General features: G+C 44.0%; 2 protein-coding genes across 3 annotated transcripts; one reads left to right on the forward strand and one right to left on the reverse strand.

The window, feature by feature from the left end:
* Positions 1-436: 436 nt before the first annotated feature.
* On the reverse strand, positions 437-76,994 carry pnpla8 (patatin-like phospholipase domain containing 8). Of its 2 annotated transcripts, none has more exons than XM_068051003.1 (10): positions 76,809-76,994; positions 67,867-69,097; positions 62,846-62,995; positions 53,052-53,203; positions 44,363-44,457; positions 40,147-40,318; positions 34,580-34,637; positions 25,098-25,292; positions 4,558-4,753; positions 437-1,362 (listed from the first exon to the last, which is right to left on the reverse strand). In XM_068051003.1, exons 2-10 carry the CDS (start codon positions 68,698-68,700, stop codon positions 1,088-1,090), a joined length of 2,127 nt encoding a protein of 708 aa, XP_067907104.1. In that variant the 5' UTR covers positions 68,701-69,097; positions 76,809-76,994; the 3' UTR covers positions 437-1,087. The 2 variants fall into 2 exon arrangements, with proteins under 2 accessions (XP_067907104.1, XP_067907102.1); XM_068051001.1 differs by having other exon boundaries at positions 67,867-69,102.
* A 9,401-nt stretch (positions 76,995-86,395) lies between these two features.
* LOC137379359 (vasopressin V2 receptor-like) lies at positions 86,396-99,581 on the forward strand. Its single transcript, XM_068050065.1, has 8 exons — positions 86,396-87,305; positions 90,482-90,672; positions 90,865-91,029; positions 94,665-94,720; positions 95,726-95,837; positions 97,627-97,743; positions 98,320-98,397; positions 99,423-99,581. The coding sequence occupies exons 1-8, from the start codon at positions 86,396-86,398 to the stop codon at positions 99,579-99,581; spliced, it is 1,788 nt and encodes a 595-aa protein (XP_067906166.1).
* The last annotated feature ends 44,598 nt before the right edge of the window (positions 99,582-144,179 follow it).

Genomic DNA, 144,179 nt, shown 5'->3' on the forward strand with positions numbered 1-144,179 from the left:
AGCATGTCCTTCTGTATAAGTGCCTATATTGATAAAAATAATTGTTACATTTTCCCAATCAATTTTCTGCTAAACAACTAAGCTGTGTAGACCAGGAATATTCTCGGGCTTGTTTGCCGATCTGGGCTGTTAGCTGATCTCAGTTTCAGCTGCAGGAGGGTGCTGCACCTTGCCTTAGCACTACTGGCAGACCTACACAGAAGTGTGCAAATATGGATAATGAGATTCTGATGCCTCTTCTAGTTGGATAGTTGCAGACACTGTCAAGGCTAACAGACCTGAATATTCGAAATTTGGGTGAGGCCTCAGAGGGCATGCAGCACCTTTGGAATCAAGGACCCAACACCTTCAGGAGAGAAGAAAATAACACTGGCAGAGTACAACCACTTGCTAAGAAAAAATAAACACTGTGCTAGTTTTAAACTACAAAGTTTATTGATATGCAAGAAAAAATGGAAACGTAGTATGTTACAGTTGATGAGGAAATTGGATAAAGTGTGCACTTAAACAACAGACATAAATTCTACATTATTCATTGTATAAATGGAGCATGTTCCAGTGGCTACATTAAGAACATGAACAGCTTTCAAACAATCCTGGTCGTAGAAATATCTTGAAGACTGAAAATTGTATGGCGTGGTTGGACAATTTTTTTTTTTTAGGGGCAAATAAACTAATTACATCTTCAACTAGCATGATCATGTAAATATTTAAATCATATTGATATTTTCAAATCTATAAATATCTTATTTTGCACAAAGAAACATCTGATTGCAGGAGGAATAAATAATGCAAACCAAAGTTCAGCACAGAATAGACACGCTATATCCACAGAAATATACTGAGCATCGCCCGGATATCGAAGACAAAGGAAGCAGCAATTTACAAGCATGATGAGAATGGAGCTTGATGAGTAATGTGTAAAATAAGCAGCATTGGTACTTCTTTAAAAACACAGTTGGTTCAAGTATTAAATGAAATTCAATATTGCTTCTCAGGTTTTGAAGCATTTCTGTTTGATTTGATCAGTATGATGAAATTACACGGATACGGTTGCTAATTAGATTGAGAAATGTGCATTTTTATTTTACAACTTGGAAATAAGAGGGAGGCCATCATACATATCAGCTTTTAATTTAAACCAATTGGATACTTTCTGAAACATGCCCTTCTCCTGACTAAGTATCTGAGCAGCCTTCTTGAGCTTGGGTTCGTTCCGTTCAAGGTACCGGGTCCCATCCATTTGCAACTGATTCAGCTTCTCCTTACGATTTTCATCCAACACTACATCCTCACTCAGGAAGGGATTGAACCTGAAGTAGGTGTCAGGAGGCAGAAGTGCATCAAGCATGGTATGAACTTCTGAAATAAATGTTTAAAAGAAAAAGAAAACTGCTTAGGAGAGTTCAAGAATTGGTGAATATAAATGAGGCAGATGGTATATATGGGAAAGTTGAAGGAGGTTGTGCACATTTTATTATTTCATGTACGTCACTTTTCAATGTTTTGAGTTGGGGTTCAAAGTGAGGGAGGCAAGTCGATGGTAGAATCTACACACTGGATGGATGGGCTTGATGAGCCAAATGAATTTTTCTCGCTTCAGGCTTTATGAAAGAATATTTTACACTGCAAGCACTTTGTCAGAATGAATGCCTCCTGGGTCATGCCTAGCACAGGTCAAAGGCTATTTTTAATTGTTTCAACCAGCACACTCTAACCTCAGCATCACTAATATCTTGCTGCAACACTGCAACATTCCTATTTCCTACAACAGCTCTCGTGACATCCAAGTGTGAGTTTAGTGCCAAGTTTACAGCATGCTCTGAACCTACACCCACTATGAAGTGGGTTGAAACTGCCAAGGCTAATTACACAGAAAGCCTTTGCAATTGTCAGAACTTCTTACTCCTTCATTCTGGATTGAATTCAAAACAGTTTCCAGAGGTAAAAGAACAGGGTTTTAACCCACTGTGGCACCATCTCCTGTTTACATCACAGTTGCAGCTTACTGTCAAAGGGCATCATGTTAAAATGGCAAGTCCTGTATTGATTTTCAAGCTGGCAACTCGGTTGAAATTAGTGCTTCTGAGACTTCTGATGGGGCAGCTGGAGTTAACTGCTTTTGCAATTTATCACTCATCTCAGTAGAGGACTTTGGGCTGGTGAGCAGGGAAGAGAGATAGAAAAAAATATGTTTCTGGCTGATATCCTTGGGCCTATGGCAGAGACAATAACCACAGATGCATCTGAGTGCATGGGAAATCAGATTAGTTGATTTATTGAATCTTGCAGTGCCAGCTGATCTGGTCTGCAGGAGTTACAGGTGAGTGCTGCTGGAGAGGCAGGCAGATGTGGAGAGGCAAAGCAGTTAGTACGTAGCAATTTGGAAAGTCTCAAATTATTCACCAGTGATCTATTATGGCAAGTGGGAGACTCTACTGTATTTAAAAATTAACCATATATGTGAAAGTCTTGTATCACTGATACAGATGTAAAATAAAAGTCAATCACTGTCCTGAAGTGTAAAATTAACAAGCAAATGCAAACTGCCCATGAGCAATGGAAAGAGAAAGATTTGCTAGCAATAAATGAAAAATGCAACAGAGTGCATTAACTCTATTACAGGTATCTTCCATTTTTATGCTGCTTATGCATAGTACTATCAAATCAATGCAACACTCATTCAATAGATGAGGGCTAATAGATTTTAATGGACTGATCCTTCTGTTCCAACTTGAATCATCAGGTCTTGAACACTAGGCTATCAATTCAAAATGACCTACAAATGATCACTGAAATTATAAATTATGTTCTGCAAATTGCATTATTGTGGAAGATATATTTGTTGATTACCAAGAATACTCTTCCATCTGAATCATTTTATCAAGAGCTGTGTATGTGGTAAAGTGATACAAGATAGGTCATTGGGACTCTGCTTTGATGAATGCATGATCTCAACTGAATTGCATTAGGCAGATTATCTTGTTGCCAGTGAATGACATTACTACAAAACACTGATGAAAGAACACAATTGGAAAATCCACTTTGCTGAGGAAATTAGAAACTTCAATGATCACTAGTATCAGGAGAAAGCAGATTGCAATTTGCAGCACTGTTCTTGCAAACAACTTCGAAGTTAATACCACCCCCTGCAAGCAGCTGACATTTCTATCACTTCAACAGCCAGCTGTCAATATTGAGTCTGTGATTATTGATTGTACTTGTGCTGCACTATGGGCCATTTACAGTGTCATATGTATTTTATTTGAAGCCTGGGAAAAATGAATTGAAAATATCACAAAATATTCATTATTAAAGCTCACTGAATGGCTCTCACTGGACATTCAAATTCCAGTGATAAAGATGTGATTGTTTTTCACTACCTTTAGCTACTGTAAATCCAATCTCAAAGGTGTATCCATCAACTGCTATTTAAGACCTAATGTTATAAGATAATTTATGAACAAATAGTACCTGTTTTGGACAGCTCATCATATAACTGTAGCCTTTGAAAAAGATAAGATAGTATTCAGCTCTCAGAAATAGTCAAAAATAAATGGAGGCAGGCATTGGTTCAAGGCAGGGGTATTCAACCTGCTGCACCAACAAACTGGCCCTCAAAACCCAATTACCTTATACTTATTTGTGCTTATATTTCTAAGTGGTTGTTTTTCTCTGGAGGTTTTGAAAGGGCTATTCATGCCAGTGTTGCCTCATGGGTGGATTAATTCTAAATTAGAACACTAACGTAAGTTATAGGGCTGAATTTTATCAGCGTGCTGTGCTCCGACACAGAAGTGCCCCCGTGATATTACGGTTTATAGTACAATATATGGAATTAAAGAGAGACTTTTCCTTCTAAAAAAATATAAGGGCCTCTGGTAGAGTACAGCATTTATCAGGCTCAAAAATAACAACACAAGGAGACAGGGGGTGGACACTGTACTTGAAAGGATTTTTTAAAATGTAAAACTGTTCGAATTTATTCCATTGAAGGTCAAGCTTTAAATATGTCTGAAAGAGGTACATAGCTTATAAAGCTTGCCAACATTAAAAATCGATTGATGGTGGGCCTTTCATCAAGAATAGCTGTGTGCATCATAGGTTGCATTCGATGCATATTTACCACAATTTCAGTGTGTCCATGTTAGTCACTAATGTTCTCATCAATCATCTCTGGCTGAGTCATATGTAGAAAGGCCCAAGTGAGGTCTGCAGTTTGAAGGTCCAACAGATTGGATTTAAATCATGGCAATGGTTCACATCTTGGGTGTATTCTTGCGCACGCGCACAGTTTTTCAGTAATCACACACATTTTAGTATCTCTCATTTTCAATTTTCGTCAGTAATAATCACCAAATCTATTATTTTATTTTTGAGCGGTTTTAAAACTCATCCATTTTGTTTGATCTGACCTTTCATAGCAAGATCTGCAACACATTTTCTACATTAGGACAGTATAACTTCAGCATATGGGAGCTCAGCTGATGGCCAAGAAAACCTGCTATTGCAGTTATCGTAAAAATACCTTTCGATGTCATTCTTACAAGTACTAACCTTCTGTATCTGTGGCACTGCTGATTATGTTCGTCAGTTTTACTTTGAGGCTTGTGTAGGTCACATTATTTTTCCCCAGCGTTTCGTAACGCCCTGTTCCAAGAGAGATTACACACTGAAAGGGTGTGTTTGGCCACAGACGTTTGCACTCATGTATGGCCAATGCACAAGGGTTGTTAATGAGCAAGCCACCATCCTATAGGGGAGAAAAGCAGATTTAAATATATTGGCAACAACACAACCACTTAAATACTATACTGGATATTTACCAATTTCTCCTCTTCTGAAGCTGCAAACCTATGTTGGGGTACAATTCCACCAGTGCCAGTTATCCTCTTGTAACGTGCTGAAACAGCTATTCTTTGCTAGTGAACACTGGTAGATTGTGAAGTATTCAGAGCCAAGTCCAATCATCCTCACCCTACTTCCATACGTGGACACTTTCCAGTGGCAGTCATTGGATAGCCACCAGAGAAGGAAACTCTGGCTGTTTCCCATCTTTCTCTCCATCTGCACCTTGTTCAGGGACCCTAGGACAACTGTAGCCTCTACTACCATGCCGGTTGAGATTAACTGACTCAGTATAATTGGAACCAAACTTGGGACTTGTCATTCCTAAGGTTCAGTTTTGGGTTGCCTATATCAATTAAGCCACATTTTCAAATAAATATTACCAAAAATGTACTTGACTTTAAAAAAAAACATTCTGGCAACTGAAAAGCCAAGGTGAGAGCGTAAAGCCCATAGTGTAAGAAACCAAGACTGAGAAAGATATGATACATCATATAGTTATGATATTGTAATGTTAAACTTGGATTGTAAATGACTTCTAATATGTTTATGGTTGAAGCCTGCCTTATTCTGAAACACCGGTATTAAAGGATCTTTTTGCAGAATAGAATCATAGAATGATACAGCACAGAACAATTAAGCTTTAGAATTATAGTCGCGCAAGACACATTGATAATACAACAAAAACAACATGAATTTACATACAACCTTTAATGTAATAAAACAACCCAAGGTACTTCACAGGAGCAATATCAAACAAAATTTGACACCAAGTCACATGAGGAGATAGTAGTACAGGTGAAGAGAGGTACATCTTGTGGGGCATTTTAAAAGGAGGAGAGAGAGATAAAGAGGCTAAAGAGGTTGAGAGGCTAAGGGAGGCAATTCCACTGCCTAGGGCCCAGACAACTCAAGACCAAAGAAGGAACGTTTAAAATTGGAGATACACACAAGGCCAGAAATTGAGGAGCGCAGAAATCTCAGATTTGTAAGGCTGGAGGAAATTGCAGAAATTGTGGGGAGAGGGGTGCAGTCATGGAGGGATTTGTAAACAAGGATGAGAATTTTAAGATCGAGCTGTTTCTGGATTGGAAGGTTAGTGAGTACAGAAGTCATGGGTGAACAGGATTTGGTGCAAGTCTGAATATGGGCAACAGAGATTCAAGTTTCAAAGTGATTCCAGACAACTCACCAGCATGTTGACATCATAAGGATACACCAATCTATGCACATGTACAGCTACATCTTGCCAGGACTCAGTGGCGCATGCACAGGACGACGCCCTCGCGTATCCGCAACAGGTCCATCTTTGGGCATGCGCGATAAAATGTCATCGAGCATCCAGCCCCCCACTCGGCTGGAGGAAGCGGCTGAATGGGTGACCGAGGCTGGAACTCGATCGCGGTCACACGCTCCCGCCCCACTAGCCGCTCTCCCCTGTCGGCAACTCACTCCAGGCCTCGACTCTTCCTCCCCTCAGCAGCTCACTCCGGACCCCACTGCTCCTCCCCCACCCCGGCCGATTGTTCCTCGCTTTGCGCCACCCAGCTCTCCGGCCGCTCGCTCGCCACTTCCCCCCGTCCAGCCGCGCTGCTTCCCTCCTCTCAGCCACTCGCTCCTACGTTGCCCCTTCACCCCTGGCAGCCCGCCTTGCTTCTTCGGGTAGCGCCTGGTGACTGATCAAACATGGGAGCAAGCGGCCAAGAGGAGGGAAATGTGCAAATGGTAGCTGGGTGGGGCGGGGAGCGAGCAAGTGACCAGAGAGTGGGGCGGCGTGAGTAGGGAACAATTGACCAGGGATGTTTCGGGGTGGGGGGGGGTGGGGGTTGGTGGAGCTGAGGTCCGCAGCGAACGGCTGAGGGGAGGAAGCAGCCGGTAGGGAGGAGGGGGGAATAAGCGAGTTGCCGGGGGAAGAACAGCAGCCAGTGGGGCAGGAGCTAGTAGCTGCGTTCAGGTGAAATCAGTCCTGGTCAGTCATATAAACGAATCACAATAACCAATTGGGAGTACATTTTATATTCTCCCCGATTTTCTTTTCCATCAATCGGGGTGCCAATTTACTATCGTCCAATGGAAATTCAATCATAAAATTCCTTTTGTATTTAATAGGATTACTGGAATATTAAATGGATCTGAAGAATCCAGTTAGTATCCTGTAACTACATAGTAGCATATTACTGGGCTTCCATCCAACTGAATGTAAGTTTAGTTTGCTATAACGATCTAGCCATAAACATTTTCTTTGATAAATTGAGCAGCGCCATCTTTAATCTTGACAGCTGCCTGAACGTCGCAGACACTGACGTTCCAGTTGAAGAGCCTGCATTTGTGCATGTGCAAGTACTGCGCCACCTAGTGGTTGCATTGTCAGCAAACGCAGTCTTCAAGTTTATGGAAGGTGGAAAGATGTGAGGCCAGCCAGAAGAGCATTGGAATAGTCAAGTCTAGAAGTAACAATGGCTAGGCTTGCATGAGGGTTTCAGTAGATGGGCTGAAGCAGGAGCAGAAATAGGTAATGTTATGGAGATTGAAGTAGGTGGACTTGGCCAGAAGATCATCTCAGGTTCAAACAGGATGCCAAGATTACAAACTGTTTGGTTCAGCCTCAGACACACAGAGGGATGGAATCGGTGGTGTGGAAACCAAAGACAATATTGTTACTCAATGACCTCAAGAGGTCCATTAAATTATCTTTGTTGAGAATAGACCAAGATGAAACATTCCCTACCAAATATAAATCACACAACTATCTACAACACAATATTCTCCCACTTGCCAATTTCAAACAAAATGAATACTTTATAAAAGTATATAGAGTTTCTGTCACATACAGTATGTGATCACATTGCTTCATTTCCTTCTTGAAATAATCTCCACAAAATACGATAAATATGATCTCAATTAAATTCACCTTTCCAGTGAAGGTTTTAGCAATCACTGATAAATGACTTCAATGCAACAGAACTCTCAGACAGTCAGTTCCTGATATTTTAAGGATTTTTCTTTAAATATTTATTCAGTTGCTTTGTTTTGTTGACAAAGTGCACTTCAAGTGTGGCTATAATGCCAAACTTAACCATTTAAAAACAAAATCAATTATCTCCTTCATAATTTTCCTTTTCTATACCCCACTTCCTGAGAAGAAAAAGAACCAAAATTGATCCCAGTTAATTCTTTCTATAATTGAGCAGATATGCATGGGCTTTCAGGTCTCAGATGTTAAATGGACAAAACCCATTAACAACTTCCACATCACCCCAAAGGAATGCAAAAAAAACCTGTAGTCAATTTGCCCAATAAGCTTATTTTTTGCAGGCTGTCAGCATGGTTCAATGGGTAGCATACTCACCTCAGAGTCAAAATGTTGTGAGTTGAAACCAGTAATCTAGGCTAACATTTCAGTACTGAGGAATAAGATATTAAAACAGACTTCTAGCATCCTTTTTTTCAGTCTCACCTGGAATTGTGCCTAATTCTGGAGCCCTGTCAGTGGGAATGAATTTCAGTTTATTTCTGATTGTTGCGTTTCCTAGTTCATTGTCATCCTTTTCCATTTCGGGAAGGATATCCTGATTCTGGGATCAGTACAGAGCAAGATGACTGCCGTAGGGCTGGAGTACCTGGCAGATCCCAGGCAAATTGGAGGTTGGGGGAGGAGGGAAGAGTGATTAAAGCCCTGCAGATCCCTATTCAGGACCCACTCCCTCCCTGTGGTGCAGCTACTTATGTTTGAAGTGTTTTGAGGTGGGTGCTGCATTGATAACTGCTATCAATACTTAATGTTCTGGTGGATTAGGGTTGTCAACTCTGGTTGGAGACAGTCCTGGAAGTTTGCTCATGTGAAGTTCTGACCATGCGATGTTGGATCACATGATGTCATCCATAACTTACAAGTGTCTGCAGTTTCAAGTGCAGTTTGTATCCATTATAATGCAAGTTATTTGGTACTTGTCAGTAAGTGTCCATTTTTTGGATGTGCCCTTTCGTACAAGTTTCACTGTAGCTTGTTTTTATTAGTGTGCGTATGACAATTTATGTGTACCCATAATATTACCAGCATTCTGAGAATTCATAGTCAAAGGTTGCTGGAGAGCCTGCCAAGCACCTCAAAACCTCAATACAGATTGTGGTAGTTGGAAATATGCTGGAGTACTTCAAGTGATTAATAGGATTTTAAATAAAGTAAAATCCTATCACAAAAGCAATGGTGAATGACTTCACTCATCAAAAGTTTCTTTAACCATAAGACCTATTTACAATACATTAAAGCAGCCTTATGATCAATTTATCTTTTCATTGAATTAACAATTAATTTGGCAGATCAAGTTTATTATCGCTCTGAAGTACCTACAGACTTCTACCTATACATTTTTATATTATGTACGTACGGTTTATATGCCAATTAACAGTTACCTACAGCTAATTAAGGTACAAGGGAATGGAAAGGCCAAAAATATGACAAAGGTGAATGCAGGACTTCATTTAAATGTAACAGATTATAAAGTGCTCACAACTCTAGCAAATGAACTGTAACATGGAGTGATTAATGATTCCAAAGAATGTTTTTGGCGCTCACTAACAGCATGCATACAATAAATATAAAGAGAGAGAATGAATGATCTAATCTAATAAGAAAAATGCCAGTTGTGACAAATTACAAAAGAAAAAGCCTAAATGATTTTCAATCAGGTGTAAAGTATTACTGCATAAAGAATGGAAACCATTGTTTATATTTTGTATAATTTAAAATATATCCTTTACCGACAGGACAAATATTGAAAAACCACAATAGAATTAGCCCAACATATTTATGTTCTCATACCACTTTCTTTCTCCAAGGGCATAAATTTTAAATCTCTTCTGGCCAAACTATAAATAAGTGACTAACTTGTAGTGTGTAAAGCAGGGTTATGAATCTGCAGACCTCCTACATAAATAGAGTTTTATGACCTGTCTCAGATGCCAAACCTCTTAATACTGCAATATTAACCCTGATAGCAGAACTACCAATCCCCTTTGTGTTGAAAGCATTTTAAATCAAGATGAAGGTGCACAATGTAGGGAGACTCTAGTTTAAAAACAGACAGGTTAAGAAGCAAAAAAATCCAATAAACCTATATGCATCTGTAAAGACAGGATGGGTCTTCATCTGAAAAAAGTTACCTAATTTTGAGATACAATTATTCCACCCAAAACATTTGTTTTTGCATTTTAGATACCACCAGTCTCACTGGGTAATTTCAGCATTTTCTGTTTTCATTCAAAAATCATTTTGCAAAAATAGATGCAGTTACATTTTCAAATCTGCTGTTTTTATTGAATCTACTGTTTTCTATGTATAATTGCTTCCAATGTCATCAAACGTCACTAGAGAAACAGAATCAACAATGTAGCAAAGTCAGAATGGAAGCGTGTACTTGATATCACAAATACATGGTTAGTTTTCTCTGTTAAAAGTTCCTACTACTTGAGAATGCTCATTAATGGAACTTGCCAATCACAGAATAAATTATTACATGCTTCCCAATTAAATTATTTAGAAGATTAATCATTCAATGATGGCTAATCTTTCAAAAATGGAGCTGCATTACAATAATGTTAATTTCTGGAGGTTAGTGTGGGGGGGGGGGGGGTGGGTAGGGGTGGAAGAGAAACCACTCTGTTCAGTTTGTGAGCAGCTTCCAAATGGCACTCAAATAGAGAACATTTGTTTAGTAATGTAAGCCACTTAAGGCTTTCTTATTTAAATTTTAATCCCTATTTCGCCTTTCCTTTTTGAGCTTTTACTTGCTCCCAGCTACTAACATCAACTTTTGGTTAAAATAATTGACGAGTGGGAGACCATGTCCAGCGCTATGACAGCTTCATGAAGAAAGCTGGTCAGACTGGTCCTCCACTCTCTTTTATGAAACGAATATTGCTGACAAAACATGGATAGAACTAACCATAGTTTAATCAAGCTTTTAAAACGCTCGCGCTTCACCTTTGAAAATCACAGTTCAATTACTCATGAACATCTATGTCCTTTATGTACAAAACGGTCCTCAGAGGGATCTGTGAGATCAGGTTGGACTTCTGGGGCTGAGAAAAAACACATGCCGTGAGTATGTTACAAGAATTCTTTCTTCTACTTATCCCCTGTATTTATTGGCTTAGTAGCAAGCTACTTCTGTCATTTTGGGTGACCCACCAAACTTGAATCTCAGTTTTTTGCTGAAGACACACTGGATGGGAGCTACATTATCGGAGTCCACAGATTCCTATCTGGATAACAAAGCAGAGGTGAGGCTTCAATTTTTCTATGACTGGATGGCAAACTTTAATGATGTTGGCTCAAAAACTGCATTTATGAGTTTTGTTGCTGAAAAAAAAACACCAGAACAAGTGGTGTACTTATATCAAGTACCTCAAGACATGGTTTCTGCTGGGAAAATTTATTCCAAGCAACAATACCCAAGCTGGATGATGTCTAAGACCTCCCTTGAGCTTGGGGAGTTGTAGGCATTTTAGACATATTTGCAGCTGTTTACCTACCCACAGGAACCCGACCAGGCAGCTGTCAAGATCATGGAATGGTTAAAGTCCATAACACAAGTAAATGAGAGCTGGGGCAGCAAATTCATCATCATTTCACTTGCCCACCCAAGAAGTTATATTGGCAAACTGCCCTACCTGTCCAAGTCTATGTATATACCAGTTGATGGGTTGGGAGGGGGGGGGGGGGGGGGGGGTTGGGGGATTCTTCTTGTAGTGCCAGGTGAAAAATTTATCAATGCATCTGGGTAGCTGAAAAATATTTTTGTAGATATGCAACTGCTTAGGTATTATTGTACAGATTAATTCTGCATGTTTGAATGTCAAATTGAATCATTAATCACTGAATGAGAGCAATGCTACCTGTTTGCAGTTTATTAAAGAATTCAAAAGCTATTAAAAAAAAACATGCACAAGTACATGGGTTTTAATTAAAATCAGAAAATGCTAGAAATATCCAGAATGTGCGCCAGCATCTGTGGAGAGAGAATCTTTCAGGTCAATGACCTTTTTCAGAAGTTGTTCTTACAAAGATTGTCAAGCTGAAAGATTGTTAAGTCTGGTTCTCTCTCTGCAGATGCAGCCAGATCTTCTAGCATTTTTTGTCTTTATTTCAGATTTCCAGCATCCGCAGTACTTTGCTCTTCTACATGGATCTTAAGCCTTTCAGTTATTTGGAAGATCAGAGATTAATGACTGAATTTTAATCTTCAGACCTGCTCGCAGTGGGGGAGGCTGGCAGCACATTGGGATCCTGGAGATATCAGCAGTGTGTTTGTCAGTGCCTTTTTAACCCAGCCACTGCATTTGCATCTGACTTCCAGCTTTCCTGACCAATTAGGCATGTGGGTGTGATGCTGACCTGCATCAGACTGAATCAGTGCCACTACTTAAAGGGACTCTGCCAGGGTCATAACTGAAGGACAGGAGATGTGATCTGACAGACCCAGAACTCCACAGGTGTAGGCTCAACATGGAAAGACAACACCACACCTTTCTGAGACGTCTCTGAAGATAATGCTGTGGGCTGTAACAGCCGACAGGGAAATTCTGTTCACCACGGATGGGAGAAGGAAAGCAGCCTCAGAAAATAAGTTTTATGACATTACAGGTCACAGACCTGAAATGTTAACTTTGTTTCTCTCTCCACAGATGCTACCAGACCTGCTGAGTATTTCCAGCACTTTGTTTTTATTTCAGAAAGCATGTAGGCATGGCTGAAGTGGCAGGGGAAAAAATGAGCAGGAATATGGTGCCTCGGCACGTCAATACGATACAGTACTGCAGGAGGTTTAACCACCTGACAAGGGCAGCAAAGGTGAGTGACATGGCACATTCAAATACAAACCCCTTCACTTGGCACTCCCCAGCCTACTCCTGCACATAGAATCATAGGACTGAATTTCTTGGCAGAGCTCGAGTCCCCGCCACCAGGGGGGTGCTATGATGGGCTGGGGACCAGTATTTGGTGTTGGCTGGCCAATTAACTGCCAACCGGTGGAGGAGGCATCCAGTAAGGCATCAGTGGCAGTGTAAGGTCACACTGCTGGATCTGCTGCCGACATACTTAAAGAGCTACCAGCACTCCTTTAAATCAATCCTGCTACAAAGAAGCTTAAGAGGAAGAGCAGCAAAAGTAGATTTGTCAAACAAAGAATGGCAGAGGCAAGATCCCAGGTGGCCCCACAGCTTAGCGATGCCTCCCTGCAGGGTCTCCTTCAGGCAAGACGGGAGGAGGAAACCTGCCCGCCAGAGCAAGCTAGCCTGGACGGAGATTGCAGAGGAGGTCAGCAGCTGTGGGGTTGTCCCAAGAACCTGGCTGTAGTTCCACAAGTAGGTGAATGACCTCATGTAATGTGCCAAAGTGAGTGCAGCACACATTGCTTTCCTTAGGGGCTGACGTGTGGCTATGCATGAGGTTGAGCTTTCTAGAAAAGAAATGCCAACCTAGTCACTGGCAATGGGGCTAGTCAGCAGCATTGCCTGTCACAGGCATGGCGGCATCTTAGTGAACGGCCCCAGTCCATCAGAACTAACTTGCACTACTGCTACTCTGTGACCACATGTAGGAGCCATTCCAGCAGCACATTATGGACAGTCAAGTGGCCACCAGCTTGAAGTTGTGCATTGCCTTTGTCAGGCAACTAACAATACCCATCTATGCGCTTGCAGGAGAAGACAGCTCACAATGCCAAGGAAAGGGCAAAGCCCGACAGTGACATCCCATTGCTCACAATCCTGACCCCTATGGAGGAGGAAGCTCTGAAACTTGGACAACATGGGGGCCATTCCATCGCTGATGGAGAGACAGGAGTGGAGAGTGAGTAGCTGAATGGATAGGCACAACAAAGCCTCTGTCGAACACAAGGCATAGTGTTCAGGTATCCACCACAGGTCACCTGGAGCTCCACATTAGAAGTAGTCTGAAGGGAGTGATGGAATACACATCACCCTCCAATTAATCTTCTCTCTCAAGCAGGTCAAAGGCAAGAGCAAGGGGTGGGTGGGGGGGGAAAAACAGCTATCCACCTATGAGGAGGAGGGAGCCTCAAAGGATGCACAGTCACATCATTCCCCTGCACCCTCCACCAGCACAGATACTCTCATCGGTGGGTAACTGTTCTCGACTAGATCTGGGAATCACAATCTTGTCAGCATACCACAGGCATGCGAGCAGCTGACAGAGGCCATGCCAGCTGAGGCCAATGACACTCGGAGGACTGTGGAATCTCCCGGCTGAGCCTCAAGCTGATGACATGCCTCTGGAGTAATCAGTAAGGTGCCAGATGCTGGAGCTACAGTATGAGGTGAGGGAACATCTGCCAGAGCCTATGTGCACCCTGGCACGGACGATGGAGAAGCCCACCCAGGCCATGAATGATGCCATGTCTCTGGTGTGTACACGCTTGGCTTCCTCCATTGAGAGACTGGCGACCCTCATGGAGAGCCATATCCAACAAACCACCCAGTGTATGGTGAAGATGCACGCGGACCAGCATGCCACTGCCAACTCCATAAGCTTTGTGTAGCAATGGGTGGGCGGGGATGCGAAGTGCATGGACTCCACTGCCAGGTCCTTGCAATCCTCAAGTGTGCTAGGAGGGCAGAGTAGCGGTTGCCTCCTGGATCTGAGACTCCTGTCAGTGCTCCTGCCATTGACAGCGGCTCCTCAACTCTTCTATCGGTGACACCAGCCCATCACATAGCTGTTACAAGGATTTTGTTTTGGTATTAAAAAAAAAACTTAGGATTCTATGTTTTAAAAAACTGAAAAAGGATTTCAGTGCACATTGAGACACCTGCAAATAATTGAACTTAATGGATGTTTTGAAAGGAAGTTCAACAAAAAGCTGAACTCGTAAACAAGAAAGCAGGTAATTTCTAGGAAACCAGCAAGGGGTTTAACCTCAGAGCTACTGAGTGACAAGAGACACTTTATGATTGGGCATGTGACTTGTTTCTGGATGTTTCAGTTTTGAACTTTTAAAAGCCAGTGAGTTTGGACAAAAATTTGATTTTGACCTGCCTGGAGATCAGAAGATCCTGAAAAAGTGTTACCTCTCTGTAAAGAATCCCTGCATCAAAAGTGGTACTGTTGCCTCCTGCATTTTTAAGAAACCCTGAACGTTTGCAGAAATATTGTCTCTTTACAAAGGACTTTCACATTGAATGTGTAACAGAGAATGGACACCTGTTGCTACACCCCTGATGGGAGACTTATGTGAAGACTGCTGCAGTTGAATTTCCTTGAATGCATACCCATCACGGACTGTTCATCAACCTCCCTGGAAAGTCTTCAAGTGGCATCCAACTATTTGACTTTGGAACACCTCACTAAACTGAAGAACTTCCTTCAAGATCATGACAGACGAATTTATTTTATAACTCCTTGCATTCCTATGAAACAGCTGTAAACCAAAATCTTTTTTTTCCCCAGTTAACCCTTTTTTTGGATGTGTGTGTCCACGAGGGCTAGGGAAATAAGGAGCTTTAATATCTGAATTTGTATATAGATTTACTTTGTTATTGGTTAAGATTTGCATTTATAATAAATAGTTAATTTTGTTGTTGATTAAAGAAACCTGGTTGGTGTACTGTATTCTGGGGGCAAAAGTAGAGTATCTAATTGGCTGTTTTCGGTAAGTGGGAAAATTTATTGATCTGTGACCCGTGGAGAAGTGGGACTGAATTAACAGTGCACTCATCCCGCCTCGGTCATAACATAGCTGTGACAACAGAAGAAGCTCCTGCACTTGTGCAAGAGGTACTCCAAGCCTCAGGGGCAGCAAGGTCAGGTGCCTGCCTCCACCTCAGCAGACAGTGCAGGGGGTGCACAACATAGAAGCACACTTAGCGATATAAGAAGAGCACCCAGCTGCCCTCATACGAACATGCGGCAGGAATAGACCGCTCAGCTCCTTGAGCCTGCTCCGCCATTCAATAAGATCATGACTGATGTGTTTGTAACCTCGAATCCACATTTCCGCCTACCAGCTCAGGGTTCACGAGTTAATATTCTTTTGAAGCATGCAGTCTTGCAATTTTTTTCTTCGCCAATAAATGAGTTTTGAGACAAGGCACGAGGTTTCCTTGCATTTTGTGTGGGCTGCTGAGACTTCAGGAGCACCTAGCTCTGTCAAGGATGTGATGGTTGAGACCTCACCGCGCAAGGTCAAGGCATTTCCCATGCTGCAGGTCATGTCTTACTGGGTGAAGGGAAATGGCATGGTCAATGAAGCAGGTGGCAACAGAGCTGCAGGAAGCTGAAGTTTCATTGAATTGTATGTATCTGTCACTAAGGATCATGCGAAACGTGCATGTATCAATGTGTCCCTGAGCTTCTCTTGCGCATATCTCATGGCACCATACCTGTAGTCCCTGAGGTTCTATAGCATCCTGCACTTAGTCATCATCTTCCTCCATCTCCTCGTCATCAGAGGAGACATCGCGCTCCATGATATCCTCACTATTCAATTGCTCTCCACAGCACACCACAACGATATGCAACACATTTGTTCTGGGCATCTGAACCACATTTTCAGAAGCCCTATGGCCTGCTCGATGGTCATTTGAGTTGTGCCATGGCAGGTGTTGTGTATCTCTACTGCATCAGTGTGAGGGTTCCTCACAGGGGTCATTAGCCATGTCTTCTATGGGTAGCCCTCGTCACTCAGTATTCATCCTTGAAAGTGCATGGGGGAAGTGGGGAACGGGTTCTGAAAAGCTCTGTGACGGCCTCCTTGGAGAGGCGGAGTCTTCGGCGACATAGCTACTACGATATTTGATGGTAGCTGAGTCGGGTAACCTCTTCCTGCCACAGGAGGCTGGGTGCTTACCCCACTCTGAGGCTGATGCTCCTGCTGCCCTACTCCCTGTGGTTGCAGCGCATTCCCTCTCTGATACTCCTTCTCACTGGAGAAACCAAAACCTGAGTGAATGAGGCCTGTGGCATGTAGCTTCACTCAGTCTCCGAGGCTTCTTACCTCCCTGCTTTACCCACAAAGTGCCAGCTCTAAGATGGTACTCTGTTAGTATACCCCACAGTTCTGGCAATTTTTCCCCTTCTTCTGACTGGCAGTGCCAATCTCCACATTGTTCCATGCTTCCTGCCAAGCCATGCTACGATTCACAATGGCTGCCATCTGCAGCCAGAACTGACCTCCCACTAGCTCACCTACTCCCTATACATGGTGAGGCTCTGAAGTCCTGTTTTCCTGCACACTTCTGGAAAAATCAGAAAACCCTGGTAAAATTGAAGTTAATTGCCTGTTTAACTGTCATATCAACTGCCCTTCAGAATACCATGTTGCGACAGGAAGACTTCAGGTTTCCATCGCAACGCCTTCTACGCTGGTAATCCGACCCCTCCCGCCTCCCAACCCAACCCCAATGGACTGGGAAAATTTAGCCTATTCAATCATAGAATGATTACAACACAGAAGTAGGCTTTTCAGCACATCGTGTCTGTGCCGGCTCTCTCCAAGAGCAACGCAGCTAGTCCCACTGCTCCACTTTCTCTCCGTAACCCTGCAAATTTTTCTTTTTAAATAATTATTCAATACTCTTTTGAAAGCCATAACTGAATCTGCATCCACCACACTTTCAGATAGTGCCTTCCAGATCCTAACCATTCGCCACATAAGAAAGTTTGCCCTCACGATGCCTTTGGTGCTTTTGCCATTCACCTTAAGTCATGTCCTGTGATTCTCAACCTTCCGCCAGCAGGAATAGTTTCTCCCCATCTACTCTGTCCCTGACCCCTCATGATCTTGAACATCTCCATTAAACCTCCACTCAAACTTCTATTCTCATGAGAATAACCCCAGCTTCTCCAATCTCACCTCTTAACTAAAGTCCCTCATCCCTAGAACCAATCATGTGAATAATTTCTGAACCCTCTCTAATGCCTTCACATCCTTCCTAAAGTGTGGTGCCTAAAATTGGACACAACACGTCAGCTGAGGCTGTGCCAATGTTTTTATAAAGGTTCACCTTGCTTTTGTATTCTATGCCTCTATTTATGAAGCCCAAGATCCCATATGTCTCATTAACCACTGTCCATGGTTCTGACTGCTCAGATTCTCTTGGCTGATGCCCTCTGAGCACCAAAGACTCCCACCACACCCCCCGCCCCTGCACAGGGACAGACTCGGACAGGAGGCAGATTGCAGGGGTCTGATGATGGCGGGAATTAAGAGGGGTGTCGCAAGGGGCCAAGAGAGGAAGCACTTTGAGCAGAGTATCCATTTCCAAGTGCCCTTTCACCATCTTCCCTTTCATGGTCCACCCACACTTCCCTGCTAACCAAGAAGAGTTTCCTCAATCCTGCTTACGGTGGCAGCATGAGTTTGCAGGCCACAGGCGAAGGCCAGCAAGCACTTTACTGCCTGCCAAGCCTGATGCTTCATGCAGGTGGCCATTCTTTCCTTGCAGATGTCAACGGGAAGGCGCTGATGTTAGAAATGTCCTCCTCCAATCACGCACAGTGCTCTGGAAAGACTGACAATGCTTTTTCCACCACTGCTCAGAATAGCCCTCTTCATCAACAACCCCTGAGGAACGGGTGTCTGTAAGAGGGATGAATCATTGCTTGTGGAACTGCTTTGTGCTGGGGGTTGGGGAGGATCATGGTGGGTTCAGTATTGGTGTGCCAAATGGTTGTACTGCCTTAGAATAACTGAAATGTGCCTGAATTAGTCTGTCAAGTGTGTCTCTGGCAGCTAAGTGTGTGGCTACATGCGTCCTTGCTGCATCAGGCTCCTTCTGCTCCTCCAAAAGATGCAGAATGCTCATCAGAACTAGCTGAACATTGATAGAGTGGAATTCTTTTCGGTTGATGATCAATCCTGGGTGATCTGGGGCGCCCTGTTAGATTGCATTTGTGTAACAATGGCTCCTGGGACCTGTGGGAATCCAGTCAGAACAGCAAATCCGAGTGCCTGCTCATTCTGACTGGCCTCGTCAGTAGTGAAACACAATTAAGTGATGGCCCTGACAAACATGGTGTCCGCCACCCGAGGTGCATTTGCGGACAGCAGATTGAGAGATTCTACAAATGTCACCAGCACATCCCTGAAGCCGGAGGTAAAGAAATGAAGGACTGTGGTGACCTTGACCACCGCTGGTAATGCATACTCACCTGGCTCATTTAGCAGGAGGTCTTCTTCCAGGAAGCTGCAAAATGTTAGACTTTCCTGTCAGGTGATTGCTGTGTCTCCTGAGGCACTGGTGCTCAAACATGTCCAGAAAACTGATCTTCTGCCTGTATACTGTGCATTGGGGGTATCGCCTCCTGTGAGATGGAGGTCTGCGCTCATCACCTCTGTTGTGTGGAGCAGCAGGTGGTTGAGAAAAAGGCTTCTGCTGATGTTAGTCTTCTTGTTCCTCATCTGATGTCCAAGATTGAGGTGCAGAAAGAGGCTCTCATGCTGCTGTGAAGGTTGAGAGCTGGGAAGTGCATATCAATGGCAGAAAACTCCCAAGAAATGACAAATATTGGAAATTCCCTCCAAAGAATTGAAAGCATACACTCAACCTTCGTAAGCAAAAGCCTTTTTACTTAGGCAAAAAAGTAGGTGTCAGATCTCAGTATTTAAAGCCTTTCTTGCCTGTCAATTGCTCAGCCCCATCAATCCCCACTATCCTCTTGCCTTTTTTTTTTAAACTTAGCGAGTTCCAGGAAGACTGGGAAACTTGTGTGCACAGAGTTAAAGTCAGAATCCTGGGTTAAAATAGCAACTAATGGACAATTTGCATGTTTAAATAGCAGACCAGTCTGTCCCACAGGCATTTCCTCGCACGCTGAAGAACGTGCTCGGGTTGAAAGCGGAAGTCAGCAGGTTCCTGCCAATTTGCCAACAGTTCAAGTGTTTCAACCTGCTGCCTGCACAGAAACCCACCCACCTGGAGACGTTAAAAAATACTGTTGGGGGAAATTTTATCAAATGAGAATAAGTGGAAAATGTAATCATGTTGCGGCAATTAGAGAAACTAGCTTCTGCAATGACCAAGTTTTAAGAAAATGAACAAGATGTTTGTGTTTATTTCATATTGTGCTGTTTGGGAGAACAGGCATTCTTCACATGACGGTAGGCTGTGAAAACTATGAGGAGACTATATTATAGTGGAGCTGACTGCAAAGCTCAGAAAATAAACTGTCGAATCAATAACAACTTTTCTGTAATAACAGCTGTAAGAACACACTTGGCATTTCCAGATGATAGAAAAGATTTCAATGACCTTCACAGTGGTTACTTGTGACTAGGAATAGTTCTGCTCTATTCTGCTTTTGTTCAGTTCTCTATATGGTGAATTCAAAAGTTTCAAATAGGTTACCAAAAACTATTAAAATATTTTTAATCATGTGTAATATCATTTCATCACATGCTTTGTGTGAAAACCCATATAATCTGGACTGTGACAGACAGCTTAAATTATGACTTTTCAACTTCCCTTTTTTGTAAAAACAAAAGCTTGTAACCAAATTACAAAATGGAACATTCAGAAAATTCAACACATGATTTTCAGTATGAAATTAACAGAAAAATATCAACCATTAAAAATCCAAGGCATCAGCTTTCACTGTACACTCACTCTAATCAATATAATATACCAAGATAGCTGAGAATTACCATAAGATGCAGCCACGTCTTTTTTTTCTGAAGTTTTGAAAGAAGAGTTATTTAATACAACAGCATTAATAAAGAGAGACTAGCATTTATATTGAAAGTACTAATTGAAAATAATGGAGAATTTTGGTTTGTGATACATTTCCCCCTCAAGCATTTTTTGCTCGATGTTCCCTTCTCTCTTCAGGATGCTGACTAATGTTGGTTTAATACCTCACCCAAGTTGGCAGCCCTCATTCATGACTCTAGACAGCAAAGTATTGGTAGACTGTAAGCACAGTGGGCAACAAAGCTAAATCCAACTCTGATCTCCCACTTTGACTACACAAGCTGACTTTCTGCAAGGGGTGAGGAGTCTGAAATCTGGCTGATTGCTACTCTATGTAGGTCAGGAGTGCTGAAGCTCCTGTGACTGCCTATAACAGCAACAACTTGTAATCATATAGTGGCTTTAACATAGCAAAGGCCCAACTCACTTCACAGGTAGTGTCGTCAAAGAAAAATTGGCATTGAGCCAAAGGAGGAGACATTAGGACAGGTGATGCTTGATCAAAGAGACAGGATTTAAGGAGGAGAGGCAGAGAGATTTAGGGAGGGGATGGATTCCAGAGCTTAGGGCCCAGACGGCTGAAGACAATGATGGGATGAAGGAAGTGGGGTTGCACAGTTGTCAACATTGGAGGAAAGTAGAGTTCCCAGAAAGTTGTTGGGCTGGAGGTTTGAGATGGTGGGGACAAGGCTAAGGAGGAATTTGAAGATTAATGAAGATCAGCGAATTCAAAAGATACCAGGAACTGAAGCAGCCACTTTTTGCACTGTATTGCTGTCTTTACCATTGGGTCATTAGGAAACTCATCATCCGCATGCAAATCTTTTTCGCAGATGAGGCAGAGCCAATGATCTGAAAAAAAGACAAATCCTATTCCAGCAACAACCAGTGTAAAGGTCAGTCTCACCAAGCTATTTGACCATAGAGGGTAACCTAGTAAAGCCCAGCAATGTCCTTCCATAATAAAAGCAAAATACTGCAGATGCTGGAACTCTGAAATAAAAACAAGAAATGCTGGAAATACTCAGCAGGTCGAGCAGCATCTGTGGAGACAGAAGCAGAGCTAATGTTTCAGGTCAGTGACCCTTCATCAGAACTGGCAAATATTAGAAATGTAAAAGGTTTAAAGCAAGTGGGGGTGGGGAAAGAGATAACAGAAGAGATGTGGATAGGACAAGGTCACAGAGAATAACTGACCAGATGGTCATGGAGCAAAGGCAAACGGTACGTTAATGGTGCACTGAAAGACAAAGCGTTAGTACAGGGAGGGTGTTAATTGACAGAAAAATAAACAGCCCTGGCCCCGAACACGAACACGAACAAAAAGTGGGTAGACACAGTAGAAACAAACTAAAAATAAAAACAAGTAAAAAAGAAAAAATTTAAAATAAAAATAAAAAGGGAGAGCCCATCATGCTCTGAAATTACTGAACTCAATGTTCAGTCCGGCAGGCTGCAGTGTGGCTAATCGGTAAATGAGATGCTGTTCCTCAAGCTTGCACTGATGTTCACTGGAACACTGCAACAATCCCAGGACAAAGATGTGGGCATGAGAGCAGGGGCGGGGCAGGGGGGGGCGGGGGGAAGTGTTGAAACTGGAACTGGAAGCTCAGGGTCATCGTTTCGGGCTGAGCGGAGGTGTTCCGCAAAGCGGTCACCCAGTATGCGTTTGGTCTCCCCAATGTAGAGGAGACCACATTGTGAGCAGCGAATACAGTATACTAAATTGAAAGAAGTACAAGTAAATCGCTGCTTCACCTGAAAGGAGTGTTTGGGGCCTGGGATAGTGAGGAGAGAGGAGGTAAATGGGCAGGTATTACACCTCCTGCGATTGCAGGGCAAGGTGCCGAGGTGGTGGGGCTAATGGAGGAGTGGACGAGGGTGTCACGGAGGAAACGATCCCTTCGGAAAGCTGACAGGAGAAGGGAAGGGAAGATGCGTTTGGTTTTGGCATCACTCTGGACGTGGCGAAAATGGCAGAGGATGATCTTTGGATGTGGAGGATGGTGGGGTGGAAAGTGAGGATAAGTGGAACCCTGTCGCGGTTCTGGGAGGGAGGGGAAGGGGTGAGGGTAGAGGTAGGGGAAATGGGCCGAACACTGTTGAGGGTCCTGTCAACCACAGTGGAGGGGAATCTTCGGTTGAGGAAAAAGGAAGACATATCAGAAGCGCTGTCGTGGAAGGTTGCATCACAGAGTCGAGGTAGCTGTAGAAGTCGGTGGGCTTATAATGAATATTAGTAGACAGCCTATCCCCAGAGATGGAGGGAAGGAAGGGCAGTGTCGGAGATGGACCATGTAAAAGGTGAGAGAAGGGTGAAAATTAGAAGCAAAATTGATAAAGTTTTCTAGTTCCGGGCGGGAGCAAGAAACGGCACCTATACTGTCCTGGTGGGGGATGGAGGTGTAGAGAGATTGGACGTCCATAGCGAAGGAGGCGGCGATCAGGGCCAGGAAATTGTCAAAATGATGGAGGGCATTAGAAGAGTCACGGATGTAGGGGGGGGGAAAGAGACTGGACCAGGGGAGAAAAGCTAGAGTCAAGATAGGAAGAAATAAGTTCAGTGGGGCAGGAACAGGCTGAAACAATGGATCTGCCGGGATAGTCCTGTTTGTGGACAGTCTTGTCCTTCCATAATTGTGTGAGAGGAGTTAGAGAATAGCAATCAAGACTGGAAAACCTGGCTTTTTCTCAAATAGCCTTGGGCTACTGATGCCCATTGTGGCATGCCAAGTTCTGCTTCAAATGACATCAAATCTGCTCAGACCAGTAATGGAACCTAAAATCTGGAACTTTCTTCTCTGCACGGTATCGTGTTACATCAGGCAACACCTTTACCCACTGGGCCATGGAGGGAGAATCCCTGGTAATTTGGGACAAAAACAGTTCTAGTACTTGTTAAAATTTCATTATTTTTGCCTGATTATATCCAGTCAGAGTTTCTGTTAACTGTTTTCACCCATTTGAATTTATTCAATTGTAATGTATAGCACATTTAACACTGCATCTATTATAGTTTTTAGCCACCTTCACTCCATCAATGTTTCACCAACATCAAAAAAATACAACTGCCATACCCAGAACATGACAGACACAGCCTATAAATTGTGAAATAATGCACAATTCTTAAAAATATCTTCCAACAAATATCCAAGATGAACAGCAGTTTTCGAATTCTGTTTGTTTCGTGTTACACTTCAAATACGTTAAAATGGCACCGCCATTCAATACAATCATGGCTAATCGTCCAAACTCTCAGATCGCCATGCTGTCCACAGATGCTGCCAGACCTGCCGAGTATTTCCAGCATTTCTTGTCTTTATTTTAGTCCAAACTCAGTACCCTGTTCCTGCTTTCTCCCCGTATCCCTTGATTCCTTTAGCCCCAAGAACTATATCTAACTCTTTCTTGAATATATTTAATGATTTGGCCACAACTGATTTCTGTGGTAGAGAATTCCACAGGTTCACCACTATCTGGGTGAAGAAATCCCTCCTCATCTCAGTCTTAAATGGCTTACCCCTTATCCTTAGACTGTGACCCCTGGTCCTGGACTCCCCAGCCACTGGGAACATCCTTCCAGCAAGTAGTCTGTCCAGTACTGTTAGAATTTTGTAGGTTTCTAGGAGATCCCCTCTCATTCTTCTAAACTCGAGCGAATATAAGACTAATCAACCCAATCTCTCTTCATACGTCAGTCCTGCCATCCCAGGAATCAGTCTGGTGAACCTTCGCTGCACTCCCTCCATAGTAAGAACATCCTTCCTCAGATAAGGAGACCAAAACGGCACACAATACTCCAGATGTGGTCTCACCAAGGCCTTGTATAACGCAGCAAGACATCCTTGCTCCTGTAATCGAATCCTCTCACTATGAAGGCCAACATATCATTTGCCTTCTTAACTGCCTGCCGCACCTGCATGCTTACTTTCAGCGACTGGTTGCACAAGGACACCCAGGTCTCACTGCACCTCCCCCTTTCCTAATATGTCGCCGTGCAGATAGTAATCTGCCTTTCTGTTTTTGCCACCAAAGTGGATAACCTCACATTTATCCACATCATACTGTATCTGCCATGTATCTGGCCCCTCACTCAACCTGTCCAAATCACACTGGAGCTTCTCTGCATCCTCCTCACAGCTCGCACTCCCACCCAGCCTTCTGTTGAATGCAAACTTGGAGGGCATTCCACTCATATTTTTCAAGAGAATGACATCCAAACTGGCTAAAGAGTTACTATATTCCACATTTAAATTTGATTGATCCTGTGCCACTATTCGATGAGAAACAGGGCGACCTCATGTCCTGGTCAATATTTATACTTCAGCCAATTCCACCAAAATATTTGCTATTAGTGGGACCTTGTACTATGTAAATTGCCTACACTTTAAAAGTAATCAACTAGTTGCAAACTGCTTTGGAACTTCCAGAGGACATAAAGGTGCAACAGATGTACAAGTTTGTTAATTATCAAAAAAAAAAGTAGAATAATGTACAGGCCGAGATTCATGCAAGTGGTATATTGCAGTTAGCCATACCTGATGAAGGTCATTGCCAATCGCATATTCTTGGAAATAGCCAGGTGCTGCCGAGGATGCTCGAATTGCCTGCCACAGCTTATACTGACATCCACCCATATAGTGCGATCTTACACTGGGAAGGTGATTGTAGTTCCTGAAGACGAATGCTTTCAGTGGCGTCCCTTTGTTTACTATGGTACTTACAGCTGCCACCTGGAAAGTAAAACGTGATAAACATTCAACAGCATGATTTAAAAGAAGAAAATGTAAGCGTCTATTTTTATATGTCAGTATATTGACTTCGACATCGATCCCTGTCCGCAATACAGTAACCTGCAGCTCAAAAGTTGAGTTTTTTAAAAATTGCATTCGAACAATACATCATTTACTTTTGCATTCAGATTCAGACTCCAAATTTTCAAAGATTACTATCAAAAAATTCTAATGGGCCACTTTACTCAAAACATTTCAACAGCTGTTTTACTAAATGTTAAGCATTCTACATAAAATAAACTTTATAAACTTACTTGGTTGAAAAAAAGATCAGATGATGTTCAGTTTATCAATACATTACTCAAAAGCTGGTAGCTGATCCCCTTCCCTTCAGACATCGGTCTCATTGGACCATGTGCCATCTGCAGTCAAACCGGTAGAAGATTCATTTTCAATATAATACACCTGTGCTACTCTTTGCAGTTGCCAGGTATGCAAGGCACTTGTCCTGTCCTAACTCTGGCTTTCAAATAAGGCAGTGGCAAACAGGAACCAGGCAACACACCACAGCAAAATGGCTATTTGAAATTCGAAACTCAAAGGATTAAGGGAAATAAAGAAACAAACTACCGCATTTTCATCTCTCAACTTCATTGTCACAACACACTGCAATGCAGTACCTGAGCAATATTTTTATTCAATGTCTTTCTCAAAGCACTTTTTGCAGTGAGGAGTTACATTTTTTGGTTCATTTTTTACAAATATGTTAAGTAAATTGTTATAAATTATTTTGTTTGGAACTATATGCAACATTGTTTGACACAAGTTGAAGGACCAGAGGCCAGATGTATTTCTGGTACAGCAGTGAAAATTTATGGCATGATTTATCCATGCAAATTTCAACTTCAGAGGATCTTGTGGATTTTGCAATTGGGTCTGTGAACAGTGCCCCATACTGACTTAAGAGCACACAACATAGTCTGTCTATCCTAAATGGGAAATCCATCTACTTGACCTTTGCCTTGTTCAGCATAAATATTAGCACAGAATTGTTACAGTGCATGAGGCAGCCATTCGGCCCATTGTGTCTGCACTGGCTCTCCGAAAGGGAAATTCACCCAGTTCCATTCCCCTGCCTTCTCCCCGTAACCCTGCACGTTCTTCTTTTTCATATAACAGTTTAATTCCCTTTTGAATGCTTCAATTGAACCTGCCTCCACCGTACTCTCAGGCAGCACTCCATACCTTAACTACTTGCCGCATGAAAAGGTTTTTCCTCAGGTCACTTTTGTTTCTCTTACCAAATACTTTAAATCTGTGCCTTCTCATTCTTGATCCTTTCACAAGTGGGAACAGTTTTGCTCTATCTACTCTGTCTAGACCTCTCATGATTTTGAATATCTCTTAGCAAATCACCTCTCAACTCTCTGCAATGCCCTCACGTCGTTCAAGTGCAGCAATACTCCAGCAGAGGCTGAACTAGTGTCTTATACAAGTTCAACATAACTTCGCTGCTCTTGTACTCCAGGCCCCCATTAATAAAGCCCAGGATATTGTATGCTTTATTAACTGCACTCTCAACCTGTCCTGCCACCTTCAATGACTTATGCACATATATACCCAGGTCCCTCTGCTCATGCACCCCCTTTATTTTATATTGTCTTGCCATGTTCGTACTACCAAAATCAATCACTTCACATTTCTCTGCATTGAACTTCATCTGCCACCTATCTGCCCATTACACCAACTTGTCTATCTCCTTTTGGAGTTCTACACGATCCTCCTCACAGTTCACAATGCTTCCAAGTTTCATAGCATCTGCAAACTTTGAAATTGGGTCCTAGGTCATTAATATACATCAGGAAAAGCAAGGATCCCAACACTGACCCCTGGGGAATTCCACTACAAACCTTCTTCCAGCCCGAAAAATATCCATTAACCACTACTCTTTGTTTCCTGTCACTCAGCCAATTCCGTATCCATATTGCTACTGTCCCTTTCATTCCATGAGCTATAACTTTGCTCACAAATCTGTTATGTGGCACTGTATCAAACACCTTTTGAAAGTCCATGTACACCACATCAGCTGCATAGCCCTCATCAACTCTGTTACTTCCTTAAAAAAAAACTTCAGCAAGTTAGTTAAACATGATTTTCCCTCAAGAAATCCAAGCTGGCTTTCTTTAATTAACCCACGTTTGTCCATGTGACTATTAATTTTGTCCCAAATTATTATTTCTAGAAGTTTCCCCACCAAAGTTAAACTGACTGGCCTGTGTTGCTGGGCTTATCTTTACAACCTTTGCGAACAAGTTTGAAATTCTCCAGTCCTCTGGCACTACCCGAGTCTAAGGAAGACTGAAAAATGATGGCCCTCACTTCCCTCAGTATCTTTGGATGCATCTCATCCGATCCTAGTGCTTTATCCACTTTAAGTACAGACAGCCTATCTAATATGTCCTCTATCAATTTTAAACCCTTCTAGTGTCTGAATTACCTCTTCTTTCACCATTGCCTGGGTTGCATTTTCTTCCTTGATAAAGAAAGATGCAAAATATTCAATTAAGACCTCATCTATGCCCTCTGCCTCCATGCGTTAATCTTCTTTATGGCCCGTAATCGGCCCCACTCCTCCTTTTACCACGTTTTTACTATTTATAATACTATAGAAACTTTTGGGATTCCCTTTAATGCTAGCTGCCAGTTGCTTTTCATGTTCTTGCTTTGTTTCTCTCATTTGCTTTTTCACTTCTCCTCTGTACCTTCTATATCCAGCTTGGTTCTCAATAGTATTTTCTACCCAGCATCTGTCATAAGCACACTTTTTCTTCTTTATCTTAAACTCTACCTCTTTTGCCATGCAGGGAGCTCTGGATTTGTTTGCCCTACCTTTCCCCTTCAAGGGAACGTGCCTTGATAGTGCCCAAACTAACTTTTCTTTGAAGGTAGCCCATTGTTCAGCTACTGTTTTTACTACCAATCTTTGACTCCATTTATTCATCCCAGCTCCATTCTTACCCCATTGAAGCTGGCTTTCCCCCAGTTAATTATTCTTACTCTGCATTGTTCTTTGTCCTTTTCCATAGTCAGCCTAAACCTAATGATACAATGATCACCGTCTCCTAAGTGATCTCTACTGACACTTGATCCACTTGGCCCATTTCATTCCCAAGAACCAGGTCTATCAGTACATCCTTTTGCATTGGACCAGAAATATACAGTAGAAAATTTTCCTGAATGCACTCGAGGAACGCTTGCCCCTCACTGCCCTTTACACTACTACTATCCCAGTCTATGTTTGGATAATTCAAGTCCCCCATTATTACTACCCGATAATTTTTGCACCTTTCTGCGATTTCCTTGCAAATTTGTTCCCGCTACATCCTTCCCACCAGTTGGTGGCCTATAGACAACATTGAGGAACGTAACTGCATCTTTTTTGTTCCTTAGCTCTAGCCAAATTAATTGTCTTTGACGCCTCTGGGACATCCTTTTTCTCCAGCACTGCAATGCTCTCCTTAATCAATACTGCCACCACTCCCCTTTTTTTCCCCCCTTTCCTATCTTTCCTGAATACCTTGTATTCAGTCCTGCCCTTCTTTGAGCCAGGTCTCTGTTATAGCCACATCATCATATTTTCACATGGCAATCTGTACCTGTACCTCACAGCAAGTCAAGCAAATTATGAACTAAGAAAGCTCTCGAGGATGCTGATGAACACTAACTTCTCCCTTTCCACCTTTCTATCACCATTCAGTGGCCAAGTTAACAGCTTTAGATACTCTGGTTTTAAGCACATTGCTTTCCCCTCAATGGTTTCCTCAGAGACTGAGGCCAATTGTACATCTTCACTGCTGCCCTGCTTCAGATAAGCTAATTTAACAAAGAACAGGAAGATTGAACTTACGACTTTCTTCACCTGTATAATCTAGTGGCGTGATAGTACTTTTACCCACTGAGCTACTGTACAGCCTAATCTTGGGTTTGTATCCTTTTAAAAAAAAAAAATTATTTGGAATTCAGCTAATTTGGATTATAAAACAATGCAGTTACAAGGAAGCATTGGGAGCAACAATTCTAACCATACTGTCAAACTAGGATCAAGTTTAAACATTTGATATTTTAGTTTAAAAAAAACCTGTCAGCTGCAAACTACACAGTTTTCAGCTGAGAGTGCCAATATGACTCATCCCTGTGATTAGATAACAAGAATTAGAGACAACATGGGGGAGCACAACATAGGGTACAGAGAATTCTGTGATGGAACAAGCTTCATACTTTTAGGCATTCTGAAGCTGTTCTTTGGGTTTAATTTGTTCCAGATTGCATTTAGTAATTTTGTGGACAAGAGGAAAAATCAATCCTTGTAAAATTGGTTCTGGATATCATGACTTATTGACAAGTTCCCTTTTGTCCCCACCTACCAAATTATGTTGTCTTAATTCTCATTGGTAACTCACAATAGGGTGCAACTTCACACCTGATGGTGCTGAGTGGAGTTCTGCAAGGGTCAGTGCTTGGGCCACTATCACTTCTAATTTATTTATTTATTTATTTATAGATACAGCACTGAAACAGGCCCTTCGGCCCACCAAGTCTGTGCCGACCAACAACCACCCATTTATACTAACCCTACAGTAATCTCATATTCCCTACCACCGACCTACACTAGGGGCAATTTACAATGGCCAATTTACCCATCACCTGAAAGTCTTTGGCGGTGGGAGGAAAACAACTGCCCTAATGAGCTCGATATCAAAATCAAATGCAAACTTATAAATCTGATCAGGACACTAAACTATAAAAGCAGTAGCCAGAGGTAGTTAAAAAAACACACAAGGATTTACATTAGTGATTTAATTTTGGACAGCCAAACGACACATTAATTCTAACAGCGATAAAGTATTACACACTGGTTAAAAGTATCAAGTGCCTGACATAGTGTCAGACAGGAATTAGAGGACGATGATAGACTTAACAGATTCAATAGCTATGTGAAAAGGCAATCAAAACAAGCAGATAGAATACTGGAATATTGCCAGAACAGTAAGGCTGTAGTCTCCAGAGATTACATTGGCACTATAAAATGCACTAGTCATTGCAGGTAGTGTTGCAGTTCTGATCATGCCAGAAAACAAATCATTGGGCAGGGGGGGGGGGGGGTAGGGGGTAGGAGACACCAACTCAGCAGATCTCAAGTGCAATGGCAAATAGCTATGAGCAAAGACTGAAGTTCAAGCTCTACAATTTTAATCCGATTACGACTGTGTTAAGTGCTGTGGGACATTTTGCTATGCTAAAGGCGTTTTATAAATACGTTAGTTTATTACAATCTAGAACGAAGACCATTAGGGAGGGCTCATTGAGGAATATTAAATGCGTGCATTGATGAAGTAAACCCAAAACATTACTCATGTTAAGTAGGGCAAGAGAAATTTAAATCAGTTAAAAAAATGTTCGCTTAAAACATATGTTAGAAGATACTTATGTACTGAAAAAGTTCTAAATATTTGGAATAATGAGCCAGCAAGGTAGCAGGGCCAAAAATATTAGGAATGTACAAAATTTAGCTGCACGCTACAATGAGATCACAAAGCGGATAAGCTGCCATGGGCCAAATGGCCTTTTCTCACCCCAGAGTTTTCTTCTGTTCCTATGACATCCACATATATGCAGTTTACGACAGAGGCTGAGGAATAGCTAACAGGGACAAGAGCACTGGTTTATTTTTCCCTTCTCTAGCTTAGGAGCACAAAGGCCAATGCAACAGCCCCATGTGAGTTGAATTTTAATATGTAGATCAGAGATAGAGCCCACACCCTTGGTCTGCACTACACAGTACATTTACTCAATGAAACATCAAATTCAGGTCTTGAAAGATCAAATACATTTTTTTCCAGAATACACGCCATTTAATAAAATAAATTATGGGACAGATGTTCAGGAGTGATGGAAAACAACCACAGCAAGGGATTCAGGTGATCACATAAAACCACCATGTGATTTAATGAAATAAGCTTACTGACTGGAAATTCCTCCCACATAACCTCATATACACTATGAAGCATAAGTAGAGAGTTGTATACCCAAGTTTGCAGATAACGCTAAATTAAGAAGCACAATGAGTTGTGTAGACAGGAGCAGTAAGTTGAAAAAAGGGGACAGACTAAATGAATGAACAAAACTGTGGTAGCTGGTATTCCACCAGGGGAAACTGAGAGGTCATCTACTTTGGATCCAAGAATGACAAATAACAATATTTTAATTGGGAGAGATTAGAGCTGTGGAGGAGAAAAGGAATTTATCCTTGTATACAAATACTAAAAGCTGGTGTAGAGCTGCAAAAAATAATCACAAACGCTAATGGAATACTGGCCTTTCTTTCAAAAGGGACTGAATACAAAGGAGAGTAAGTTATGCTTCAACTGTACAGAGCCTTGGTCATTCTCAAACTGGAGTACTGTATTCAGTTTGGGAAACACACCTCAGGATAGATATATTGGCCTTGATGGGGTACGGTGAAAATTTACCATAATAATAAAAGGGGTAAAGTATGAGGACCTGCTGCATAAACTTGGCTGGTATACCCTGGAGTTCAGAAGGTTGCGGAATTAATCAAATTGAGGTGTTTAAAATTTATAAAAGGATTGGATAGGGTAGATATATAGAAGCTATTTTCTCTGGTGGGGGAATTCAAAACAAGGGGTCATCTTAAAATTAGAGCTAAGCCAGATAGTGAAATCAGGAAGCATTTTTCCACATACACGATAGTAGAGATCTGGAACCCTCTCCCTCAAAAGACTGCGAGAATGTTGTGTTAACTGGTATTTTCAAGATTGAGGTCATTAGACTTTTGCTAGGCATAGCATCAAGGGTTTTGGAGAAAAGGCAGGTAAACAAAGTGGAGGTATGGATCAGCCATGATCGACTAGAGTGATTAAACAGACTTAAGAGTGGTGTATTCCCGTTCCCATATTCCTAACAGGACTGTACTTTTCTTTCTTTGCTGTTAGCAATTGTCATGGCCAACAACAATCATCAGGGCTCTCTGAAACTTCACTGAATCAGAAATCATCACAATGTTGTTACGAAATTTAGCAAGTGACAAATTGCAGTTGATTACGAGCAGTTACTCACAATATTATATTGCAATTGTTTGTGATTTTGATCCACTACCTTCCTGTGTTTAACATGTCTAATTCCTTCCCATATTCATGCAGTGTGGTACAGTAACTATGATGCATTTCATGCAGTGCAAATTATAAGACTCAATACATATCATACAGTTCAGGACCAAACCTCAAAGTTCCCAATAGTTTACAGGAACCTTTTATGGTATTCTTCAGCTTCCGTAGAATCTTTCTGCTCACCTACATGATTTTGTTTGCTATTGCTCTGTGTTAAGTCGTAGAATCCGATAATGCAATTCTTCAGTTACAGAATTCCTAGCATTCTTATTTTCTGTCCCATTTTAATTTAAAAACTTCTCAAACCATTATTAAATTTTAGAATAATGATAAATCAGAGATTATACACTGTTGCAACCTTTGGGTAATTTCTGCAATAACGGGATCATTTTACAATATCGCTGAATATATATTTGTATAGAAATAAGCTTGCATTTAGAAAATGGGTTTTTTGAGGAGCGGGACGATGATGGCAGATTTGAAGGTGAACCAGGGGAGTGAGAACAGCTAATAAAATCAACTAACATGGGAGCCAGGAAAGGAAATTGGGTCGTCAGTAGTTTAGTGGGAATAAGAGAGCAGGAGGTGGGTCTCATGGACATGATGAGGTTGGAGGACACGAAGAGAGATAAAGAAACAAGTTCAGGGCTAGAGCAAGGTGGAATCTTAGAGGATGTTTGGCCCAGTGGGATAGGGGAAAGGGGCGGGGGGAGTGGCAGAGGTAGCTGATCGGTGGTCTCAATAATGGTGACAAAGAAATCCATGAGCTGTTGGAGGTGAAGTTCGAGGAGACAGGGGAGAGGGGTTTAGAAAGGTGGCTTGCAGTAGAGAAATGAAACTGGGGGTTACCAGGTTACCAGGGGCATTCCAGAATGATCCTGGAACAGTAAACAAATTTCGCAGACGAGAGCAGGACCTGATAAAGCTTTATGTGATCCAACCAAATCTGGCGGTGAATGGTTAAACTAGTTGCCTGCCATATCATTACAAGTCCACGTTACTTAGACTTAAGGGAGCAGAAATGACGGCCATACCAGGGGTAATGGCCATGGTGACATAATGAGGGTTACAACCTGTGAACCCAGAAAAGAGAGAGGGCTACCATCTCAGTCAAGATGCTATACAGTATAACACTGCAGCTGTGTTCACTGTCCGAAGACAAAATGCTCCAGTAGCAGGAAGAACTGCCAGGTGGGAAGCTCAAGAAAGAATATGAACTGCCTACAGAGGATACTGACTTCGTTTATCTCTAAACGGGAAGATCAATTTTTGATTTTGTGTGCATGCATACAATGTAATATTTTAATACTGCATTTAATATCAATTGTCCTGCCTCTCAGAATAGCATTTATAGCCACAAAATAAAGAAAACATAAAAGATTATATTTCAATGCTCTTATTGCAGAAAGCAAGCTATATGGGATCAATGCTGAAACATTAATCTTCAAAGTCTAATCCTTAATTCTCTTCTAGTCCCGCTTCTCCAGCCATTGCAAACTGTATACAGCAGTTCTTTCCTTCTATCCCTCAGTCTGGACCTCACTCTTTAGACTAGAACGTTAGTATTTCAATTCTTCCACTAGTTACAATTTTCATCCAAAGAACTACAGGAACTCAAGTACTAAAGAAAAAATGACATTCTTTATTGCTTACATCAGTACCTGGCTCAACTGTATAAATTTAACCATAGTCAAATTTATAAATTGTACGTTCAATATGCATTACTGCTTATTTTTACCGGTCACTGAATTTGAAAATGGACAGTCATTCCACGATCTCTCATTATATTCATATACTTGAAGTAACTGGTTTGCTGCCAAGCTTCCATTATCACAGCCAATTTTCTATCTATATTTTCTCCAGCAAAATTGATAATCGCAAACTGTACTCAAAATTCTACTCAGGAAGCATTTACCAAAATTATCTCTGCTAAGGCAAAATATAGTAACACTTCCATCCAGTAACTAATGAGATTCAGGGTCAAAGGACTACAGTATAATCTTTGCATTGAAAGACTGATGATAATGATAAAAGTACACACTGTATTAAGTCAGTATGCCAAGCATGCGCATTACATAAATTTACACAAAAATAACTCACCTTAGGACTTTTAGGGTTCCTTGCAGTTTGAATCAAAAGTTCTTCACCCATTCTTTCTCTACAATAGAAAACATTAATCACAGTTTAAAAAGAGCTGAACTCCAAGATAAACCTCAACAAAAGATATAACTGCAAGGAGTTAAGTAACTAGTATCAGTATGTAAGTCCCAGATTGCATCAATTTATTCATTGAGGTCTTGCTGATAAATTAGGATGGAGTGATAAAATTGTAATGTGACATAATAACTAAAATTAGCCTATTTCTACAGTGGTCTTTGAGTAAAAGAAATGCAGCTCAGGGGGAGCCTCTTCATTTTATTAAAAATCAGTATTATATTATAAAGAATGAATTGTCATGAAAATATTTCTGAATTCAAGCATTGGCATTAATGTATTGACTATTGCAAACACTACATGTTTTAAAGCTGCTAAACGAAGTTCAGTCAACTTCAATTTTTAAAGCTTTTACATGCTTCACACTTTCTAAAATCAATAGCATGTGTTAAGCCTGTTGTGGATATTGAAGAAACTGGGAAATTTTCTATGGGCGTGCTTTGCCCAAAATATTTAGAAAGTTCCTTGCTCTTAAAACAAAGTATACACCATGCTTCACAAGAGCAGCTCAAATTATTAACCAGCAGAAACCCCAAGGACATTTGTTTAACTGAAGAATTTATAGCTTCACCAGTCATTTGGGTTTTCGTTTCCTTGTAATGCACAAGCTCCTGGGTCAATTAGTGAGATAAGAGGTCAGCTACCCTCTAATTGCTATCTTTTCCCTCCATCCCCAAAATTGCTAAACAAGGATTCCACACAAGGTAATGGTCACGGCTGGAAGCTACAACTTGCCCCTGAAAATCCACTACCAAAAGTCTCTTGATCTGCACTTTTCCATCACCTACTGCATGGTTAAGCAACTCCGGTCCAGTGGACAATGGTTACATTTTTAAGTGAACTTCAACAGGCAACAACAATCTCTGCAAGAAAGTTTCATAGGCTGGAGAAGTCTGATGTAAATTGTATCCACTGTTAATTTGCATTGGCATTTTAGACAACTACAGAATGTTGACGTGAAGGGATAGAAACTCTTGCATTCTCATCCTAAACATGAAGATGAAGGTTCAGTACTGCCAACTGTCATGATAGGATTCTGATCAGAATCTTACAGATTACTAGAAATTAACAAGGTGAACACTGGTATGGAACATGTCAACCCAACCCAATTGTATTGGTAATAAAAGCAAATTGTATTGGTGATCTTGGACTGCGCTCCATCCAAAAAATTCAGTGGGTTTGCTCATTCAACTGCCAAAAAAGACTACAAATTCTATAAATGGATAGCTCCACATTTGAAACCTGGGTCCTTACTCATCAAGCACCATCCCCCTGCTGAAAGCAATGGGTAAAGACCTACTTCCAGACCCCAAGGACCTGATTTTTAACCCAATCGCTTAAAGTTAAAATCCAGCGCCATAAGAACCTTCTGAAACTAGCTTTCAGCAATGATTGAATTGCTGGTGTAAACCTTTTCTCATGTGGGATCGCGCACCCAGTGCACTGCATCCTTTACTATAAATACAGCAGAGTGAAAGTGATCGAGTCTTTTGTCCAGTTGAGCAAAAGTTTCTTCTTTGCTTAAAAAAAAATCAAGTGAGGCAGCTTAATGTTTAAATGTTTTGGCTACATTATAATTGCAACCTCTGGACTGCATTGTAAGACAATTAAAATTGTCATTAAAATCACCCAATCATCTCCCAATGGTGCTGACCCATGATGGGGGTATTGTTCTACAAGTGCCAGCTCACTGTACTTCATCCAAGTTACTGTTTTTCACACAAAAGCTTAGATATTAAGAGTTAGTAACCCAGAGGCTATTTTTTTTTCTTTATTCTTTCATGGGATGCGAGATCGCTGGCATGGCTTGCATTTGTTGCCCATCCCTAATTGCCCTGGACAAGGTGGTAGTGAGCCACCTTCTTGAGCCGCTGCAAACCATCTGGTGTAGGTATGCCCACAGTGCTGTTAGGAAAGAAGTTCCAGGATTTTGATCCAGCGGCAGTGAATGAATGGTGATGTAGTTCCAAGTCAGGATGATGTGCGACTTGGAGAGGAATTTGCAGCTGGTGCTGTTCCCATGCTCTTCTCCTGCTAAGTGGTAGAGGTTGCAGGTTTCAAAGGTGCTGCTGAAGGAGGTTTGGCGAGTTGCTGTAATGCATCTTGTATATGGTACATACTGCTGCCACTGCGTGTTCGGTGGTGGAGGGAGTGAATGCTTAAGGTGGTGGATGGGGTGCTGATCAAGCGGGCTGCTTTGTTGTTGCTTCTTGAGTATTGTTGGAGCTGCACTCATCCAGGCCAGTGGAGACTTTTCTATCACACTCCTGACTTGTGCCTTGTAGATGGTGGACAGACTTTGGGCAGTCAGGAGGAGAGTTACTCGCTGTAGAATTTCCAGCCTCTGACCTGCTCTTATAGCCACAGTATTTATGTGGCTGCTCCAGTTAGATTCCTGATCAATGGCAACCCTAAGGATCTCGATGGTGGGAGATTTAGTGATGGTAATGCTTTTGGATGTCAAGGTGAGATGGTTAGATGCTTTCTTGTTGGAGATGGTCATTTCCTGGCACTTGTGTGGCACGAATGTTACTTGCCACTTATCAGCCCAAGCCTGAATGTTGGCCAGGTCTTGCTGCATGTGGACACGGACGGCTTCAGTATCTAAGTCGTCGTGAATGGTACTGAACACTGTGCCATCCGTGAACATCTCCACTTCTGGCCTTATGATGGAGGGAAGGTTATAGATGAAGCAGCTGAAGATGACTGGGCCGAGGACACTACCCTGAGGAACTCCTGCAGTGATGTCCTGGGGCTTTGATGTTTGGCCTCCAACAACCACAACCATCTGCCTTTGTACTAGATACGACTCCAACCAATATAGCGTTTTCCCCGATTCCCACTGACTTCAATTTTACTAGGGCTCCTTGATGCCATACTCGGTATGATGCCATACTGTGTCAAGCGCAGTCTCTCACCTCACTTCTGGAATTCAGTTATTTTGTCCATGTTTGGACCAAGGTTGTAATGAGCTCTGGAGACGAGTGTTCCTGGCAGAAACGGAGCTCTGGTGAGCAGGTTATTACTGCGTAAGTGTTGCTTGACAGCACTGTCGATGACACCTTCCATCACTTTGCTGATGATCGAGAGCAGACTGATGGGGCGAGAATTGGCAAGATTGGATTTGTGTTGCTTTTTGTGGCCAGGACATACTTGGCCAATTTTCCACATTGCTGGGTAGATGCCAGTGTTTGTAGCTGTATTGGAACAGCTTGGCTAGAGGTGTGGCTAGTTCTGGAGCACAAATCTTCAGTACTACTGCCAGGATGTTGTCAGGACTTAGACCCTTTGCTGTATCCAGCACCTTCAGCCATTTCTCGATATTACATTGAGTGAATCAAATTGGCTGAAGACTGGCATTTGTAATGCTGGGGACATCAGATGGAGGCTGATATGGATCATCCAGATGCTTCAGCCTTGTCTTTTGCACCGACATGCTGGGCTCTCACATCATTGAGGATGGGGATGTTTGTGGAGCCTCCTGCTTCGGTTAGTTGTTTAATTGTCCACCACCATTCACGACTGGATACGGCATGACTGTTAAACCTTGATCTGATCTGTTGGTTGTGGGATCGCTCAGCTCTGTCTATCCCATGCTGCTTCTGCTATTTAGCATGCATATGGTCTTGTGTTATAGCTTCACTAGATAGGTAAGCCCTCCTGCACTCCTCATTGAACCAGGGTTGATCTTTTGGCTTGATGGTAATGGTAGAATGGGGGATATGCCGGGCCATGGGGTTTCAGATTGTGGTTGAATACGATTCTGCTGATGATGATACACAGTGCCTCATGGATGCCCAGTTTTGAGCTGCTAGATCTGTTCTTAATCTATCCCATTTAGCACAGTGGTAGTGCCACACAACACGATGGACAGCATCCTCAGTTTGAAGACAGGACTTTTCTCAAGGACTGTGTGGTGGTCACTCCTACCAATACTGTCTTGGACAGATGCATCTGCGCCAGGTACATTGGTGAGGGTGAGATAAAGCAGGTTTTTTCCTCTTGTTGGTTCCGTCACCACCTGCCACAGGCCCAGTCTGGCAGCTTATGTCCTTCAGGCCTCAACCAGCTCAGTCAGTAGTGGTACGACCGACCCACTCTTGGTGATGGGCATCCAAGTCCCCCACCCAGAGTACATTCTGTGCCCTGGCTACCCTCAGTGCTTCTTCCAATTGGTGTTCAACATGGAGGAATACTGACTCATCAGCTGACCGAGGGCAACTGGTGGTAATCAGCAGGAGGTTTCCATACCCATGTTTGACCTGATGCCATGAAACTCGAGCGGTTCAGAGTCAATGCAACTCCCTCCTGACAGTATACCACTGTGCCGTCACCTCTGGTGGGTCTGTCTTGCCGATGGGACAGGGCATCCCCAGGGATGCTGATGGAGGTGTCCAGGACATTGTTTGTACGTCATGGTTCTGCGAGTATGACTGTCTGGCTGTTGCGCAACTGGTCTGTGCGACAGCTCTCCAAATTTTGTCCTCAACCAGCATGCATTCATTTACAGTACAGGGCAATCAGGAGCAGGAACTTCACCTGATTTTTTCTTTTTAACTCCTCCTCAGCCAAGGGGAACTGAATCCAATGCACTAAATCCAATTGTAGTTTTGCCCACAAGAGATTAACTGACTCAGCACACATCCTGGTTTGGATCTAACTGAAGATAGCCCTGTTCTGCATGGCACAGTATAATACCAGATGTCATGAAGTGGGATTAGAAAACTTCCATCTGTTTGTTCTTTTCATTTTAAGTTACAATTGTAGGCATTCTGAAAATAATAGCAACAGGGCACATCCTTATTTGTCAAGTGTTAAGCCCTTAAATTGCATCACCGATTTCATAGGCATGTCACGATGTGGGCTTACCCTTGCTGGCAGCAAGGAGGCTGGCCTAGACTGCAACTGTGAGACTAGGTAAGCCTGCTACTAATTGTAATTAGAAAACGGCCACTGAAAGCTGGCTGGGGGAGGGGATACTTGATTCAACAGCTCTTAAAGGACTATTGTCACTTTTACAAGAGTATGCTAAACAACATGTTATAACGGGGAACTGCAAGAGGCTAAATACAATTAACTATCAATTTTTTTTTAAACCAAAATAAACACACACGCTCCCAGTTAATTTTGGGAAAGGTGAACTAAAATTAAGCAGCCTATTTTAACAGGCCAGGGCACAGTATTAGTGATGCTCCCATTTTACCTCAGGAAGAGGAGTCTTGGGTTGCCGTTTACCCAAATAGTATAATTTCAGCATGGGATGTCCTAGACTCCTTCTTGCAAAAAGACTGATGCTAGCAGAAAATCAGCCTCCCTTTGAACCACTATTTTTTTAAATTAAACTAGCACTTGTGCCATGGGTGGCACCCTAAATACCTACCTATGCTCAACCACAGCTGACTGTTGAGGCTCCTGGTTTTAGAAAGTTATAAGAAAGAAAATTCAAAACTTACTTCAGTATTTTTTCCCAGGGCTCGCTCTCATAAAAGGCATGGTTCCAGCCCATTTTCATAGTTCCAACTATCACATTCTGTTTGAATACATCAGACCCTAGCTTCCGGTACATTTCCTCACAATCATCCAGTGAAATCTGGAAAAGCCCCAACATGAAGGCCAGTATGGCACCTGAAAATAATTGTTGCAAATCAACACAATCCGTCCGCTTTAACCATAAAAAGTACGTAACAGTACATTTACAGACTTTGACCTGTCCAACCAGTTGAATCTGGAGAGCATTTTGAGCTGTACAATGCAAGGATGAGATAATTGGTGTTGACAGCAATTTGAGGGAATCAAGATTAGCGCACAAGTCGTACATTGGCACTTGACAGCTTATTGGCTTAAGTGTGACTTGTACTACATACTGGCACCATACTGCTAAATGAGCTTACTGACAAATTGGAGCTCATTATTACAATGAGCAGGCATTCCTGCCAACTTTTTCTGAAATTATTTACAATTCGATACTGCAAGGGCGAAAATGTCAGGTCTTTCTGGGCAGATGAGCTAAGCTGGCAGAATGGCCTTCCTTGAGTAATTATCTTGTGACTAGAGAATGACAAATATATTTCCAATATACTGCAACAAAATCGAAGTGAGGCATCGACCTAGTGATTACAGGTCTGTTAACAGAACATAATGGGGTTGGGGGGGGGCAGTGGCGTATTGGTCATGTCAAAAGACTAGTAACCCAGAGCCCCAGGCTAATGCTCTGGGGACATGGGTTCGAATCCCACTACGGCAGATGGTGGAATTTGAATTCAATTAATAAAATCTGGAATTAAATAAAAGCTAGTCTAGTGGTGATCATGAAAACATTGTCGATTGTTGTAAAAACTCTTCAGGTTCACGAATGTCCTTCAGGGAAGGAAATCTGCTGTCCTTACCTGGTCTGGCCTACATGTGACAACAGACCCACAGCAATGTGGTTGACTCTTAACTGCCCTCGGAAATGGCCTAAGAAGCCACTCAGTTCAAAGGCAATTAGGGATGGGGCAACAAATGCTAGCCTTGCGAGCGATGCCCACACCCCATGAAAGAATAAAAAAAATCCATAGCGTGAATAGTTCTTGAAGAAACTGCCTGCATTTATATAGCACCCTTCAGGACCTCAGAACATCCCAAAACACAGCAAGGTCCCACAAACAGCAATGTGAAAATGACCAGATAATCTGCTTTAGTGATGACTGTTAAGGGATAATTATTGATCAGAATACCAGAGAGAACGCCTCTGCTCTTCTTCGAATAGTGCCATGCGATATTTTACAGCCATCTGAGAAGGTAGATGGGGACTCAGTTTAATGTCTCATCTGAAAGATAGCACATCTGACAGTGCTGCACGCTCTCAGTACTGCACTCAACTATTAACCTAAACTATGTGCTCAAATCTCTGGAGTGGGACTTGAACCCAGAACCTTTTGACTCCAAATCAAGAGTGCTACCCACTGAGCGACAACTGGCATTTCACAGGATTCTCTTAAAGAACAAAGATGTCATGGGAACCAGCCAGCATGGTATTAGAAGAAACAGGTAACTAATACATTTTCAAGCTTGTGAACTAGGTAATTCAACAGATGGAGTTTACTTCAATTTCCAAAAGATGTTTGACAAAGTTCCTCATGCAAGCCTGATAAGAATGCTTAAAGCTAATCAAAAATTTGGCAAATTGAGGATTGGCTGGCAACCGAAACTAGAAAACATTAATAAAAATACAAAATGTTCTGTAATGGAGACCACTAACCAATATGTGGGGATGTGTTCTAAGATCCAGCTATTTACTATACCTGTGAATGACAGTCATACTTTTTTTTTAATGATGTGAGCTCTGACTAGATAATGAGGATGAAGCAAAATGGTCCATTCTGACTCTGAAGATAGTTAATTATGTAGAGGGGGTAAGATACTGTAGACCATTTATGCAGGTTTATATTGTGTAGTGCATATATGAAAAAAATAGTAGTGAACATGTATAAAACCAAAAAGTCCCACTTTAAGACGACTTTCATGTCTGGTCCCTGCATTTGAATCCAGCCTAAGTAAAGGGGATGAAGGTCTTGCCTGTCTGTCAAGTGGAAGGGTTTAAACGCGAAACCAGTTTTCGTCTGTATCAGCTGAGTGGATAGTCAGAAGCTTTTTCCCAGGGTGGAAGAGTCAGTTACTAGGGGACATAGGTTTAAGGTGCGAGGGGCAAAGTTTAGAGGGGATGTGCGAGGCAAGTTCTTTACACAGAGGGTGGTGAGTGCCTGGAACTTGCTGCCAGTGGAGGTGGTAGAAGCAGATACGATAGCGACGCTTAAGAGACATCTTGACAAATACATGAATAGGAAGGGAATAGAGGGATATGGGCCCCGGAAGTGCAGAAGGTGTTAGTTTAGGCAGGCATCAAGATCGGCACAGGCTTGGAGGGCCAAATGGCCTGTTCCTGTGCTGTACTGTTCTTTGTTTTTGTTCTTGTTCTTTGTTCTTTGGAATCAGAATTGGCTTCAAACTCATCTGTAAAATACCACCACTGTTTCTGATAAATAGTGACCTTACACAGAGTTTGAGGCCAAGTCTGGAGTATGGCAAACAGATCGAAAAGGATTCGTTAAAGAGTGACCAGAATGTCTGCAGGCTAAAGAAATTAAAACCAAAAAAGACTTCAGCAACAAACTTTATCTTGATTGGAACATGACTTAGGACAGACATGACTTAAGTTGTCAAAGTAATGAAAGATTTAGAGGTTGAAATAAGCATGCTATTTAACTGACGAGCACAGGACAAACAGACACAAGGACAAAATCCACAAATCTGGACCTTGTGTTACATCAGGAAAAACTTACTTCCTCATGAGCCCAATCCTCCCCCAACCCCTTTCTCGATAATGGATCTGTGAAACAGACTCACAGAAATGACAGCTGATGTCGAATGAATTAGTACCTTTAAAATGGAGCTGGATCAATAACTGTTGGGGGGCGGGCGGGTGTGGTGGCGGTGGTTTGGCCTGTGGGGAGAAATTGAGATACTAACAGCACTGCTTGATTTTCTTTTGGGGGGAGGAGATAGGGGAATAAACTCAATGTCCCTAAAGCATCAACTAGTGATGTGGGAGGGATATCCATGAAAGAATAATCATACAGATTTGGATTGAGCAGAGTTGATGAGCACCTTTTCTTGCTATATGTTTTCTTTGTTTTATTTGTCACTGTAGAAAACAGGTCGCTGCAACATTTACTTTTACTTTGTAAAAATTGGGAACTAAAAGACGTTATATGCCCATCATTAATTTTAGGTAGGACCCTTACAGGCAGCAGAGGAAATATTCATCTTAATAAATTAGCTTCCATACCCCAATGACCTTGCCTAAGCTGAAGCCTGGATAGTCTGAGGTACATCTAAGCCATTGTTCACTATGAATCAGGATTCTTCTCCTTGGAGTGTACAACTACGAATTATGTCCATCTTCTCTTGTTTCATTTTACTTGTATAGGGCCTAGAACTACTGCTTTAATCTTATTGCATTATCCCAGATGGATTTGAATTGTTAACAACCAGTGCCCTCTAGTGTTCATAAAAAGCAACTGCTATAAATTCCCCAGTTAACAACTACTGTAATCTGTATTTATATAGCACTTTTACACAGAAAAATGTCCCAAGGTGCTTCACATGAGCATTATCAAACAAACTTTGACATCAAGCCGCGCAAGAAGATATTAAAGGCAGATGACAGAGCTTGGCCAAAAAAGGAATGTCTTCGAGGAGGAAAGAGAGGTGGAGGGAATTCCAGAGCATCGGGCCTTGGCAGCTGAAGGCATGGCTGCCAATAGTGATGAACTTTGCAGTGTTTCAACTCCAGAGAATATGCTTTGTCACCAAAATCCATCCAGCTAGTTTATCAGAACATAATTACCAGATTCACTAGTCACAGGTCCAAACTGTCAGAAGACAAATTTAGGATTGATGCCAATAAGTTCTTGTTTGACAAAGAATGTTCAGTGCAGTGAAGCTTTGGGTGCAGTAGAAGTAAATTCCTTGGAATCAACATCATGCAAGGAACAATAAGATGCTCTTACGGGAACAGAAGTGGAAACAGGCTAGAATGGGCTAAATGACTCAATCATATCTATATTGAGGCCTACTTAGATTCCGCACACCCCCCCTCCCCCCCACTACCACCACCACATAACCTACCTGTGCTGACCCCACAGATATAGTCAAAGAGCTGAAAGACTTGTTTTCCTGTCAGTTCTTCAAGTTTACGAAGAGCCTGAAGAGCAACTAGTCCCCTGCAACAAATAACACATTTCTCTCAAATTTCTTGCATATCCAAGTTCATGCCTTTTCAGTAAAAGTAAAACAATTTCTAAACTAAATGGTGCAACAAATATTGTTGCTTATATCAAAATGTTATATTCTATTCATTGCAAATAAGCATTTCTTTTTAATGCTTTCAACTCAAGCCACGTACAAATTCTATAAATCCACCTGCTATAATGGCAGATTACTTGCCATTGGTGGAAGTCATGCTTGGAATGAAGCACTTAATATATAATGGCTAACCACAAATCAATGCAGCTAATTGGAAAATTCTTTTTGCATCTGTTTAAGTTATGAAGAATTATTTCTATTATAGACTTGTGCAAATACCCAGTATGTATCAACAGTGCTAGAAAAGTGCTACTTGGAGATACAGAGCTTTAATCAAGAGGTAAAACATCCAAGGTGAACAGAGCAGGAGATGCAATAAAGGAACTGAAAGACCACATAGAATCCACTTGGCCTCAAATGGGTCTGGTACCCCAGTGGTAAGTCAGACATCAGAAATTTACCCATCAGCTCCCTGGGTTGAGTGCAGTGACAAAGTTCTGCAAGATCAGCTCACAGGAATGCAAAACTTCCTGGCAAACTTGAGACAGAAAAGTGACTGCATAAGAGAAGTCAACACATGAAGAGGACAACCAGCCCATCAAGCCTGCTCCATCTAGAACCCATGGATAATTATTTCATTGTGGATTTCACTCCCACACCACCTAATTGCTCCTCTACTTTATAGAACACTAATTTATTTCCTTAAGCTCCCGTGGAAAACAAACTTCAAGCATCTCCATACCCTTAATCAGGCTTCTCAACAGATGACACATACCCAGGAAAGATCAGAGAAGCCATTTGAGATGGAAACAGGAACCCATAAGGTTACAAATTATAGAACATATGTGTTTCTTCTACTTAAATTATAAAAAGGTCAAAGCTCTGGATGTGTTTTTAAATGGAAGCCATGCCCACTATCTGTCAAATTTGTATTTGGCCTTTCAGCCCAATGACCTGTAGGTTGCACAATAATAACACTGTCTGTAGATAGTATATATAAAATACAAATTTAAAATGGCTTTTCTTGACTGTTCTCTGGAAAATAAGATTGTCTTTCTGGGTGTAACAAATGGCAGGGTGGGAGAATGAGTGAAATGCAAAGACCTTGTCTCGAATCTGGGTAGTAGTATAAATTATGGGCTATCCTTTGAAGCCAAGTTATTTAGCAAAAGACCAAAGCAGGTTTCATGAATTCCTCAGACCAAGTAGGAAAAGTTGAGACAGAGCAACTAACTATAATGGCAGTCCCATCAGCAAGGGCCCTGCTAGGAAAACTGATATTTCAAAATTACCACCTATGACCTCAAAAGGCTATGTTTAGGTATAAAGGCCTCAGATTTATTTTCTAATTCACTTGTTTGTATTGTCAATCCGAATGATTACAGCAAGAATGAACCCCATGGAGCTAGACGTGCCCATGTTACAGGTTTTAAGAAAGCTGTTAAGACACTGAAAAGGGACTTAATAGAATTACAATTGTTTAATTATTTTGGCCACAGAGCTTAAAGCATCAGAAAGTCAAGTACTATAACTGCTACTTGGGTTTTGTCATATAATTTTATTTACTGCCAATACATGTGGGTTATTAACTTTAGACTGAATGGTCGATTTATTGTTACAGTGCTTCTCAGCCTTTTGGAGAGATCAATATTACGTATAGGGCAGATTCTGTATAATTCAAGAACAAAAAACTAGATGATTAGCCTAGAGATACGCTACAACTCCTTCACGAGATGCATAAAGCTCATAGGAGTACAGACTTGCCTATAGAAGCTGCCTTTTGTAACAAACAATACTGTTGGGACAGGGTCTGAATCCTAGCAATTCACAGACAGACTTTTTCAAATGCAAGTGAAAAGAAAGCATAACTAGACTGCTTAACCTTCATAATCTCAGAGAACCAATCCACGAGTACATAAGCAGTAAATCGTCACTTGACCATGCCAGACATTTTTTTTTTATTCTTGGGATATGGTGCCTCTGGCAAGGTTGACATTTATTTCCCATCCCTAGCTGTCTTTGAGGTGAGCCACCTTCTTAAATTGCTACAGTAAATGTGAAGGTGCTCTCACAATGCTGTTAACTAGGGAGTTCCTGAATTTTGACTGAGTGACAAAGTAGTAACAGCTCCAAGTAAGGATGGTGTGGGACCTGGAAGTGATGGTGTTCCGATGCACCTGCTGCCCCATCCTTCTCTGTGTTGGAGATTACAGATTTGGGAGCTGTTTTCAAAGGTGCCTTGAAGACTTGCTACACTGCATCCTATGGACAGTGCATTCTGGTAGAGGGAGTGCACATTTAAGCTGGTGAATGGAGGGCTGATCAGGCAACTACTTTGTCCTGTGTGGCGTGGAGTTTCTTGAATGTTGCGGCTGCACCCATCGAGGCAAGTGGAGAAGTAATCTATCACAGTCCTGACTTATGCCTTGTAGGCGGCAGAAAGGTTTCGAGGGGTCAGAAGGTGCACTACTCACCTCATAATTCCTAGCCTCTGACTTGTTCTGGTAGCCACAATAGTGGCTGGTTCAAGTGAATTTCAATGTTATCCTGCAGGATGTTCAAGGTGGGGGTTTTGGCATTGGTAATGCTCATAAATGTCATGATATATTATGAGGGGCTGCTGCTCTCAAGATTCTTCCTGTTGTTTAACTGAACTCAATTGCAATGAACCGCTTTTCAACGATTTTTTTGGACTGGTTTGTATTGTTTTAAATACAGCCAACAACGGTTTTGTTCTTCCCCTTCAACAACAAACAAGTCTTCTGTCTCTCCCCCACTTGTATGCTCATCAGAAAATGCAATTTTATTTGAGGGCTACAGAGTCAGTACCAAGTACAACCATGTACAGACTGAAAGGTCCTTCTGTTCTTGTCAAATAGGGGTAATATATCCACCTTAATTATGTGTCTTTAGCTTACTTGTTAGGACCCCTGTTACTTACAGCTTACTTGTTATGGCCCCTGCTCAGGGATAGGAGCTAACAACCCCACTGCCTTGTGGGCATCTCGGGAGAGACCAAGGTTAAGGGCTAACAGAAAATCCGGAGCGGAACCCCGAAGGTGGTCATGTGTCACCTTTGCCATGTTTCCGGCAGTTCCTGCAGCCATACCGGTGCTATACGTCGTGCTCTACACGTCCTTGGACCCCACTAGGAAGGCCGAGAAGGGGGTTTTGACGCTTGGGCAACTCACAACCTCCATACAGCCGTCCAGGCATGCGCCATGGAGAGGTCACTCCATAGTCGCCTCGCAGCGACCAAAACAACACGGAAGGCAGCAGTTACGGCTTATAAGTCCAGCTCAATTGGCGTAGAGACTGTCGGTGGGAGAGGTCATCGCATCTCACTGGACAGCTACCGCTCACCTCAAACCGGGCAGCCCCTGGTCAGTAAGGTTCTGTCCCGCCACAGTCCACCTGCTTCAATGGGTGCTTGGATCTCAGTGGTCATTGCCTGACAAGTAGACTGTAACACCGCACCAAACAGCACAACAAAAAAAGGAAAGAAGGTCCCAGCCCTTCGTTTTGCCAGCTGAACATCAGAACTGTGTGTCCTGGCATGTTGGAAGACCTTACACAAATCAACGATTCTTGGAAGACCGCCATCATTAACAACGAGCTCAGTAGACAAAATGTGGACATTGCAGCACTTCAGGAGACACGCCTCCCTGCAAGCGGATCTCTAAGAGAGCAAGACTACACCTTCTTCTGGCAGGGTAGGATCCTGAAGAACCAAGACAGCATGGAGTGGGCTTCGCCATCAGAAACTCTTTGCTCAGCATGATAGATGACTCAGAACGCATACGGTCCATTCGACTGTTCACCGCCCCAGGTCCAGTACACCTACTCATCTATGCTTCAACACTCTGCTCCCCACCTGAAGTTAAAGACCAGTTCTACGAGGAACTCCATAATATCATCAGTAGCATTCCTAATACCGAACATTTGTTCCTGCTGGGGGACTTTACTGCCAGGGTTGGGGTCGACCATGACTCATGGCCCTCCTGCCTTGGACACTATGGCATTGGAAGGATGAATGAGAATGGACAGAGACTGCTGGAGTTGTGTACGTGGCACAGTCTCTGCATCACCAACTCGTTCTTTCATACTAAACCCTGTCAACCAGGTTTCATGGAGACACCCAAGATCACGTCGTTGGCACCTGCTGGACCTCATCGTCACAAGGCGAGCCTCTATAAACAGTGTCCAAATCACACGCAGCTTCCACAGTGCGGACTGCGACACTGACCACTCCCTGGTGTGCAGCAAAGTTAGACTCAAACCAAAGAAGCTACATCACTCCAAGCAGAAGGGCCGCCCGCACATCAACACTAACAGAATTTCTTATCCACAGCTGTTACATAAGTTTCTAAATTCACTTGAAAAAGCCCTTCAAAACACTCCTACAGGGGATGCAGAGACCAAGTGGGCCCACATCAGAGATGCCATCTATGACTCAGCAAGGACCACCTATGGCAAACGTGAGAAGCAGAATGCAGACTGGTTCCAATCTCACTTTGAACAGCTGGAACCTGTCATAGCCGCTAAGCGCATTGCACTGTTGAACTACAAGAAAGCCCCCAGCGAGTTAACATCCGTAGCACTCAAAAGTAGCCAGAAGCGCTGCACAAAGAATAGCCAGGTGCTGTGCAAATGACTACTGGCAAATGTTCATCCTGGAGTTTAGTTACTAGTGGTGTACCGCAAGGATCTGTTTTGGGGCCACTGCTGTTTGTCATTTTTATAAATGACCTGGAAGAGGGTGGAGAAGGGTGGGTTAGTAAATTTGCGGATGACACGAAGGTCGGTGGAGTTGTGGATAGTGCCGAAGGATGTTGTAGGGTTCAGAGGGACATAGATAGGCTGCAGAGCTGGGCTGAGAGATGGCAAATGGAGTTTAATGCGGGAAAGTGCGAGGTGATTCACTTTGGAAGGAGTAACAGGAATGCAGAGTACTGGGCTAATGGGAAGATTCTTGGTAGTGTAGATGAACAGAGAGATCTTGGTGTCCAGGTACATAAATCCCTGAAGGTTGCTACCCAGGTTAATAGGGCTGTTAAGAAGGCATATGGTGTGTTAGCTTTTATTAGTAGGGGGATCGGGTTTCGGAGCCACGAGGTCATGCTGCAGCTGTACAAAACTCTGGTGAGACCGTACCTGGAGTATTGCGTGCAGTTCTGGTCACCGCATTATAGGAAGGATGTGGAAGCTTTGGAAAGGGTGCAGAGGAGATTTACTAGGATGTTGCCTGGTATGGAGGGAAGGTCTTACGAGGAAAGGCTGAGGGACTTGAGGTTGTTTTCGTTGGAGAGAAGGAGGAGGAGAGGTGACTTAATACAGACATATAAGATAATCAGAGGGTTAGATAGGGTGGATAGTGAGAGTCTTTTTCCTCGGATGGTGATGGCAAACACGAGGGGACATAGCTTTAAGTTGAGGGGTGATAGATATAGGACAGATGTCAGAGGTAGTTTCTTTACTCAGAGAGTAGTAGGGGCGTGGAACGCCCTGCCTGCAGCAGTAGACTCGCCAACTTTAAGGGCATTTAAGTGGTCATTGGATAGACATATGGATGAAAATGGAATAGTGTAGGTCAGATGGTTTCACAGGTCGGTGCAACATCGAGGGCCGAAGGGCCTGTACTGCGCTGTAATGTTCTAATTCTAAAAAAAAATCTATGCAGTTGTATTCAGCTGGCCTCCGACACCGGAAACATCAGAGGAATGTATGATGGCATTAAGAGAGCTTTTGGGCCAATCAAGAAGATTACCCCCCTTCGTCTAAATCAGGGGACACATCACTGACCAACGCAAGCAAATGGACCACTGGGTGGAGCACTACCTAGAACTGTACTCCAGGGAAAATGTTGTCACTGACACCGTCCTAAATGCAGCCCAGTCTCTGCCAGTCATGGATGAGCTGGACGTGCAGCTAACAAAATCGGAACTCAGTAATACAATTGATTCTCTAGCCAGTGGAAAAGCCCCCGGGAAGGACGGCATTACCCCTGAAACAATCAAGAGCGCCAAGCCTGCTATACTCTCAGCACTCCATGAACTGATTTGCCTGTGCTGGGATGAGGGAGCAGTACCACAGGATATGCGCGATGCCAATATCATCACCCTCTATAAGAACAAGAGTGACCGCAGTGACTGCAACAACTGCCGTGGAATCTCCCTGCTCAGCATAGTGGGGAAAGTCTTCGCTCAAGTCATTTTAAACAGGCTCCAGAAGCATGCTAAGTGTGTCTACCCTGAGGCACAGTGTGGCTTTCGAGCAGAGAGATCCCACCACTGACATGCTGTTCTCCCTTCGCCAGCTCCAGGAAAAAAGCCGCAAACAACAGGTGCCCCTCTACTTTGCTTTCACTGATCTCACCAAAGCCTTTTGACCTAGTCAGCAGATGAGTAGTCTCTTCAGACTACTAGCAAAGATTGGATGTCCACCAAAGCTACTAAGTATCATCACCTCATTCCATGAGGATATGAAAGGCACAATTCAGCATTGCGGTGCCTCATCAGACCCCTTTCCTGTCCTGAGTGGCGTGAAACAGGGCTGTGTTCTCGCACCTACACTGTTTGGGATTTTCTTCTCCCTGCTGCTCCCACATGGGTTCAAGTCTTCAGAAGAAGGAATTTTCCTCCACACAAGATCAGATGGCAGGTTGCTCAAACTTGCCCGTCTTAGAGCAAAGACCAAAGTACGGAAAGTCCTCATCAGGGAACTCCTCTTTGCTGACGATGCTGCTTTAACATCTCACACTGAAGAATGTCTGCAGAGACTCATCGACAGGATTGTGGCTGCCGGCAACGAATTTGGCCTAACCATCAGCCTCAAGAAAACGGACATCATGGGACAGGACGTCAGAAATGCTCCATCTATCAATATCGGCGATCACGCTCTGGAAGTGGTTCAAGAGTTCACCTACCTAGGCTCAACTATCACCAGTAATCTGTCTCTCGATGCAGAAATCAACAAGCGCATGGGAAAGGCGTCTGCTGCTATGTCCAGACTGGCCAAGAGTGTGTGGGAAAATGGCACACTGACACGGAACACGAAAGTCCGAGTGTATCAAGCCTGTGTCCTCAGTACCTTGCTCTACGGCAGCGAGGCCTTGATAACATATGTCAGCCAAGAGTGACGTCTCAATTCATTCCACCTTCGCTGCCTCCGGAGAATCCTTGGCATCTGGTGGCAGGACCGTATCTCCAATGCAGAAGTCCTCGAGGCAGCCAACATCCCCAGCATATACACCCTACTGAGCCAGCGGTGCTTGAGATGGCTTGGCCTTGTGAGCCGCATGGAAGATGGCAGGATCCCCAAGGACGCATTGTACAGCGAGCTCGTCACTGGTATCAGACCAACCGGCCGTCCCTGTCTCCGCTTTAAAGACGTCTGCAAACTCGACATGAAGTCCTGTGACACTGACCACAAGTCGTGGGAGTCAGTTGCCAGTGATCGCCAGAGCTGGCGGACAGCCATAAAGGCGGGGCTAAAGAGTGGAAGAGCTACTACTAAACAGATTCTAGGTGAAGTCACCTTCAGGGCTCAAAGCAGTGTAATTCTTCCACTGTCTCAGGGGGCAGAATAAACAAATCCCTCTCTTGCAACAGTCTTGAGTCCTTGCATTGTTTAAGCTGAAGAGTATGAAATCCTTCTCATAAATATCTGCTGGATTTGACCCACAGAACAAAGCCAGGATGAAGTGTTGGTCCTTAAACCAAAGAATGTAGTGAGTCTTTCAGTTCTTTCCAAAGGGAAGGAAATACTCATGTCATTGTGAATAAACTTTGTTTAGTTTCTCGAACAAAAGCTCATGATGATTGGTGTTAATTGTTTTGCATCAACTAAAATTCTGGACTTTGGATGAAACTGGCCCTAATTCTATTCCTACCAATTAAGAATCCCTTATACTCTTTCCCAGGAATGTGACTTCAGCACTCCAAATGCAGCTCTCCTAATGTACCAGTGTGTTTTTTATACTCTCCGTACCAGCACTCCATATGTTTTTTTTGAGAATGACTGCCTGTTTGCACTCAATTGCAGACACTTGAAACTACCAAAGCACACCAAATGGTAAGTGTGTTGAGCATGTCCAGACTCTTTCAATGCAGGACCCTTACAGTATGAAACTATTTTTCCAGCATTGTGAGAAGGATTTGTATCTAGGTTCCAGTAATAAGTGCAATGCACTAACAAACCTTCCTTCTCCCAATGTATTTGCAATGTTATTACACAAAATTAGGTTAAAATCAAAATTATTTTGCTTTGGAAAGAGCCAAACAAAAGCTAAGCCGCACCCAACCAACCCTCCTAAAAAGGCAGGTGCAAAATCAAAGTCACAGATGGGCCTCCAAGCAACCAACCAAAAAGCAGCAAAAACCTCAAGAACTATTGGCTCAATCTGTTGGTCAGATGGTATGTTGTTTGATGAAGATATGAAGAGGGAGGGCTACTTCCATGCAATATTAAAAGCCTCACTTGAAACATTTATTAAAATCAGAAATTCAATTACCTCGTTCCTCCTCCATCAATAGTCAAGACTCTAATCCCACGGCCTTTGATTGGGTCTGTATATCCAATCAAAGCCAAGGTCTCTCTTACTGCATTCTGAAGGGTTTCATCAGTTGCTTGCCTCAGACGTAACAAACAAGGAATTAACTTCTCCTGTTTTAAAGAAAAACAAGATCATTTTTAAAGTTTTAAGTGCTCATCATAGGGTTTGTAATGCATGTTTAATGGAATAAAGTTAGTACAGCTAGTTATTCTTGTCTAAATTGAAATGAAACATCCTTGGAAAAACTCCGTGGAAAGGCAATCTTATAATAATAATAATAATACGCGGTCTTTGTCTGTCTGGATTGATGGGTTTATTTGATGGGCAATGCCTAGCACCTGTGGGATAATGATTGGTTAATAGACATTTTAAAACTTTACTGTAACATTCTGGTACTGAATGTACCAAGTATAACAATGTTTTGTTCTATCTTTTGGAAGGCACCTGGAGTAAGGCATCAGGTCCTCTGTTTACAACCAGGTGTGGCCGTTCTAATCTCTGCCATGCAAGTTCTTTCAGGGAGTGGTTGCTAACTGCAATATTTAAAAACTCCTCATTGCAGTTTGACGAAATGGTTGCCACTTTAACTCACAAAACTGCATCAGATAATTAATTCTATGCAAATTGGTTTGGGGCATTCGGAAGATACAAGAGTGTGTGCTAAATAGATGCAAATCTTTTTTGGCTTTAGGGAGTCAGCAAACTACAAATGGCCTTTACTTATATATTTTTTCATGCAGCTAAGAATCCTATCAGGAAGGCAGTGACTGGCCAGCTGAACGCAAGAGCTGTAGAATTGCTTGAGAGTAATATGCTAAACTGACAGGTGAAAAATGTTGTTTCAATGAAGTGTTTGCAATTTTTTTTAAACTCAATTTCATTTATTGCAATCAAGTAAACTTTGAGAAATGATAGCGTTGTCCACATTTACTTTCCGAAATCCTGTATTTAAAGAAGTGCTGTTGCAAAATACTACTTCAACTGGGGAATGCAGTGAACTGGAATGCATTTTTTAAGCCCAATCGCATTTATTGCATTCAATTAAGTTTTGAGATGTGTGTGTTTCAGGGAAGTGATTGCTAACTGCAATCTATAATAATACAGTTTTTGTCTGTAGTTTTGTGATTGGTTGATGGGTTGATTTGGTGGGCGGAGCCTGGCACACGCAGAGGCACATGAGATGCATGGAGGACTAGAGTGCAGGGCACACGTATGGCTACCAACAGTTGGCATGGGACACAGGGAGATGGCATGGGACATATAACTAGGGAAGTAGAGAGGGCTTTAAACTAAACAAGGGGGTGAGGGATCAAGCTTGAATAGATGTAGCAAATCAAGGGGTAGAGTCAAGGCAGGAGAGCAGAATAGTAATAATGGAAAACGAATAAAGAATAACAGGAAGGGACAGAGATAAAAAACCTAAAAACACACCAACAGTTGAGACTAGATGTTACAAAGATAGAAAAAAGGCAAAACTAAAGGCTTTGTATCTGATTGCACGTAGCATTCATAACAAAGTAGATGAACTGATAGCGCACATTGAAGTAAATAAATATGAGCTGATAGCCATTAGAGATGTGGCTGCAGAATGACAAGGGCTGGGTCCTGAATATTGAGGGGTATGTGACATTCAAGAAGAATAGGAAGCTAAGTAAAGGTGGAGGGGTAGCACTGTCAATCAAGGATGGTTAGATTAGATTAGATTAGATTTTAGATTAGAGATACAGCACTGAAACAGGCCCTTCGGCCCACCGAGTCTGTGCCGAACATCAACCACCCATTTATACTAATCCTACACTAATCCCATATTCCTACCAAACATCCCCACCTGTCCCTATATTTCCCTACCACCTACCTATACTAGTGACAATTTATAATGGCCAATTTACCCATCAACCTGCAAGTCTTTTGGCTTGTGGGAGGAAACCGGAGCACCCGGAGAAAACCCACGCAGACACAGGGAGAACTTGCAAACTCCACACAGGCAGTACCCGGAATCGAACCCGGGTCCCTGGAGCTGTGAGGCTGCGGTGCTAACCACTGCGCCACTGTGCAATAGCTAGAAATGACCTTGGTTCAGGAGATAAAGATGTAGAATCGGTTTAAGTGGAGATGTGGAATAGTAGGGGAAATAAATCACTAGTAGGAGTGGTTTACAGGCCCCCTAACAGGAACCATAATGGAGGATGAAGTATACAAGAAGAAATATTGGGTGCTTGTGATAAAGGGACAGCAGTAATAATGGGTGATTTTAATCTACATATAAACTGGAAAAATCAGATTGGCAATAATAGCCTGGATGAGGAGTTCATAGAATGCTTTTGAGATAGTTTCTTAGAACACTACGTTCAGGAACCAGAGAGCAGGTTATATTAGACTTGGTATTGTGTAATGTGACAGGATTAATTAATGACCTCAGAGTAAAGGCACCTCTACGTAGCAGTGACAACAATACATCCAGTTTGAAGGAGAGAAGATTATGTCTAAGACAAGTATTTTAAACTTGAATAAGGGGAACTATGCGGGCATGAAAGCTGAGCTGGCTGAAGTGAACTGGTGCACTAGACTTGCAGATAGATCAATAGAGAAGCAGTGGCAGACATCTAAGGGGATATTGCACAAAGATGAGTGGCAGTTCAGATGATTGGTCTGAGTCATAGAGTGATACAGCACTGAAACAGGCCCTTCGGCCCACCGAGTCTGTGCTGACCAACAACCACCCATTTATACTAATCCTACCTTAATCCATGTTCCCTACCACATCCCCACCATTCTCCTACCACCTACCTACACTAGGGGCAATTTACAATAGCCAATTTACCTACCAACCTGCAAGTCTTTGGCTGTGGGAGGAAACTGGAGCACCCGGCGGAAACCTACGCTGTCACAGGGAGAACTTGCAAACTCCACACAGGCAGTACCCAGAACCGAACCCGGGTCGCTGGAGCTGTGAGGCTGCGGTGCTAACCACTGCGCCACTGTGCCATTTAAAGAATGGCAGAGAATGACTAAAAAGTTAATCAGGAGAAAGAAATTAGAGCATGAGAGGAAGCTAGCTAGATATGTAACAATGGACAGGAAGAGTTCCTTTTTAAATACCTATAGAAAAAAAGTAAAGTGAGTGTTGGTCCTTTACAGAGTGAGAATGGGGAGTTAATAGTAGATAAGAAGGAAATGATGGATGCAATTAACAAATATTTTGCTTCTGTCTTCACTATAGAGGATACAGAAAACATTCCGACAATAGCTGTAAATCAGGAGGTGGAAGGAAGAAAGGTATTTGGTGAAATTACAATCACCAGGGAACTGACCAAAATGATGAAGCTGTGGGTTGACAAGTCCCTGGGTCCTGATGGGCTTCATCCTAGGGTCTTAAAAGTGGTGGCTAATGAGGTAGATGCACTGGTATTAATTTTTCAAAATTCGCTAGATTCTGGAAGGGTCCCATCAGACTGGAAAGTTTTTTTTTTATTCATTCATGGGATGTGGGCGTCGCTGGCCAGGCCAGCATTTATTGCCCATCCCCAATTGCCCTTGAGAAGGTGGTGGTGGGCTGCCTTCTTGAACCGCTGCAGTCCACGTGGGGTAGGTACACCCACAGTGCTGTTAGGAAGGGAGTTCCAGGATTTTGACCCAGCGACAGTGAAGGAACGGTGATATAGTTCCAAGTCAGGAAGGTGTGTGACTTGGAGGGGAACTTGCAGGTGGTGGTGCTCCCATGCATTTGCTGCCCTTATCCTTCTAGTTGGTAGAGGTCGTGGGTTTGGAAGTTGCTGTCTAAGGAGCCTTGGTGCATTGTCGCAGTGCATCTCGTAGTACACACTGCTGCCACTGTGCGTCGGTAGTGGAGGGAGTGAATGTTTGTAGATGGGGTGCCAATCAAGCGGGCTGCTTTGTCCTGGATGGTGTCGAGCTTTTTGAGTGTTGTTGGAGCTGCACCCATCCAGGCAAGTGGAGTGTACTCCATCACACTCCTGACTTGTGCCTTGTAGATGGTGGACAGGCTTTGGGGAGTCAGGAGATGAGTTACTCCCTGCAGGATTCCTAGCCTCTGACCTGCTCTTGTAGCCATGGTATTTATATGGCTACTCCAATTCAGTTTCTGGTCAATGGTAACCCAAGATGTTGATAGCAGGGGATTCAGCGATGGTAATGCCATTGAATGTCATGGGGAGATGGTTAGATTCTCTCTTGTTGGAGATGGTCATTGCCTGGCACTTGTGTGGCACGAATGTTACTTGCCACTTATCAGCCCAAGCCTGGATATTGTCCAGGTCTTGCTGCATTTCTACATGGACTGCTTCAGTATCTGAGGAGTCACGAATGGTGCTGAATGCAGTCATCAGCGAACATCCCCACTTCTGACCTTATGATTGAAGGAAGGTCATTGATGAAGCAGCTGAAGATGGTTGGGCCTAGGACACTACCCTGAGCTACTCCTGCAGTGATGTCCTGGAGCTCAGATGATTGACCTCCAACAACCACAACCATCTTCCTTTGCGTTAGGTATGACTCCAGCCAGCGGAGGGTTTTCCCCGATTCCCATTGACCTCAGTTTTGCTAGGGCTCCTTGATGCCATACTCGGTCAAATGCTGCCTTGATGTCAAGGGCAGTTACCCTCACCTCTTGAGTTCAGCTCTTTTGTCCATGTTTGAACCAATGCTGTAATGAGGTCAGGAGCTGAGTGGCCCTAGCAGAACCCAAACTGAGCGTCACTGAGTAGGTTATTGCTAAGCAAGTGCTGCTTGATGGCACTGTTGATGACATCTTCCATCACTTTACTGATGATTGAGAGTAGGCTGATGGGGCGGTAATTGGCCGGGTTGGACAATGTCCTGATTTTTGTGGAGAGGACATATTTGGGCAATTTTCCCCATTGCAGGGTAACTGTACTGGAACAGCTTGGCTAGGGGCACGGCAAGTTCTGGAGCACAGGTCTTCAGTACTATTGCCGGAATATTGTCAGGGCCAATAGCCTTTGCAGTATCCAGTGCCTTCAGTCGTTTCTTGATATCACGTGGAGTGAATCGAATTGGCTGAAATCTGGCATGTGTGATGCTGGGGACTTCAGGAGGAGGCCGAGATGGATCATCAAATCGGCACTTCTGACTGAAGATTGTTGCAAATGCTTCAGTCTTATCTTTCGCACTGATGTGCTGGGCTCCCCCATCATTGAGGATGGGAATATTTGTGGAGCCACCTCCTCCAGTTAGTTGTTTAATTGTCCACTACCATTCACGGCTGGATGTGGCAGGACTGCAGAGCTTAGATCTGATCCGTTGGTTATGGGATCGCTTAGGTCTGTCTATCGCATGCTGCTTACGTAGTTTTGCACGCAGATAGTCCTGTGTTGTAGCTTCACCAGGTTGACACCTCATTTTGTGGTATGCCCTCCTGCACTCTTCATTGAACCAGGGTTGGTTTCCTGGCTTGATGGTAATGGTAGAGGGGGGGGGATATGCTGGGCCGTGAGGTTACAGATTGTGGTTGAGTATAATTCTGCTGCTGATGGCCCATAGCGCCTCATGGATGCCCAGTTTTGCATTGCTAGATCTGTTCGAAATCTATCCCATTTAGCATGGTGGTAGCGCCATACAACACGATGGAGGGTAACCTCAATGTGAAGGCGGGACTTCATCTCCACAAGGACTGTGCGGTGGTCACTCCTACCAATACTGTCATGGACAGATGCATCTGCGGCATGCAGATTGGTGAGGACGAGGTCAAGTATGTTTTCCCCTCTTGTTGGTTCCCTCACCACCTGCCGCATACCCAGTCTAGCAGCTATGTCCTTTCGGACTCGGCCAGCTCAGTCAGTAGTGGTGCTACCGAGCCACTCTTGGTGATGGGCATCCAAGTCCCCCACCCAGAGTACATTCTGTGCCCTCGCCACCCTCAGTGCTTCCTCCAAGTGCTGTTCAACATGGACGACTACTGACTCATCAGCTGAAGGAGGGCAGTAGGTAGTAATCAGCAGTAGGTTTCCTTGTCCATGTTTGATCTGATGCCATGAGACTTCATGGGGTCCACAGTCGATGTTGAGGACTCCCAGGGCAACTCCTTCCCTACTGTATACCACTGTGCCGCCGCCACCTCTGGTGGGTCTATCCTGCTGGTGGGACAGGACATACCCGAGGATGGTGATGGGAGTGTCTGGTACATTGTCTGTCAGGTATGATTCCATGAGTATGACTATGTCAGGCTATTGCTTGACTAGTCTGTGGGACAGCTCTCCCAACTTTGGCACAAGCCCCCCAGATGTTAGTAAGGAGGACTTTGCAGGGTCGACAGGGCTGGGTTTGCCATTGTCGTTTCCGGTGCCTAGGTCGATGCCGGGTAGTCCGCCCGGTTTCATTTCTTTTTATTGACTTCGTAGCGGTTAGATACAGCTGAGTGGCTTGCTAGGCCATTTCAGAGGGCATGGAAGAGTCAACCACATTGCTGTGCGTCTGGAGTCACATGTAGGCCAGACCAGGTAAGAACAGCAGATTTCCTTCCCGAAAGGACATTAGTGAACTAGATGGGTTTTTACAACAATCGACAATGGTTTCATGGCCATCATTAGACTAGCTTTTTAATTCTAGATTTTTTTATTAATTGAATTCAAATTCCACCTTCTGCTGTGGTGGCATTTGAACCCATGTCCCCAGACAATACCCTGGGTCTCTGGGTTACTAATCCAGTGACAATATCACGACACCATCGCCTCCCAAAAATAACCCCTCTATTGAAGGAGGTGGTGGGGGGGAGGCAAAAAACAGGTAACTATAGGCAAGTTAAAGTGACGTCTGACGGTGGGGAAGGTGTTAGAATCGATTAAGGAGGCTATAGCTGGGCACTTAGAAGAATTCAAGGTAATAGGGAATAGTCAGCATGGTTTTGTGAAAGGGAAATCATGTACAACCAATTTATTGGAGTTCTTTGAAGGACTAACATGCGTTGTGGATAAAGGGGAGCCCGTTGATGTACTGTACTTGGATTTCCAGATACATTTGACAAGGTGCCACATAAAAGGTTATTGCGCAAATTAAGAGCTCATGGTATAGGGGGCAACTTATGAGCATGGGATGATGATTGGCTGGCTGGCAGAAAACAGAGTATACATAAATGGGTCCCTGTCTGATTGGCAGAATGTGACGAATGGAGTCCCACAGGGGTCTGTGCTGAGCCTCAACATTTTAGTTTATATCAATGACTTAGATGAGGGGAGCGATGGTTTGGTAGCTAAAGTTGCAGATGACACAAAGATAGGTAGGAAAGTATGTTGTGAAGAGGACATAAGGAGGTTGCAGACTGATATAGATAGATAGGAAGAATTAAAAAAAAGCAGAGTATTACTTAAACGGAGAACGACTGCAGAATTCCGAGGTGCAGAGGGATCTAGGTGTTCTAGTACATGCATCACAATAAGTTAGTATGCAGGTACAGCAAGTAATAAAGAAGGCTAATGGAATGCTATCGTTTATTACAAGAGGAATTGAAAATAAAAGTAAAGAAGTTATGCTTCCGTTATATCGGGCATCAGTGAGACCACGTCGAATAATGCGTGGAGTTTTGGTCTCCTTATTTAAGGAAGGATGTGAATGTGTTGGAGGCGGTTCACCAGATGGACACCTGGAATGAGTGGGTTGTCTTATTAGGAAAGGTTGGACAGACTGGGTTTGCTTTCACTGGAGGTTAGAAGAGTGAGGGGAAACTTGATTGAAGTATAAAAGATCCTGAACAGTCTTAACAAGGTGGATGTGGAAAGCATGTTTCCTCTTGTGGGTGAGTCCAGAACTAGGGAGCACTGTTTCAAAATTAAGGGTCACCCTTTTAGGACAGAGAAGAGGAGAAATTGTTTCTGAGAGGGTTGTACGATTTTGGAACTTTCTGCCTAAAAAGGTGATGGAGGCGGGGTCATTGAATATATTTAAGGCTGAGGTAGACAGATTCTTTTTAGGCAAGAGAATCAAAGATTATTGGGGGTAGATGGGAGTGTGGAATTTGAGACACAAACAGATCAGCCATGATCTTATTGAATGGCAGAGCAGGCTCGAAGGGCCAAATGGCCTACTTCTGCTCCTAATTATTTGGACAACTGAACCAGTACCAGTGGCAGATTGTGCAGCCATCAGCACTTCACTCTAGCTTAAATGTTTTCTCAAAATAAGATTCAATTTTGGAAGGACAAAAATCTACGCTTAATTGTATTGCTGGGTGTTTTCAATTCAACTGAACAATAGATCTAAAAACCCACCATTATTCTTTATCAGAGTCTTCGTGACAACAGTTATAAATCAAGGTATGCAAACACTGTTAAGAATAATATGTGCAATCATCATTCCATTCAAAAAAATCTACATCAACTGTGTCTATGGACTTTCCCATACTAACTATGTCTACACCTCAACAATGCCTGCCTGTTCACATTTTTAATAGGATTTTCCCATTATAATGTGACTACTCCATGGTGTGACAACCTGAGAACAGATTTTGGTCTACCTGCAGTTTCACATTCTAGCCACTGAGTGACACTCTAAAGCACTCGGGAGGCCTCTTCTACGTACTAAATCTCATTGCCTGAATGGTTTTTGCATGAGCTGAGTCAATAGGTGAAACCTTAAGTTAAATTTCAAACTATATTTTGAAATAAAATTATTAACTTTGTTCATTTTCCCCAACCCAAGTAATTTCATCGCTCTTCTGCGTGGCCTCCTGTCAGCTTTCTCACTCTCAATCCCAGCTTGAGATTACTCACATCAATTTGATTTTTAACTTCAATTCAGATAATACGCTTTTTACATTTCAATGACTATATCCATGTCATATCAATATTTTATATTTAAATAATTTTAGATTTTGATGGCCCAACCACCACCACCAATTCTGGCCTTCTTTCCTGCCTGCCATCCCCTCCCCCATCCCCTGGTCAACTCTTTGGTGGCCCATTCAAGGCACAGCAACACCAATTCGGTGGCCAAGATTCGCTTGCCACTACAGTTGTTAAATAAAACATTCTCCATCTGTCGTGGCCCCACACAGCTCCATGCTCCCACACCAACACTTACTCTCTTTCTTGGAGCCCTGCAAAGCTGCCTGCTTCAAACCTCTGCCTTTGTAACTGAATGGTCACCCTGCTCCCTCTAAAGCCCAATTCACTGAACCACTACTAATTGCTGGAATTAAACATGTATCCCATCACTTGGAGGGACATGCTGAAAGAGCTTTCAGGCCCTGAAGATGGGAAATCTGTAACCTCCCACACTCATTCTGGCCCTAGTGAGGGCTCAAACTACTGATACCACATTTGAGCCCAGCCACTCCCTGAAATCCCCACCCATTGAAAATATATCTGGGTCCTGGAGATGGGATTGCTTCCATCCCTCACTCATCCCCTGCAACCTCAACGGAATGAAAGGATATCAGGGTCTTCAAGATGAGGTTGCTTCCATCCTCTCTCACTAAATCTCCATTTTCTTGTGCCCCTGCATCGCATCCCATCCCACCCCACCCCTCTTTACTGGATCCAATTGTCCCACTATACTCTCTAGTCGTGCTTGAGCCAATATCATACTCATACTTGGCCTTGACATCTCATGTGCAATGCCACTGGAGGTTAAATAATTCTATCCTTGTTTGGTGTGTGGTACAGCAGAGCAAGGGGGGGGGGGGGGCGGTGGGGAGAGTGGCGGGGAGTTACAAACACATTGCAATTTCAACCAATTTACTCTTGGAAAAAAATAGATAAGAACCTCAGTCTCTCATGTACCTTGACAGCCACAGCCCGGGTTTCAGGAAATTCCAGAAGGTGGTAACTCAGCTCTTCTACTCGATTAATATACACCCTGACATCAGAAGCTCTGTGTAGTGCCTGTACCAAAGCTCTTGTCCGGTTATCCACACTGAACTTAGCGATGATCTAGGCAAACCAAAGTGATAATTCGGTGATACAAGAAATATAACCTTTGCATTGTCATAGTAATTCTTCTGGATTTGGACAAATGTAGCTTCTCTCTGCTGGCTCAATGTTTTTGGAGACTAACCAAGAGTTCCAAAAACAATTTGACCAAGTTCCATATTGTTAGCCAAGTTAAAATGTTGGGGATTCAAGGCATAATCTAGGAAAGGAGAGGAATTAATGTAAATAGATTAAATTTGTAGCCAATATCAAACTAGAATGACAGCTGAAGATGTAACCAGGGTCCTACAAAATGAGTCTGGCAAGTGGAAAGTTCTATCTGCTATTGGACTAAATACAGAAAAGCATAAAGATTTCCATATTAGATGAAAAAAAAAACATAGGTATCATAGATACTCTCCATGAACAGTGTCGAAATAGCTTAGGGTGAAAATGAATAAGATAGGGATAGTAGTAGACACAGTAAGTAAATTGAGTGCTGAAACATAAAGACAGAACAGTAGAGTATAATTCACCAGGCACTAGAAAGTCAAAACTATGGAGGGGTTACAAAGGGAAAGTCACAGATCTCTAGTGTAATCGGATTGCTTTATGAGATTTAATCAGACCCAAGAATCCCACAGCACTACTGGCAGATGACCAGGGCAGTTCTCCCAATGTCCTGGCACCTACAGGCCCATCAACCTATCCTCAATAGTGAATAAAATAATGACATCTGCTTTCAGGCGGCAAACTGGAGAAGTACCTATATAGCAGTAAGAAAAATGGTTAGCATGCATCTTGGAGGGGTCTTATGTGATCATTCTCCCTGACTCCTTGAGGATGTTGTATATCCTAGCTAATGGAATTCACCATGATGTAGTTTTACTTGGTTAGAAAGCTTTGACTAAGTACAAATGCAGGGCAGAACATGAGAATGAATGGGAGATAGATTTTTTTTTAAAACTGTACTGATAAGGCTAAATGAAACTAAAAAGGTAAAATGCCACAGAAGCCAGAGTCACTAGAACCCATTTTCCATTCCATATCAATGAACGACATACAAGAGTCAAACATGAATTGGTTAAATTTGCTCTAAAGGAGTAAACAACAACATTTATATAGCATCTTTAACATAATGAAATGTCCTAAGGCACGTTACAGGAGCATTATAAAATAAGGTAGGACAACGAGCCACATAAGAGCTTGGTCAAAGAGGTGGGCTGTATAAGGAGGGTCTTAAAGCAAGAAAGCGAGGTGGCGAGGCAGAGAGGTGTATGGAGGATATTCCAGAGCTTGGGGCCTAGGCAACTGGCGATACAGCCACCAACCATGGAGTGATTAAAATCAGACATGAGACAACAGAAGATTGAACAGATTTGGGTCAGATATGGAATTGGGCCACTTGGTAAGTTGTTATGATCCTGTTCTTTTTGGGAAACATGTGGCGTGTCTTTAAGACAGCAAAGAATCAGTACTGCTTTAAGACAGCCAGCTTCAGAAGGTGCATCTCGGTTGCCTTGGATACAATCATACAGAGAGGGAGAACAAGACAGCCTCAGAAGTTACCAAGGAAAGTGCATCTTGGTTGCCCTGGATACAGCTGGAGACCAAGAACAGGATATACAACGTTGCGATTGACTGGCTTTTTATTGAGACAGACACAACTGGGCCAGCATGAACTGAAGAGAGATCTCTGTCAATATAAACTGAAGGAAGTAAATTTAGACTATTTTCTACCTCTCAAAATTCTAAAAGTTAAACCAGACTGATTCTTTTGAAAGTGGTTACGAGTTGATGACCTTCTGTGGTCATCGCTGGAAGGAAGAGGAGTTTGAAGCTTGGATGTCGAACTGGATTTCCTTACCTCATTGGACCCTGGAAGATTACGAGTGGACCTTGAATCAGAGGACTGATCGTCAGAAAGTGTAAATCTAAACGGACTTGTTATTGATATTGTTATTACTAAGATAAAGCAACATTTAAAAATAGTAATGTTCAAGATTTTTAGTTTTTTTCTAATAAACAGTTAATTTGTTGATATCTAAAGCTACCTGGTTTGGTTTGCGTCATTCAGGATAAATAGATTGTTCAATTTGGCTGTGGCTTTCTTTAATTTGGAAAGTTTAAAGTGATATGTTTTGCGATCTGTGCAGTGGCGGGACTGAAAGGACAGTGCGTTGCTCTCACTGCAATCAGAATCATATATTTTGACTGGGGGCTTTGTCTTGAGTGGCCGTGCCATGACAAAGTATAATTCTATGCTAACTGTAAGGTATTGCTGTACGTTACCCAAGTATACAATGCATGGGATTAAACTGGCAGAAGGATTTTAAAAAGAAACCTGGAACTAATAATTCATCTCCCAATGTCTGGACAACGTGTTGTTGCACTTAAAGGGAATAGCGTTGGAGAGAGCACAGAGGAGATTTACTAAAATGGCTCCAGCAATGAGGGGCTTAATTTACATGGACAGACTAGAGAAGCTGGGATCATTCTCCTTAGAGCAGAGAAGGTTAAGAGGAGATTTAATAGAGATGTTCAAACCCATGGGGGGGTTTTGATAGATTAAAGAGGAGAAATTGATTCTACTGGCAGCTGGGTCGGTAATCAGAGGACACAAATTTAAGACAACTGGCAAAAGAATCAAAGGGGAGATGAAGAAAAATTATTACACAGCATGTTGACTGGAATGCACTGCCTGAAAGGGTGGTGGAAACAGATTCAATAGTAACTTTCAGAAAGCAAATTGGATAAATATTTGTAAAGGAAATATCTGCAGCGCTTGGGGAGAGAGGGGGGAATTGGAACTCACTGGATTACTCTTTAGAGAGCCGGCATAAGCATGATGGGGCTAATGGTCTCCTTGAGTGTTATAAATTCTAGGATTCTAACATTGATCCCTCAACCAACACCACCAGTTAACAGATTACTCATCTTGCTGAATGACTTATCCATAGTGTTCATTTATGATGAATAGCCTCAAAACTTTCATAAGTTTGAACAAAGGAGATTGAGGGGAGATTTCCTCGAATTGTACAAGATTATGACAGGCTAGATAAGTTAGACAAGAAAAAGCTGTTCCCATTAACAAATGGTGCAAGGACTAGGGGACATAGATTTAAAATTTAGAGCAAGAGATCCAGGGGGAATATGAGGAAGCACTTTTTTTTTTTACGCAGCAGATGATAATGACCTGGAACTCGCTGCCCACAAGGGTCGTGGAAACAGAGACGATCAATGACTTCAACAGGAAGTTGGATGGCCACCTGAGAAAAATAGACTTGCTGGGCTATGGGGATTGAGCCGGGGTGTGGGACTGACAGCATAGCTCCGTGAAGAACCAGCATGGACTCGATAGGCTGAATGGCCTCTTTCTGTGCCATAAATGACTACGACTAAGTGCCAGTTTTCAATTCCACTTCAAAAATCAAAAAAAAGGAAAAAAGCAGAAAAAAGAGATGAAAACTTGACAAACAGAAAGCATACCAATAATGAAAGCAAATCAACAGGAGTGTGAGATCGATATCTCAGCAAAAGCAAGAGTCATTCAAGCCAACCAGGTCCTATAATTAGTCATGGCTAAATGACCAGTTAAGTATAAATTTGGTGGTATTGTTTGAAGCCAGGATACCTTCAGAACTCTAAAATAAAAGCAAAATACTGCGGATGCTGGAAATCTGAAATAAAAATAAGAAATGCTGGAATCACTCAGCAGGTCTGGCAGCATCTGTGGAAAGAGAAGCAGAGTTAACGTTTCGGGTCAGTGACCCTTCATTGGAACGAAGAAGGGTCACTGACCCGAAACGTTAACTCTGCTTCTCTTTCCACAGATGCTGCCAGACCTGCTGAGTGATTCCAGCATTTCTTGTTTTTATTATACCTTCAGAACCCAGTGCTTTTCTTCCCTGGATTCTTCAACATGCACCTAAACCATTGAAAAAAATAGGCAGGTCATCGGTTTAACTTCTCTACAAAGGACGGCTTCTCCAAAAGTGTAGTGCTCGCTCTTAACTGCACTTCATTATTAAATGAGATTACAAGCTCATACCTTTGGTAAGGTGCTCAAGCCTGCAACCTCCTAATTCAGAGTGTACCGCCGCCTACTGAACAAAGCTCAGAATATCAGAATATCCAAGGCTCATGGGGTGGGGGTTAACATGAGGGAGCAGTGGCAGGTAAGCAGTTGAGGCGACTCACGTTGCAAGTTCAGAACTAAGTAATTCAACAATCAAACCAAATAGGTATATGGTCCACCAGAGTGTGACTCATGACTAATCAGCCAACCTGGCTCTTATTTCCTTCTGATAGCAAGTCTCTGAGCTCATTCAGTGTTAGATAAGGGGGTTGTGTTCTGTCTCTACAAGAAGAGTGTCAACATTTCATGTGGAATAAGCAGAAACTTGAGCTGTGTGAATATTTCAATATTTTGATTTGGAGACTCAAACATGCTAGCACGCACGTCTCTATCGCCATGTGTCTCCGTGTCTATCTCCGTGTGTGTGTGTGTGTGTGTGTGTGTGTGTGTGTGTGTGTGTGTGTGTGTGTGTGTGCGCGCGCGCGTGTGTGCGTGTGCGTGTCTCTGTGCACGCATGCGCCAAATACCTCAGACATCCGATTGACCAAAAAAAAACATGTCAGAGTGATGAAGTCTTCCTACTCTACCTCACAAATCATGAAAAAGTAATTCTAGTGTCAGTGGATGACAAAATTAAATATTCAAGTTTAAAAATATAACTATTAAAAAGGATAGCAGGAAAACTGAAAATCAAAATTACAGAAAGGGCAGAAGACAGACAGCAGAGAGAGGACAGCCCTTCCTCTTCATCAATTTGTCCAAGAGAAAATAGATCCTTTTGTATGGATGAAATGAAACATCTTCACAGCATTACCTTTTCTCGCTGAAGATTCAGATGCTTGACTTTCTCATCCACCTGCTTGGTCTCTTTGTCATTAGCTCGCTCGACATCTTTACCTGCACTTACACTCTTCTGCTTTTTATTCTTGACTTCGGCATTCTCTTTTATTTCAATCCGCAGCTTGGGGGCAAAACTGCCAAAGCAGGTATCCACAAACGCTTGAACACTGTTTGTTGGGTATGAAAGCAAGTTAGCAAAACTCTTTTTAGATGGAGTTGGAGAAGATTTGCCAGGTGCAGCCGTGTGAGCACTGCATGTATTTAAATCATCAATTCTTTGCTCACCTACTCCGTTAACTTTTGATTTAAAAGATTCTGTCCATGAGGAATCCGTCTCAGCCCCAGGGTCACATGAAGGTAATTTATCACACTTTTCTATATCCATTTGCCCGGTGTTCCCAAAATAACTGTTGATATGCTTTGCCACAAAGTTATATGTTTCTCCAAAATTTGTAGTAATATAGCTGACATGGAAAAGATTTGTTCTTCCATCACTCTCTTTATTAATTGCACTATTACTGGATGGTTCCTTCAGATTATCTTCAGGTTCTAAGTCAATAGCCGAGGTGGAAACTGAGTGGACGGTATTCTCTATCGGCTGGTTCAGATTTGAACCATCCTGAACTTTATCAGGGTTAGAGATGGTTAGTTTCCTAGAGTTTTCACACGGCAGCCCTATCTGAGTTTCTGAAACTTTTGCCGAAATACTTAGACTAGGCTTCAATCGTACAAGTTTTCCAATTAGCTCGGTGTGTGTGCTGCTGACAGCTTTCGACACAGAGTCTAAAGTGCTCTTGATTCGCGACATGCGATGCCTCAGGGGTGTTATTCCCTTTGGAGAGGAGGTACTCTGTTGCACAATGTAGATATACAAAATAAATCAGTGCTTTTTTAATTAAGCTGCATCACCAGTAAGTACTACTTTTCTTCGGGTCCATTTTCAGTGAATGTGCATGAGGATTTCTTGGGTCTTCTTATGGACAGTTTCTGTTTCAATAAAGTGGTCTAGAATGACTGAAATTATCTACTTGTAAAGTAATTCCCAAAGGCGCAGTCCTCTTGGATGATAACTTAATTAAAACTTTTTGCACTGTTTCGAATATACAGAAAGGCATTAAGATTCAAACTCAGACATAACTGGAAGGGCTGCAGTGCTTCACAGACTCCACAATGATCCTCTGCTTTGTACGTCACCTGGTTTTCCTCTGTTCTGAAAAATAAAACAAAAATCAACTGTGGATTTGCTTTTTTTTTAAAAAAAATAAAAGGCTAAACTGACTTCCATAGAATTGTTTTAAAGTATAAATGTGTTTTGTTACTGAGACAAATGTAAATTATCGAAAGATTTAAAAGCCATGGATCGCTGCTTTCAGGTTACATTGTTACAGGGAATATAATGTGCGAGTTTATATTTCACTGTTATTACTAGACCTACTTAGCGTGTGGGACCAATAAAGCGAGAAAAACAATCACACAAGTCCATACATTTTCATACTGTAAAGACACTTCAGTCACCATTAGTGCCAAGGTCTGTAACCAGAAATACTTGAACTTTGTGCCACATATTTGAAACTCAAAGTATATTCTCCAGACACAACTCAAGATTGAGAAGACAATATCTGTAACTTTACTGTCTGATTTCATTCACAATTATATGAGAATGACATACTCATTATTCTGCTTCACTGAAATTGTATTGACAGTGCAGGTATTTCCTTACTTGCTGGTGCATTAGATTAAAAGTGGTTGCTGGCCATCCCTTTCCCGTCAGCATCAGTGTTTGTCCTCAACTCTTGAGGTACGTGGTATAATTACAAAAGCCAATGATGTCTTACAAGTGGAGGACTGGTGATGTCCTTGTGTGTGGAAGAATGTAATTCAAGATAGCAATTCTTGAGAACTTACAAAATATAGAAAACCATCCTAAGCCTGACTTCCATATTCAAGGTACAAACCTTCATTTTATACCGTAGCAGAGTGTCCAAGATGTAATCAGCACTGCCAATAGGATTTCAGTCAGCATATGCTGCATGTGCAAAATTTCTAAACTATACCTTCACTCCAACTGCGAATATCATCCAGCAGTACAATTATAGATTTTGTGACCTAAGACTGCTTAGTTTGTTTAGAGATAGCACTTTGAGCAGTCTTTACTGGTGAAGGACAATGTACGCAATGAGACAAATGTTACAAACTTTTCACTGATAGGAATAATAGTGAGAGAAGCTTGGTGACAAATTAAGAGTACCATAATCATTTAAGCATATTTCTACCAATGCACTAAATAAACCTAGTGACAGCAGTCTGAGCCCTTTTCATGTATGCAATGAGATCATGTGTTTTGTTCTCCATACCCTGGTATTGGATGCAATGACAACAGAATGGCAAGTACACAAGATAAACTGCAAATGACCAAAATCTGAATATAACGAGAACAGAAAATGCTGGCAATGCAGAGCAGGTCAGTCAGCTGTACAGTTTGGAAGTCCTAATGATGACAGGCCCAAACGTAAACCAGCGTTTGTCTTTTCACATATGGACGGACCATTTCCAGCATGTTTTGATCATGTTTGAGGCATTAATCTTACAATCCTCAAACATGGGAAACAGCACCGTGACTTTAAATGATTTCTGGAGGAAACAGAACTGCAGTAATGTCTGTAAAATATTAAATGTTTAGGGATGAGTGAAAAAAGCTTTACCTTTCCTCCTTCCCCCAGTTCGAGTTTTCTCACTTTTGACTGCTACTCAGCTATGGCGCCATGAGCACCAGTCACCCTCAGAAAACTCTCCCAAATAGTGGTCCTTCCCTTCATGAGTGATCCTACTTACTGAGTGATCGCAGACTACCTGGCCACAATGGGTACCACAGCCAAGCCTGATACCATCCTGAAAATCCACACATAGAGTCATAGAGTTATACAGCACAGAAACAGGCCCTTTGGCCCAACGTGTCTGTGTCAGCCATCAAGCACCCAACTATTCTAATCCCTTTTTCCAGAACTTGGCCCGTAGCCTTGTATGCTATGGCGTTTCAAGTGCTCATCTAAATACTTCTTAAATGTTGTGAGGGTTCCTGCCTCTACCACCTCTTCAGGCAGTGTATTCCAGATTCCAACCACCCTCTGGGTGAAAACATTTTCCCTCAAATCTCCTCTAAACCTCCTGCCCCTTACCTTAAATCTATGCCCTCTGGTTACTGACCCTTCGCTCAGGGAAAAAGTTTCTTCCCATCTCACCTATCAATGCCCCTCATAATTTTGTATCTCTCAATCAGGTCCCCCCTCAGCCTTCTCTGCTCTAAGGAAAACAACCCTAGCCTTTTCAATCTCTCTTCATAGCTGAAATGCTCCAGCCCAGGCAACATCCTGATGAATCTCCTCTGCACCCTCTCCAGTGCATTCACATCCTTCCTAATGTGTGGTCACCAGAACTGTACACAGTACTCCAGCTGTGGCTGAACTAGCATTTTATACAGCTCCATCATAATCTCCCTGCCCTTATATTTTATGCCTCAGCTGATACAGGCAAGTATCCCATATGCCTTCCTAATCATCTTATCTACCAGTGCTGCTGCCTTCAGTGATCTATGGATAAGTACACCAAGATCCCTCTGACCTTCTGTACTTCCCAGGGTCCTACCATCCATTGTATATTCCTTTGTCTTGTTAGTCCTCTCAAAATGCATCACCTCACACTTCTCAGGATTAAATTCCATTTGCCACTGCTCCGCCCATCTTACCAGCCCATCTATATTATCCTGTAATCTAAAGCTCCTCACTATTTACGACACCACCAATGTTCGTGTCATCTGCGAACTTCCTTATCATACCTCCTACATTCACATCTAAATCATTAATGTACACTACAAACAGCAGTACACCACTGGTCACAGGCTTCCACTTGCACAAACAACCCTCGACTATCACCCTCTGTCTGCCTCCTGCCACTTAGCCAATTTTGGATCCACTTTGCAAATTGCCCTAGATCCCATGGGCTCTTACCTTCTTAACCAATCTCCCATGCAGGACCTTATCAAAAGCCTTACTGAAGTCCATGTAGACTACATCAACTGCTTTACCCTCAAATACACATCCAGTCACCGCCTCGAAAAATTCAGTCTAGTTATACAATCAAATGGTGCCCTTGGAAAGCAATCAGGCATAGAAACCCTGGCTAGCCTCTCCACCACTCCCAGCTGAGGGGAACGGTGACCAATTGCACTCCAACTGCTACCCGACTCAAGCAAGCACCTGCTCACTAAAGCTGGATGGCTCAGGACCACACAAGATTCTGCATTACCCACTAGGGCATCAGCAGAAGTATGAGGAATTTACACCGATGTTTCATCTAATGTTAGTCCTTGAACAAGCTATGTTATCATAAAACTGTAAACAGTAAACTATGAGAGCAAAGCTGAAATGGTTTATAAAGGTCAACCAAAATGCTGACATTTCAGGAGATTAATCTCAAATCTACTTACATTAGCAATGAAATTAAAATTGGAATTCATCTTAAAATTACAAACAGATTTCCAACATCAGTTCTGATGTCCACAGGAGGACATTAACTGCTTCGTGAATATAAAAGATTTTCAAATGGAAAATGCTCGCATGTATGACTATTAGTCAAATAAATTGAAAAGTTTTACCGCATGTAGGAGGCAGAACAAATTCAGAATATAACTGGCTTCACTGTCAGATCATACCCAAAGCACCTCCCCATTACTTTGGGAATCGTCCAAGGATCGATCATTCGCTTCCTACTGTTCTCCATCTATACATCATGCACAGACACAATGTTAGCTTCTGCATATGCCAATGGCAGCCAACTCTACCTCGCCACCACTTCGCTTAATCCCTAAGGTCTGTGATTTCAGACTGCTTCCCTGATATCTAGCCTGAAATAATTTCCACTAAAATTAATGTAGCTAAACATTGGGAAGACCAAAGCCATCACCTTCAGCTCCTGCCACCGATATCCTTGTACAGATAAGCAGCCACCTCTGATTTAATATAGTGTAAGTAAATAACTGCAAGTTAACAGTGTAAAACTACAAAACCCAGGACCTCCAATACATTTGTCTGCATATAAATGAGTAAATGTGTGAAACGTATGGTTTGCATCAAATGATCCATAAGCAAAGCTGTACTAATTCTCACAGGTAACTAGTTCTTCAATGTCACCAGAAATACATATAACACACCTCTGAAATATAATACTAAAAATGAGTAACTTTAAAAACATTTACAGAAAGCAAAATACACCTTCCTTAATTACTTAGAAATGCAATGAGTTAGCCAAATTACACTAACAAGATAAGTCCCAGTTTTTATTCTGCTAGTGTGGCTGTGAGGACACTGCAATCAACCTCAGAGCTCTTCAAATCAAAAGGGGGATGGGTTGGTGGGGGTGGGAAATCAGGAAGGGAACCCACTGGTGTTACTATCAGCAGTCTTGGGTCGTGGCATGCATGCATGCACAGAAGTTAGATGAGGACAGAATTGTGTGGTCAACTGTGTCAAAGACTAGAGAAGATGAGGTTGACAAAGATGGAGAATGCATCACATTCACAGGGGATATCATTTGTGACTTCAATTAAAGCCAATCCATGCTGGAGCAGGGGCAAAAAGCTGAACTAAATAAGGAGTTGCAGCAAAGAAGTGCATAAATGTGAGAGACAACAAAGCTTTTCAATACTTTGGAAAGGAAGATTGGAGATGGGGCAGTAGTTTGCAAGGACTGCAGGGTCAATCACATATGTCCTGGGGGGAGAAGAGCGGTGGAGGGGGGGGGGGGGAGAAGAGCGGTGGAGGGGGGGGGGGGAGAAGAGCGGTGGAGGGGGGGGGGGGAGAAGAGCGGTGGAGGGGGGGGGGGGAGAAGAGCGGTGGAGGGGGGGGGGGGGAGAAGAGCGGTGGAGGGGGGGGGGGGAGAAGAGCGGTGGAGGGGGGGGGGGGAGAAGAGCGGTGGAGGGGGGGGGGGGAGAAGAGCGGTGGAGGGGGGGGGGGGGAGAAGAGCGGTGGAGGGGGGGGGGGGAGAAGAGCGGTGGAGGGGGGGGGGGGAGAAGAGCTGGGGCGGGGGGGGGAGAAGAGCTGGGGCGGGGGGGGGAGAAGAGCTGGGGCGGGGGGGGGAGAAGAGCTGGGGCGGGGGGGGGAGAAGAGCTGGGGCGGGGGGGGGAGAAGAGCTGGGGCGGGGGGGGGAGAAGAGCTGGGGCGGGGGGGGGAGAAGAGCTGGGGCGGGGGGGGGAGAAGAGCTGGGGCGGGGGGGGGAGAAGAGCTGGGGCGGGGGGGGGAGAAGAGCTGGGGCGGGGGGGGGAGAAGAGCTGGGGCGGGGGGGGGAGAAGAGCTGGGGCGGGGGGGGGAGAAGAGCTGGGGCGGGGGGGGGAGAAGAGCTGGGGCGGGGGGGGGAGAAGAGCTGGGGCGGGGGGGGGGAGAAGAGCTGGGGCGGGGGGGGGAGAAGAGCTGGGGCGGGGGGGGGAGAAGAGCTGGGGCGGGGGGGGGAGAAGAGCTGGGGCGGGGGGGGGGAGAAGAGCTGGGGCGGGGGGGGGAGAAGAGCTGGGGCGGGGGGGGGAGAAGAGCTGGGGCGGGGGGGGGAGAAGAGCTGGGGCGGGGGGGGGGAGAAGAGCTGGGGCGGGGGGGGGAGAAGAGCTGGGGCGGGGGGGGGAGAAGAGCTGGGGCGGGGGGGGGAGAAGAGCTGGGGCGGGGGGGGGAGAAGAGCTGGGGCGGGGGGGGGAGAAGAGCTGGGGCGGGGGGGGGAGAAGAGCTGGGGCGGGGGGGGGAGAAGAGCTGGGGCGGGGGGGGGAGAAGAGCTGGGGCGGGGGGGGGAGAAGAGCTGGGGCGGGGGGGGGAGAAGAGCTGGGGCGGGGGGGGGAGAAGAGCTGGGGCGGGGGGGGGGGAGAAGAGCTGGGGCGGGGGGGGGAGAAGAGCTGGGGCGGGGGGGGGAGAAGAGCTGGGGCGGGGGGGGGAGAAGAGCTGGGGCGGGGGGGGGAGAAGAGCTGGGGCGGGGGGGGGAGAAGAGCTGGGGCGGGGGGGGGGAGAAGAGCTGGGGCGGGGGGGGGAGAAGAGCTGGGGCGGGGGGGGGAGAAGAGCTGGGGCGGGGGGGGGAGAAGAGCTGGGGCGGGGGGGGGAGAAGAGCTGGGGCGGGGGGGGGAGAAGAGCTGGGGCGGGGGGGGGGAGAAGAGTTGGGGCGGGGGGGGGAGAAGAGTTGTGGAGGGGGGGAGAAGAGTTGTGGAGGGGGGGAGAAGAGTTGTGGAGGGGGGGAGAAGAGTTGTGGAGGGGGGGAGAAGAGTTGTGGAGGGGGGGAGAAGAGTTGTGGAGGGGGGGGCGGGGGGGAGAAGAGTTGTGGAGGGGGGGCGGGGGGGAGAAGAGTTGTGGAGGGGGGGCGGGGGGGAGAAGAGTTGTGGAGGGGGGGCGGGGGGGAGAAGAGTTGTGGAGGGGGGGCGGGGGGGAGAAGAGTTGTGGAGGGGGGGCGGGGGGGAGAAGAGTTGTGGAGGGGGGGCGGGGGGGAGAAGAGTTGTGGAGGGGGGGGGGGAGAAGAGTTGTGGAGGGGGGGGGGGAGAAGAGTTGTGGAGGGGGGGGGGGGAGAAGAGTTGTGGAGGGGGGGGGGGAGAAGAGTTGTGGAGGGGGGGGGGGGAGAAGAGTTGTGGAGGGGGGGGGGAGAAGAGTTGTTGGGGGGGGGGGAGAAGAGTTGTTGGGGGGGGGGGAGAAGAGTTGTTGGGGGGGGGGGAGAAGAGTTGTTGGGGGGGGGGAGAAGAGTTGTTGGGGGGGGGGGGGGGAGAAGAGTTGTTGGGGGGGGGGGGGGAGAAGAGTTGTTGGGGGGGGGGGGAGAAGAGTAGTTGGGGGGGGGGGGGAGAAGAGTTGTTGGGGGGGGGGGAGAAGAGTTGTTGGGGGGGGGGGAGAAGAGTTGTTGGGGGGGGGGGAGAAGAGTTGTTGGGGGGGGGGAGAAGAGTTGTTGGGGGGGGGGAGAAGAGTTGTTGGGGGGGGGGAGAAGAGTTGTTGGGGGGGGGGAGAAGAGTTGTTGGGGGGGGGGAGAAGAGTTGTTGGGGGGGGGGGGGGAGAAGAGTTGTTGGGGGGGGGGGGGAGAAGAGTTGTTGGGGGGGGGGGAGAAGAGTTGTTGGGGGGGGGGGGGGGAGAAGAGTTGTTGGGGGGGGGGGGAGAAGAGTTGTTGGGGGGGGGGGGGGGTTGGGAGGGAAGGGGCAGCGGTTCATAACAGCAGTTTGGAAAGGCCAGTGGATAGTGTCTGAAGAGGGGGGATTTTTTTTGAACAATGTCAACAAGCGGGCCAAAAAAAGGAGTTTTGTGTTTGCCGTTTAGTGTCGAGAGAATCCAAGGTGGATTTCATGGACACGATGAGCTTGGAGAGGTGGACACAGTGATATCAGAGAGAAAGACTAAGGGCTAGAGCACGGGAAAGTCTGGCTTGGTGGGCAGTTGAAAGGGGATGGAGATGCAACAGAGAACAGTGAATGGATGGTCTCAACCTTAATGACAAGTGAGTCCATGAGTCCCCTACACATGTTTTGGGTGTCAGGGCAGAGAGGTAGAGTTTAAGGTGAAGGCGAGTCGTGGTGAAGCCAGGAAGTTATCTTTGCTCTTGGGGATAGTCCTAGAAGAGTAGGTCGTTTTAGCAGAGCAGACTGAGGCTCGATAACGCTTGATATAGCCCAGCTAGATCTAAATGATGGATGACCAAACCAGTTGGGCACCAGGTCTGTAGCCCTTGTAAATGAAGCAATAAAGGTGCAGGTCATACTGGAGGGAATGACTGGGATGGGAGACGACAAAGGTGTAGCTGGGGCTGAGGACACTGGCAAGGAGAGGGAGCTGGGCCCACCTCTGGGACAGCTCTGCGTAGGGGTTCACCCCATCCCGGGCCTGCGGGCAAACCCGAGTAATAAGGCCGAAGAGAAAGGCTTACCCGCCGGATGGTCCGCATCGGACATCCTGACCGTCCCCGGCCCGCTCCTTCCACCCAGAACAAAGCGGCCTTTCGCAGCTATCCAACCGCCCAGAAATTACCATCCGAAGAAACGACTTCCTCGCACAGACCTCTGCAAGGAAACACCACCACCCGGGCGCTGAGCTAGGCGGGGCTGGGCCGCCTGTCCATCACACGAAAGCTGTGCCTCCGATTGGCTACGTCCAACAGGCCACCGTCGATCTGCTCCAATGGGAGAACGGGAGGTGAGACAGTCTCCGCCCCACGGCTGTCTATGATGTCAGCGCTGGGGTGACTGGCGGTCAGAGGCGTGGGGGACGCTTCAATAGCGACTGGGTGGATAATTGATAAAAAATACACACAGAAAGCGGAAAATTCACCCTCTTTTTTCGAATCTTACTGAATGGAGGAAAATAAAAACACGAAGTGACAGCAGCTTTGTCAGCATGTGAAAAAAAAGAGCCCAATATTTCAGTTTGGGATAAAAACAAGAAATGCTGGAAACACTCAGCAGGTCTGGCAGCATCTGTGAAAAGAGAAGCAGAGTTAACGTTTCGGGTCAGTGACCCTGGCAAATATTAGAAATGTCAAAGGTTATAAGCAAGTGAAGCGGGGGTGGGTCAAGAGATAACAAAGGAGGTGTAGCCTTGGACAAGGCCACATAGCTGACCAAAAGGTCATGGAGCAAAGGCAAACAATATGTTAATGGTGCATTGAAAGACAAAGAATTAGTACAGATAGGGTGTTAACGGACTGAAGATTGAACAGCAGCAAGTACAAACATGTACTCGTGTTTTTTTTATGTTTGTACTTGCTGCTGTTCAATCTTCAGTCCGTTAACACCCTATCTGTACTAATTCTTTGTCTTTCAATGCACCATTAACATATTGTTTGCCTTTGCTCCATGACCTTTTGGTCAGCTATGTGGCCTTGTCCAATCTACACCTTCCCCTTTGTTATCTCTTGCCCCACCCCCGCCTCACTTGCTTATAACCTTTGACATTTCTAATATTTGCCAGTTCCGAAGGACAGTCACTGACCTGAAACATTAACTCTGCTTCTCTTTCCACAGATGCTGCCAGACCTGCTAAGTGGTTCCAGCATTTCTTGTTTTTATTTCAGATTTCCAGCATCTGCAGTATTTTGCTTTTATTTCAGCTTGGGACCCCTGTTCAGAACTTCAAGTCTCCACCAACTTTATCTTTATCAAATGTCACTGGTAATATTTTACACCTCACCCAAGTGATTTTTTTTCACGTGTGTTAGCTGGCTATTCGACTGTAGAGGACATAACAGTAGGGTCCAATCCTTATCAAAGATCCACACAACTGCTATCAGTTATGAACAAGTGCATAGTGATAATAATGATCCATTATTCCACTCCCTAGTCAGAGATGCTAAGGCTAATTTTCGCAGTCCTGCTGTCGCCCTGACTATGATTAGCTAAGTCAGCACATAAAAGGATCGAAAGCTGGCCCCTTCCATTTGTATGGCTTGATTCTAGGGTTGCCTTTACCAACAGATTCACTATGGGAGCTTAACGTTTCCCCTTTTCACAAAGCGATTAAGAAAAAATCACCTAGACAAGTCACTCCCAGTTATTTCATGCACCTTATACTCACCTCAAGAAACATGGGACCCAGTCACCTGACTTCCATCTCATCATGGCAGAAGAGGACCGAAAGCAAGGTGAAGAATTTATCTCAGAAAAAGAGAATAATGACTTTGTGTTACAAGGTTTTGTTTTGTATTAAAAACTTAGGATGCTGTGTGTTTTTTAAAAGAAAACTGAAATGCATTTTCAGTGGACATTGAGACATCTGCAAATAGTTGAAATTTATAAATGTTTTGAAAGGAAGCTGAACTTGTACACAAGAACATGAAAGCAGGTAATTTCAAGGAAACCAGCAAGGGGTTTGACCTCTTGACTACTCTCTGAGTGACTAGAAAAACTTTATGACTCAGCATGTGACTTAGTTCTGGAAATTTCAGTTTCACTTTGGACCTTTTAAAAAGCCAGTGTGTTGAACAAAGAGCAGGCATTTGAAATGTGGTTTTTGACCTGCCTGAAGATCAGAGAGGAAGACCCAGAAAAAAGTGTTACCTCTCTGTAAAGGAATCTTGCATCTCTCGAGAAAAAACCCTGTATTTCAAAGGTGGCAAATTCCTATATCTCCTGTCTCTCAAGAATCCCTGCATCAAGTATGGTTCCTGTTGCCTCCTGTGTTTTAAGAAATCCTGAAATTTGAAGAAAGCTTCTACTGCTTTACTGCTGCTTAAGACCTAAGCAGACTTCTTGCCACATCTCTGATGGAAGACCTGATGTGAAGACCTTTGCAGTTAAATTTCCTTGAAAGTCTACTCATTTCCTTGAAAGCCTTGGGGTGGCACAGTGGCGCAGTGGTTAGCACTGCAACCTCACAGCTCCAGCAACCTGGGTTCAGTTCTGGGTACTGCCTGTGCAGACTTTGCAAGTTCTCCCTGTGTCTGCGTGGATTTCCACCGGGTGCTCTGGTTTCCTCCCGCAACCAAAGACTTGCAGGTTGATAAGTAAATTGGCCATTGTAAATTGACCCTAATGTCGGTAGGTGGTAGAAGAATGGTAGGGTTGTGGTAGAGAATATGGGGTTAATGTAGGATTATTATAAATGGGTGGTTGTTGATCAGCACAGACTCGGTGGGCTGAAGGGCGTGTTTCAGTGCTGTATCTCTAAATAAATAAAAGAAATCACAGACTGTTCATCCACCTCGCCTGGAAAGACTTTGAGTGGCATCCAACTAACTGACTTTGGAACACCTCACCAAACTGAAGAACTTCCTACCAGAACATGACATACTAAGTTATTTTATTATTCCTTTTATTCCTATGAAACAGCTGTAAACCAAAATCCTTTTTTTCCCTGGTCAACTTTTTTTTGGATGTATATGTGTGTGCATGAGGGCTAGGGAAATAGGAGCTTTTCGCATATAAATTTACTTCATTATTGATTAAGACTTGGTTTTTAATAATATATAGTTAATTTTATTGTGGATTAAAATAACCTGGTTGGTGTGCTTTATTCTGAGGGCAAAAATAGAGTATCTAATTGGCTGTTCTTTGGTAAGTGGGAAAATATATTAATATGCTGTGACCCATGGAGAAGTGGGACTGAATTAACAGTGCACTCCTCCCACCTTGGTCGTAACACTTGGTAATCTATTTCAATAGGTTGCGATTCAGCTCAGACCTATGCTTTAATGTGATGTTTGTACAGGTTCATGGTATAAATTGGAAAGCCAAAACTTTATTCCATTGCTACCAGTTAATTATATTCCTGATTCATTGGCAGTGCTTTCATCTCTGAAAGAGAAGATTGTGGGTTCAAGCTATATTCCATGGTTTGAGAACATAATCCAGGCTGACATTGCAGTGCAATACTGAGGAACTATGAAGCTGTTTTTAGGATAAGATGTGAAACCAAGGCTCTGTCTACATGTTCAAATGGTTGTAAAAATCCCACATCTCAAAGAAGAGAAGGAAGCTTTCCTGGTGTCCTAGCCAAATTTACCCTTCAATTAAAGCACCCCCCCCCCCCCCCCAATGAATATGAACACAACAATTAGAATTTTAAATTTGAGCTTTTGGTGGACTGGAGCCAATATAGGTCAATGTGTGATGGGTGAGTGGGAATTGGCACAGGATTCGGATACATGCTTCTGTGTCAACTGTGGCTCAGTGGTAGTACTCTTGACTCTGACTCAGAAAGTTGTGGGTACAAGTCCCACTCTGAGGACTTCAGCACAAAGTCTAGGCTGGCACTCCAATGCAATACCAAGAGAGCGTTGCACTGTTGGAGGTGCCATCTTTTGGATGACATATTAAACCAAGGCCCCAACTGCCCTCTCAGGTAGATGTAAAAGATCCCATGGTATTATTGGACTGATAAAATTTAGCTCAGTGTTTGTACAGTTTGTACAGTTTTGGTGGGATTTCCAGCATTGGGGAGAAGTGACTGATTAGATGGCCAGAAGCAATGCTTTAGTTTTGATAACTTAGGGATATTTAATATTTAATTAAATTTAATAATTTAATTATTTAAAATAATATAAGAAGTTCAGTTCAGCACTTCAACAGCTTTGGTTTATTTCCTGGTAGTTTAGAAATACATGTTTTACTGAGTTTCAGTTAATTATTGAAAGTATCAGAAAGTACAGTATAAAGCTATAAGCATGTACAAGGTGCTAGCTGGATCCTGGAGAAAGTAGACAAATGGCAATGGAGCAGGAAGAGATTACAAATTACTGACCAAATATTTACTTCAGAGGTCTGTTTTAGCAAGAAAAAATGCTTGAATATAATTCCTCACGTAATAATCTCAAAGGTTTTAGAGTGCAGTAATTGTTATCAAACAGGCAAACACAGCAACCATTCTGCATCAACCTCATCCCACAGACAGCATTGAATGGATGGCTGGTTAATCATTTTCTTGGTGATATCAGTTGATAGAGGAATATTGTCCAGAACTTTCCGCTCTTCTTTGAAGCAAATAATGGAATCTTTAGCATCCACCTGAATAGCAGACAGGAACCTGGTTTAGCATCTTATCAAATGTGTAGCACCTACAATTATCATAGCCCTAGGTCATAGGCATGACTGGGAGTCCCAGATGGTGTGTTGCCTCCCTGATGCCAGAGTGCAGGGCATCATGCAACTTTCTGGGGGGAGAAAACTTTCTGAAAAGAGAGCCGGATCAGCTAAATGTTGCAGTCCACATTGGAACTTATGACCATAATAGAAGTATATTTGAGATCTTGTAGAGGGTGTTTAAGCAGTCAGACACCCCAGATTGAAAAACAAAAGTTCAAGGGTGGTAGTCTCCAGACTGCTTCCCGCCCCACAGGTATGCTAAGGAGAGGAAAATGTAAAGGATCAGCATGTTTCTGTAAGGCTAGTGCAGGGGGGAAAGGTTCAAATTCTTGGGGCATTGAAATTATTTCTTGATTAAGGGAAGTCTATACCAAAAGGACAGCGCCGAGAAAGGGTAAATGGAGCAGTAGGGAAGGATTTAAAATAATGTGGGGGGGGGGGGGGGGGGGTTGGTTGGGGAAAGTGTATAGTTGGGGAAAGTGTTTAAGATTAGACAGGAAGAGCAAGATTGATAAGGTTACTGGAATAGATCATGATGGCCTAGTTGAAATAAATAGTCATGAAAAACTATGAGAGGATAATAGGACAGTAACAGACTATGAGAGCTGTTGTAGAAAGGACAAAAATTAAATGACCCATATGTGTTTTGTCACCTGGCTACACTCCACCATATTATACTATTGGTTGACTTGATTGGGGCATTAACAGTGTTGTTATTCTACAGGTCTCTGATCTGCATTGATGTAGAGCAACACAGGGCTAGTATACCCACACTCTTTCATTGGGCCTCCTTATCTCGAGAGACAATGGATATGTGCCTGGAGGTGGTCAGTGGTTTGTGAAGCAGTGCCTGGAGTGGCTATAAAGGCCAATTCTGGAGTGACAGGCTCTTCCACAGGTGCTGCAGAGAAATGTGTTTGTCGGGGCTGTTGCACAGTTGGCTCTCCCCTTGCGCCTCTGTCTTTTTTCCTGCCAACTACTAAGTCTCTTCGACTCGCCACAATTTAGCCCTGTCTTTAATCAATGTCACACGATTTCATGTCGCGTTTGCAGACGTCTTTATAGCGGAGACATGGACGGCCGGTGGGTCTGATACCAGTGGCGAGCTCGCTGTACAATGTGTCTTTGGGGATCCTGCCATCTTCCATGTGGCTCACATGGCCAAGCCATCTCAAGCGCCGCTGACTCAGTAGTGTGTATAAGCTGGGGGTGTTGGCCGCTTCAAGGACTTCTGTGTTGGAGATATAGTCCTGCCACCTGATGCCAAGTATTCTCCGAAGGCAGCGAAGATGGAATGAATTGAGACGTCGCTCTTGGCTGGCATACGTTGTCCAGGCCTCGCTGCCGTAGAGCAAGGTACTGAGGACACAGGCCTGATACACTCGGACTTTTGTGTTCCGTGTCAGTGCGCCATTTTCCCACATTCTCTTGGCCACTCTGGACATAGCAGTGGAAGCCTTACCCATGCGCTTGTTGATTTCTGCACCTAGAGACAGGTTACTGGTGATAGTTGAGCCTAGGTAGGTGAACTCTTGAACCACTTCCAGAGCGTGGTCGCCAATATTGATGGATGGAGCATTTCTGACGTCCTGCCCCATGATGTTCGTTTTCTTGAGGCTGATGGTTAGGCCAAATTCATTGCAGGCAGACGCAAACCTGTCGATGAGACTCTGCAGGCACTCTTCAGTGTGAGATGTTAAAGCAGCATCGTCAGCAAAGAGGAGTTCTCTGATGAGGACTTTCTGTACTTTGGACTTCGCTCTTAGACGGGCAAGGTTGAACAACCTGCCCCCTGATCTTGTGTGGAGGAAAAGTCAGAGGATTTGAACGCATGTGAAAGCAGCAGGGAGAAGAAAATCCCAAAAAGTGTGGGTGCGAGAACACAGCCCTGTTTCACACCACTCAGGATAGGAGCCACCATGTTGAATTGTGCCTTTCATATTGTCATGGAATGAGGTGATGATACTTAGTAGCTTTGGTGGACATCCGATCTTTTCTAGTAGTCTGAAGAGACCACGTCTGCTGACGAGGTCAAAGGCTTTGGTGAGATCAATGAAAGCAATGTAGAGGGCCATCTGTTGTTCACGGCATTTCTCCTGTATCTGACGAAGGGAGAACAGCATGTCAATGGTCGATCTCTCTGCACGAAAGCCACACTGTGCCTCAGGGTAGACGCGCTCGGCCAGCTTCTGGAGCCTGTTCAGAGCGACTCGAGCAAAGACTTTCCCCACTATGCTGAGCAGGGAGATTCCACGGTAGTTGTTGCAGTCACCGCGGTCACCTTTGTTTTTATAGAGGGTGATGATGTTGGCATCGCGCATGTCCTGGGGTACTGCTCCCTCGTCCCAGCACAGGCATAGCAGTTCATGTAGTGCTGAGAGTATAGCAGGCTTGGCACTCTTGATTATTTCAGGGGTAATGCTGTCCTTCCCAGGGGCTTTTCCGCTGGCTAGAGAATCAATGGCATCACTGAGTTCCGATTTGGTTGGCTGTATGTCCAGCTCATCCATGACTGGTAGAGGCTGGGCTGCATTGAGGGCAGTCTCAGTGACAGCATTCTCCCTGGAGTACAGTTCTAGGTAGTGCTCAACCCAGCGGTCCATCTGTTTGCGTTGGTCAGTGATTATGTCCCCCGATTTAGATTTGAGGGGGGCGATCTTCTTGATGGTTGGCCCAAGAGCATTGATGTAGAGCAACACAGGGCTAGTATACCCACACTACACTGCTGGTTTCCAAGTAACTCTCTGGCCAAGGAGAAAGAGGCTCCGTACATTTGTGTCTGTATGCACTCTGCCCACTTATATTCAAATCTTGGTTAAATAAATTGGTTTATGCTAGTGATATGGTCTAATCACAATAATTTGAAGTCAATTAGTTTGAATTAACCATTAATTCAATTTTTCTCATACAGATAGCTTTCTGTGCCGTTTTACTTAAATTGCTTAATTCAAACTATTGGATCATTTAATTTTTTTGGCAAAAAAACCAACTTCAAATTAACAGCAGAATGTAGACTGCCCACTTTGTAACAAACAGGTCCTGGACACACGTTATTGGGTGTATGCACAGAACCCAGTGTTGCAGAATGCTTATTTTTAACACTCGGAGATAGTGGTGGGTTGAGTGAGGTAGGGTAGAGTGAGGGGAAGCAGAGGCTTTCTGATCTACTGGAGAGGGTCGTAAAACTCCCAGCTTTCGTGCACTAACAAGTCAGTTGGCATTTGCCCATTTCTGAATTGATAGGTCCTCGTTTCTGCTCACAATGACGTGAACCAGTCTATGGAAGTATGGAACCACAGTCGAAGTTGAAAAAGTTCACAGCGAGCTCCGTGGATGGTGTGGGAACTTTTTAAACTTCCCTTGCATATAAAGCCCAGGTAAGCTGAAACGAACGACTGATCTGAGCCCTCTTATTAAAGTGCACTTTAGGAATAGCGTTAACTTTGGACAAACTATGCCTCCTTTGGCTGGGTTTACCTATGGGGAGTCTCCCTCTTGGAAATCTAATTATGGGGAATTTCTCAATATTTTTGGTTTGGAATTTCGAGAACACAGTGATGGGTTTCACCTGTCAGACAGCGCTTGATCAAAAATAAACAGAATACTTAACAATTATACAGATCTGCGGAGTCTAGTCGATCTGGAAGACCCATTGCGCTTTATCCTTGTTTGCTGCAGACGAGGTCGGAATAAGAAATCGACCAAGACGTCAATGAGATCACATTTTTATTTTGGTGACGTTAAAAAAGCAATCCTTCCAAATGTGCACATTAGCACAAAAACCTGTACTGGAATCAAACCGGCTGTAAATTCTGGCTCACATACATCCACCTAATCTTTTCGCCCTTTCCATTTTAATCTGCATCTGTTTGCTTCCAGCTTTGCAAGTTCTTCCTCGGTCATCCTCGAACCACCTCCCACTTGCTCTCGCTTCTCACCCACCCTATACGAATTTATTGTGCCCGCTGTCACTTCAACATATCCCTGTCCTTTCCGTTCAGACTGCTCAGTAATAATCGAAAGGCATTAGTAAAGAGAAATCATTATATTATGGAACCATATAATAGACCAAAGCAGAAGGATTATTCTATTCGCACGGATGGAATGCAGTCTCCTGTGTCAGTATTTTATTTTGCTTTCCAATATTTACAGAAGCAAGCAGTGTCTTTCGTTCAGAAAGCAGTCACACTTTTTGAGATTATATATGTGTTTCATTTACCTGGGTAGTTTTCACAGAAAAGAACTGGACATGTGCGGCAAGATGTAAAGTGCAGTAGAACCCTATTTTTATATGGAGTAGAAAATTTACAATCCATGTTTTTAATGATTCAAAGTAAATATTTTAATCTTTGCTTACCCGCTATCATCGTGGCTGCACTTTAAAATCTGCTTTCCTGGTTTAAAAGGATGGCTATCATATACTGAGGACCAGACCTGGGAGGATAAGATCGCGCAGTGAAATTAATCAACAATCGAATTCGATTAAAATGAAACATTCATTAAAGCCAAACATATCACTTTTCCCCCCTTCCTTCTTAATCCGCGATCTGCTCCCCCCTCCCCGCTCCTTCTCAGATGTCTGGGGTTCCTAGGGTCTAAATTAGCTGCTCCATTCTGTGCGCCGATTGGTACATGTGGCTATGACATTTCGCAAGAATGCTGTGTCCCGGTCTAAGGCTATAAAAACCCCTCTGGATCGCAGATATAGACTGGGGGAAGGCATCAAACCTGCTGGCCTTCACAGAGCTCGCAAGCTGCGTTTTGTTTGAGTAAGGGGAAAGATCCAAGCGAGAGCACCAGAGCTGTCCAGCCAGCAGAATAAGCCGATGCTGAAGGGACGTTTTCGACGGGTTCCAGGCGAACTGAGGAGGCGAGCGCTGTCACTCCGCAGTAACATATAGAGCTCAAACAGTAGGGTAATAAGTTATCCCAAGAAGCAATGAAGAACCTGTCGGTGTCATTGAATGAGAGTGATATTTCCAGCGGGCGTAGCAGGTGGCACGTCCTACTGAATGGCACAGGTACTTGGGAAACCCTGGGCATCCCTGAGAGGGACGAGCAGTTGGCCAAAGCCGAGGTTGCAGTGCTGGGCATCATCTTCGTGGCGGCCACGGTGGGCAATAGCGTGCTGATCAGGGTCCTGTGGAGGAAGAAGAGGATGTCCCGCATGTATGTCTTCGTGATGCACCTCAGCATTGCCGATCTGGTGGTCGCCGTCTTTCAGGTCCTCCCCCAGCTCATCTGGGACATCACCGAGATCTTCCTGGGGCCAGATGTCCTCTGCAGGGCGGTGGCCTATCTGCAGCTGGTGGGAATGTTCGCCTCCACCTACATGATGGTGGTGATGACGGTGGACAGGTTTCAAGCCGTCTGTTACCCCATGGTGACTTTTCAGAAGAAAAAGGCATATTGGAATACAGCCATCTGCACAAGTTGGGCCTTGTCTCTGATCCTGAGCATTCCTCAGGTCTTCATCTTCTCCAAGACCGAGGTCGCCCCGGGGCTAGTTCAATGCTGGGCGGAGTTCATCCAGCCCTGGGGTCTCAAGGCTTACGTGACTTGGATCTTCCTGGTCATTTTCTTCATCCCCACCGTCGTTCTGACCATGTGCCAGGTCAAAATCTATAGGGTAATTCGACTGAATATTTACACCAAGACGCACCAGGGCTCCGAGCTGACCGAGACACAGACGGTGCACTCCAGAGCCAGTAACGTTAACTGCATCTCAAAGGCAATGAACAAGACGGTGAAAATGGCAGTGGTCACAGTGCTCGCCTATGTGTTGTGTTGGGCGCCTTACTTTACAGTACAGTTGTACAGTGCCTGGTACCCCAGTGACATCAGTCAGGGTGAGTCTGTCATCATTTTCTCAAATAGCTTCCTCCCTTAAAAAAAAACTTGACTTGACACACATCTTTCTGCATGAGTGTTCTTGGTTATATTTCCCAAGTGCTTCCCTTCAAATGATTCCCAAACTTTCCCTTCTGCAGTGAAAATAAACGAATCCAAATCCAAAAATGGCTTGGCGACATTGGTGTGCTCAGTAGTGTTAGTCTTCTGTATGACTTTAAGAGAGAAGCATTTATCATAAATCCTCAGTTAAAATAGCGACGGAGGAAGGTCACTGGATTATTCAATGCGATAAACAATGATCCTCGGGCTATAGTTGTCACAAACTGAGCTTTTGACGAATTTGTTGGAGAGTTGGCGCAAAGGCACACAGATTTACGATTAAAAGGAAAATAATCTGTATTTATATAGCGCCTTTTACGACCTCAGGACGTCCAGAAGCGCTTCATAGCCAATGCATTACTTTTGAAGGGTTGTAATGTAGGAAACGGGGGCGGCCAATTTGCACACGGCAAGATCCCACAGACAACAGTGTGATAATGGCCAGATAATTTGTTTTAGTGTAGTTAGTTGAGGGATAAATATCCATCAGGACAAGCAGGGAACTCCCCTGATCTTTTTCCAATTGTGCCAGGGGGATCTTTTATATCCATATGATAGGGCAAAGGTGCCCTTTGTTTAATGTCTCACCCAAAAGATGGCACCTCTGATAATGCAGCACCCCCTCAGTCCTGTGCTGGAGTGTCAGCATAGATTATGTGCTCATGGCAGAATTTTACGCCACCCCAGCGAGCCGGATGGTGGCGGGGAGTGGGGGGAGAGGGGTGGCGTAAAATGGAGTGGAAGGCTCCTATAGGCCTTCCCAACCCGCTCTCGCATCTGCCCCACTTTATGTAGGGTGGGAGGCAAAAAATGTGCCGCCTGCTCCAGGCCAATTAAGGCCCTTAAATTGCCAATTAATATCCACTTAAGGGCCTTTGTCCACCTCCACGGGGATTTTACCCATGGTAAGCGAGCGTTCTGGAGCCGGGAAAGGCCACCCAGTGAAAGATGGTGGCCTCTCAGCGCCCTGGGGGTGGGCCCAGAAAGACAGGCACAGGGCACCCAATTGAGGGCTGCCCCCACTTCCCCAACCACCCCCAGGACCCAAGATGCCCCCCCTTCCCCCAAACAATCACCCTTGCCTCACCGGGGCCTGACCAAACTTACTTGCACTCCTGGCTCCATGTCCTCGGCTGGGCTGCAGACCCAGCAGTGGCCACCGCTCCTGGTGGCACTGCTGGAACTAAGAGCTGCCGCCCGACGATTGGCTGACAGTTCAATGAGGCAGGACTTCTTCCCTCAAGCGGGTGGATGTCCCGCCTCGGAGCAATTAAAGCCTAGGGACCCCTAAAATGCAGGACGGATCGCCAGGCTAAGCAGAAGTGGGTTCGCCACAGACTTTTACGTTGGTGTCCAGCTCCCATCCACCCAATGTAAAATCCAGCCCCATGTCTCTACTTTTGTTTGGGACAAAACACCACAAATGATGGTAGTCCATAAATCACTTTATTTCACGCCTATCCTGCACTTTCATAACTTACCAGTCCCATTCGGGAATATTTATTCTGTATTAATTTGAAATCTGTGTACTAATTTGGATATTTATTTGCACAAAGATGAAAATGGAACCATGCAAAACATGGCATGATAGAGGAATTACATTCAGCACTTATGAAGTCAGTTGGGCAGAGACATCATAATAATACTTGGAGATGTTCCTTTTATCTCCAATTCCTGGAAAATCTGGACTGGTCTGCTGCAGGCCTGGCACTTTGATCTGGTGTAGCTATTTAAAATTAACTTCATGAGAATTAATTATTAACAAAATATATTGAGTATTTGATAGTAAAGCTTTGAATTTACTATGTAGATAGATAGTTTGAGTGCAGAATGCAGAATAATACATAAATATCTTCTCCATTGATTTGTGGGAAAGAGCCCGCAAAAATGTTTGCTTCTGGTCACCACCTATCAAGGTGGCAAAGGCAGCATTTCCTTTGTTCACTACTTTTAGTGGCATCATCAAGTGTACAAGTAAAACATTCATTTTTGGGATAATACCATCACTGGTAAAGCCAGTATTTATTGGCCTCTCAAAGTTGCCCTTGAGAAGGTGATGGTTAACCTTCTTCTTGAACTGCTGCAATTTGTGTGGAGGGAGTTCCAGGATTTTGACTTAGAGACAATGAAGGAAAAGTGATATCTGTCCAAGTCAGATTGATGCCTGACTTGAAGGTTCAGTCCCTTGAAACCCTTCTATAATTTGACTGAACAGAAAAGACAGGAAACCTTCCCATGATGTAAACACATAGGGACTTCAGGAACTTTTCCCGCATCAAGGCTAATTCTATATGCATCTATTGTTAATCGAGAATCTTGAGGTTAAGATACAGCAATTGTCTGAAAGCCAACACACTGTGGCATTCCTTCACGCTAGGGCAACTAGATTGAATTGGGACCCAACGGAAAGGAATGCTTCTTTCATTGGTTGCTGAATTGTATCTGAAAAGAATAATTCTTTCTTCCCATGGTGGCCAGTGATGGCACAGAACTTCCTGAGCACGAAAGTATCATTTCTGCACTGCCAGCTTGTGGAGAACAGGGACCCAAGCGAAATACACTGTGGTAACATTGTTATTTGTCTGGATTCACAGTGTGGGAGAGGAATCCCCCTCATTGCATGACAGAAAGATTTTAGCTGCAGCTCCAAGACCTCAGTAGTCTGAAATCAGTATTTCTGGAAGCTAGAAGGTCAACAACAAAAAACTCAGTAGGTGTATAGGAAGCTCCAGCCCTGGAGTGTTAGTTTGTAATGAGATGGAGGACAGCAATGTTCACTTTTGTTCCCAAACAACAAAAATATTGGATATGTAAATTTCCAAAATGTACCTTTGCATGATTGGAGTTATACTGCAATTGGCACAGATTCAAAGACAGTCTCTTGCAAAGTTTTGCACAATCTTCAGCTTTGATGTGCTAAGGATTTAGCCATGGTTCTGACTCATACTAACATTTTCCTATCCATGCAGACCTAAAATGACTAGCTAATGACACCAGAGTGGCAATATAACTTCACCCCGTGATTTTCTTTCGTGACAGCTATGTTCATTTCATTTCTCTTCTTTGTCCGCAGGTGCTGTTTTCACCATCCTCATGCTTCTGGGGAATTTAAACAGTTGTGCAAACCCTTGGATATACATGTATTTCTGCGGGCAAATCCCATGTCGCACTAAACATCAATCACACTGCTCAGTTCGCAAAGAGTCAGCTGTCACAACCAGCATCAATTTGGCTGACAAGGATGCTGCAGATGCCTTCACAATGGTTTAATAAGGCAGAAACTGGGGTCACAGACACTGAAGGAAGCAGAATTAAGAACCATAAAAAATCAAAAGGTTAAGACAATCCTGCTTTATTCCCACCTAAAATGTATTTTCTCTTTCAGACACAGATCAGGGCCTGATTTTAATTCTGTGTAAATGAATGGGTTTTGAAAGGTTAAAATCTGTCCTTCAGGAACCTATCGTCTATTTCCAGCATTTTTTTGAATTTCAACAGCAACAATTTGCATTTAATACTTGTACATTCAACATGTTGTATGACAAGTTTGTTCTACAATCTTTTCAACATAACCTATTGCTTACATATAATAGAATTCAACTAGATTTTAGTCCAATGAAGGTATGAATCGCTCCCAGATGAAATTTGGTCTATGATAGCTCTTACGCCACATTACACCAATATTGTCCCAACAAACATATCCTCAAGTTTGCCTTAAGCAGAGAGGTACGTGCCATGACAAATGTTTTCTTGTCCTGTAGATTTCTACACATTCTAGGTCATGGTTCAATACATGTTATATTAAGGCATGCATAATACTTACAGGTATAAAGAATAAGGGTTGTCCAGTTTTATAGCTCTAAACATTAGGTTGGGAATACTCAATGACAGTGCCAGTGAAAGGATTTATCAGAACCTGAAGTGCTCAATCATTTGGCAATATTGAGACAATTTAGAAATTGAATGAGGATTTGAGAGACTGAATCCGAGTGTGGCAATTTTAATTTACCTGTATTAAATTTGGATTTAAAGCGCTTACAGAGAAGTAGGACTTCGTAAAACTACTACACTACCCTCATGCATGAGCTAACACATAATTCAATCAATACGGACAATATCCAGAAATGTTAACTCTTTTTTAAACTTGTTTTAGCCTCATCAAGTTAAGTACTGAGCGCAACACTTTCCTTCAAGCAATCACAGCAATACAACAATAAGTAAGATCTCTCTAAACAGTCCCAACATTGTGCCTCAGCTTCAAGGTCACAGCTGAGTCCCTGAAATTCTGATATTCACAGTTATCATATGTAAAGAGGACCAAAATTTATTGTCAAAATAATGGTGAGGCTAACTGTGCTCATCATTATTTATGTGCAAATCACACAGCAAATTCAGAAGAGGGCAGATTGGATGAGTGCGAAAATTGGAAGGTGGCTGTGCAAGATGTGCCACTCCACTGTTAGCTTTAGGAAAACAGCACCTTGCTGTCTGACTCACTGTTCAAATGCATTGAAGCGCATATACTTGCATGGTAGATATAAACTAAACTTGAAACAAAGTTAGGGCTTGTCCATTTCAGTTTAAATACCCTTTTTAAGTAAGTCTTAATTATTGCCAAACAACCTATCTGGTACTGAAAATTAACTTTTACAAATTTGGGGTCTCATTCCTTCAGCTTTTAATTGTTGGAGATTTTATATGTTCTTTTACGTTTTCTTTGTCTCTTTTTTTCTCTCTCTTAAACCAATCTTTCTTTCTCTCTCTTTATTTCACTTTCTGTATCTGGTTTGATGAATTCATTATTCTAACTTAAACCTCTTGATTCAGACTCTGTTCTGTTCATTTCATAACACTTAAATTTGATTGGTTAGGGAGATACCCAGTTGCTTGTTCTGTCCACACAGATCCCAGGTGTCCTGTAGAAGATGCTCAACCATTTTGATTGCCCACTAATCGCAACTTCTAGTTCAAATTCTCATGGAATTTAAGCAAGAAAGGCATCATTCATTCACCAGCTAATGTAAATGCTAGCCCATTATCTGTATTTGATGTATTGAAAATGGCATGCCAACATACACAAATATCAGAGTGGAAACATCACACTTCGTTAACTAACTAGAACAACCCTAAAATGATGAGTGCTTCTGAGCTGCAATCTGGAACTGGCGATAACATTCCAATTTGCAATGTGTCCTGATAAATCAATTCAACTGCATAACCTGAATGCTGTTAACTCATAGTTATTAGACCTTCTGCCCTCTCAAGCACAGGCCAGCAAAAACATAGCTCCAACTTAGCAGCAGAATAATACAGTGTGCATTATTTATTATAATACCCCTGGCATCATAAAACAATGCATCATCTGATTTACCATGAGCAGACTATGGGAGATTAAGTAGCTTACTTTAATAAATATAGAATGGTCAGCAATATTGGAATGGTAGTTGCAATTTTTTTTTTGTATTCATTCATGGGATGTGGGCATCGCTGGCTATGGCAGCATTTATTGCCCATCCCTAATTGCCTTTGAGAAGGTGGCGGTGAGCTGCCTTCTTGAACCACTGCAGTCCATGTGGGGTAGGTACATCCACAGTGCTGTTAGGAAGGGAGTTCCAGGATTTTAACCCAGCGACAGTGAAGGAATGGTGATATAGTTCCAAGTCAGGATGGTGTGTGACTTGGAGGGGAACTTGCAGGTGGTGGTGTTCCCATGCATTTTCTGCCCTTGTCCTTCTAGTTGGTAGAGGTTTGGAAGGTGCTGTCTAATGAGCCTTGCTGCATTGCTGCAGTGCATCTTGTAGATGGTACACACTGCTGCCATTGTGCGTCGGTGGTGGAGGGAGTGAATGTTTGAGATGCGGTGCCAATCAAGCGGGCTGCTTTGTCCTGGATGGTGTCGAGCTTCTTGAATGTTGTTGGAGTTGCACCCATCCAGGCAAGTGGAGAGTATTCCATCACAGTCCTGACTTGTGCCTTGTAGATGGTGGACAGGCTTTGGGGAGTCAGGAGATGAGTTACTCCCTGCAGGATTCCTAGCCTCTGACCTGCTCTTGTAGTCATGGTATTTATATGGTTACTCCAGCTCAGTTTCTGGTCAATGGTAGCTCCTAGGATGTTGATAGTGGGGGATTCAGCGATGGTAATGCCTTTGAATGTCAAGGGGAGATGGTTAGATTCTCCCTTGTTGAAGATGGTCATTGCCTGGCACTTGTGTGGCACGAATGTTACTTGCCACTTATCAGCCCAAGCCTGGGTATTGTCCAGGTCTTGCTGCATTTCTACATGGACTGCTTCAGTACCGGAGAGGTTGCAAATGGTGCTGAACATTGTGCAATCATCAGCGAGCATCCCCACTTCTGACCTTATGATTGAGGGAAGGTCATTGAAGAAGCAGCTGTAGATGGTTGGGCCTAGGACACTACCCTGAGGAACCCCTGCAGTGATGTCCTGGAGCTCAAATGATTGACCTCCAACAACCACAACCATCTTCCTTTGCGTTAGGTATGACTCCAACCAGCGGAGAGTTTTCCCTCTGATTACCATTGACTTCAGTTTTGCTCGGGCCATTGATGCCATACTTGGTCAAATGCTGCCTTGATGTCAAGGGGAGTCACTCTCACCTCACCTCTTGAGTTCAGCTCTTTTGCCCATGTTTGAACCAAGGCTGTGATGAGGTCAGGAGCTGAGTGGCCCTGGCGGAACCCAAACTGAGCATCACTGAGCAGGTTGTTGCTAAGCAAGTGCCGCTTGATGGCACTGTTGATGACACCTTCCCTCACTTTACTGATGATTGAGAGTAGGCTGATGGGGTGGTAATTGGCCGGGTTGGTCTTGTCCTGCTTTTTGTGTACAGGACATACCTGGGCAATTTTCCACATTGCTGGGTAGATGCCAGTGTTGTAGCTGTACTGGAACAACTTGGCCAAGGTTGCGGCAAGTTCTGGAGCACAGGTCTTCAGTACTATTCCTGGAATATTGTCAGGGCCTGTAGCCTTTGCAGTATCCAGTGCCTTCAGTCATTTCTTGATACCATGCGGGGTGAATCGAATTGGCTGAAGACTGGCATCTGTGATGCTGGGATGGATCATCAACTCGGCACCTCTGGCTGAAGATTGTTGCAAATGCTTCTGCTTTATCTTTCGCACTAATGTGCTGGGCTTCCCCATCATTGAGGATGGGGATATTTGTGGAGCCACCTCCTCCAATATTACATTGGTTTATTTTAGTACATGATATTCTATTTGTTGTGTGTTCAGTATGCCCTCAATATTTGTGAGACAGTTGCATTATCTGCTATTTTCAAAGATACAATGTATTTTATATGTATATATAGTGTATCACTGGAACTTGACACTGGAGCAAGACATAGCTACACAGATCATTTTTTTGTTGCAGTGTAGATTTTGGATGTGTTATAGCGTATAGATTCAAATTGGGATCCACAAATCTTTTGTGGGGGTGGGGGTGGCTTGAGGCAAAGCCCAGCGATCCATAGGTCACAATGTGAATTCTAGATTTGTGCCAGGTTCTGAATTACTCACTAGGGAATATGAGGGATACCCATCATATTTTCCTATCACTTCAGAAGATGTAAAATAGTATATTGCTAAACAATGTGTACAGCCTAAAACCACTGTCCTGTATTTATTTACAGATAAAGTAATACAAATGTAGAACAAATTACATTTTAACAGTTAAACTTAACTGGTTAAAACCAAGACAGCAAAGGTAATTCTTACAGTTGCTCTCTAATAATTCTTTGAAGCATCGTCTATAATAGCAAACACAATATTTATTTCCAATAAAGTTCTTACTGCCCCTATATACATATTGAGGCTACATATAGAAGACTGAAGTCCACAGGAGGGTGCTTTAATTATAAGGAATTATTTTCCTTCGATATAGAAGCAGCCTCTTTGGAAGATTGTATGGTAAGAAACAGCCTCACATCACAGTAAACAATAAGTCCCTGGCCTAGGGATCAATTCAGAATTCAGTTTTTGACATTTGACAACAGATTAAATTACTTTTTCATTTGGACCGCTATCACCAAGATGAATTTGCAAATTTATCATTCAGGGTGAACTTGTTTAAACAGTCAATCTTGTCGTAGATGGAAACAGTTAGCAAATCCATTTCGGATAGTTTTTCTCATTGAAATGTTTGACTGTAATTGCAATACATATATACTGCCCATCTACATACAAATATTATCGGAAAACAAAGGAAATATCGCCCAGACATCTCAGACATAGCTAGATAGAGGCCTTGTACAAAAGTGAATGAAATAAAGACAAATTCCTGTTCTGTGACCAAGGGTTCTGCAAGAACAAGTCAATATTTGCAGAGCAAAATTTGAAAAGCACTGCATCACAAATGACAGGCAGAGATTTCAAGTTCAGTATATCCAACACATGCATTTCATTGCAGTATGCAGACACTCTAATTATTGGTAGTGAAATACATTTCGGTATTTGTATCTGTCTTTAAAAGTAATGTAAAAAGATCCATCTGTAATTTTCAATAAAAGAATTGGACAACACATTTCAGCATTAGCTCAATATTTTAGCAAATTGTTTGGAAGTTCAAACTTTGTGAACATGAATTGCATTTGTGTTGTATTGTAAATACTGCAAAGTTTAAGTAATGAAATGTGGGCATTATACAGGTTAGTAAACAGAAGTCTATGAGCTTTCAGGGGTTTGTAATGACCCAAACAGACCGGCAAGTTCATGGAATTTCAATCATCTAGTTACTGTTATACTGTGTGCTATGAGCACAAAGTCTTGAGAATTCTGTATTCTATATTTTTCCTATATTTGTTGACTTTCTAGTATGCTGTATCCATTTCTGTATAATAATAAAAGAAATCATTCTCTGCAATGATTGCACAGTTTTCCTTTGGATGATGCTGTGTTTCAGCAGTGAGAATGGGAGTCCCTTGGAGTACATCAATGTTTGCAGGCTATCTCCTACAGATAAAAGTTTGAAATCCATGGTTTTACACAGTCGGCATTTTGGAAACCCTGCCGAGGTCTTGTTTCTACTAAATCAAAGTCCATTTCAACTGAGGGGTTGAAGAACCAATCTCCTTTAGACCCAAAATAGTGCAAATACACAGTGATATTTTCATGTCAAGGCTAAACTAACAGACTTGAATTTCCTGCAAAGGCAATATTCCATCTGAACGCCAAATGGCATATCAGAAGTGGTATAAAGAACCAGAGAAAGTAGGACTTGCATTTATATCGCATGTTTCACAACCTCAGGATGTCCCAAAGTGCATTATTCTTAAGAACTTACTGGATTTTGGAATTAAACTTGTCGCAGAAAGATTTTGCTGGTACTAAGAGTGTAAGGTCCCTTTCAGCCACGTGTTAATTGCTTGTATAATGAATCTATCTGGCCCAGAAGGGAACAATTTAAATTGCTGTGTCTCATTCCTGAATGTGGTAAATCATTAAGAGATTTGTAAACAATTTAAAAGAAAATTCTTACTCTTCCTTTCTCTTTTCTCTCCCTCTTAATCCATTCTTTCTTTCCCTCTTTCTCTTTCTGTACCTGATCTGGCTCTAATACACCATCCTCCTGTGTTGCTCCTCTATTTCTTTCTCAATTCTTAAATTTCATTAGTTAAGGAGTTACACTGTTGGTCCTGTTATTCACACAGGAATGCCCTATTGCTTTTGCTGCTTTTATCAGTTCACACTTTCAACAATTTATAGGAGACAGAAAAAGTCTAACTGATGGCATATGCCAAGAATGGACTGCTCCTACAAGATCTGGGCCATTGTAATTATTTTACAGCAAGAGAAAAGGCAGAACAGTGCAAAATCCCCCAAAAATAATGGTATAGTGTACTAATAACTAAGCCACCTATGCCATGATTTCCTCAGTCTTTTGCACCGTAAAATGAGACCTGCAACACAGTGACACTATCGCAACAGCTCTACTCTCCAGGAAATTCTCATGCACCAATTTGTAGCCTTACTTTATGATCTCACTTCAATGAAAATTGAATGCTTTTAAATGGAAATGTTCATCCACAATTAACATTTCAGCCACAAATGACGACAATCCTTCAGCCTTTAGAAGTGAAGCTTCTGACAAATACTTTATACATGGGTGGCACAAACTTTGAAGCTAACATTTCAAAGTACTTTAGAATGAAATTCTGATTAAATTTTTGTTGAATTTTATTTTGAAGTACACTCCTAGCTCTTAAACTGCTGGATACGACAGCAACAAGCCATGGACAAAAAGCTGGTGTGTGGGACTAAGCATGACTACATTTTCAAAAGGACATGTTGGACCAAAATGGCCTCCTTCTGTGCTGTAAGTTTCTATCACTACATGATTCTAATAGTCTAGAGAAAAAGGAGCTTGGGAAACTGTAACCCAGCTAAATAGTGGATACAAGGAGACAGCAGAAAAATGTATCACATATTGGGATTAAAGGACAATAGCACCTGATGAATCATAAAGAGCAAAGGCGTGGGACCTGCCAGAATGATGCAGTAGAGCGATATTCTGAAAAAATGACTTTCATCTTCCCTCACCTCTCTCCTGAACCTCACTTATCCTTATCCTTCCTGTCTGCCTCATCATGTGCCTCTTACCTGGGAAGAAATTGCAGCAACAAAGGCAGGAACGGAACGGTAAGTCTTTAACTGCAATTTTCAGTATGCTGTCAGCCCATTCCTGACCAGTGAAATGCCATAAAAATTCAACCCTTGCAGAGCGAGGGAATGATAAAACAGGAGGGAACAACTTCTACATTGAATTTATTTCTGGATAGGGTTCCTCCCTCATAAAGGTGTGACCACCCTAAATAGAAAGGAAACCAATAAACACATATTAACTAAACATTATCATGTGCCTTTTCTAAGTTGTCTATTGTAAATGTTTTAGATTCTTTCTTGGAATGTGGCCATCATTGGCCAGGCCATCATTTATTGCCCATCCTTAATTGCCCTTGAGAAGGTGGTGGTGAGCTTCCTTCTTGAACCGCTGCAGTCCTTGGGGTGTAGGTACACCCATAGTGCAGTTAGGAAGGGAGTTCCAGGATTTTGACCCAGCGACAGTGAAGGAACGGTGATATAGTTCCAAGTCAGGATGGTGTGTGGCTTGGAGGGGAACTTGCAGGTGGTGGTGTTCCCATGAATATGCTGCCCTTGTCCTTCTAGGTGGTAGAGATTGAGGGTTTGGAAGGTGTTGTCGAAGGAGCCTAGGTGGGTTTCTGCAGTGCATCTTGTAGATGGTACACATTGCTGCCATTGTGCGTCAGTAGTGAAGGGAGTGAATGTTGAATGTGGTGGATGGGGCTCCAATTAAGCAGGGTTCTTTGTCCTGGATAGTGTCGAGCTTCTTGATTGTTTTTGGAACTGCACCTATCCAGGCAAGTGGAGAGCATTCCATCACACTCCTGACTTGTGCCTTTAGATGGTGGACAGACATTGGGGAGTCAGGAGGTGAGTTACTCACTGCAGAATTCCTAGTCTCTGACCTGCTCTTGTAGCCACAGTAGTTATGTGGCTGGTCCAATTCAGTTGCTGGTCAATGGTGACCCCCAGGATGTTGATAGTGGGGCATAAGGTGACAATGATGCCATTGAATGTCAAGGGGAGATGGTTAGATTCACTCTTGTTTGAGATGGTCATTGCCTGGCACTTGTGTGGTGCGAATGTTACTTGCTACTTATCAGCCCAAGCCTGGATGTTGTCCAGGTCTTGCTGCATCTGGACAGGGACTGCTTCAGTATCTGAGGAGTTGTGAATCGGTGCTGAACATTGTGCAATCATCAGCGAACATCCCCACATCTGACCTTATGATGGAGGGAAGCTCAATGATGAAGCAGCTGAAGATGGCTGAGCCTAGGACACTACCCTGAGGAACTCCTGCAGTGATGTCGTGGGACTGACATGATTGACCTCCAATAACCACAAGCATCTTCCTTTGTGCTAGCTATAACTCCAACCTGCAGAAAGTTTTCTCCTGATTCCCATTGACTCCAGTTTTGCTCAGGCTCCTTAATGCCATATTCGGTCAAATGCTGCCTTGATGTCAAAGCAGTCACTCTCACCTCACCTCTGGAGTTAAGTTCTTTCGTCCATGCTTGGACCAAGGCTGTGATGAGGTCAGGAGCTGAGTGGCCCTGGCAGAACCCAAACTGAGCATCAGTGAGCAGGTTATTGCTAAGCAAGTGCCACTGGATCGCACTGTCGACAGCCCCTTCCATCACATTGCTGATGATTGAGAGTAGTTTGATAGGGTGGTAATTGGCCAGGTTGGATTTGTCCTGCTTTTTGTGGTTACTTATTATGGATGAAACAGTAACACACACATAATAATGTTTTATCGAAAATAAATATTAAAGAGCAGACTGCAATATCAAGGCTGAAACTTTTGCAAGGTGAAGTGTCAGAACTAAAAGTTCAAAATTGCCAGAAATACAGGCCCATCAGAAAATACCTGAAAAACAGAAACAAGACAGATTAATCTTTTGATTAGAGGTGCTGTACTAGAACTAAAAAAAGGGGGACAAAACAAAAAATAAAGAAGGCAGAATTAACAAGTGCATAAAATCTACTACATATTAGCAGAAGGAAACGGCTCTTTGGTCGGTGAATGAATTGTCTTTTTAAAGCCTCAGACTGCCTCGCCCTTAAATGTTGCGATTTTAGTTTGGCTTGACTAAGATGGTTTGACTTGCTTCTTCGTCACAATGCTCATTCAACAGCCAATGCTGGCACAGTGTTTTCTCCTGATTGGGTCAGGAAAAGAACTATAGCTGATTTGGCTGATTCCACTCGACTCACAAATACAGCTACCCATGGAGCAACACTGGTAATGGCCATAGCCCCAATCCCCCGGGTGAAGAAAGCGCAATTAGAACAACAGGCATCTTTCAGGACGAAAAACATAAATGGACAGGGTTAGAACAGAGGTGTGCATTAAACTCAGTCCTACTGAGATCAACTTCCTATTAAAAGGGGCACTTCAACTGTTGAAATATTAGGCCGTCTTTTTCCACTATTTTACTATCAAATGTCATGCTGACTTAATTTCCTTCTGCGAGCATCACTTATTTATAATGGCGACAAATGAACAGTTCATCCAGACTTTGTTTACCCATTTAAATAGGTCAGTGATCCTTCTTTTTATTAAAAAAAATCATTTTTTAACTGTTTCACATGGCAATACTAAGCCACTTTAGTCAATTAGAGACCCTGAAAATCTGTGGGCTGGGATTCCCCTGGATAAACTGGGATTATGCCATTGGTTTGCAGGCTCTCCCTCATGGTCTCTAGCATCGCCTCCAAGTCGGCATCCGAAAAATGAGGGGCCACCCTGCTCCAGGTTCCAATCCTCTGTCTCTCCTGAGACATTATTGAAATGAGAAATACAGCCCCAAGTTCGCACTCACTCATTCAGAACACTTTTAGAACTCAAGTGGCAGTCACAGTAACGGCTGCTGTGGTGAGTTTAAATTGGTTCTGCACTTGAGTTGGCCCACCTCCATTCTCGCCCCCATGGCTGTTAATTGGCTGCCAAACCTGTCTCCATATCAATTAAGGGGTCAACCCCGTGAAACTCGGGACTCATTTCTGTTTCCCCCAGGGGCGGGTTCAGGACCCGGAAACGGTCCTGACTTCCATTTCCCGCCACTGATGTGAAAATGTAACCCCTTCTCTCAGATTGTGCAGCTGTTCTCCAAATTTTCTCACCATTTCTTCCCTCCTCTTCTGAAGATACTGACAAATGTTAGGCTACAGATTGGGATTGGAGCTAAATAGCCAGCCGTCAGGTCCAAGATAAGGTCAGAAGCATCAGTAGCCTATTTGACCACTGGAGGGCACAGCAACCACGATTCTCTTCTCCTGGCAACCGCATCTTCCAGCAGGTGTCACTAGATGAGAAAGAGGAGCAAGAACCATGGCTGATTTTCCTGTCCTTGGCTCAGAAGCCCTGACATTGCCTTGACCACTACCTCTGCTGTGACAAACTCACTGAGCCCAGTGCCAGAATCTAACCTGGGATCTTCCATTGGCACCTTTAATTTTGTTATGATGCAGAGTTAATAACCAGCTTCACTCACAGAGATCATGGGCTTGGTTTAAACTCCACCCACTTGGCGGAAACCAGGAGGGGAGTTGGGGGAATTGCGTAAACAGTTAAAATGGAGTGGGGATGGGGGAAACGTAACTACTGCTTTCCTGCCTCTGTCTGGTTGACTGTAATTTTAAACCCCAAGCTGGCAGGGTCTTGTTTAAATATGCAGATTAGTCTCAAATGTCATTATCGGAGGTTGATCTGCCATTCTAACCCGAGGCCTGAGCATGGGAGCAGCATTGGCTTCCCCCTAGGGCATAACCTACCAGGCCCAGCAAAGTATGTTTTTAAAACATTTTTAAAGATTTTCTTGTGGACCAAGAAGATCAGGAATCCTAGGGTCTCCCTTGAGTTGGGCTTTGTCTACTCTTGCTCAACCAGAATTTCCCAGTTACCTACTTGGTGCTGGAAACCATTCTCACGGGTCCCTGATGGCAGCAGCCTCCTGCTGCCCAATTTTAACTTCAGGGTAAACGCTGCTTATCAACCTCCTGGCTGCTTTGGTTGAGAAGTTGGCAAGCGATATGCTAATGAGGCCCAGTTAGACGGGTCTGCCTGCTGCCGCTCCCAGCTGGGCATGTTGCTGGTGTCTCAGCTTAACAACAGTACAATATTGCAGTGATCTTTCATTTGGTTGCCAGGCAGTTTGAGGAAGAAGCCAAGTTACTCAATTCAAATACAAACAACTGCATCACTTGTTCAGATGATTGGTCTGATTGGCAACTATTCTGCATGCCAAAGATAATTATTATTGAACAGATCTCATGAATTCTTCTTGCTTAAGATGCCATTTTGAAGAATTTTAATCAGTCTGCTGCTTTTCAAATCTGAATCTATGGGTTTTAAAATAAGCAAGAAGTTTTCAATAATCTTCAAAGTGAATCTGACTAAAACTTCTTTCAAGTGTTAATTAACTAAAAAGTTCTGTAGCTGGTGATAATATAAAAAGAACAAGTGCAGATATAAAGTTAAACAAAATTCAGCTTAGTTTAGAAGTTGTGAACCACAGAATATTATTTGAAAAGCTGGTAAAGTTTAGTTACTGTAAATATAAGTGTTATGTTGATATTATTTTTTGCTATTCATTTGCTGTTAAATTATGTACTTTGGCAGATAAAGCTTGAAGTCTGGCCTAGGGCAGACCAATTAGCCTGTGGAGGCATTGGATAGACTAAGCATTTGCAGCTACCTAAATAGTAAACTCTGTTTATTATCCCAAACATGCTAAGCAACATACCTAGAACATGTGAAGACACTTGGAGAATGTAGGGAGGCTTGGGCTCATCGGCAAGTGTAGCCTGAAAAATGGAAGTCAACAACATCTCAGGTGAAAAGAACCACCAAAAAGTTTCATCTCGTATTTAGCCATTGAGGAGACCTGTAACCTCTGACACAATCTGTGCACTTCCAGCATGTCTGCAGATAGAGTCACCGGCAACTTCAAAGCATTAATCATGGACAACTTAAAATTACAAAGCTATTAGCAATATTTTTACAAAGAAACACATTTGCCATTCCATTCAGTTTACGACCAGCTCCACCTTGAAAGGAAAAAGCAACACCACACAGAAGGTGATTTTGAATGTTCTTCAGTAGGTGCACTTCTGTAAATAACTTCAACATTCTTTAGCAACCCAAAGGGATGCATTGGTTGATTGCGCAGTGCCCAAGTGGCACCAAACATCAACACCGACAGCATAGAGACATTGATTACTGGATGAGAAATGAGTGAGAGATGGCACTTTTGGAAACATAAACCTCTCGCCACAGGTGTCATGCAGATTATTGCAGTGAGAATGCCAAATTGATTTTTAATATTATTTACTTCTGGGAATCCTACAGGCAGTAATTTTAATTTCAGCTGTTTGCTCAAGACATTTATTTCTCTCTGTGTTTTTCGGAAGATAAGAACAGTAGGTTATTCACCCCCTTGAACCTGTTCCACCATTTAATTGTATCATGGCTGATCTGTATCGCAACCCCATTGACCCATCATTTTTCCATGATTCTTTGATACCCTTACCTGACAAAAATCTCAGTCTTGAAAGCTCCATCTATCCCAGCATCCATGGCCTTTTGGAGGAGTGTGTTCCAGATTTGCATGACCCAACTAGGCAAAGAAATGTTTCCTGATTTCACTCCTGAATAGCCTGGTCCTAATTTTTAAATTCTCATCCTTGTTTTTAAATAACCTCCATGGCCCTGCCCCTTCCTATCTATGTCATAAGAACATAGGAGCAGGAGTAGGCCATTCAGCCCATCAAGCCAGCCCCATCATTCAATATGATCATGGCTGATCATCCACCTCAATGCCTTTTTCCCACACTATCCCCATATCCCCTTATGTCATTTGTATTTAGAAATCTAATGAATTTCTGCTTTAAACATACTCAATGACTGAGCTTCCACAGCCCTCTGGGGTAGAGAATTCCAAAGATTCACAACCCTCTGAGTAAAGAAATTTCTCCTCATCTCTGTCCTTTGTGGCTTCCCCCTTATTTTGAAATTGTGTTCCCTGGTTCAAGACTCAACAGCCAGGGGAAACATCTTAGCTGCATCTACCCTGTCTATCCCTTCAAGTATTTTGCTGGTTTCAATGAGACCACCTCTCATTCTTCGAAACTCTAAAGAATACAGGCCCAGTTTCCCCAATTTCTCTTCATAGGACAGTCCCGCTATCCCTGGAACAAGTCTGGTGAATCTTCGTTGCACTCCCTCTATGGCAATAATATCCTTCCTACGTTAAGGGGACCAAAACTGCACACAGTTTTGTGCGGTCTAACCAAGGTTCTATACAACTGAAGCAAGACTTCACTACTCCTGTACTCAAATCCTCTTGCGCTAAAAGCGAACATGCCAATAGCCTTCCTAATTGCTTGCTGCACCTGCATGTTAGCTTTCAGTGACTTATTGACAAGGACATCCAGGTCCCTTTGTATATCTACACTTTCTAATCTCTTACCATTTAAGAAATATTCTGCACATCTATTCCTCCTATCAAAATGGATAACCTTACATTTTTCCATATTATATTCCATCTGCCATGTTCTTGCCCACTCACTAAGTCTGTCCAAATCCCCTTGATGCAGCTTTGCATCTTCCTCACAACACACATCCCACCTAGTTTTATGTCATCCGTGAACTTGGAAATACTACATTTGATCCCCACATCCAAATCATTGATATATATTGTGAACAGCTGGGGCCCAAGCACTGATCCCTGCAGTACCCCACTAGTCACAGCCTGCCAACATGACAATGACCCATTTATTCCTACTCTCTGCTTTCTGCCTGTCAACCAATCCTTAATCCATGCCAGTATATTACCTCCTAACCCACGTGCTTTAATTTTGCTAACCACCCTCCTGTGGGGGACTTCATCAAAAGCCTTCTGAAAATCCAAGTATACCACGTCCACCAACTCCCCTTTATCAATTCTGTTAGTAACATCCTCAAAAACCTTCAACAGGTTTGTCAAACATGATTTCCCATTCATAAATCCATGTTGACAATGACCATTATTATCCAAGAGTCAGTTTATCACATCCTTTAGAATAGATTCTAACATTTTCCCAATGACTGATGTAAGGCTAACAGTTCTGTAATGCCCTGTTTTCGCTCTCCCTCCCTTCTTAAATAGTGGGGTGACATTTGCAACCTCCCAATCTGCAGGAACCACTCCAGAATCTACAGAATTTTGGAATATGATCACCAATGCATCCACTATCCCCATAGCTACCTCTTTCAACACTCTGGGACATAGAATATCAGGTCCTAGGGACTTATCAACCTTCAACCCCATTAATTTCTCCAATACAACCTTCTTACTAATACTAATTTCCTTCAATTCCTCATTCCTCCTAATCCCTTGGATCTCTAATTCTGGGAGATTCCTTGTATCTTCCTCAGTGAAGACAGACACAAAGTAATCATTTAGCCTCTCTGCCATTTTTCTATTCCCCATTATAAATTCTCCTGACTCTGCCTGTAATGGACCCACATTCGTCTTAGCCAAACTTTTCCTTTTTATGTACCTGTAGACACTTTTACAGTCCATTTTTATGTTTTTTGCTAGCTTACATTCATATTCTATTCTCCCTTTCTTTATGGGTTTCTTGGTTCTCCTTTGATGTATTCTAAAATCCTCCCAATCGTCAGGTTTACTACTATTTCTTTCAACTTTATAGGCCTTTTCTTTTAATCTTATACAATCCTTAACTTCCTTTGTTATCCACGGTTGACTGCCTTTACTTCTGGGGTTTTTGTTCCTTGAAGGAATGTACAGTTGCTGTACACTATGTAATATTTCTTTAAAGACTAGCCATTGCCTATATACTGTCATACTTTTTAATGTATTTTCCCAATCCACCTCAGTCTATTTGTCCTTCATACCTTCATAATTGCCTTTGTTCAAATTTAACAACCTGGCTTCAGATCGAACTACCTCACTTTCAAACATAATGTAAAATTCTATATTATGGTCACTCATCCCTCAAGGTTCTTTTAAAATAAGATTATTAATTATCCCTTTCTCATTACAGTAGATGTAAAATAACTTGTTCTCTGGTCAGTTCCTCAACATACTGCTCTAGAAAACTATCCTTAACACACTCCAGAAACTCGTCCTCCAGGGAATGTTGGCCTGCGAAAGGACACTGATATTGGAGCTCCTGTCCTGCCACTGAATTTGCAGGATCTTGCAATCGGAGGACCAGCAGCTCAGCAGTACCATTGGGAGTGATGGCCAGTGCTGGGAATGCACCTGGAACAAAAGGACGCAATGGATGGACAGCACCCTAACAACCAGGTAAATAGGGTCTGGGGGCACCGGGGCCAGTCAGGCAGACCCCAAGAAGGGGTTGAGGGGGGTGTTGGTAAAGGCAGATGGCCATTATTGTCAGGGGGCCCCTCTGTGGACCAAAAAGTGCCCCGGTAGGAGGGCCCCCCCTGCTCCCAAGCCCACTAGGAGGCTGCCAGGGTTTACCTTTGTTTTTTATTCATTCACGGGATGTGGGCGTTGCTGGCCAGGCCAGCATTTATTGCCCATCCCTAATTGCCCTTGAGAAGGTGGTGGTGAGCTGCCTTCTTGAACCGCTGCAGTCCATTTGGGGTAGGTACACCCACAGTGCTGTTAGGAAGGGAGTTCCATGATTTTGACCCAGCGACAGTGAAGGAATGGCGATATAGTTTCAAGTCAGGATGGTGTGTGACTTGGAGGGGAACTTGCAGGTGGTGGTGTTCCCATGTATTTGCTGCCCTTGTCCTTCTAGTTGGTAGAGGTCGCGGGTTTGGAAGTTGCTGTCGAAGGAGCCTTGGTGCATTGCTGCAGTGCATTTTGTAGATGGTACACACTGCTGCCACTGTGCGTCGGTGGTGGAGGGAGTGAATGTTTGTAGATGGGATGCCAATCAAGCGGGCTGCTTTGTCCTGGATGGTGTCGAGCTTCTTGAGTGTTGTTGGAGCTGCACCCATCCAGGCAAGTGGAGAGTACACTCCTGACTTGTGCCTTGTAGATTGTGGACAGGCTTTGGGGAGTCAGGAGGTGAGTTACTCGCCTCAGGATTCCTAGCCTCTGACCTGCTCTTGTAGCCACAGTATTTATATGGCTACTCCAGTTCAGTTTTCGGTCAATGGTAGCCCCTAGGATGTTGATAGTGGGGGATTCAGCGATGGTAATGCCATTGAATGTCAGGGGGAGATGGTTAGATTCTCTTTTGTTGAAGATGGTCATTGCCTGGCACTTGTGTGGCGCGAATGTTACTTATCAGCCCAAGCCTGGATATTGTCCAGGTCTTGCTGCATTTCTGACTTTATGATTGAAGGAAGGTCTTTGATGAAGCAGCTGAAGATGGTTGGGCCTAGGACACTACCCTGAGGTACTCCTGCAGTGATGTCCTGGCGCTCAGATGATTGACCTCCAACAACCAACAACCATCTTCCTTTGCGCTAGGTATGACTCCAGCCAGCGAAGGGTTTTCCCCCTGATTCCCATTGACCTCAGTTTTGCTAGGGCTCCTTGATGCCATACTCGGTCAAATGCTGCCTTGATGTCAAGGGCAGTCACTCTCACCTCACCTCTGGAGTTCAGCTCTTTTGTCCATGTTTGAACCAAGGCTGTAATGAGGTCAGGAGCTGAGTGGCCCTGGCGGAACCCAAACTGAGCATCACTGAGCAGGTTGTTGCTAAGCAAGTGCCGCTTGATGGCACTGTTGATGACACCTTCCATCACTGAGCAGGTTGTTGCTAAGCAAGTGCCGCTTGATGGCACTGTTGATGACACCTTCCATCACTTTACTGATGATTGAGAGTAGGATAATGGGGCGGTAGTTGGCCGGGTTGGATTTGTCCTGCTTTTTGTGCACAGGACATACCTGGGCAATTTTCCACATTGCAGGGTAGATGCCAGTGTTGTAGCTGTACTGGAACAGCTTGGCTAGGGGCGCGGCAAGTTCTGGAGCACAGGTCTTCAGTACAGCCGGAATATTGTCAGGGCCCATAGCTTTTGCAGTATCCAGTGCTTTCAGTGGTTTCTTGATATCACGTGGAGTGAATCGAATTGGCTGAAGTTTGGCATCTGTGATGCTGGGGACTTCAGGAGGAAGCCGAGATGGATCATCAACTCGGCACTTCTGGCTGAAGATTGTTGCAAATGCCTCAGCCTTATCTTTCGCACTGATGTGCTGGGCTCCCCCATCATTGAGGATGGGGATATTTGTGGAGCTACCTCCTCCAGTTAGTTGTTTAATTGTCCACCACCACTCACGGCTGGATGTGGCAGGACTGCAGAGCTTAGATCTGATCCGTTGGTTATGGGATCGCTTAGCTCTGTCTATCGCATGCTGCTTACGCAGTTTGGCATGCAAGTAGTCCTGGGTTGTAGCTTCAGCAGGTTGACACCTCATTTTGATGTATGCCTGGTGCTGCTCCTGGCATGCCCTCCTGCACTCTTCATTGAACCAGGGTTGGTCTCCTGGCTTGATGGTAATGGTAGAGTGGGGGATATGCCGGGCCATGAGGTTACAAATTGTGGTTGAGTACAATTCTGCTGCTGCTGATGGCCCACAGCGCCTCATGGATGCCCAGTTTTGCATTGCTAGATCCGTTCGAAATCTATCCCATTCAGCACGGTGATAGTGCCACACAACACGATGGAGGGTATCCTCAATATGAAGGCGGGACTTTGTCTCCACAAGGACTGTGCGGTGGTCACTCCTACCAATACTGTCATGGAGAGATGCATCCGCGGCAGGCAGATTGGTGAGGACGAGGTCGAGTATGTTCTTCCCTCGTGTTGGTTCCCCCACCACCTGCCGCAGACCCAGTCTAGCAGCCATGTCCTTTAGGACTCGGCCAGCTCGGTCAGTAGTGGTGTTACCGAGCCACTCATGGTGATGGACATTGAAGTCCCCCACCCAGAGTACATTTTGTGCCCTTGCCACCCTCAGTGCTTCCTCCAAGTGGTGTTCAACATGGAGGAGTACTGATTCATCAGCTGAGGGAGGGCGGTAGGTGGTAATCAGTAGGAGGTTACCTTGCCCATATTTGACCTGATGCCATGAGACTTCATGAGGTCCAGAGTCGATGTTGAGGACTCCCAGGGCAACTCCTTCCCTACTATATACCACTGTGCCGCCGCCACCTCTGGTGGGTCTGTCCTGCCGGTGGGACAGGACGTACCCGGGGATGGTGATGGCAGTGTCTGGGACATTGTCTGTTAGGTATGATTCCGTGAGTATGACTATGTCAGGCTGTTGCTTGACTAGTCTGTGGGACAGCTCTCCCAACTGTGGCACAAGCCCCCAGATGTTAGTAAGGAGGACTTTGCAGGGTCGACAGGGCTTGGTTTGCTGTTGTCGTTTCGGGTGCCTAGGTCGATGCCTGGTGGTCTTTGTAGTGGTTAGATACAACTGAGTGGCTTGCTAGGCCATTTCAGAGGGCATGTAAGAGTCAACCACATTGCTGTTGGTCTGGAGTCACATGTAGGCCAGACCAGGTAAGGATAGCAGATTTCCTTCCCTAAAGGACATTAGTGAACTAGATGGGTTTTTACAACAATCGACAATGGTTTCATGGCCATCATTAGACTAGTTTTTTAATTCCAGATTTTTTATTAAGTTCAAATTCCACCTTCTGCTGTGGTGGGATTTGAACCCATGTTCCCAGAGGAATACCCTGGGTCTCTGGGTTATTAGTCCAGTGATAATACCACTACGCCACCGCCTACCCTTACCCTACCTGCTGGTCTCCCTACACTGTGGAGGACATCCCTGCCACTAGTAAAAGGCCAGAGGCAGTGGGAAGAGGCCCCTTAATTGGCCACTTAAGTGTTCATTTGGCATCTGGCAGAAGGGCCATCCACTACCTTCCCGGCTCTGGCAAGATGGCATGGCAGCAGGTAGTCCTCGGGCATGTCACCTCCCCACCTTCCCTCACCGTTTTATTGGACCTCCGCCCCCTAGCCCATCACCAGAGGGTTGTTAAAATACAGCCCCTTATTGGATCATGCCTTAATCTTCTATACCCATGATATGAGCAAGCACTGGATATTGCAAAGGATATGGGCCCTGACAACATTCCGGCAATAGTACTGAAGACTTGTGCTCCAGAACTAGCTTCACCCCTAGCCAAGCTGTTCCAATACAATTACAAGACTGGCATCTACCCGGAAATGTGGAAAATTGCCCAAGTATGTCCTGTGCACAAAAAGCAGGGCAAATCCAATCTGACCAATTACCGCCCTATCATTCTACTCCCAATCATCAGCAAAGTAACGGAAGGGGTCATCGTCAGTGCTATCAAGAGGAACTTGGTTAGCAATAACCTGCTTACTGATGCTCAGTTTGGGTTCTGCCAGCGTCACTCAGCTCCTGACCTCATTACAGCCTTGGTCCATACATGGACTAAAGAGCTGAAATCCAGAGGTGAGGTGAGAGTGACTGCCCTTGACATCAAAGCAGCATTTGACCGAGTATGGCATCAAGGCGCCTGAGCAAAACTGAAGTCAATGGGAATCAGGGAGAAAACTCTCTGTTGGTTAGAGTAATACCTAGCACAAAGGAAGATGGTTGTGGTTGTTGGAGATCAATCATCCCAGTCCCAGAACATCACTGCTGGAGTTCCTCAGGGTAGTGTCCTAGGCCCAACCATCATCAGCTGCTTCATCAATGACCGTCCCTCCATCATAAGGTCAGAAGTGGGGATGTTCACTGATGATTGCACAATGTTCAGTACCATTCACGACTCCTCATATACTGAAGCAGCCCCTGTCCAGCTGCAGCAAGACCTGGACAATATCCAGGCGTGAGCTGATAAGTGGCAAGTAACATTTGCACCACACAAGTGCCAGGAAATGACCATCTCAAACAAGAGAGAATCTCACCATCTCCCCTTGACATTCAATGGCATTGCCATCGCTGAATCCCCCATTATCAACATCCTGGGGATCACCATTGACCAGGAACTGAATTGGACTAACCACATAAATGCTGTCTCCCCAATGCTTCTCCATCATCTACAAGGCAGAAGTCAGGAGTGTGATGGAATATTCTCCACTTGCCTGGATGGGTGCAGCTCCAACAACACTCAAGAAGCTCGACACCATCCAGGACAAAGCAGCCCACTTGATTGGCACCCCATCCACCACATTCAACATTCACTCCCTCCACTACCGACACACAGTGGCAGCAGTATGTACCATATACAAGATGCACTGCAACAATGCACCAAGGCTCCTTTGACAGCACCTTCCAAACTGACGACCTTTACCACCTAGAAGGACAAGGGCAGCAGATTCATGGGAACACCACCACCTGCAAGTTCCCCTCCAAGCCACACACCATCCTGACTTGAAACTATATCGCTGCTCCTTCACTGTCGCTGGGTCAAAATCCTGGAACTCCCTTCCTAACAGCGCTGTTGGTGGCCTACACCCCAAGGACTGCAGCAATTCAAGAGGGCATCTCACCACCAACAAGGGCAATTTGGAATGGGCAATAAATGCTGGCCTAGCCAGCGACACCCACATCCCCTGAACGAATAAAAAAGACTGATCTGTAATAGTGCAGCATTGACCTCATGGGGCATGGCAAGGTTGTCCAATAGTCCTATGATTCCCAAAGGTGGGTATGCTGATGCACTGTCAACGAGGTGTGGCTGTAGTTCCTGGTATCGAATCCAAAAGGTGGAAGATCACGGTAATGGCATTGTTAACTTTGTCATGCACATCAAGGGTTAAAAAAAAACAACTTCACTCACCAACAAAAAAATTTACCAGCTTATTTTGATTTTGTTCTTCATCAGAGTCATTACCCATGGAGGTGCCAAGCCATTTAATTCAAACTCAGACCAACCTATGGTTAACAATGTAAATTTTGTAATATTATCGACTAAGCTATTTGCCAAGGATGAATTCAACATGCAGTCAAACTCTTCATGTTAAATGAACCAGAATGTACTTATTGTCAATATTGAGATTACATAAAATGCAGACATAGAAGGTACACATATTAAAGCCAGTTGAGCTCCAGCCACCAGACACCTCCCTTCTTCATCTTAGGCTATGGCTATAATTTATACTTTTTTGAGCTGAACTACTCCATAAGATCATAAGATCATAAGAACTAGGAGCAGGAGTAGGCCGACCGGCCCCACGAGCCTGCTCCGCGATTCAATAAGATCATGGCTGATCTTTTCGTGGACTCAGATCCACTTACCCGCGCTCTCACCGTATCCCTTAATTCCTTTATTGTTCAAAAAGATATCTACCTTAGCTTTAAAAATGTTTACTGAAGAAGCGTCAACTACTTCACTGGACAAGGAATTCCATAGATTAATAACCCTCTGGGTGAAGAAGTTCCTTCTTAATTCAGTCCTAAATCTGCTCCCTCTAATCTTGAGGCTATGCCCTCTTGTCCTAGCTTCACCTGCCAGTGGAAACATCCTCTCTACTTATAACTTATCTATTCCCTTCATGATTTTATATGTTTCTATAAGATCCCCCTCATTCTTCTGAATTCCAATGAATATAATCCCAATCTACTCAGTCTCTCCTCATAAACCAACCCCCTCAACTCCGGAATCAACCTAGTGAACCTCCTCTGCACCCTCTCCAGTGCCAGTATATCCTTTCTCAAGTAAGGAGACCAAAACTGCACGCAGTACTCCAGGTGCGGCCTCACCAGTACCTTATACAGCTGCAACATAACCTCTCTGCTTTTAAACTCAATCCCTTTAGCAATGAAGGACAAAAGCATTTGTATTCCATAACCTGTTGCACACTTTTGGTGCCAGAGTCTATTTGTCTCTTGGCCTGCTAGGTATTATGATCACAAATTTGCACAGAAAGCATCAATGTTTGGGTAAGGAAGACATAAAATTAGAACTGAGTCTCCAATTGGGGTGATAAAGTAAATCTAAATGTAAATAATGTGTAACCCAGCCCAGAAACAGGCTAACATAACCTCTGGACTTTTGCAGTCTTTCAACTTTAGGTTTTTTAACTACAGCAATGATCTAAAATGGATCATGTAAGAATCTCAATGGACTCCCCTAATATTTTTCAGTCTTAATTGGTGACAATGTGGAACCTCCTACCACACTGACTAATTGAGGTGAATTGCATAGATGCATTTAAGGGGAAGCTGGATAAGTATATGAGGGAGAAAGGATATTTTGATAGGGTGAAGCAAAGCTCATTTGGAACATAAACATCAGCATAGACCTGTTGGACCAAATAGCCTCTTTTAATGCTGTATATTCTATGCAATGAACCTCTAACAGGGCGAATCAACCAGCAGCCCTGTGGCCTGGCGTGGCCCTGAGCCCTGGTAGCCCAGGCCTCAAAGTCCATGGAATCAGTCCTATTTTCATTCATATTTCTTATTCGCTAGTTTTTTCTGTTTGAATATTGTGGGTGTTGGATCCCATCAGTTACAAAGAGAGACAAAGTCCGACCGTAACTTTTAGAAACTTTGTTGCAGTACGTGATTGTTACATTACAAGGATACAAAAAGAACAAAAAGCAAAACAAAAGAACATGCAAAAGAACAAAACAAAAGAACATGTGCTCACTACAGCAAGCCTTTCCTATAGTTATTCAAACAAAACTAGTTAGTTTTGTGTGGTTCTGAGTGGTTTGCAGACTTCTGTTATCAGTGCATGATTGGTTCATTCGTCCCAGCATTTTATTTTTGCATTGTATTTCAGTAGTTTCACATCCTCCCTCCTTGAACTGTTAGGCTGATTATTAAACAATAGGCTACTATTAAGCTATCTGCAGCTGTCCTGTTAGTTTCTGCTTGTTATTTTTTATAAATTGGCTCCACAGCTCCACAGTTAGTTTGTTAGCTGATTAGCTTACTTTTGATCTGTCCCCACAGTCCCCCCCTTTGATTCTTTAAACTTCTTTAAGAATCATTCCGTCAATCCCACCTGGGTGCCTTTAATGGTCTCTACTTGTCTAGAAACAGCCATCAACACCCAGAGGGGTTGCGCTTAATATGTTGCCACTTGTGCCACAAGAGAGGACGGTGGGAGCTCTGTAAGGGCATAAGCTTGGCAGGGGCTTCAGTTACTTGTTTACTACAGCACTTAATAAGCAAAAATGTAAAACACCAAATTATGATTATAACAAAAAAGATCAAACCCTGTACCATTGAGGTCCCTATTGAGCCCAACCACCCAGTCGCCCAACCCCATAAGGTGGGAGTTGGGGGTTGTTTGAGTTTCTCTATCAACGTGCATTTCCCTGGACACTTGATTAGTTCCCCAAAGCGGAAAGGTTTGGTTAGCCAAAAGTAAGCAGATACTTAAAATGCATGCAAAGAGGATAGTAACAATTCTGAACATATTGGCAAATGGTAATTGTCCTGATAGCAGGTCGATGTTTAGTCACGGATCGCTCGTTTGATGTGAGAGGCGTGTATCCATGCTTTCTTCCCTTCCACCTTAACTGCTGCCTTGGTGGTCAGTAGCACCTGGAAAGGTCCCTCCCACTTGGCGCCCAATGGTTCTTTATGTATTTTCTTCACGTAGACCCAGACTCCCGGGACGATGTCGTGCCCTCCTTCTGGTGGGACACCCCAAGTTGCTGATACCTGTGAGGAAGCAGAACTGATAGCATTTGTTAGGTTCTGACAATATTCTAGTAGAGCGTCACTCATCAGGTGACAATCAGCTTTTCGCAAATCAATTGTTCCCGGCAGAGACATGGGTCTCCCTGTTATTATTTCAAATGGACTCAGGCACGTAGTTCTGTTCGGAGTCGCCCTAATGCTGCACAGAACTATCGGCAGTGCCTGGGGCCAAGGTATTCCTTTTTGGTGATACTTAGCTAGTCGTTGTTTCAGGGTTTGGTTCATTCGCTCCACTTGGCCCGAGGACTGTGGGTGGTGAGGACACTGTAAATCCCACATAATGTTCAGTAGCCGACAGACTTCCTGACAGACTGCGCCTGTAAAATGAGTCCCTTGGTCAGAATCAGTGCTGACCGGTACTCCCCATCTGGGGATGTAGTTCCTTACACAAGACCTTAGCGGTGTGATTGGCCGTGGCTCTTCTGGCTGGGACGGCCTCTACCCATCTGGAAAATCTGTCGAAAATGACGGGAATGCCGATGTATCCATGGCAAGGTGGGAGAATGATATAGTCGACTTGCAAGCACTGGAATGGGCCAGCTGGAGCAGGAGCTCTTAGTTGAGGCATTATCGTGGTGGGTCCTGGATTGTTTTTCTGACAGACCACACAGCAGTCAGCCACCAGCTGGGCGTGTTTTCTCAACCCCCGACCCCACCAGCTTTTCTGGACCCGAGCTGTCATCTGTTGCGGGGCCAGGTGCCCCCCGGAGTGAATCTGTTGGGCTAAAAAGGGCATCAGCGCCTGTGGCGCGACTGGTCTCTTGGTGTCCCTTTGCCTCCATAGAACATAGAACATAGAACATTACAGCGCAGTACAGGCCCTTCGGCCCTCGATGTTGCGCCGACCTGTGAAACCATCTGACCTACACTATTCCATTTTCATCCATATGTCTATCCAATGACCACTTAAATGCCCTTAAAGTTGGCGAGTCTACTACTGTTGCAGGCAGGGCGTTCCACACCCCTACTACTCTCTGAGTAAAGAAACTACCTCTGACATCTGTCCTATATCTATCACCCCTCAACTTAAAGCTATGTCCCCTCGTGTTTGCCATCACCATCCGAGGAAAAAGACTCTCACTATCCACCCTATCTAGCCCTCTGATTATCTTATATGTCTCTATTAAGTCACCTCTCCTCCCCTTCTCTCTAACGAAAACAACCTCAAGTCCCTCAGCCTTTCCTCGTAAGACCTTCCCTCCATACCAGGCAACATCCTAGTAAATCTCCTCTGCACCCTTTCCAAAGCTTCCACATCCTTCCTATAATGCGGTGACCAGAACTGCACGCAATACTCCAGGTGCGGCCTCACCAGAGTTTTGTACAGCTGCATCATGACCCCGTGGCTCTGAAACTCGATCCCCCTACTAATAAAAGCTAACACACCATATGCCTTCTTAACAGCCCTATTAACCTGGGTGGCAACTTTCAGGGATTTATGTACCTGGACACCAAGATCTCTCTGTTCATCTACACTACCAAGAATCTTCCCATTAGCCCAGTACTCTGCTTTCCTGTTACTCCTTCCAAAGTGTATCACCTCACACTTTTCCGCATTAAACTCCATTTGCCATCTCTCAGCCCAGCTCTGCAGCCTATCTATGTCCCTCTGTAACCTACAACATCCTTCGGCACTATCCACAACTCCACCGAGCAAATTTACTAACCCACCCTTCTACACCCTCATCCAGGTCATTTATAAAAATAACAAACAGCAGTGGCACAAAACAGATCCTTGCGGTACACCACTAGTAACTAAACTCCAGGATGAACATTTGCCATCAACCACCACCCTCCAGATGTTGTCTTCACATAGCTTGATCCCTGCTTCTACCCAGGTCCATTTTACGTCTCTGGGGCACTCGCTCTGCATCACTTGTAGATCTTGTGCCAAACTGGGTACATTCAGTTTACCACATTTGCATCTGTGCATCCGGGGAGTCACCCTGCAAGGCGGCTCCCTTGGCTGCCTAGTCGGCTAGAGCATTCCCCTTTGCCTCTATGGTATTATCCTTCGTATGAGCTTTACATTTCGGAATGGACACCTCGTGTGGTAATTGCATGGCCTCTAGCAAGTCTCAGACCTCTTTCCCGTTTCGGATAGGTGTACCAGCAGTGGTGAGAAATCCTCTTTTGCGCCACAGCTGACCAAAGTCATTAGCAACTCCAAAGGCGTATCGTGAGTCCGTATAAATATTAGCCGTCTTTCCCTCTGCTATCCGACATGCCTCCGACAGGACCTGTAATTTGGCCTGTTGGGCTGACGTCCTTGAGGGCAGACATCCCATTGCCACAACTTTGTGTAGGGTTGTCACCACCCATCCTGCTTTCTGGGTACCGTTGTCAACAAAGGAGGAGCCGTCTGTAAAAAGGATTAAATCCGGATTGTGCAATGCTTCCTCCGCTGCTAAGGTTACTTCCTCTGTCTCTCTCATAGTCTCCACGCGGTCATGCTCTTCCCCCTCTTGCTCCCCAGGCAACGGGAGCATAGTTACTGTGTTTACCGGGCTGGCTCGGATTATATGGAGGTTGGGGGCCTCTAGGACCATTGTCCATCAGGTCCATCTGGCTACTGTCACTTGGGATACTCTATTCATGGACAGCAATGTGTGAACGATGTGAGGACACTTGACTGTTAGCTTTTGATCCAATACCAGACCTGCAGTAGCCATCACAGCTTGGCATGTGGCTTCCATGGCCCTTAGGCAACTGCCCAATCCTAGGGCCACAGTGTCCAGTTTTCTTGAATAGTATCCAATAGGTCTCTGTTGGTCCCCATGTTCCTGTGTCAATATGGCGGTCATGTATCCTCTTTTTCATGTACAAACAGGGTAAACGGTTTCCCATTGTCGGGGATTCCCAGGGCCGGCGCCGAGCACAAGGCCCTCTTTAAATTCTTGAAGGCCTCTTGTTGGTCTCTCGTAAAGGTGACCGCTTCCTTCGAGGCCCACTTCCCTTTCAAGAGATCATTTAATGGTTGAACCAGTTGTGTGTCGGAGTTGATCTAATTTCTGTTGAAGTTACACAAACCCAAAAAGGACCTAAGCTCCTGGATAGCGGTGGGCTGTTTGGCAGCCCGGATGGCTGTGGTTCTGTCCTGGGTAAGTTCCCTCTTTCCTTTTGAAATCTTTTGTCCCAGGTACACGACCTCCTCTTGGGCTATTTGGGCTTTGTCGATACTGGCCTTGTGTCCTCTCTGATGAAGGTGATCCAGCAGGGTACGCAGATCTTGTCCGTGTTGTCCTTCCATTTCAGAGGCTAACAGAATGTCGTCCACGTACTGGATGACCGTGGAGTGCATGGGAGGTAACTCCCTCAAATGGTTTTGTAGGGCCGTATGAAATACCGTAGGGCTGTTGTGGAAACCCTGTGGCAGCCGGGTCCAGGTGTACTGTTGTTGTTGAACGGTAAAGGCGAACCACGGTTGGACCTTGGGTGCCAGTGGCACCAACCAAAATCCATTGGCCATGTCGATAACAGAGAACCATTCATGTTCCGGCCTCAGGGCATTGAATACCATGGAGGGGTCAGCTACCAGAGTGGCCTTTTGATCAATACACTAGTTAGCCCTTCTATAGTCAACAGTAAGCCGCCAGGTCCCGTTTGGTTTCCGTACTGGCCACACAGGGCTGTTGGAGGTACTGTGTGTATTAACCAGCACGCCTCACTCCTCTAGTTGTCTAATTACGGGTAAGATTCCTGCAATAGATGTTGGACTAATGGGGTATTGTTTAGTACAGGGCAGAGCGGATCCTGTAAACGTTGCCGGTTCCATTTGAAGTAGCCCACAATTGTTCTTAACCCGAGCCCATATTGGGTGCTCCCTCAGCTCCTCCTTCTTCAGACTTCTGATAGACCATGTTACCTGGCCGCCTTCGAATTTCAACGAGGAATTCAGTTGGGTAAGAATGTCCATACCCAGAAGGGCCTGGTCCACCAGACCTATCCAGACTGGTGTTATCAATTCGTGTGGACCAAGACCAATGCGTATGGGCTGAGTTTTCCTGATCACCAACCCATGGCCCCCAGCCCTGTGGGTGGTCTTACCTTTACCGTCCATCGGTATAGAGTTCCTGTATCATTGAGGTAGACACGTTAATTCGGCCCCAGTATCCAGCATGCAGTCTATATCTTGATCGCCCACCCTCGCGGTTATATACAATCCATCTCTTTGTTGTTCTATTAGTGCCAGGAGGGGCACTGAAAGGGCGAGGGAGGGGTCTGCTAGTTTTTTGCCGCACCAAGTAATGCCAGTACCTCCTTCCGTTACTGGGGTGACAACTGTTTGAATTTTTCTTGGTCATTGTCCTCAGGGGAGGGACCTGGTCTTGGTGCCGGATTGTATCCTTGCTGTCCTCTTCCCTGTCCCTTCGCTCTACATGTCTTAGCCCAATGGCCTTCCTTCCCGCAGTAGTGACATGCCCCGGGTCGCCTATCTTGCGCCTTATCAGGGCCTTTGGGCGTCCAACCCGCCTGCAGAGCTTGGAGCTTTGCTCCCATGTCCCTGTCCAGCTGACTGCATCGATCAATCAACTGCGTGTAGGATACTCCTATGCCTTGCCACTCTGGTAAGGTTACCTTCAGCATCTTGGATAATTCTGGTTTTAGCCCCGCAACAAAGGCAGACTTCAAAGGCACAAAACGGGTATTGTCTAGATCCTCTGGGGCAATGTCCGTTATCCCCGAGTGTTCCAGCCAAAGAAATCTAAACCTCTCTTCATACTCCCGCACCTCTTTGGTACCTTTTTGCGGACAGGCTGTAATTTTATTCCATTCAGTCTTTGTGCGACAGAACGCTCACAGCCACTGACTAATCACAGACCATCCGGCATCTAGTTGTTGCTCATCCTCACCCAAAGCAGTTTGGACCTCTCTGTTCAGTCTTCACCCCGCTCGCCCGGGCACAATCACAGTCAAAATCTGTACCCCATCCCATGGGTGGAGGTGGTAAATTCCCTTCAGACGTTCCAACTGTTCCCACGTCTTCTGACCCCCCCCCCCCCCCCTCCCCTTTTTCGGGTCAGGCAATTCTTTGGACCATTTATCAATTTTCTCAGGATCCGCCGGGACATGCATCCAATAAGTGTTGTGCTCAGACACGATCACCTCATTACCGTCTGTAGTCTTCCTTTCCTGCTTGACCTTAACGCGTTTCTGTTTAAGGGGGGACGAGCTGCGCAAAAGGAAACTCATCATCAGTATCACTTTCTTCACTGGAGGACTCAGCTTCCTCGATACCGGCTTCACGCTGTTGCGTTTTTCGTAGTTCGTTTAGTAACGACTCCAGATTCGGGGACAGGCAAGACGGTTGTGATTGGCGGGGTCCGCAGGGTGGTCCCGGTCCCTTCGGTTGGGTCGCCTGTCTGTCTTGTAATTGTTTTTTAAATTCTTTAATTTCAGTCTCCAGCCTTTCCTTTTCAGATTGTTTTTCAGTCTCTAATTTTTCTAATTTAAGCTTTTCCTTTCTTAATTGTTCACAAACTGCCTTCTGTTGGTCCTCACATTAGTCAGGTCGCAGTCGCGCTGAGCTTGTTGGATAATAGCATTACGCTGTCGGATGTGGCCCATTACGACTAAGGACCATTGGGTCCGTTCTTTATCCTTTAAACGGGTCGTTTTCCCCCAAACTCTCTTTATATCTTCCAGGGACCACTGTCCCTTGGAGGCACCGTATTTCTGTTCAATTTCAGTACAGGTTTTAGCCAAATTAAACTGTTGCTCTGTATATCCTTTTAACTGCTGAAGAATTTCATCTTTGGAAATGTCTGGCGGCGCCCGCCCGCCTGCCTTTTACGGTGTTTGGCAACTATTGGTTTCCTTCATCAGTCATTGTACAAATTTTGTGTGGGGGAGGGGGCCACAAGCCGTGGTGCTTCTTATACAGGTGTCGTGGCTGGTGTATTGCCATCGAACACCGACGATTTAGACGTCTATAAAGGGGGTCTCAAGCCTCAGAAGAGTTCGGGATCACATGGTGTAGTACCGAAACGAGACAACGGCCGAGGACTTTTGAAAGCAAAGAGGAGTCCTTACCTCCGGGGGCCGATATCGGTCTGATGTCCAGGGCTTCGGTCTTTATCCTCCAGCGATCCTGCCGACTACGCCAAGTTGTTGGATCCCATCAGTTACAAAGAGAGACAAAGTCCGACCATAACTTTTAGAAACTTTGTTGCAGTACGTGATTGTTACATTACAAGGATACAAAAAGAACAAAAAGCAAAACAAAAGAACATGCAAAAGAACAAAACAAAAGAACATGTGCTCACTACAGCAAGCCTTTCCTATAGTTATTCAAACAAAACTAGTTAGTTTTGTGTGGTTCTGAGTGGTTTGCAGACTTCTGTTATCAGTGCATGATTGGTTCATTCGTCCCAGCATTTTATTTTTGCATTTTATTTCAATCGTTTCACATCCTCCCTCCTTGAACTGTTAGGCTGATTATTAAACAATAGGCTACTATTAAGCTATCTGCAGCGGTCCTGTTAGCTTCTGCTTGTTATTTTTTATAAATTAGCTCCACAGCTCCACAGTTAGTTTGTTAGTTGATTAGCTTACTTTTGATCTGTCCCCACAAAGGGCCTGATGATTTGGAAAGTGCTGCTTTTTGTGCTGCAGCCTCAATTTTAGATAACTTTTAATCAGAAATGAAAGATACCAGCAATTTGATTTGAACTTTATGTGCAGGATTCCATGGTATACACCAATACAGCCTACAAAGGCAAAATATTCGACACTCCCATCTTTTGGATTTAGTTTGATCTTTCAGAGCTGAAAAATAAGTTATTTAAAGTGGCTTGCTTCTGCTCGCTTTTTGAAAAAAGTATTTCTTAGACTATCTGGTTCAAACTGGGGAGCCTCAATCTGGTTCATGAGTGCCCTTCAAGGTAAAGAACCTATCGCCCAACATGCAATTCTCGTCTCACAATATGCATCTTTATACTCTTTGAAAGTGGCCTACAAACCACTCAGTTGCAAAACACCACTACAAAACAAAATAAGAACCTGTTGCCAAGGACTCAGGCATTGGGTCAGGACAAGACTCTAGCAATTCAAGGTAAGTGGACCCTCTAACACCCTTCTTGCCAAAATCTGGGGAGTGGTGCCCAAAACGAGAGAGTTGCGTCACAGACCGGTCAAGGAACAAGCCAACATAGACATGATTCTGCGAGTGGAACCAGCAACCATCATCCCAGATTCCTCTATTACTAACAGTTCAGAGCAAACTTCCATAGCCCTACCTCACCCAGTCAAAAATGATGATGAACAATCAGTCATTTCATGGGAGAAGAGACTCCTTGAACATCCTTATCTTCAACCATGCTGCAGCCTCACAGATGAATGCCAAGAGAGAAGGTTAAAGTGTTTGCAAGAGTCTTTAACCAAAAATGCTGAGTAAATGATACTGCTCAGTCTCCTGTCGAGTCCTCATCTTAATGGATGCCAGTGTCCAGCCAATTTGTCACTCCACATGACATTAAGAAGTGACTAAATGCACTCAAGAGAGGAAAGCCTATAGGCCATGATAACAACCAAGCTGTCGTTCTGAAGACTTGTGCAGCAGAACTAGCACCCCTTGACCAAACTATTCCAGTGCAACTATGATACTGGCATTTATTGGATAATGTGGGGATTTGCCCAGGTATATCCACAAAAACAAACTAAATCTAACCATGCTAATTTTCAACATATCAGCCTCCTCTGGATTAGATGCAATGTGATGAAACAAGTCATTTATTGCGCTATAAAGTAATAGAAAGTCATCAATAAGCTGTTTGCTAATGACCTAGTCACAGCCTTGATCCAGATGTTGGTACAAGAGCCAAATAACAGAGGAGAGCTGAGAGTAGTTGCCATCAACTCCAAGGCAGCATTTGACTGAGTCGGTCACAGAGGAGCCCGAGCAAAACTTGGGTTAATGTAAGTCGAAAGGAATACTCTCCAGTGGTTAGAGTCATACCTGGTTATGCTTGTGGAGACTAATCATCACAACCTCAGGACATCACAGCTAGAGTTCCACAGGGCAGTGTCCTTGGCCCAACCATCTTCAGCTGATTCATCAATGACTTTTCATCTGTAACTAGGTCAGGTAGTGAGCTGCTTGCTGACAGTTCTAGTGTTGAACTCCATCACAACTTTGCCAGCCTACAGCAGGACTTGTGCAACATCCAGGCTTAGGTCAACAAGTGTGAGATAACATTCACCTCACACAAGTGCAAGCAATAAGCCACTCCAACAAGACTCAATGGCCTCTCGCTAAACATCAATGGTACAATTATTGAGCCCCCACCATCCACACCACTTAATTGGACACACCAGACCAATACTGTGGCTGTAACAGCAGGGCAGAAGCGGGGTACTCTGATATGAGTGGTTGACCCCCTGGCCCCTGAACACTTCTCCACCATTTTCAACAAGGCCTATGTCAGACTGCGATGGAATACTCAATACTCACTTAGAAAAACACACAAGAAGTTCAAAAGCATCCAGGAAAAAGCAACCCACATGATTGGCATGGCTAGCGCTGGATTCGATAACAATTCTCTCTTCCACTGGCACACTGTGACTGCTATATATACTGCCACAGCTCAACAAATTTGGATAGTACCTCCCAATCCTGCAACTTCTATGACTGAGAAGGATAAGCAATAATGCGAAGGAAACACCATCTAAGTTTCCCTTCAAGTCACACATCACTCTGACTGGTACAGATATTCTTGTTCCTTCATCATCGCTTGGTCAAAATCCTGGTCTTGTCTATGGGAGAATCACCACCTTTTCAGAAAAACTAGGGATGGGCAATAAATGCAGGTCTTGCTGGCGACACCCACATCTAGAGAATAAATTTTTAAAAGGCCCATTTTAATTAACCAGTTGCATAACAGCACCACCTACAGGCCTTATTGTAATCTCAATACAATGTTGTGATCCATTATTGGTACTTAATCCACTAAAATCTGAAGGTGTTGCAGAATATTTCAAGAAGGTTTTCAGAAGAGATGGATGGTCTTTGAAAGCAAGTCTAAGAGTGAAAAGTTGTAAGGTGCAGATAAGTTTCAGTGCTTTTATTAAATATAGTACAAGCTAAACTAGTAATGCAACAGTTAATTTCAGATCTTAAATCCCGAAGAGAGTGCAGTATAGAAGCCAGAAAAGCATTAAAGCATGTGCAAAGTTACCTAAAGTTTGGCGAAGAAGACAAAGGACAACAGCCACTAATGGTTACTCACTGCAGGCATTGCCAAAGATGAGGACCAAATATCCCAGAGGAAGACAAAACTGCTGACACCATAGCAACTAGCCTGCTGGAAATGAAGGCTGTATATTTTAATGTTCCATTACAAAAGAACACCTTTAATACTGGAATCTTATCACTGAGACTTTCAATACAGACTGCAATCTTAACCCTAAGCCAGTACTGAATTAAGCCAGAACTGTTATAAGGAAAACACAACCACAACTGAGAGATTGAGATACACCTAAAATGTCCATCTGCTAATGATGGTTTAGACTGTTGATATTGAAGCAAGTATTAGGTTACTTTTGCTGTTCTCATCAATACTTTAACCTTTTGATGCTGTAAATCAGGTTAGTGTTGATACTGCTAAATAAAATACTGCTAATTAATACTTCTCTATGTCTGGGAACTTAGACTAGATGCCTCTGGCAAGAGACACTTCATTCACTGTTGTATCATTCAGTGTAAGGACTTGGCATGGTTAATCAATCCTGAACCAGTTCACCTGGGAATCCTACATAATATTTTAGGCATAATTAATACATTTCCATCTAGTTTTCTGAAGTGCACATGTTAGCATAATGTATGTGATTCATCTGATACCCATCAATGAATATTAGATTTTCCAATGCAATATTTCTTGCATAGCAATGCTTATGGTGAGCAGTAAGTTAGAGAGAAAGATCTTGTATTTATATGGCCCCTTTTACAACCTCAGACTGTCCCAAAGTGCTTTACAGCAAATGGAGTTTCTTTAATTGTAGTCATTATTGTAATATAGGAAGTGCAGCAGCTGATTTCTGTACTGCAAGATCCCACAAGTTGCTCTGAAATAATGACCAGATAATCTGTTTTTTTGCTGTTGTTGGTTAAGAGATAAATATTGACCAGGATGCCAGGGAGAAGTCCCTGCCCTTCTACAAAATAGTGCCATGGGACCTTTAACCTAGAGTCATCGAATGGTTACAACACAGAGGGAGGCCATTCGGCCAGTCGAGTCCACACCAGCTCTCTACAAGTGCAATTCATCAATTCCCACTCCCTAGCTCTTTTTCTGTAACCCTGCAATTATTTTTATATCTTCAGGTGCATATCCAATTTCCTTTTGAAAGCCACAATTGAATCTGCTACCACCAGCCTGTTAGGCAGTGCATTCCAGATCCTAACCATTCACGGTGTAAAAAAAATGTTTTCTTGTGTCATAGAGTCATACAGTCATGCAGCACAGAAATAGGCCCTTCGGCCCATTGTGCCTGTGCTGGCCATCAAGCGCCTATCTGTTCTAATCCTGTTTTCCAGCACTTGTCCCATAGCCTTGTATGCTATGGCGTTTCAAGTGCACATCTAAATATTTCTTAAATGCTGCCTCTACCACCCTTTCAGGTAGTGTGTTCCAGATTCGAACCACCCTCTGGGTGAAAATCTTTTTCCTCAAATCCCCTCTAAACCTCCTGCCCCTTAGCTTAAATCTTTGCCCCCCTGGTTATTGACACCTCTGCTAAGGGAAAAAAGTTTCTTCCTATCTATCCTATCAATGTCCTTCATAATTTTGTATACCTCAATCAGGTCCCCCCTCAGCCTTCTCTGCTCTAAGGAAAACAATCCTAGCCTATCCAGTCTCTCTTCATAGCTGAAATGCTCCAACCCGTGCAACATCCTGGTGAATCTCCTCTGCACCCTCTCCAGTGCAATCACATCCTTCCTACAGTTTGGCGACCAGAACTGTACACAGTACTCCAGCTGTGGCCTAACTAGCATTTTATACAGCTCCATCATAACCTCCCTGCTCTTATATTCTATGCCTCGGCTAATAAAGGCAAGCATCCCATATGCCTTCCTAACCACCTTATCTAACTGTGCTGCTGCCTTCAGTGATCCATGGACAAGTACACCAAGGTCCCTCTGACCCTCTATCACCTTTGGTTCTTTTGCCAAACATCTTAAATCAATGTCCTCTGGTTCTCGACTCCTCTGCTAATGGGGGTCAGTTTCTCTCCATTGACTCTGTCTACACCCGTCATGATCTTGAACACCTGAGAGAGCAGACAGGGTCTCAATTTAATGTTTCATCCGAAAGACTGCACCTCCCATAGAAATTCCTTAGTTCTGTACTGAAATGTCAGCCTAGATGATGTACTTCAGTCTCTAGAGCAAGACTTAAAACTTCTGACACAGCATGCTACCGCTGACCCACAGCTGACACCTTGCTTTATGCTCTCGTTTAACAATAGCGATGTTATTTACTAAGTGTGATGAGGAACGTTTTACAGGACGAAACCGTGCCACTTAAAGGAAGCGCATACTATTCTCAAGATTTTTAGACTATGTAGGATTTAGCATTCCTAAAATTTCTATATGAGGTCTCCAATTGCAGGCTGGCTTTTAACTCAGCACAAGAAGATACAGCACCACCTCAATCCCTAAAGGGTCATGCTGATAACATTTCTCTAACTCCTGCTACTAGGAATCTCCTAGAACGGAGGTCAGCAACCTTAACAAGAAGAGCCAGTTTACAATAGTGTCTACTTCAAATGCGAAAAATAATGAAAAACAAGACAGTCACATTTCAACAACATTTTAAAGGTTTTTACAAAAAATGCTGTTAATTGAATGATACTTTCTCACAAGTACAATGTTAATAAAAATTTTAAAAAATGAAACAAACCATTTAATTACCATCAAAATGGGTACGATTGATCATTGTCGGGAGCTGCACGAGTCCTTAATGAGTCACAGGTTGCCAACCGCTGTCCTAAAAAGAGCAGAATATTGGCATTTAGAGCATATAAATCAAATACTATCTTCAAGGCGGAGCACCAGCCGTAAAACACATACAATAACCACTTTTAGAGAAATATAATTGTTGCACTTCATTTTAATTGTAATCTTGTAAACTTGTTGTTTTCCCTATCAATCACACCTTGGAACTTGGAGACTGCCGCAATGTGAAAAAAAATTACACAGCCCCATACTCTTGAGTTTTCATACAGGAACAATGAAGTTGGTTGCCTTACCAACTGTGCTTCAGTGAACTGCTTGATACATCCATACACTGCAGGTTGACTGATATGGATGATGTCCCCCATGGTAGCTGGAATAAACTTGAGGCATTAAAAAACTTTTATTTATATAGTGCCATGCACAACCTCAGGACATCCCAAAGTGATTTGCAGCATTCTTGAAGTGTAGTCACTGTTGCACAGCCAATTTGCAGACGGCAAGCTCCCACAAAAAGCAATGTGATAATAACTTTCTGTTTTTATCCGATGTTGGTTGAGGCATAAATATTAGGCAGGACACTGGGAGCAACTCTTCTGTTCTTCTTCAAATAGTGTCATGGAATCCTTCACATCCATCCAAGAGGGCAGATGGGACCTCAGTTTAATATCTCATCTGAAAGACAGCACCTCCAACAATGCAGCACTCCTTCAATACAGTGTCAGCCTAGATATTGTGCTCAAGTCTCTAGAGTCAGGGTGCATGGGTAATATAGTCATCATGGGTGATTTCAATCTGCATATAGACTGGGTTAACCTAATAAGCAGTAACATAACTGTGGAGGACGAGTTTCTGGAGTGTGTTAGGGATAGTTTTCTAGAGCAGTATGTTGAGGAACTGACCAGAGAACAGGTTATTTTAGATCTTGTATTATGTAATGAGTGACAACTAATTAATAATCTTGTTCTAAAAGAACCTTTAGGGGTGAGTGACCATAATATGAGAGAATTTTACATTATTTTTTTTTTAGAGATACAGCACTGAAACAGGCCCTTCGGCCCACCAAGTCTGTGCCGACCATCAACCACCCATTTATACTAATCCTACACTAATCCCATATTCCTACCACATCCCCACCTGTCCCTATATTTTCCCTACCACCTACCTATACTAGGGGCAATTTCTAATGGCCAATTTACCTATTAACCTGCAAGTCTTTGGCATGTGGGAGGAAACCGGAGCACCCGGAGGAAACCCACGCAGACACAGGGAGAACTTGCAAACTCCACACAGGCAGTACCTGGAATTGAACCCGGGTCGCTGGAGCTGTGAGGCTGCGGTGCTAACCACTGCGTCACTGTGCCGCATGTTTGAAAGTAAGGTAGTTCAATCTGAAGCCAGGGTGTTAAATTTGAACAAAGGAAATTATGAAGGCAAATTGGCTGAGGTGGATTGGGAGAATACATTAAAACGTATGATTGTACATAGGCAATAGCTAGTCCTGAAAGAAATATTACATAGTTCACAGCAACTATACATTCCTTCAAGGCACAAAACCCCCAAAAGTAAAGGCAGTCAACCGTGGATAACAAATGTTATGACCAGGTTAGAAAGGGTCAAGGGGTTCCTCACAGCCTTTGCCTGGTTTAACCGTAACAGGGTTTAATTTTAGAAACACCGTGTTTTTAGCTCCCCATTCAGTGAATCCTTGTTCACTGCTTCAATTATAAGGCAAAGAAATCAGACAGGTTTCCTTCGATTTAAAGAAGAAAGGTGAAAGTCTATTAATCTTAAACTCTAATCCGGTTAACGACTATGAATATGCGACGCGACCACGCTAGCATGCACACACGATAAACACACACGCAGATAGAGACAGAAAACATAGAAGCAATAAAAGGGAAAAGTTTGAGTCAATATCTGTTAGTTATTTACTGTCCTTTGAGTTTAATGTTGAGTCTTTGGTTGCCTCTAAATCCTGCTATTCGTTGGGGCCCAGTTCACGCTTCACCTTGTTTCCATGTAGGAGTCTTTTATCTCTTGAGGTTTAAGTGTCTTCTGTGGGTCCAGGGGCTTTGGAGAGAGACAGCCAGGAGAGAGGCTTGCTTGTTCCAGTTTCAGTTGCAAAACTGGCTTCTGTCCCTTTCTGTGTGGCACGATTCAAAAAACCCCAGGTTGTTCAGCAGGTTCGTCATGTGACTAACTGGCTTAACCACTCCTGCATTTCTGGATTGTATCATTTTAGCAGGCCCTGGAATGCGATTCCATACACCTTCAATGTCTGGTGATCAAAATCCATTTGGGTTAATTGGATGAGGGAATAGTCCTTTGTCTCCACAAGCAGTGTTTCTTAGTATGCAAATGTCCTTCCAGACCAAGTGTCTGGTGATCTCTGTAACAAGTCATTTCTTCACACCAGCAACAGTTTAAAATTAATGTGCGTATGACAAAATTAATATGCCTCATTCCTGGTAGATGGGGGTCTGCATGACACAAAGGAAGATAAGGATTGTATAAGATTAAAAGAAAAGGGCTATAAGGTTCCCAGAAATAGTAGTAAACCTGAGGATTGGGAGGATTTTAGAATACATCAAAGGAGAACCAAGAAACCCATAAAGAAAGGGAGAATAGAATATGAATGTAAGCTAGCAAAAAATATAAAAATGGACTGTAAAAGCTTCTATAGGTACGTAAAAAGGAAACGTTTGGCTAAGCCAAATGTGAGTCCATTACAGGCAGTCAGGAAAATTTATCACAGGGTATAGAGAAATGGCAGAGAAGCTAAATGATTACTTTGTGTCTGTCTTCACTGAGGAAGATACAAGAAATCTCCCAGAATTAGAGATCCAAGGGATTAGGAGGAATGAGGAATTGAAGGAAATTAGTATTTGTAAGAAGGTTGTATTAAAGAAATTAATGGGGCTGAAGGTTGATAAATCCCCAGGACCTGATATTCTACATCCCAGAGTGTTGAAAGAGGTAGCTATGGAGATAGTGGATGCATTGGTGATCATCTTCCAAAATGTCACTCCACTATTTAAGAAGGGAGGGAGAGAGAAAACAGGGAATTACAGAACTGTTAGCCTTACATCAGTCATTGGGAAAATATGAGAATCTATTCTAAAGGATGTGATAAATGGACACTTGGATAATAGTGATCTGATTGGGGATAGTCAACATGGATTTATGAATGGGAAATCATGTTTGACGGATCTGTTGGAGTTTTTTGAGGATGTTACTAACAGAATTGATAAAGGGGAGTCGATGGACATGGTATACTTGGATTTTCAGAAGGCTTTTGATAAAGTCCCCCACAGGAGGTAGGTTAGCAAAATTAAAGCACATGGGACAGGAGGTAATATATTGGCATGGATTAAGGATTGGTTAACAGGCAGAAAGCAGAGAGTAGGAATAAACAGGCCATTCTTGCGTTGGCAGGCTGGGACTGGTGGAGTACTGCAGGGATCAATGCTTGGGCCCCAGCTGTTCACAATATATATCAATGATTTGGATGTGGGGACCAAATGTAGTATTTCCAAGTTCGCGGATGACACCAAACTAGGTGGGAATGTGTGTTGTGAGGAAGATGCAAAGCGGTTTCAAGGGGATTTGGACAGACTTAATGAGCAAGAACGTGGCGGATGGAATATAATGCGGAAAATTGTGAGGTTATCCATTTTGGTAGGAAGATCAGATGTGCAGAGATTAGAAAGTGTAGATGTACAAAGGGACCTGGGTGTCCTCGTCAATAAGTCACTGAAAGCTAACATACAGGTGCAGCAAGCAATTAAGAAGGCTAGTGGTATGTTAGCCTTTATTGCAAGATGTTTTGAGTACAGCAGTAGTGAAGTCTTGCTTCAATTGTATAGAACCTTGGTTAGACTGCACCTGAAGTTTTGTGTGCAGTTTTGGTCCCCTTACCTTAGGAAGGATATTATTGCCATAGAGAGAATGTAACAAAGGTTCACCAGACTTGTTCCTGGGATGGTGGGACTGTTCTATGAAGAGAGATTGGGGAAACTGGGCCTGTGTTCTTTAGAGTTTCGAAGAATGAGAGGTAATCTCATTGAAACCTACAAAATACTTAAAGGGATAGACAGGGTAGATGCAACTAAGATGTTTCCCCTGGTTGGAGAGTCTAGAACCAGGGGACACAATTTCAAAATAAGGGGGAAGCCACTTAGCACTGAGACGAGGAGTAATTTCTTTACTCAGAGGGTTGTGAATCTTTTGAATTCTCTACCCCAGAGGGCTGTGGAAGCCCAGTCATTGAGTATGTTTAAAGCAGAGATTGGCAGTTTTCTAAATACAAATGACATAAGGGGATATGAGGATAGTATGGGGAAAAGGCATTGAAGTGAATGATCAACGCAATGGGCTGAATAGTCTATTCCTGCTTCTATGTTAGGCTTGAACCCACAACCTTCTGATTCAGAGAGCCAAGCTGAGAGCTAATGTTGGAGGTTTGTAGTGGTTTTGACTGCTGCTGGTAATTCAGATTTGAGAGGACAGCAGAAATCTGCCACTGCCTTTTCAACTGGGAAGACAGTTCTGATTACTTATTTCATTGTAGGTGTGTCTGGGTCTGCAGACAAGGTTGTGGATCAAGGGCTGTTGCAACTAAACCTACTTTGCATCCTTCATTTCACCCTCTTGTTCCTCCACTGCCAAATAACACAAAAAGAGAGGAAGCCACATCGGAATTCCCATCTCCATCACTGTGATTTTCTGACAGTAATATGTAAAAGGGGGAACCTCCAAAAATAAAGGTCCAAGCAAACCAAAAACTAACATTAAACAATTCAGCAATCACAAATCCAATCTTCGAATCCATTTTCATATAAGGTCCACGTAAGCTGCTATCCTTTTAAAGAAACATTTTATAGCACATTTCATGACCTTAGGGTGTCTCAAAATGCTTTACAGCCAATGAAGTACTATTGAAGTGCGGTCAATGTGGTAATATACAAAAGCAGAGAATTGTTCAACCTATAAAATACCTGACCCCAATTGACATTTTCATATGTATGATTTAAGTACATTGCACACTGCCATGAGAACATTGCGCCTGCGGTAATTTTAATATCCTTACCATTCATTTTCATATTCACCTGAGAAGTGCACCCAATTCCAGCTCCTCGCAGACCGCGTTAGGGAACTGGAGCTGGAGCTGGATGAACTTCGGATCATTCAGGATGCTGAGGGGGTGATAGCGAGCAGTTATAGGGAAGTAGTGACACCTAAGTTACAGGATAAAGGTAGCTGGGTGACCGCCAGGGGAGGGAAAGGGAATAGGCGCACAGTGCAGGGATCCCCTGTGGCTGTTCCCCTCAATAATACGTATACCGTTTTGGATACGGTTGTGGGGGGGGACCTACCAGAGGAAAGCCACAGTGGCCAGGTCTCTGGCACTGAGCCTGGCTCAGTGGCTCAGAAGGGAAGGGGGGAGAATAGGAGAGCGATAGTGATAGGAGATTCAATGGTTAGAGGAACAGACAGGAGATTCTGTGGTCGCAAACGAAACTCCCAGATGGTATGTTGCCTCCCGGGTGCCAGGGTCAGGGATGTCTCGGATCGAGTCCACAGGATTCTTAAGGGGGAGGGGGAGCAGCCAGAGGTCGTGGTACATATCGGTACCAATGACATAGCTAGGAAAAGAGATGAGGACCTGAAAAGCGAATATAGGGAGTTAGGTTGGAAGCTGAAAGGCAGGACGAGCAGAGTAGTAATCTCAGGATTGTTACCAGTGCCACGTGCTAGTGAGGCTAGAAACAGTGAGCGAGTGCAGCTGAACACGTGGCTACAGAACTGCTGTAGGAGGGAGGGATTCAGATATGTGGATCATTGGGATACCTTCTGGGGAAGGTGGGACCTGTCCAAAAGGACGGGTTGCATCTGAACTGGAGGGGCACCAATATCCTGGGCGGGAGGTTTGCTAGAGCTCTTCGGGAGGGTTTAAACTAGTTTGGCAGGGGGATGGGAACCGGAGCCACGGATCAGTGGATGGGGTAGCTGTTGAACAGGCAGATACCGAGTGCAGAGAGTCTGTGAGGAAGGTTAGACAGCTGACAGGGCAAAGTTGCAGCCAGTATGATGGGTTGAAGTGTGTCTATTTTAACGCAAGAAGTGTCAGGAATAAGGGTGATGAACTTAGAGCATGGATCAGTACTTGGAGCTACGATGTTGTGGCCATTACGGAGACGTGGATATCACAGGGGCAGGAATAGATGTTGGATGTTCCGGGGTTTAGATGTTTCAAAAGGAATAGGGAGGGAGGTAAAAGAGGTGGGGGAGTGGCATTGTTAATCAGGGATAGTATCACAGCTGCAGAAAGGGAGGTCGTCGAGGAGGGTTTGTCTACTGAGTCATTATGGGTGGAAGTCAGAAACAGAAAAGGAGCTTTGTTGGGAGTTTTCTATAGACCCCCCAATAGCAACAGAGACACGGAGGCAGATTTTGGAAAGGTGCAGAAGTAACAGGGTTGTTATCATGGGTGACTTCAACTTCCCTAATATTGATTGGAACCTCCTTAGTGCAAATAGTTTGGATGGAGCAGTTTTTGTCGGGTGTGTCCAGGAATGTTTCCTGACTCAATATGTAGATAGGCCGACTAGAGGGGAGACTATGTTGGACTTGGTGCTTGGCAACGAACCAGGCCAGGTGGCAGATCTCTCGGTGGGAGAGCATTTCGGTGATAGTGATCACAACTCACTGACCTTTATTATAGTCACGGAGAGGGACAGGAGCAGACGGGTTGGAAAATATTTAATTGGGGGAGGGGGAATTACAATGCTATTAGACAGGAACTGGGGAGCATAAATTGGGAACAGATGTTCTCAGGGAAATGCACGACAGAAATGTGGAGGTTGTTTAGGGAGCACTTGTTGCGACTGCTGGATAGGTTTGTCCCGATGAGGCAGGGAAGGGATGGTAGGGTGAAGGAACCTCGGATGACAAGAGATGTGGAACAGCTGGTCAAGAGGAAGAAGGAAGCTTACTTAAGGTTGAGGAAGCAAGGATCAGACAGGGCTCTAGAGGGTTACAAGGTAGCCAGGAAGGAACTGAAGAATGGACTTAGGAGAGCTAGAAGGGGACATGAAAAAGTCTTGGCGGGTAGGAATAAGGAAAATCCCAAGGCGTTCTACACTTATGTGAGGAACAAGAGGATGGCCAGAGTGAGGGTAGGGCCGATCAGGGATAGTGGAGGGAACTTGTGCCTGGAGTCGGAGGAGGTAGGGGAGGTCCTAAATGAATACATTGCTTCAGTATTCACTAGTGAGAGGGACCTGGTCGTTTGTGAGGACAGCGTGGAACAGGCTGATATGCTCGAACAGGTTGGGGTTAAGAGGGAGGATGTGCTGGAAATTTTGAATGATATGAGGACAGATAAGTCCCCGGGACCAGACGGGATATACCCAAGGATATTACGGGAAGCGAGGGAAGAGATTGCTGCACCTCTGTCAATGATCTTTGCGTCTTCACTGTCCACTGGAGTAGTACTGGATGATTGGAGGATGGCAAATGTTGTTCCCTTGTTCAAGAAAGGGAATAGGGATAACCCTGGGAATTATAGACCAGTCAGTCTTACGTCGGTAGTGGGCAAATTATTGGAGAGGATTCTGAGAGACAGGATTTATGAATATTTGGAAAAGCATGGTTTGATTAGAGACAGTCAGCATGGCTTTGTGAGGGGCAGGTCATGCCTCACAAGCCTTACTGAATTCTTTGAAGATGTGACAAAACACATTAATGAAGGAAGAGCAGTGGATGTGGTGTATATGGACTTTAGCAAGGCGTTTGATAAGGTTCCCCATGGTAGGCTCATTCAGAAAGTAAGGAGGCATGGGATTCAGGGAAAGTTGGCTGTCTGGATACAAAATTGGCTGGCCCATAGAAGACAGAGGGTGGTAGTAGATGGAAAGTATTCAGCCTGGAGCTCGGTGACCAGTGGCGTTCCGCAGGGATCTGTTCTGGGACCTCTGCTCTTTGTGATTTTTATAAATGACTTGGATGAGCAAGTGAAAGGCTGGGTTAGCAAGTTTGCTGATGACACGAAGGTTGCTGGAGTTGTGGATAGTGTGGAAGGCTGTTGTAGGTTGCAACGGGACATTGACAGGATGCAGAGCTGGGCTGAGAAGTGGCAGATGGAGTTCAACCTGGAAAAGTGTGAAGTGATTCATTTTGGAAGGTCGAATTTGAATGTGGAATATAGGCTTAAAGACAGGATTCTTGGTAGTGTGGAGGAACAGAGGGATCTTGGGATCCATGTCCATCGATGGCTCAAAGTTGCCACCCAAGTGTTGATAGGGTTGTTAAGAAGGCGTATGGTGTGTTGGTTTTCATTAACAGGGGGATTGAGTTTAAGAGCCGCGAGGTTATGCTGTATAAGGCCCTGGTTCGACCACACTTGGAATATTGTGTTCAGTTCTGGTCGCCTCATTATAGGAAGGATGAGGAAGCTTTAGAGAGGGTGCAGAGGAGATTTACCAGGATGCTGCCTGGACTGGAGGGCATGTCCTACGAAGAAAGATTGAGGGAGCTAGGGCTTTTCTCATTGGAGCGAAGAAGGATGTGAGGTGACTTGATAGAGAGGTACAAGATGATGAGAGCCATGGATAGAGTGGATAGTCAGAGTCTTTTTCCCAGGGTGCAAAGGGCTATCACCAGGGGGCATAATTTTAAGGTGATTGGAGGAAGGTTTCGGGGAGATGTTAGAGGTAGGTTCTTAACACAGAGATTGGTGGGTGCGTGGAATGCGCTGCCAGAGGTGGTAGTAGAAGCAGATACGTTAGGGGCATTTAAGCGACTCTTGGATAGGTACATGGATGATAGTAGAATGAAGGGTAGGTAGTTAGTTTGATCTTAGAGTAGGTTAAAGGTTCGGCACAACATCGTGGGCCGAAGGGCCTGTACTGTGCTGTGCTGTGCTGTTCTATGTTCTATGTTCAAATGAGGCTCATGCCTATTTTGGGGACAGTATGAGCAGAGTTCTGGTGAGATCAACCTCCACTTGGGCTGTAAAATGTGTTTGAATAGCACCTGTATTTTCATACTACCAGTGTTGTTTTGGTTCCAAAATGGCTTTTGCAGTGCGTGTCTAGTGCGAGTTGTGCCATAGCCATCTTAAGTGGGGTGTTAGCACGGGCACGGGGAGCATGCAGCAGAAGTATGCACAGCAGGCAGATTATGACGTCAATTAGCATGTCTTGCTGATTTGATGCCAGTGTTGCGATTTTGGAACTCAATGCTCCAGCTAATGCTTCTCTTACATACATTCAGCAGCAGGAAGCATCTCCACCAGTGCTATTTAAAGTGGTCATCATTTATTTTCACATTAGGTGCTGATTGATTTCTGCTGGCTGTTTCTGAGTTTGTAGAAGTGTTTGATAGCTTGTATTGTTATTTAGCTGAAGTCTACAGGGAGCAGTGCGGAGCTAGATAGCTCAGTTGGCTAGAGTATGATGAAGAAAAACACCAACACTTTAGGTTTAATCCCCATACCAGCTGTGGTAGTTCATGGTGTCCTATCTCTTCACCTTGACCCATGTTTGAGGAGTGGTACCCATCAAGCTATACATTAACCAATGTCTCTCTCTAATAGAGAGAGATGCCTATGATCCTTTGGAACTATACCTACAACAACAGTGTGGCAGGTGCTGAAAGACTTCAAGGATTTTACTCAGATATCATGCTCCCCATCATGAATGCAGTAGATTTTAACCCCCTTGCCCTGAAGCATGATGGGGAAAATGAGCAGAGGCAACACAGAGGAGAACAAGTTGCTCAAAGAGAGAGGAGCAGGAGGGGGTGGGGCAGGGCTCACAACAGAAGGCCATATCCACTCAAGGGTCTTCAGGGACTATTCTCCTGCCTCAGCCTCAGCAAGGAATAATGTCAGCTGTCTCCGCTTCACCAAGAAGGTGCTCATTGAAATTTGCCACTTGTTGCAGCCAGGACTGCAGTTTCAGAGCAGGGCAAAGAAGGCATTGCCAATGGCTATGAAGATGACTGTGGCAATGACCATTTATGCGTCCTCCAGGTTCTCTTATCAGAGAGAAGCAGGCAGAGCGAGCACATGGCTTTGTCAGAATTGCAGGCTTCCCCAGGGTACATGGTGCCATTGAGTGCAGGCACATTGCTATGCAGGCTCCACATACCGATTCTGAGATGTACAGCAACTGGAAGGGATTCCATTCCCTCAATGTCTTACTGGAGTAGCAAATCAAGTAGGTCAGTGCCCAGTATCTTGGTCATGGTGCCTTCATTCTGTGGCAGTCCACTATACCATTTGCATTTGGGGCACCATGACACACCAAAGGGTGGCTGCTGGGCAACAGTGACTGTTCACTGACCACCTGACTCATGACGCCAGTGCGCAATCCACACACTTGCATATAATGAAATCCAGGCTGCCACATGAAATGTGACGGAGGAGCCCTGCAGTACTCAGCAGAGCAGGTGTCAAGATTTGTCATGGTCTGCTGCATGCTGCACAACCTCACCATCATGAGGGCACAGCTCTCGTCACCAGGTATACAAAGAACAGCTGAGGAGGAGGAGGAGGAGAAGGAGGAAGAGGTGGATGAGGAAGGGAGGAGGCAACCAACACATCCCCTTTCTGTCTGGGCTGTCTGTGATTGACTAATCTGACTGCGGTACCAGTGAACGCTACCCCAATTCTCCATTCACCATCAGTTCCACATTTTACCATCCCTCTGTTACTGACCACCACAGCATCCTCTTGGCCACAACACTAAAATAAAAACCACCACAAAACAAACATTCCAAACCAAATTTATAAATCAACCCATCCAGTATTCCATACAAAATTCAACTTATCACTCTAGTGCATTCCCTTAGTGCCTGTCTTCCATGCGCCATTGACTGTCCTAGTGCTCCTACGCAGTGTTACCCCAGTGGTTGCAGCATGGCTGGTGGAAGACCATTGACTTTTAGTGAGGGAGACTGCAGGTGGCCTTGCAGAGTGGCCTCAAGCAGCTTAGACCCACAAAGGGCTGGCTTCAGACTGTACCACCTTGGCATGGGCGGCAGCAGTGTAGGCTGTCTGCCTGATGGGCAACAGCAAGGGCACTGGCTGGAGGATGAACACTGTCATCCTAAGAGAGGACCCTATGTGTTTGTGCTTCACGGAGCCACTACTACCCATCCTGCGTCTCAGAAATCCCAGGAGGGAAAGGTGGGATGTGAGAAGGAGAATTAGCTATGAGCATCTTTGGTGCTTTCAGCCCCAACACTGGCCATGGCCTCTGTCATGGCTGCTCCAATGATTGAGAGTATAGTGTCCTTTATGGAGATAAGGACATGCAGCCATACCTGTCTCCTAACAGTTAGGTGCTGCTACCTCCAGTTATATACCACCTTGTCCTGCAAGAAAGAGGCAACTGTGTCAGTGAATGTTGTGCAATGTGCTTGGGTGGTGTGCTGTCATGGTTGAATAGCTTACAGTGTGTGCAACCTGTGACATGTGGATGTGAGGCTTGCAGCAGTGTTAAGTGTGTGAGGGTGAAGTGAAGCAATGAATGATAGAGACTGTTGGCTGATGAGTGAATGAGTGTGGTAAATTGCGCAGTATCTGAAGCTACAGCTTTTGAAGATGAATTCACTGACCTTGACCACTCGTGTTAGGTTATTAAACTTCTTGCGGTGCTGCCTTCAGGTCCTCAGGGCTACAATGCTTACATTGACTACATTGACTATCTGATCCCATTGCCTGCTCAGAGTTTGTTTAGAGGGTCCTCTATGGATAGAGGACATCTCTCCTTCTGTCCACCTCCTCCATTAAGGCTTCCATTGCTGCATCTGAGAACCTTGGAGCATGCTCTCAGCCCTCTTGCATCATTTGCCAGTCATCTTGCAGGTTAGATACTCTTCCCCAGCCACTGCCAGCACCTGCTCCAGCCAGAATGCACCTCCCCTTTGAGAGGTGCAGGCTGGGATAAGTAGCGCTCGCATCGCATATACTTGAGCCCCCTGCTAAGGCGTGCAGCCACTCAACTGCACATTTAGCACTTGGCTGCATACAACTATCATTTAAATAAGCAGGCAGAATGAAGTTTGCGTGCTGCCTGCATCGGAAGGAGTGGGCACGCGCTAATCGCGATCCCCTGGCCTCTTTTCGGGGGTATCAATTTTGCAGCCCTGACCTCCTTACACATTCAAGTTGGTGCTATGGGCCATAAGGAAAAGAAAGTCTATTCTTTTTCCAGCTTACCTGGGCGTATAGGTGCACACCAGGTAGACAGCATATAGGTTACATTGATCTTTCCAAATCCTGTTAGCTCACATCTCCCTCAAGTGATTCGAATGGGCTCAATTCAAATCATTGCCTGTCTGACAAGTTACTCTTTTCTATGATTCGCATATTTGTATTAGTGAATTGTCTCTTCAATCTAGAGGACACTGTTGTATTATCTCTTTCTAGATTAATACAAACAAGGCTGAAAGGCAGGCCTAGAGGTTGAACGCAGAGCTTTAATTGAGATGTGTTGCTTCAGCTTACAGCAAACTGGCTGTGCAAGAGAACTGAATCATGTGATATTGCATCACCTCCTGTTATGACAGATTAGCACAAACATATACTTAGATGATAATATTTAACATACTAACAAATACATTATCACAACAACCCCCTTCCCTTAAATGACAACCCCATATAGTATAACATTAATATGTGTATGAATAAGCAACCCTTGAGATATAAGTAATTTGATAACTGTAGCACTTTTTACATAAACATTCAACAGTAACAAGAACATTTGGAACACTCCTCTTCAAGATGTTATCTTTGTTTGAAACTATACTGGTCGCCAGCTGACTCGGCAAGACCTTGTGTCGTCCTCTCCTCCTGACGATGGTGTTTTGGAGGATTGGAGGATTGTCCTCAGGTGTTGCTTGTTGTCTCTGTCTGCAAAATGTACGCAGGTACACGTAGGCTATGCTGGTTGGTCACCTTATGCATGGCTAGCAGAGAGTCACCTGAGGTGAGATTGATTCTTTCCCATAACTGTACGTGGTTCATACGAACGTGGTTCTTTGCACACCTTGGACATCTCTTCTCGGATGCATGTTGTTCTTGCAGGTGAAGGACCCTCACCATCTGTCCAATGTATAATGGCAGTAATTCTATTCCTGTATGCACTTAATGTGTGTTTTTCATCTTCTCTTGTTTCTCATGTAACCAGTCTGTGAAGAAGGATGACTAGGTGAGATGATAACTTGGTTGTGTGGTTCTCATCGGTTGACCAAATATAATCTCAGCGGGTGATGGCAATCCGGAGTCTAATGGCATTGCGCAAAGATGCAATAACACAACTTGGATATCTGGCCCAGTTTCCGAACACTTTTTGATCAGAGATTTGACTGTCCTGACCATACATTCAACCATCCCATTCGAACGAGGTTATCTGGATGATGATGTGACATGGTTGATGGACCGTCGTTCACACATATCCTGGAACGGTTTTTCTGTGTATTGTGGACCGTTGTTGGATACCACTTCTACTGGAACATCAAAAAGTAAAAAGATGGCAGTAGCAGTGTTGGCCACTGCAGTACTCGATGTGTCTCGAACCTTCTGCGCAATAGGAAAGATGGAGTGATCATCAGTCACTATGAGATAGTCTTTTCTGGCCACAGAGCACAGATGGGTTGCTATCTTAATTTATGGTGATGATGGTATGTCATGCGGTTGGAGAGGCTCTTTTGGTTGACTAGCTTGATGTTCCTGACACGCATCACAAGATCTCACCATCTGGTCAATGTCCTTGTTGATGCTGGGCCAGAATACTGACTTGCGAACAGGTCATCTTGTCCTTTCTATTCCCATGTCCTTGGTGGAGCTGTCCAAATATCAGACTGAATAGTCGCCAGAATGAGTACTTGGCATCCTTTGAATAATACTCCATTGGATATACCGATTTCGTCTCGATATGGCCAATACGTTCTCAGGCCAACCCTCTACAATGATCTGCCACGGAGCTTGGCGTTTGGGGTCTTGAGAAGTCTCCCTCTGGAGTTCATCTCTTTTGTTTTGACCGAAGCACATGAGATCTACATTGTTGACATCCTCCAAGCTTGCACAGACTTCATCCACCTGAAAGTTGAGTGGTATGTCTCATGCCTTCCCAGGATTGGGCAGTCTACTTAGAATGTCTGATATGACCATCTGACTACCGGGTTTGTATCGGACATCACAGTTGTAGCCCTGAATCTTGATGAGCAACCTCTGGAGTCGAGGCAGTGCACTCGTGAGCGGTTTTCTCCAGATCATCTCTAGCGGCTTATGATCTGTCTCGACCGTAAACTCTTTCCTGAATAAGTATGTGTGGAATCTGGTGATCACAAAGACAAGTGAGAGTTTCTCATTCAATATTGGAGTAATTTGCTTGTGCTAGCCACAGACTTTTTGAAGCAAATGCGACAGGCTTGCAGTCTTTTGATGCTTCCATTTCTAATGTTGGTGCCTTCCAAGGGACATAGTATTGAAGACATGACTTGGTGATGGTGCTTGTTTCAAAGCATTGAATGTATGTTGGTGACTGTTCCGCCATGGGAATGGCATGTCTTTCTTCAGCAATTCTCTTACTGGAGATGCCTTCCCCGAGAAGCTCGGTATGTACGCAGCAAGGAAGTTGAATAGACCTTGACACCTTTGGAGGTCGTCCTTCTCCTGCGGTGTCTGCATTGACTGGATGACTTCAATCTTCCCAGGATCCAGCGGCTACCTGAGATTGAGTAAATGGCACTGAAAAAATTTATGTGATCTGCGTTAATGGAGCACTTTTTGCTGTTGGAATCCAAACCTTAGCATCTGGCGGTCTCCACCAACAAGTGTAAGTTTCAGTCATGCTCTTCTTCCATGCGTTCTATTATGGCGATGTCGTCCGCAATATACACACAGCCTGGGACTCATTCCATTATCTGGTCCACATGCTATTGAAATATATTCTGGCTGACTGACAGCCCAAATGGTAAACGGAGGAAACAGTACCTCCAAAAGGAATTCTGAATGTTGTTAGCTCTTGCAACTCTCTTGACAAGTGTGTGGACCAATGTCCGTTTCTCGCATCTAATTTGGAAAAGTGTTTTGCTCCAGAAAATGTTGGGTTTAACTTTTCTAGCAATGGTACCTTATGAGGACATCTCTTTAAGGCTTCGTTTAGCCTTCATGGGTCTACACATATTTAGATTGAACCGTCCTTCTTGATTGCAGGAGTGATGGAACTGCACCAATCCATGTAATGTTGAACTCATCGAATGATGGGTTTATTTTTCCATTCTATCCAATTCCATCTTCAATTTTTCTCAAATGTGCACGCTGCATTTTTGCGGCAGGTCGATTGACTGGCGTTGCACCTTCATACGGTGTAGGATTGCATCCTCATAGAATTTCCCAACCTTGTCAAACTGCTTTTCAAGAAAGGAGGTAGAGCGAAAACAGGGAACTACAGGCCAGTTAGCCTTACATCAGTCGTTGGGAAGATGCTGGAAACTATTATTTAAGAAGTCTTAACATTGCACTTGGAAAAGCATTGTATGATTAGAACAAGTCAGCATGGTTTTACAAAAGGGAGATCCTATTTGACAAATTTATTACAGTTTTTTGCAGATGTAACTAGTAGGGTCGATAAAGGGAAACCAGTAGATGTAGTATACCTGGATTTCCAAAAGGCATTCAATAAGGTGCCACATAAAAGATTAATAGTCAGGTCATGCTTGACAAATCTTTTGGAATTCTATGATGACATTACGAGCAAGGTGGACAATGGGGACCCAGTGGATGTGGTGTACCTAGATTTCCAAAAGGCCTTCGACAAGGTGCCGCACAAGAGGCTGCTGCATAATATAAGGATAGCATGACGTTAGGGGTAAAGTATTAGCATGGATAGAGGATTGGTTGACTAACAGGAAGCAGAGAGTGGGGATAAGTGAGTGCTATTCTGGGTGGCAATCAGTCACTAGTAGTGTGCCTCAGGGATCGGTGTTGGGACCGCAATTATTTACAATTTATATAGATGATTTGGAGTTGGGGACCACGTGTAGGGTGTCAAAGTTTGCAGATGACACTAAGGTGAGTGGCAGAGCAAAGTGTGCAGATGACTGTGAAACTTTGCAGAGGAACATAGATACATTGAGTGAGTGGGCAAAGGTCTGGCAGATGGAATACAATGTTAATAAATGTGAAGTCATTCATTTCGGTAGGAGCAACGGTAAAAAGGATTATTACTTGAATGGTAAAAGTTGCAGCATGCTGCTATGCAGAGGGACCTGGGTGTCCTTGTGCATGAATCGCAGAAGGTTGGTCTGCAGGTACAGCAAGTAATTAGGAAAGCAAATGGAATTTTGTCCTTCATTGCTAAAGGGATCGAGTTTAAAAGCAGAGAGGTTATGTTGCAGCTGTATAGGGTACTGGTGAGGCCACACCTGGAGTACTGTGTGCAGTTTTGGTCTCCTTACTTGAGAAAGGATGTACTGGCACTGGAGAGGGTGCAGAGGAGGTTCACTAGGTTGATTCCGGAGTTGAGGGGGTTGGCTTATGAGGAGAGACTGAGTAGATTGGGATTATATTCATTGGAATTCAGAAGAATGAGGGGGGATCTTATAGAAACATATAAAATTATGAAGGGAATAGATAAGATACAAGTAGAGAGGATGTTTCCACTGGCAGGTGAAGCTAGGACAAGAGGGCATAGCCTCAAGATTAGAGGGAGCAGATTTAGGACTGAATTAAGAAGGAACTTCTTCACCCAGAGGGTTGTTAATCTATGGAATTCCTTGCCCAGTGAAGTAGTTGACGCTTCTTCAGTAAACGTTTTTAAAGCTAAGGTAGATATCTTTTTGAACAATAAAGGAATTAAGGGATATGGTGAGAGCGCGGTTAAGTGGATCTGAGTCCACGAAAAGATTAGCCATGATCTTATTGAATGGCGGAGCAGGCTCGAGGGGCCGGACGGCCTACTCCTGCTCCTAGTTCTTATGATCTTATGATCTTATAAGGGCTCATGGTGTTGGGGGTAATATATTAGCATGGATAGAGGATTAGTTAACAGACAAGAAGCAGAGAGTGGGCATAAATGGGGCATTTTCAAGTTGGCAGGCAGTGAATAGTGGGATGCCGCAAGGATCAGTGCTGGGGCCTCAGCTATTTATACTCTATATTAATGACTTGGATGAAGAGACAGAGAGACATCTAAGTTTGCTGCTGATGCAAAGCTCATTGGAAAGGTAAGCTGCGAGACAATGTAGAGAGGCTGCAAGGAGATATAGACAGGTTAAGTGAGTGGGCAACAAGATGGCAAATGGAGTATAACGTAGGGAAGTGTGAAGTTGTTCACTTTGGTCATAAAAATAGAATAGTAGAATATTTTTTAAAAGTGTGAAACTGGTAAGTGTTGATGTTCAAAGAGACTTTGGGATATTCATACAAGGAATGCACAAGTTAACAGACAGGTGCATCAGGCTATTAGGAAGGCAAATAGCATGTTGGCCTTTATTGCAAGAGGATTGGAGTGCAGAAATAAAGAAGTCTTACTAAAACTGTGCAGGGCTTTGGT

The sequence above is a fragment of the Heterodontus francisci genome, chromosome 18 (assembly GCF_036365525.1).
Source record: "Heterodontus francisci isolate sHetFra1 chromosome 18, sHetFra1.hap1, whole genome shotgun sequence".
NCBI lineage: Eukaryota > Metazoa > Chordata > Chondrichthyes > Heterodontiformes > Heterodontidae > Heterodontus > Heterodontus francisci.

What these genes read in the sequence shown, in the direction of transcription:
- LOC137379359 (XM_068050065.1), top strand. Translation starts at nt 86,396, where the DNA reads ATGAAGAACCTGTCGGTGTCATTGAATGAGAGTGATATTTCCAGCGGG. An exon ending in GCTATTTTCAAAGATACAAT is followed by an intron (nt 94,721 to 95,725) that starts GTATTTTATATG and finishes TCTGTGACCAAG; the next exon opens with GGTTCTGCAAGAACAAGTCA. An exon ending in AAATGGCCTCCTTCTGTGCT is followed by an intron (nt 97,744 to 98,319) that starts GTAAGTTTCTAT and finishes TAAATGTTTTAG; the next exon opens with ATTCTTTCTTGGAATGTGGC.
- pnpla8 (XM_068051003.1), bottom strand. Translation starts at nt 68,700, where the DNA reads ATGTCGCGAATCAAGAGCACTTTAGACTCTGTGTCGAAAGCTGTCAGC. An exon ending in TGAATCTTCAGCGAGAAAAG is followed by an intron (nt 62,996 to 67,866) that starts GTAATGCTGTGA and finishes TGGTTTGCCTAG; the next exon opens with ATCATCGCTAAGTTCAGTGT. An exon ending in CCCTGGGAAAAAATACTGAA is followed by an intron (nt 34,638 to 40,146) that starts GTAAGTTTTGAA and finishes TTTCTATTGTAG; the next exon opens with AGAAAGAATGGGTGAAGAAC.